Source organism: Strigops habroptila, chromosome 3 (genome assembly GCF_004027225.2).
Source record: "Strigops habroptila isolate Jane chromosome 3, bStrHab1.2.pri, whole genome shotgun sequence".
In the NCBI taxonomy this organism is placed as follows: Eukaryota; Metazoa; Chordata; class Aves; order Psittaciformes; family Psittacidae; genus Strigops; species Strigops habroptila.
Genome location: NC_044279.2, coordinates 16,440,640 through 16,584,818, shown reverse-complemented (window position 1 = coordinate 16,584,818; position 144,179 = coordinate 16,440,640). Strand labels below are relative to the sequence as shown.

At 43.4% G+C, this 144,179-nt stretch overlaps 2 protein-coding genes across 3 annotated transcripts; one reads left to right on the top strand and one right to left on the bottom strand.

Annotated features, from left to right (window-relative positions):
- Positions 1-47,427: 47,427 nt before the first annotated feature.
- On the bottom strand, positions 47,428-124,290 carry GRAMD4 (GRAM domain containing 4). Its single transcript, XM_030479357.1, has 19 exons — positions 123,986-124,290; positions 98,046-98,256; positions 89,516-89,636; positions 77,548-77,668; positions 70,920-70,981; positions 68,899-69,031; positions 68,424-68,449; positions 66,731-66,822; positions 65,100-65,191; positions 64,061-64,109; positions 61,893-61,964; positions 60,498-60,541; positions 60,289-60,398; positions 58,897-59,051; positions 55,171-55,318; positions 54,637-54,730; positions 53,546-53,630; positions 52,346-52,414; positions 47,428-51,352 (listed from the first exon to the last, which is right to left on the bottom strand). The coding sequence occupies exons 1-19, from the start codon at positions 124,012-124,014 to the stop codon at positions 51,251-51,253; spliced, it is 1,815 nt and encodes a 604-aa protein (XP_030335217.1). The 5' UTR covers positions 124,015-124,290; the 3' UTR covers positions 47,428-51,250.
- LOC115605228 (histone H2B 5-like) lies at positions 124,268-142,891 on the top strand. Of its 2 annotated transcripts, none has more exons than XM_030479358.1 (2): positions 124,268-124,577; positions 137,978-142,891. In XM_030479358.1, exons 1-2 carry the CDS (start codon positions 124,334-124,336, stop codon positions 138,385-138,387), a joined length of 654 nt encoding a protein of 217 aa, XP_030335218.1. In that variant the 5' UTR covers positions 124,268-124,333; the 3' UTR covers positions 138,388-142,891. The 2 variants fall into 2 exon arrangements, with proteins under 2 accessions (XP_030335218.1, XP_030335219.1); XM_030479359.1 differs by having other exon boundaries at positions 124,410-124,665.
- The last annotated feature ends 1,288 nt before the right edge of the window (positions 142,892-144,179 follow it).

Sequence of the window (144,179 nt, the reverse complement as noted above, 5' to 3'; positions counted from 1 at the left end):
AGCGTGGCTGTACGGCTGAGAGCAACTTGTGGGAGCAAGAGCTTGCACAGCACCTACTACAGGGACTTAGCTGTGTCACCAGACATTCAACAGCAGCTTCTTAAGCAGCTTTTGCCATTTTGATCAATGTCCCTCCATGAACAGGAGGTGCTGCAGCCAGCACACTCCAGTGAAGCCAATGGAAAAATACATAATTGTTTCCTCTGCTCTCCAGTGCCTGCAGCAATACCAGGACACGGGAGCAGATCCACATGCTCACTTCACGTGTCCAGGGAATGCTGGTCCAGAGGACGGTAACTGAACCTTAACAAGGGTTATAGGGGAGCTGAACTTTAAACTGAAATCTCTTCCCTGGCTTGCTCCAACACCCATGGAAGGTCACAGCACAGTAGCTGGCGACCCCTTTGGCACAGGGCTAGGTCTCTACAGTGCAGATCATCTCTTTCTTTTCCTAAGAGGACAGCACGAGGCCACTAGTTTAAGTGACTTGACTTAGCTGCTCGCATGCAGAAAGAATTAATTTGCAGTGGCTGTAAAGCAGCAGGACAGCCAGGTGCAATCATGAATCTTGGCAGCTCTTCATATTTATATCAGGCCCTCTGCAGCTGCTCTAGTGGCGCCTCACTAACTCTGAACTTCCCCTGAATACCAAGTGACTGTGGCTACATGCAGTGCCCTGTCCCTGCTCTCAAGAACACACACAGCAGAAAAAGACAAAATAATCAAAGGAAGCGGTTGGAAAGGTTTTCTTTTTTGGAGATAAAGAGGGGTAAGCGATTATTCTCCCAAAAGAGCAGTGTGAAAGAATGGAATAGCCTAAATCAGGACTTCTCTGCAGTCAGGTTAGGACTATCATGTATCAAGGACCAGGACAGCCCAGTCTGTAACCTCCAGGATCTGGGTAGCTTGTTTTAATCCAACATTAGAATTAGATAGCTATGTATTTACATGTGTTGACATATACCGTGTATGCAAATGACATACACCAGCAGAAAAACTTGTCCTTGGATCTGGGCATGTCCTTCTCTGAGCAAGAACATGCTGATGGGATACCATCTGCATGAACTCATTTGGGATCCATTCTCTCCTGTAACTTTATCACTTGCTGGACTGCTAACACAAGTAAGGCTGCATGCCTTAGGTGATTCATGACCCACTCCCCAAATGGCTGGCCAGATTTTGTGCCATGACTTATGTGATTTGGGTTATGGACCACACTTGTGCAGCTTCACCTATGCTTGTGTTCCAGCACCTTCTAAGTACCTATGGGCCACAGGTGGCTTTAATGAATCTGTGCATTTTTTGATCCCTGTTTTGCTTCATCCTTGTTCCATGTGGTAGCACACATAGGTGTGAAGGAGTCAGCCACGTACTTTGCCCACATGTAGCTGGGGACTAAGTGGATGAGTTGATCTTCTCATCACTTGAAATCCATCTCCTGATTACACGTGGTTAAAATTTGCACCATGACATTTTGGCGGCATGTATCATTTTCCTTAAAAGTTAAAGGAAGGGAACATTTCTTAAAATTAGGCAGGTGTGAGGCTTTGATTGGGTACATGAGACACCCAGGCTCAAGCCTCTGCCTGGCAGCATCCGCAGTGAAAACCTATGTGAAGAGCAGGGTGCTCAGCACAGACCTCTTCCAGGAGGGAGGACTCCAGCACCCAGCACACACCAGCACCATGCTACTGTCACTAATACACCCCACATTCTGGGGTGCAACAGAACCCCAAAACCCTAAAAATGTTCTACAAAGGGACTCATGGCCTCTGGCCCTGTGCCCTGACAGTGAACTCTCTGCCCTTCCTCATGTTGCAGGATGGGCTCGGGAAGCCTGGTGGGGACCCTAGTCCTATCAGACCAGGCTTCAGACCAGAGGAGGTCTGCAGCGACCTGACCCATTCCAGACCATTCATGTGATCCAGCTGCACTTTAAAACATGACTGGGGAAGAAGCCACAGGCTGTAAGCTGTTATCAGAGAGGGATGGATGCCTGGAGACAGGGCTAAGCAGCATGAACCAGTTTGAAGCAGATCCACATGTGTAAGTTTATCTAAGACTCAGAAACACTAAAGGAAAGTTCAGTGTCACAGAGTCAGGGAGAGCAGCAGCCAGCATGATTGAAAAGCAAGCAAGCAGTAAATAGAGTAGCTACCTATTCTGTGCCCTGGATACACACTGCTGAGCTGGTTTGCTTTGGCCAGGAGCCTGCAAAGATGCTGGGTACAAGCTGTATCACTCTCACTTCTGAGCTGTCTGTATTCTTACTTTCAGCACTTAACTAGATGCTCTGCATCAACATGATGGTGCATTTCCTCACCCACATACACTTCTTGTGTGTGCTTTAATGAAAAAGCTTATTCTCCTGTGAAGAAGTATAAGAAAGTCATGTTACATGTTTGTACCTCCAATATTCACTACATGCATCCTCCCCTGTTGCTGTAATAATGTTCAAACATGACACAGAACTGGAGAACCACCTTTAATTTGAGTGAAAGACAGAAGTTCATTATCCCATAGCCTCAAGGGATATATGTTCTCCAAGACTATCCCATCCAAATAAGTAGTGTACCCAGACCTGCTCTCCTCTTGCTTCTGAACCTCCATCTACTTTATCCAGTGGTTTAGGGCCTCTCTGAAAGTTTCTGAATAAATTGACTTAATAAAGGGTAAAATAAACCCCAACAGTCTGCAGAGGTCTGAAATTTCAATAAAGAGATGTAAAGAAAAAAGAAAGGCGAGTGTGAGTGTTTTAATGCTTGGCCTCAAATTGCTGCTGCAGCTTACATCCCCTGTTTAACTAACTTGTGTCATCTGTACTTTTCAGCTCCACCTGTGCAATCATTTGCAGAAACATTATTAGCTGTTTGAGTTTTTTCCCCAGTTTGCTTCCATAGCAACATCCATCAGGGATTGAACAGCAGGAGCATATGGGGAAGTTACAAAGCACATTTTCTACAAGAAAAGGAGGCCAAAGCATTTAACAGACAGCACTTAGGTTTCCCTTAGTAACTGAAAATCTAAAATACCTCTCTTGTTTCAGTATGTCCTAGTATTAATTAGGCTGCTTAACAATGTACCAGTGCAGGCTGAAGGAAACACTTGGGTTGTCTTTAATTAATCAGGGTGCTGGAACATTTCTTTGAGGTTTAAGCTTATTGCCAAAACGCAATCTTGTCACATTTTTTTGTGTGCGCATGTTTTACAAGCAAGGCTCGGAGCTGTTAGACAGCCTTTGACATGCTAAATGTCGGGGAGGAATTTTTGCATAAAGTTCCAAAGAGAAATGCAAGAGCTGAAAATTATCTGTTTGAATAGTTTGAAAATCCATCACCAACGAATAACTAGAAACTGTCAGGTCAATTTTAGAATAAGTATGTAAAAAACTAAAAGTGTTATCTTCTTCTTAGTCATTTCTCTCCTTGCCAGTAGCAACCTATATACCATGCACACTGATATTTTATTAATGAAAACTGTACCAGTGTTCCTCTTTAGTTTAAAATACAGCCCTTGAAGCTCAATGAAAATATGGGTTTGAGGAAAAAGAAACAACACCTCCCCGCTCCCCAGTGTATGAAAGAAAGATGGAAAACAATTTGCAGCATATCGGTGTTGGAGAAAGCTAACAGGTGAAATAAAATAAACCAGACAGCCACCTCTCTGCCTCTCTCTGAGACACCAAGAGTTGTTAGCCCTTTTTAGTAAATCAAACACTCCGCTTGCCTCTTGGCTAGATCCATGTTTCTGCCACTGAGTGCTTGAAATGGAGATGTTGATGTTTTGGTGAATGTTGTATACTGCGTAAGCATAAGCCTGACAGGAAGACTGATGAGACTGCAGTGTAGGACGTTGGTGGAGATCAGATTCCTGGTGCCTGGACAAACACCCTGCAAGATGTTGCACTGAGCAGAGATGCATCCCGCTGGCAGGCTGTCATTCATCCCCAGTGTGTCTGCTAGCTCAGAAGCTTGGCCAGTGCTGGATGTAGGATGAGATACACTATAATCCTCCTGGGCCACCGAGAAACTGAGAAACATTGTGAAATGTAACTACAGTTTCATCTTTCTTCTTTCCATCTTTCTTAGCAATTCCTTGCTTTCCTTCTTTCCACATCCAAATCGCTCCCTGCTTCACACATGCCACTTCACTCGCCCCTACTTTTGTCTCTCCATCTCCTGTTGTCTTTCCTCTGTGGCTCCTTCTCCACCTGGCTCATTTGTTCACTGCTGTCTGTATCTGCCACCCTTCAGAATAAGCTCTGCCCCAGCCGAGGCAACTGCCCTTCCTGCAACAAGTTTAACAGGTCTCTATACCTCTGCCACCTGAAATATTTCAGCCCCTTCTCAGGTCTCTATGACCTCACCTCCTCCTACACCTCCTTGGCCTCCATCCAAGCCGTGACTTGTCTCCACCACCCCAGTGCCACCATCCCACCTCCTGCAACACTTCTGCCACGCAGCCAGCTGTCCCTCCAACCGTTCACATGGTAAGGGTAGAGCTAAGCAGAGGAGGGTAAAATCTGCTCACATGTTTCCAACATATCCGGAAGCCTCCTGCCATCCATGGCATGTTCAAGGCCACTTTGCCAAACCTGAGCCAGAGCCTGGTGCCCTGTCCTACTGCCTGCATCAACTCTGCAAACAGAGCAGGCTGCTGCACCAGGACCCTTAAATCCCACTAAAAACCAAAATCTGCCAAGAAGAGCAAACTCTGACCTTAGACAGCTACAGGGGGATGTGGGTTGCTTGAGGTCTCTGGCTGAACTGAATAAACAGACTTAGAGCTACTTGGATACATATAGCTCCAAACCGCTAGCCACTGCTGGAGGTTGCTCGTTATTTGTGCTAGAGTTTTGCTTTTTGAAACAAGAATACATGGCTTGGTTCTCCTTATATTCTCATGTCCCAGGTTGCAAGGATTTGCTGTTTAGCAACAAACTCTGCCATTCTGTTGCTGTGTAAAAACAACCCATTTCCCAATCTGCAACCACAAGTAGAACAGTGAAGAACATGAACAAGTAATTGCACTGGCTGTAACTCAGCCAGATACAAATTACTGGCATTTTTGAGGGATGCCAATGTTTCTTTAAAAAATAAATCAACCCAACCCCGACCCCTGATTTTGAAGGAAGAACTAATTTCCTGCCATTTGATCAGTTGTTTGGGTTTAAAGTGGGAACCGTGTATGCAAAGACCAGTCCTGACTGATGAGCGAAGGGTTAAGGCTGCCTGAAGGACTAGCCCTTCTTTAACACCCGGTCCTCTGATATTACAGCAGACATCTCAAATCCAGTTTCTATTAAAGATGGCATAGGCAGAATCTATCCACCTAGAAGTTATCAAACACAAAATAAACAGGAAAGGAGTATTTCTCTGCCTTTATTTAAAAAGCACCTGCTACATCAACTAAGTTATAGCACATATAGGACATGATAAATAAGAGCTGGCAGAGGCTAAATTGGAGAAGCAACGTTTCAGTTGGTCCCCCTGCAGGAGCTACTCTTGTCAGACTAACTATGAGAATGGACAGAGCCAGGCTCTCTACCCTATTGGCGGTGTGCTCCTGCCCGCACAACCTGACCTTTATTTCCCATAACTCTGCTTAAGTAATAATCAACAGTGGCTATTGTAATGGATGTGTCTGGTCATGATGGCTGCATCTGACTCAACGTGACTTAGGGGAGACACATAACACAATAACCAAGGGCTAACCTGAGCAACATGCACCCACTTAGCTATAGTGCCGGTCAAGGTTCAACTCAAGCCAATTTGTAAAAAACTAACTTCTGTAATCAGTATGCAAATATGGCTGAGTCAGTTACCTTACTCTAGAAAGAGTGGACAACCCAGAGCCAACTGAGCTCTCCTGCATGGCACCGGACTGCATGCCACCATCTCCCTTTCTCCCTCGAGGCCAAGAGTGCCTTGCTGCACCACAGTAGGTGATCAATAGCATGCTAAACTTTGAAATCTTAGCTAAGGGATATAAAGGATTGATTGCACATACATAATCCTTTAGACATACACTGTTGACCAAGTCTGAGACTAGGTCTGGTCCAGGTGTACCTAGGCTCCTCCCAGAGAAGGAGGTTAGAACACAAGTGGTTCTTTTCTGAATCTCGTGTCTCCCTGACAATTTTGTCTGATCCTGGCCTCTGTGCAGTAAATACTCAAGTGTACCTTGCTATCTAATCCTGTCAAATCTCTGTTGCATTTACTATCAAACTTCGTTAAATTGCTGTTTTGTATCAATAACATATTGCTACTTCTCCCTTAGGAGTGAAGTACATCTCTCTGTCTGTAACACACTCTCTTTGGCTTTCAGAGGCAGCTCTGCTAGTAAATCCTGGCCAAGGAGTGCTGTTGGCCAAGCCTTAGCAAAAGCAAAGCCAGCAAAGCACTGAGCAGTGGAGAGCAGGGAGGCTGAGACAGCCAGGTACCCAGCCAGGGCTGGGTAACGTGGCATTAGGCCGGATTCCTCTGGGTCTCTGAAGGCACCATGTGGAAGAAAGAAAACAAAATGGGTTTGTTCCAAGTGAGACCCTGAACTTCTGCTGCTCCAGAAGGGTTGTAGCCAGCATCTAGTTCATACTTCTGCTAGCGGGTATTTTTTCTTTCTTAATATGAGCAATATGTCACATATATATAAAAAGTGTAAATGCCATTTAAAATATATTAAGTAATTACAGATAAGCTCTGGAGGGCAAATGAACCTCATCTTTTGTTTACTAGGGAGTCATAGAAATAGAAGAACCAAGTGGACTTAATTATTAGCAAATTAGATAAGAATAATAATTATAAGAATTATTATTCTTACTATTTATATTGTCATTATTCATTATAAGAATAATGATATTATTACACTCACATTATTACTCTGCCATCATTATTAGACTTTTAAATCCTGATGTGTGCTAAATGCTCTACAGAAAACCACAGGGCTATATTCAGACTGAAAACTCTAAGGATAGGATTTAGCTGCAGACTAAATCAAGGTGCCACCATTTAAGCTGCATGTTTAAGCTCATATAACACTCAGGGGGAGCCTAGTCAATAGAGTCAGTAGAGCACAAAGAGTGATTCAGCTCACTCAAGCAAAGTCACCTCTAGAGTGATTCAGTTGCAGAAACATAGACATCGAATACCATCTGAGACGCTGTAGGCACCTTAATGGCATCACAGCAGTGATCTCAGAGGCTTGCTGCCATATCAGCCAGCCTCAGCAAGTGTCTCAAGCATCTTGGGACATCTACAGTAACACAAGTGGCTATGTTTGGGCACCCTCAAAACCTAGGAGGACAATTTCTTCTCAGGGCTCAACTGACTGTATTCAGTTGCCTAAACAGAGTCTTCTAGTGATACTTGAGATGCCCAAGAATCTGCTTCCTCAGCTAGAATGGCCACAGCAGAAGGGCACGGTCACCCTGTGTTGTATCTGCCAGCCCGGTGAAGTTGTCTCAGACACATGTAGAGCACCTCAAATTCCTCTCTCTTAACACAGGGTCTTAACACAGGCACAAAAATTCACCTTCCACTGCCTGTCCTGCAGGTGGGATTCTCTAACCCCTAGATGCAGATAGATGTCTCAGAGAGCTCCCTGAGCTTAGACTACTGGAGTCAGATGCTCCAGGATATCCATTCTTCAGGGCCTGCCAAGGACCTTTTCCTCCTGGACCAGCTTATGGAGGAAAACTGACTCCATCCTGTTGCTGAAGACAAATATTTCAGCTGCTGAAGTGTCACAATAAAGCTAAAGTGTTTTAGTATCCAGTCCTCCTGCTCAACAAGGCCACCTAAAGCCTGTTGCCCAAGGTCCACATTCATATGTGATTACTATAAGGAGAGGCCTGAGATTTGTCAGTATGAACATGAGTAAATGGAGTCTTCAGGGATCGCTAGTAACCTGAGGGAGACCAGTCCCAGAAGGCAAAGGAAGGACTGGGATGAACAAGGATGAAGTTAGAGGACATGACTGAATTCCTTCATTTAGTCTAGAGAAGGGAGTATAAGAAAGTGAGGTAAAGAAGCAGGGGAGACAAATGTCAGCTTTATGAGGATGGAAAATTAGATCATTGATGATTCTTTAGGAGTAAAGAGGCAGAGAGGGCAGGAAGTTATGGATGAGGGAGAGTAAGCAGGGCTGGGGCTTCTCCAGGGTAAGCACCAGGGGCAGGGGGGAACTCAGGTGTCACCCTCTGGATTTAAAGGACACCAATACTGTTAAGCAGTGTATGTGGTGTGCTTTTTTTTTTTTTTCCCAATAAAAAAGGAGAAAAAGTTGTGAAAAATAAGTACTTGCTTTATTCCTGCAAATAAGTGCAAAGCCTCAGATGTTCACTTTGTAATTCAACTTCCCCCTTGTAACCATTCTAAATACCCTCTGAGACCCACTGTTTTTAATATTTTAAATAAATCTGCAAGGATTAAATAAGGATTTAGTGCTTTTATCCCCCTGTGGATAACAATGTGAGGCTCTTTCCCCTTCTCATTGCCGCATTAACTTCCTCTCCTCTCTGTGTGTGTGACAGTGATGCTTTCTATTCCTCTGCTCTGAAAATTAGCCTCCCCAAATGCTGATATGCTTAACAGCTGTTGCACCTCAATTTGCAAAAAATGGAGTATTATTCCACAATGCTGCATAATTTTCCAACTCTTACACCTGCACAGTCCTGAAATCTTTTTCTCTGCATCAGAAGGTATTTGCATACTTCAGGTCATATCTAGCCTCCTTATGAAAACCAAATGCAGACTATGCCTGTTTCTTTCTGAATACATCAGCAGTCTGAAATTTCTGTTATCTGAGCTGGTTGTTCAGATACCTGAGTCTCCCCCTCAACAGCCCTCTGGACCATGGACCCTGTGGAAGTGCCTTGGGTGGCAGATCTGCCAGAGGCATCATCAGCCCCATCCCTGCTGGGTAAAGGAGGTTTACCCTGGGGTAAAGGGCTTGGTGAGCACCTTGTGTTCAGACATCAGAGCAGCAAGGCCATGCAAGTGTGTGACAACTGCCACCATGGTGTCCCCATGGTGTCAGCATAGCTGTAGGTGTTTCGCTCCAAGCAGAGGTCCGTGGGACCCAGCACCACAACAGCAGGCAATGCTCTCCATGCCCAGCAGCCACAAAGCAGGGTGCTGGCTGCTGCTTCGTGCATGATGCTGCTAGTGTGAGGACTGTGCTGGGTTGGAGCTGCTGTTAGCCTTTGGTTGAGGAGTGGGGCTGTACATAAATCCCCACCCATTTGGTGTGGTGAGGTGTGGACCTCATTCCTGGGCACATCGAAGTTGCCTGCATCTTATGCTATACTGTAATCATGCGCTTAAGCTGAACGGGCAGTAAAATGTTCCTAGGAGTCTTGCTTTGGTCTGACCACATCTTAACAATGGATTTGGCAAAAGATGTGGCTTCAGTGGGCTGCCCAGAGGCCACAAATGTGCAGAAACCATCTGCCAGCCCATATCTACAGCCAGGAGACACAGATCAGATCTTCAGACCTGTTCACCCTCCTTTTCTCCTGCAGTCTATCCTTTTCGTTCCCTTGTGCTTTCCTACAACCTGGTCTTCCCCTTCCAGTTCTTTTTTTCCCAAGACATTTGACCCGCCACAGTCTCCAAGCCACTTGTCACTGGACTACAAAGAGCCTTATACATTATCCCTTTTACTTTTTTCTCTCTCCTATTTTCTTCTTATTTTACTCCCCAAATAACTTTCATCATTAGAGCTGATATGCACCATCAGCTACAGATCCTGCCTGTACATCTTTGTGCATGTGCCTGTGCCCCAGCGTCCTTTGTGCCACAGGCAGGTTGGGGAGAAGATCCAATCCTGCAGGAAACTTCCACACTGCAAACTCTGCAGGAATATAAGCAAATTGCAGTGTTTTACTCCTGCCATGTAGTGGTGGTGAATCTAGTGGTGAGGTGACTTAAAATACTGGGTGGTTATGCTTTTGTTGGTTTTGTTTTGAAGAATGCCATATTGGAGCTGCAGTGAGACCCAGACAGAAGGCCAAGGGCAGAGGCATGTGTCCAAAGTGGCCACAGATCACAGGCTCCCTGTGCGCTCCTGCCTGCTGCAGAGCTGTGCCAGGCCAGTGTGCTGCTTTCTTACCAATTGCCTACAACCATGGTGAGGCTGTGGAGCTGTGAAAACTCGGGACTGAACAGAGGAAGCCAGCTGCTGAAATGCCCCTGCCCCACCGCATGCTTCTGGGGAATCAGCCCTATGCTGTGCTCACCCTGTGACTGCTTTGATTTCATTGTGCCTAAATCTCCCGATATCACAGCACCAGGCAGAGACACTAGAGCAGTGTTCTCTTTCAGTTGGACAAACCATTATTAAAAAGGAGGGGTTGTGGGAGGATATATTGTGCGGACTCACTTGGATTTGAAACCTAACCCAGGTCGCATTCAGCTTTAAATTCAGCTGTCCTGGAAAATATCCTCATGAGATTTTTGAACAGGAAAGTCAGAGATATTACAAAACGGATTGTTTGCTTGAGATTTCTACCACTTCTGGGCAAAAATCCCATGAGGATGGTTGTTCTTGTGAGTTTTGATCTGCATCTGAACAAGAAAGAAAATATGTTCTTGAAGCATTAAATCTCTCAGATCCGCAGCGGAGTGATACATCTGGAAATTCAATTCTGACACATCACAAAGACTGAAAAATGCAGTGGGCTGAACAGCCTAATACTTTTTTTACCCCATGTCACATTCACAGTATCTCCTACACATGCGACAGGCAGTGCTCAGCTCTGCTGCCCAGCACAGGGGGAACCTCATCCTGGAGGTGGAATCATGGGACACATTTATCACATTTATCACACTGGTCCTTTGCAGCCCCACATCCAGCATGACTCTGCAGTGGAGGGCATCACCTCTGCATGTACTCCAGTGACCTACAAACAAACAAGAGACCAGACGAAGCAGCTGGTGGCCACAGTCCAACACACTGTGACAAACTAAGGGGGAAAAACAGTGTTTTCATCTGGTTTTGAAGAAAGAAGAGGAGGGAAAGTGCAGCTTGTAGCTGTTGTGTGTGAAGCATTGAGATACATTGGGTTCTGAGGATGATGGGCTTTTGGGTACCAACACTGGCTCCAGCCTCTAGAGAGTGAGAGGGCTGCTCTGTGAGGGGTCAAGCCATGAGGGACCCTGGTATGGGCCATGTCCTCGCTGCTGGGCACCGTCCCACCCCTTGAGCAGGCGAGCAGAGCAGGAGGGTTGCAGCAGCATGTCTCATCCATGAGCCAGGGGCAGGAGTGAAGCCAGGCACAACTGCAGGGGCCCAGGGATGAGCCAAAGTGGGCTTGAGATGGTGCAAGCACCTTCCTGAGAGACATTCTGACCTAAATCAATAGGAGGATGTGCAAGACCTCCCCCATGGCAACAGGGGAGGAAATTCTGACACCAGAAAATCCTGTCTAGGTTTCTCTGATGATAAGATCAACCAAAGAGCACTAGCACTGAAGATGAGTGGTCTTTGGCTGAGAAACTCGTGCTGTCCTGGCTTGATGCCTGTGAAAGTCCTTGCAAGATGAAGATTCACAAGCAAGAAACAGGGATGAGGGAGAAAGAAGGAAATGGAGGATTTCATAAGTTTTGTCTTCCAAACTTACTCTAAGGAGAGCTTGATGAGACAGTGAACAGACCCCAGGAAGTAACACTTCCCTGGCTCTCCCACTGCTAAAACAGCATCCGGAAGTGCCTTCTGTAGTCCCAGTGAGCAAAATACCCAGGCACAAATGTAGCTTGTCCCAGCCACAGCTACAGGGAGGAATTTGTGGTTTAGCACTCCAAAATCTGACTCATTTGGACAGACTTTCTGTTAAATTCCATGTGTGTACCTCTCCATGCTCCCCCTGAAGAGTATTTAGACTGCAGATCAGGACCTGCTTCTCGGAAGGGGCATGTACAGCAAACAATACCCTCAGTATTATTAGGATCTTCTGTGTAATAGTGCGATTACAGTAAGGAAGAATAATGCCATCACACTTGCAGACACCTCTAATCCTATTTAGTTTAGCAAAACTAATGACTCCCAGTTGGGCAAAAGAGCAGTATCAAACTGCTGTTGCTCATTGAGGCAGACTGGCAGGGCATCCCCCTTCTTTGGCGCTCCCGAGAGCCCAATGATTACTGAGAAGTTTCAAAGACCTGCCTGCAGCCTCCACCTGCAATCAGCACTTTTATCTCAAAGTCAGATCTTGTCTCCGTGCTGTTTCCTAGAGCTGTCAGGTAATCACAGCTGTTTGTGCTCTCCCAACAGATTTCATGGCTACAAGGCTTCAAAATGAAACAGCCAGGCAATGAAGCGTTTCTCTGGAGAAGACATGTCTTGACTAAACAGTTTAAGATTTTTACTCACAGTAGAAGTAAACTGGATTGTGCGTACCTGACCAGTCCAAAGGCCTCAACAGAAATACAAAACCACTGCCCTGTGTGAAAAGGAAAGAGGCAGAAGTCTCACAGAGAGCATGAGAGGAAAAGGGTCAGAGGCACCAAAACTTTCGGGTACCAAAGCTTCTGAAATGCCACACAACATAGATTTCCACAGTGCAGTTTGGAGAAAAGATTTCCCTGGTTCTTCTGTCAGAGCAGGTGGGAAATGCAGAGTAACTTCAGTTAGGGTGCAGACCCCTTCAGCACCTAGTAGGGTGGATCTGGCCCTGACATCAATGGTGCCTGGCAGGTGGGCATGCTGCATGAGATAAGGCCAACTGGCAGCAATGGTTTCTGAAATCTCTTAAACCTCTGAGCAGGTCTAGCTCCTTCCTAATCGCCCTGACCGTCCATGCCCTGACGCAGAGAGCCTGGCATGGGGAAATAAGAAGATGTTCCTTGCTCATTCAAGCCAGAAGTTATTGGCTGGAGTTATCAACCAGAGGAGCTGCCAAAAGTATTTGATGAACTTCTCTCTAAGGTGTTACACCTTGGACATAAAGGAGCCTGGTTTTCAGCCATGAGGTCTTTAAAAGACGACAATTTCCTGCATGAAGGTAAATGGCAAGAGTGACAATATGGGAAAAGGGAAGATGGGAAACTCATTCATCTGACTGGAGGTGCCTGAAGGGTAGAGGACTGTATCCAAGCTAGTCACACCAAGTCTCCCTTTAGATCAACCGGGAGAAAGAGGCAGGTTTAGGACAGAGTAGCATCTGGATCTTTCCAGATCTGCCTTACATTTCTGGGCATTCAAGTGTCTGTGTGGTCAGATGGTTCGTGCCTGGCATGTCTAAAGCTTTAAGCAGTGGTCTGATTTCCTGCTTTCTCCTAGGCTGTAAATCAGGAGTTTCTCCAATGGTCTCCTGGGAGTCCCTTGGCACAGTCAGAGAGGTTAATCAGACTCTGTAGCCAGGATCTTGCTGAATTCAGAGTAAAGTGGAAGGAAATACAAAACCAGAGCTGTGCTCATATTTGTTTAGGCACGACTTGTCTTGACAAGGAAAAACAGGTTTAGAATACAGTAGAAGCAGACAAACTGAAAAACGCTTGGGGAAAAAACCTGATGCATTACTTGCACTTGATGTATTTTATATGTCTGAGAGTAATGAACTGGCACCTTGCTCAAATGGAAACAAAAGAGGAAAAGGTCTCACATGGGGGGTTGAGGGGTGAGGAGGGAATAATCCTGATGCACGTGTTGTTTTCTGAATGTAAACCAGTAGGCTTCACACTCCTGTAGGTTAACACACCCTCCATGCAAACATCATTACTCTGAAAGGGTTTTATTTATGTTCATATAAAAGGAAAATTCTGTTGCCCAGGAAAGAAGCAAGAAAATTAAACCAGACACAGCCTGCTGGAAATAACATGAATAGAGAACATAAGGTGGTCTCAGTGATCATTTTACCTTTTCATTGCAAGCAGTTATCCCCACCTTCCTGGGGTGCACATGCTGCATACATGCCATGTTTGCTGGGAATGACTGTGCACATCCATGGCTTTAAGAGTAGGATCTTAAAAGTTGGGAAGAAGCAACGGATAACGAATAAAGAAAAAAAAGCCACTTGTTCATAAAAACCTTCAGCTCACTGCTTAGCAATTTTATCAGCAAGAAGAGTATGCACAGCAAGTCCTTACAGTGCCTCTGTAACTCAAGAGCAGTGGTGGAGATTAGGAAAAACTAAGTAATCCACTAGACAAATGTTTACCACCTTTTCTCTTTCCTAACCCCTGTGGCCCCAGCAGGGGGGAGCCCATACTGATCCATAATGTAAATCGCAGGGTCTCGGCTGGCTTCACTCTCCCTCGCCCTGGCAGCTTGGTGAGGTTCAGCACTATCTGCTCACATAGGTAGCAGCATATTTGGTATAACTGCTCCCCACTGCACAAAGTGGCCAGGTGCTGCAACAGCTCATTGGAGCTCTCCAAGTCACTCCGGCAGGGTTTTCCTACCATTATCCTCCCACAGCCCCCGGGGATATGATTAATTCATGGAGCATCACTGAAGGCATCTTTCTGTAGCATATGGAGTTAAAGTGTCCTCTTCACAGAGCTGCCTGGGGACAACTGTGGAATTTGTATAGACAATCCCACCAGGAAGTCAATCTTGTAAAAGCACTGATATTACAAAGTAAATACAAGTGATCTATTTGTTTAAGGTTATTACTGTGACCGACAGGGTATTAAAACAATCTTTCTACTGACAAAAGATATCAGGCCTGCACTCCCATTTGATGTTCCTAGGCATGCTTTTTCTTCTTTCTTCCTCAGCCACTGAGCTTTGGGGTGTTCATCAAATTTGACTGATATGGAGATTGAAGTACACTGCACAACCAGTCCATTGAAATTCAATTCAGACATGGGCTTAAATTATAAAAAGAAACCTTAGCTAGTAATAACACTTTGATGTGCAGATGCATAGAAGTTTTAACTTCTACTTTCTTCTGAAACAAATCAGCTTCCAGTCATGCTATTTGATTCATATTTTATCTTTTAATACATCCAAAGCACAAATATTAAACATTGCCCTCCGTGGTCAGGAAAATTACAGCGGGTGCCATATGAAGGCTTCCTTTTCATCCTTTTATCGAGGTTGTATATGGATGTTTCCCTGCAACACGAATCTACTCCCAATGTTCAGAGAAAAAAGGTCAGTCCCTTTATATCTGGCCCCTTTTCAAAAACATATGATTTCTTTTGGAAATTTCAGCTAGAAAAGGACATCACCTTCTTAGTGCATTTTATATTCTGGCCAGACAGACTTAAGGAAGAAGTCAGTCCTGGAAACAGAGAGGACCTGAACAGGCTCTGCTCTGCACTTACAGCTCCTGGCTGCTTTCTATTCTGAAGCATGCTGCCCTATGCAACTCCCCACTTTGCTTGATCATCTATTTTTGCTTTTATTTATGTTTATCCTATAATGGCAGATCTTGCAAAATCCAATAGTGCTCTAACATCTCCGGTCTGCTGTGCCCGCCCCACATCCTCACCCACCCCAGGAAGAAGCACAACCATTCATTCACCCATACCCATGCTAGCCTTACTCTTCCTTCTGCCAGAATCTAACAGCAGGTGCGTGACTCTTGGTCTCACAATCCCCTAGCCTAGCACTAACTCTAAACTTATCAGAACAATAATTATCTTCTATCTATAATCCACACATCCATGTGAGAATCAAGCTTCATTCTAACTTTATGGCTTTTGCAGGATCTTCTAAATAACATGTCAAGACTGCAGTTCACTAGCCCTCAACCCCAATTCTAGCTTTAAACCCAGCCCATCAATACCTCTGTTTCCCCCAGGGTTAAACATGAGGGATCCATTCATACTGGCACTGACCTTGTTCCTAGCATGATGACTCTTACAGGATCCAGAAATAAATATAGCTTATGACTAAGCATAAGACATTTGCCCAGGTTTCATCTCCCATTTTAGTATTTCATGCTTCCCTCCTTGATGCTAACCCAAACCATGTCTTTAATCCTAAAGGTCTTGGGGTTTGGTCAGATTTAATGTGCCAGGATAAGGAGGGGACCGAAAAGATAGATTTATATTTCGAGCCTTCAAGGCTGTAAAGACTTGTGCCCACAGGAGTGTTGGTTTTCTGCCCATCAATATCATTTGCACCAGAAATAAATACGCAATGGCCCAAGCCAGCCTATGGGAGCCTCACAGGAATGCCAGTGCACAACCCTTCTCAGGCCCTTAATTCCTGGCTTTTAAACGGAACTCGGCATTAAGCCAGACACACAACCTGGAGGAAGGTGCATCCAAAGGGAACCAGCCCCCACTTCGACCAGTCAGGACCTCTAGATGTTACCCCAGCTCTTTGGTGCTGTGCCCCCAAACTGTGTGCAGGCAGTGTTTGAGCCAGCCAACTCCATCCAGTGCCCAGCCAGGGATTGTGCTAACAATTAAACAACACAGTCCACCACACATCCCGGCTGTTTTTAGTTTACTAGTATAGATATAGCCAGAGATACAGTAATATATATGACCATGCAGGCCCCAAGAACAGAAAGCAGGTTCTTTATCCCGCTACATCTCTGTCTTAACTGTAATGCTATAAACAATAAGTTTCCCAGATAAAATACAAGTCGTTCAACCCTCAGGCACCAGTTGATTCTAGTATGGAGAATTTGGCAGATTACAATGCAGATAAACAATAAATGATTCATTTTCCAGGTTCCTGTTGTAAATATTATTGCTGGAAATTAAGTTCTAGGACTGAAAAGGTAAAACCAGATAACTGCAGAACAGTTTAGATGAGAAAAGATGTCCAGCCAAAAGCCTCTGGTCCCACCTCCTGCTCAAAGCAGGGACAGCTTCAAAGCAAAGCATATTGCCCTGAGCCTCTTCCAGCCCATAACCATCTTCTTTGAAAAATATTCTCCTTATGTCAAGCTGGTATTTACCTTGCTGCAGCCTGTGAGAATCACTTCTTGTCCCTCCTTTCTGCATCTTTGAGATGCAGTTGGATTTGTGATCTCTAGGACCACCCCACCCCCAAGACAGCAATTACATCCTCCTTAGCCTTCTCTTCTAAGGGTAAACAAACTCAGTCTCCTCAGCTCTTCCTTGTAAGTCATGTTCTTGAACTTCTTAACTATCTTAGTGGTTTTCCGCGGGACTCCCTTCAACTTTATTGCAGCAGATAGGCCCAAAACTGGGTGCACAATCCAGAAGAGGCCTCAGAAGTGCTGGTGCAGCCCAGGATGCTGCTGGTCTCCCCAGCTGCAAGGGTTCAGTACTTGCTCAGGCACAACCCATTATCCACCAGCATCTCCTAGTCCTTTTCTGCCTGCTTTGTCACCCACTTGTGAGGTTTCATGGAACTATTTTGTTCCAGGTGCAGGACTTTGCACTTGTCCATGTTAAACTTCGTGAGTTGTTTATCGGTCTACTCCTCCATCTTTTCAAGGCTGCTCTGAATGACAGCCCTGCCCCCCAGCCATGAAACACACTTCCCAGTCTGGTGTCACCCAGGTCTGTACCTGCCCTGGTGATGAGCCCTGGGGAATGCCAATTTCACTTAATGATCAATTAGACTTTGAACTATTGACTGCATTTGGAGCCAGATGGGCCAAGGAGCATTTCACCCACCTTGTAGTCTGTCCATTCAATGGTCAAAAAGTCCAAATGCCTGCTGCCCACTCTGCAGCCTTCAAAGTGTCCTGTGCTTGGGCCTTTGAGGTTTGCTCTGGGCATAGCTTCACAGCAAGGGCTAATGCTTCAGCTAAGTCTTGGGCTAAGGGCCCCAGGTTGTGCAGCTATGTGTTCGTTGGTAGACTAGGATGAAGGCCAGGCTATGAGTGGGGATGTCATGAGTTGATGAAATCAGGTTTTCTCCCCTGTCTTCCACAACACCTGATTAAGGCTGGGACAATTCAGTCTTTTATTTACTTACGGCCTTAACTACACCGAATGGTTAAACTTGTGTTAGATTTTTGGCAGAGGGAAAAGTCTCCTCTGCAGGCAGAAGGAAACAACTAAACATGTCAGACTAATGTGAGAGCTGATGGTGGTGGGATAGATGGACTCTGTTTAAGGATAAGGGAGAAAGAGTTCCCTTAGCCTGACTGAAAGCCTGTAGTTACCGCAGGCACGAATGGAGACTGGAATGAAATGAAACCAATAGATCAGAGCTATTTCTAAGCTTGGTAGTAGCACAGCACATTGTGCAGTCATCATAAAAAAAAAATAATCGTTTTCCAGCCACTGATATCTAAACCCTGTCCCATATCTATCTATCTCGTCCTCTAACAAACAAAGAAAGGCAACCAGCCCTTAAGCAGATAAGTCATTCCAGTGAACACTTCCCCTCATCTCAGCAAACAGGCCTCGCAGGATACAGCAATGGCACAGGCACTTCACTCACAGGAATCCCACGTTTGTTACATGACTCATTATAACATGCATCATGCCAGTGGCACCAAACCCAGCCAAAGCCCGCAAAGATTGCAGGACTCATTGCCTTACTTGTTTTCCAGCCCTAGATTTCCCAGGCCCTAATGCAAACCTAACTGTGAACTCAGTAGCAGCATCTCTAGTTGAATGAACTATAAGACACAGTCTGTTGGCACTAGTCCTCCTTGGAGACTCTGGTGTCAGAAAGAAGCCCATATTTTTCAACTCCTGGTTTCCCATGCCTCACTGAACCATGTGGGTAGGTGAACTATGTCATATATGATACATACCTCGGGATGTGACCTTGAGCAATGTGATCTAGCTTTGAAGTTGAAGCTGATTTCAAAGTTGGTCCTGCTTTGACTGTAGGGTTGAGGCAGTTGCCCCAAGAAAGCCCTACCAGCCTTAACTCTATGAGGCTGCACATGAACTTAGCTGGCACAGGCCTCTCACCTGAGCTTGGTAAAATCTATTTATGCAGCCCTTTATCCACCTGACCCTAATGCCAATATAAGCCTTAGTGAGTGCTGTCTGATCCAGGCCTGCCGTAGAATTAACCTATACTGTTTTCCCAGGCTTACATTTGAATCCTTTGGGCTTCAAAAGGTGCTCAGTAAATTTCTATATCCACACAAAGAAGGAAGAATAAGCCATTTTTTGCTTTCATGTCATGACCCTCTCATTTATTTTTTCCAGAGTTTTCTGAAATCCTCGCCTATATGCTTCTGGCTTCATAGAGGTCCTTTGACTGCCTGTGTTCAACTTTTCCTCCTGGGCTCAGTCCATTCTCATATTCTTTTCCACTACTTGCAGAGTGAGAGGCACTGATCACTCTCTTCTGTCCAGCCTTGTGTGTGATGGCTCCCTGTCCCGGCCACTGCATATGCCGTGTTCCTCTGAGCCACACTGCTGCTCTCTGCCTATTCTCCCTCATCGAAAATACAGAAACATATACTACTGGCTTTACCCTTGTGCTTCTCCTTTTTGAGGAAATCAGGGGTTTATTTTTTTCCCAAAGTCCTCATCTTCTTTTCTTGAGAATGAAAATAAGGTGAACCTTGATGGCTTTCTAACAACAAATATCAATTATAGCATTAACACGGCATTTGAAGAACCAGGTGAAAAACCTGGAAGTTAGAGGTCACCTCTAATTTAATAATCAAGTGAGATCAGGAGGTCTCTGATTTGATTTACTTTCTTGGTTCTGCACTTCTTAATGGAGAAAAGAGGCAGGAGCTCCTGCCTCTGCCAAAATTCATCCTGGCACAGAGCTGGGTCACTGCACCCTTCTCAGCTCCAGAGAAACATGGATGTGCACAGTGCCCTTGTTGAGGACCCAGGGACATGGCATGTGGAAAATCCTAGGAAGGTTCAGGGCTCCTGCAGCATCCAATGTGTCTCTGGGTACAACCCAACAAAAAGTAAGTAGGACAGGGAGATATCAAATGCGTCTTGGTCACAGTAGTTCAGATCCTTTTCTCTCTTCAGCATCACCCCTCGTTTACACCCAAATGTACAAAATCCAGGCTGTCCAGGCAGCTGGTCAGTGGCAGGTACCTGACCCACCACCAGCCACTTGTTCCAAGCTGCAGCTGTGGTTCAGGTTAATTTTCCTGCCAAGTCTTAACCGTAATTTAAATTTCCTACACTATTTAAGCTGAGCAATCTGTACTTCAGATCTCTTGAGCATTAATAAAACAGTTATGAGAAGTTGCAGGATAAAAGGTTAAGCCCATAAAAATATGCAACTCATTTATAAAAATAACTCTATCAGGTTTTTCACAGACTACGAAGACAAAGGTGTTAATTTCTGCATTCGTAATAACCTTGGGAGTGCCAGTGGTAGAGGTCAAAGGAGTAGCAGCTCTTTCGGAATCCCAGACTTTTCAACATCTGTAGCTAGCCCACTGGCTTCGCAGCACAGTGTCATTTTTTACTTCACAGCCAGGGAAACAGCTTGGGAGACCAAGAGACATCTTGGAGCTCACCCCCTTGGCACATAACCCTCTCCCCTGGCATGACCACGAAGTCTGGATCTCCCAGAAGGATTATCCCACTTGCCAGGATGGGCTATTTCAAAGAAACCATGTTCTCCATCACCTGCATGCTCTTTGCAGGGTCACAATCTCCCCGTTTCACCTGACCGTGGCACTGCCACCTGTGGGAGATGCTTCAGGGCACATCAGACATCCAAAGCACCCTTGATATCTTCTGTCAGCTAGGATGACTCCGTTTGTGTACCCTGTGACTGGGGGAACCACTGGGGCTGGCTGAGATACAGCCACTCAGCACTGCAGACCTCAGTAGGGTAGAAGGAATCTGGTTTTGTCATTCTCCCCTCTCAGTGGTGAGAACCAAGGCTGCCAGTGTTATTAGGTGAATCCAATTGAATACAGTTAAAATAGTCCAGTCATTTATTTTAAAAGTCACTTTGTGATTAGTGGCTCCCATTTGGGCTGAGATTGTGAAAAAGCTAAATTGTGTTATCTTCCCAGCAGATATACAAAACCAGTGGGGTCTGGAGACCACTTAAGTGCTATTAAAAACCCAGATCTTTTTCTATTGCTGTAAAATACTGTGAAAAATGTTTCTGTAGTTCCTAGGGAGCTCAGAAATTATTTTAGCATAAAACAGCTTAAAATAAACCCAATAATTCCTTGTTATACGTGATACTATATTCATCCTCATATAAGCAGCTTTTCTCACTAAGCATTATCTTGTATTTGCCTACCAATTTTAGAAAGCCTGGTTTCTCTCCATCTAGTAGCTTTTAAAGCCTTTTCCTCAGCAGCATTTGCTGGACAGTCAGGTAAATGCAAGGCAAGCATCCTCCTGGCTCGTTACTGCTGATTACCCTGCTCTGGCCTGTTTCTCTCCGCCGATTGTTCTGCAGGCCTAGACTTTTCTGGGAACTGCCATCATTTCACATGGCAGCGTGGCATAGGGAAGCTGTTTAAAATGCTTCCATTTGTGGGGCAAAAGGATGCCGTGTGGGTGTTGCTCACAGTACGTGATGTTACTCCAAAAGCAGCACATGGCAGCTCTGGGGTTGGTCTCAAATATGCAGTGCAGGCTCTTTACTAAAAAGTATACAAATTTACATCAGAACACAAATCTCTGCTGCTTTGAGAGCAGTGGCAGTGAGCAGTGGCAACCACTGCAACAAAACCCATCATTAAGGGTTTCTTGCCTGTTTGATATCCTGGCCACACACTACAACCCCAGTAATTTCCAAACTATTTATTTATCTCTACTTTGATATAATTAACATCTATGGCTGGTCCAACATCTCGTTCAGTCTTACTCATCACAAACTACAGTTTTATAGAAATCCCCTCTCAAGCCAATAGCTTAATGAAGGGGAGAAGCACTCTCTCCTCCCCAGCATGTCAGGGAGGAAGGGAACAGCCACCCATGACCTGCAGCCCCACAGCCACTGCCCTGGGAATGCAAGCGAGGAGCCATCAGACGGGAACAAACTGGCTGGATGTCAGTGGGAGCTTGAGCAGGTCCCAGGAACACATCACCTCGTTCAAACATACATAATTTTGTATGAGGTAGCTCACCATAGGCAGGCCACCCTCTTAGATGTATTTTTTCCCTCCTATTGGTGTTAAGAATGAGAGCAGAAGCAGGAGAGTTCTTCAAGCCTAGACTGTGCAAATAGAAGTAGCAATAATAGTACTTAACCTTTATGTGTTGCCTTTTCACCTGTAGGTTTCAAAGCACTTCTGCAAAAGGTTATTGCTGTCATTCTCCATGTTCTTCTGAAAGGAGAAGAGACATGACCAAGCTCACCAGTATGTCCTGCCAGCTTCCCACTGCTGCCAGCTCTCACGATGGCTTCCCAACATCTTGTCCTGGTGTGCCCGACCTGCACTGGGTTTCTTCTCACCACCTCCCTTCCCCACATGCCAACCAGAACAGGGACCAACGCAACCAGGTGGGAGCAGCCTCTGGATGGGAAGCGCTGCCAGGGCCCCGGTGGTTGGTGGTGCAGGAATAAGGCTCTCTCCAGCCAGGAGCATCTTCCCAGCTTCTCAAGATGGGCAGCCTGAAGAGCTGCTTCTCTGTCTCCTGTTGGTAAAAAGGGAAGCAGTCAATTAGCACTGTGTTAATAACACAGACCTCCAGGTTTGATTAGTTTTCTCTAATAAATGCACAGTACAGGTACATAAAAAAAGACCTGCACATAGGGGAAAAGAGTAACCCAGTTGCTCTTTTCTGTGTGAGGGGCAAGGAGCGCTCCCAGAGCCCTCTTTCATTCATCCCTTCAGCAACCATGAACACTTGATAGGTATGCAAACACTGGAAGGAGAGGGTCGGTCAGATTGAGGTGAGTCTTGTACCTGCCTGCAGGTCTTTCAGGCGGACCTGGAATCTGCTGCAAGGTCAGATTCCTTAAAGGTGATTTCAGACAGTGAAAGGCTGGAGAGCTGATGTTTAGAAACGTTTTAAGCCAAGCTGCAGCACTGAACGAGCAAACAGCAGCAGGGAGCCCTGGCAGCCGCAGAAGTATCTAGGCCTATTCTTTACAGGGGAAAAAGTGCATCTTCTGAGTTTCATCCCCATGCACTGTGAAAGCTGTACAACACCAGGATTTCCATGGAGATGGATGCCGTGCATATTGTTGAGGGAAGGATGTGAATTTAAAACAGAAATATGATTGGTCTCAAAATGCTGCTTGGGGGGCAAGGCACTGCTATGTTAAAAAGTGTGTTTTCCAGCCCGCTGCCACTGTTAACTCCTTCAGTACCAAACCCGACTGGCAATGAACAGCCTGCAACAGCTTAAAAACTATTCAGAGGTAGCAAGGTACTTATCTGCCTGATCACTCAGCTCCAGCTTTTCTGTGATGTTATTTCCATGCCAGTGTGGCAGAAAGCGCTCCCCCTGCAAGGTACAGTTCCTCCAGGGAGTGAGAGTGGGGACTCAGCATCCTTCAGGATAAGACCATCAGATTTTGGATTTGCAGAAGAATTTAACATGAGGAGTTAACAAAAAGCAGGATTCTTTTAAATGTCAGCTTTCCAGTAATTACCATAAAATGCAAGGAAAACATATAATTCAAACTAAATAAGTATTTGGTGTCAGTATTTTCTTCTTTTATATCCCCCACCTGCAACTCAATACTTAAAGTGAACTTGAAACCAGGAGGAAGCTGAGAGGGACACATGAGGATGACTTGGCAGGTGGTTTCAGCTGCTTCTAGCTGAAGGAGCTCTCTTCTTCAGATGAAGGTCTTTTAAGCTCTCTTAGGACTGGGCAACCTCAGAGATATTAAAAACGTGTGTTGTGCATCTGCAGAAAAAACCTTGGTGTATCCGTGTGGAGGTTCAGTCAGCCTTGTGTGAGGATGAATGTGCGAGGAGCAGTTAGCAAGGAAAGCACATGAGGGTGATGCTTGGGAGGGAGAAATAAGACAGGATAGTCCCTTACAAGAAGCCACCCAGGAATCCTGATTCAGCAGGGAGCTAATGTGCCTGCTAATCCTGTCATATGGAATTCAGCATGGTGGGAAGCAGGAAGCCCAGGGAGAACAGGCTCTCTGCTTCGCTGGAGGGATGGCTGGAGAAAGAACCCTCTACTGCCAGCATCCTCAAGCCCCACAGCCCTGCCTGCCACCCAGGACAGAGTGTCCAGGGGTAGAGGTCCAGCAAGGCATTGCCATGAACACCAGCACCAGGAAAGGCCACAGTCTCATTTATTTGCAAAGAGCTGAGGACCTTGTGAACATCATTACGAAATTTCTTTCTTTTATTTAGGACTAGAGGTGAAGGGAGTGGAAGGGAGAATTAGCAACATACCCCTCGAGTGCTACATTTCTGTATAGGATGAGTAAAGGAACTCCAGCCAAGTGATCTTTGGGGCTCAGTGTCCTTTGGTCCTCTCAAAGCAGCATGCCTGAAGCTCTACCGCCTTCCCTGACCCTCAGATGACAGTTGCTTTTCCAAGCCACTGCCTTCTGCTCCCCAGGCTCCCCTGGCTGCACCGGTCTGTCCCCATTTCCCCTGCCTGGTTGCAGATGTAAGATGTCACACCATTAATTGCGTGGTGGCAGGACAAGTGCTTGTCTCTCACTGCTCTTCAGACTCCACAGAAAATGAAGCATTTTACATATTCTTGATTAGACGAATGGCCTAGCAAAGGCAATCTTCATTAAAATTCCATATACATAAGTATCATTAAAACACAGAGCTGTCTTGTCCACACATAAAAATTTCCCCGTGTTAAATCATGGAATTCTAGCACTTAATGATGTTAGAAACAAAAAAGTCTGGCAACAAGCTATCAGACAAGTGCTGCATGCTTGAAATTCACTGTAAAACTATTGCTTGGTTGCTAGTTTGTTTGGTTTTTTTTCCCTCTACCCACAATGTCTGGAAATCACAGACTGAAGATTTCTTGTTGTTTTGAATAAAGACAGTGTGTAGGAGGGAGAGAAAAGAAAAGCACAAGGGCTGCCTTTGGAAAGAGACTTTTGGGAGGGCAGGGATCAATCTGGACAAGCAGGTCATGCCAGCAAGAGACATGAGGCTGCAGGGCCTCCTTGCTCTTGGAGTTCAGCCTCTGCCATCTCAGCAGTCAGGTAGTATGACCTTCATAAACTGATCTAGGTCCACCTTAAACTTTTTTAGATAACTACATTTCCTCAGCTAGGACACTATTCCCAGATCTTCTTCTTCTAATAGGTAATTTCCAGCCTATGTTTACTCAAGACCAGTTTATATCACATACCTAAGCTGTCCTTCAGATCAAATCTCCCTGAGGACCATCCCCTGAATATTGTATTTGCAATGTGCATATCCCCTCTTAGTTCGTGTTTTACCAGGCTAAATACAGAACTTTTGCCATCCTCGTGAATGGCAGCTTCTCCTTTCCAGATAGCCACAATAACAAATGGGGTTTGCAGGCATCTTTTCTGGACACTAGTGGTCAGACTTACACATTTGCACTCCACAGGATGGGTATGGATTTGAAGGTGATCTGGAAGGTCAACGCTGTTAGTGTAAAAGCAGCATAATCAGCTTGAGGGACCTCGGTACTTGAGGCAGACAGTGATTTACCATCCCAATCTCTTTAGCAAAAATAGATTAATTCTCTGGTGACATTTTCAAATACAGCCAAGAGTGTGCTTAAATAAGACAGACACCTTTGTGAGTGTGGGACAGGGAAGGCTGAAAGCACAAGTTCCATCACACAGCGCTCTACCATCATCCATGGCTGCGGACTCTTCCATTTCACGCCTCTCGGGCTGTGGACTAAATTGGTCTTCATGTGAGCAAAGTTTAGGCGCATCCTTGTGCTCTATCTTAGTGAAGCTTTGGATGTGACAAAAGAGTTCAACATACAACAAGCTTCAGAGCAAGTGACAGGGGGATTAAAATCCAAGCAGAGGATAAACATACAAGGTTAGCATCATCAAAATGAAATTACCTTCTCCTTATTGTTCTTTGTAGACTGTATATTGACCATGAAAGTGAACTGTTTTCTGTAGCATGTTCAATTGACTTCGGGAAACTTCCTTAAATCAAATTGGAAATGTTTTGAGATTTCTCAGGAGAATAAATGAGAAATAAATTGCAAAGCAGCATTTTGCTGAAGTGTCTAGTCACCAGTCATCATTAGATCTGACAGACAGAACAAGATGTTTAGAAAACTTATTGAATATGGTCTGTTATCTAGCTATGTACCAAGGCTTTTATCTGATGTATCTCTGGTTTTCTTTATATAAAAAGAACTCTGTTGTATTCGCAACAAAAAAAAAATCTGTTTATCCTAAGGACCTTGTTGTCTACAGTATGTTGTTTCTGAGCACTGTACAATTTATTTTATGGCAACACAGTTCTCTCCTCTGTTTTAATATTGCTGTGAAAAATCAGGAACGTTGCAGTTTGTCTGGTGAAGGGCAGACAAAAATCTGCTCTTATTTACGCTTGAATGAATCTAAAACAACTGTTGACTCAAGTTGCTCATCTAGATACCCACTGCTGTACCAGAGGAGAAACTCAGCCACAGAATGCTCATTTTTTTCCATCATGGCTGTCCCTGCATGGATGAGCACAGGGTCCTGATGGATAATGTACAAGGACTTCATTGTCCTCCAGCCTAGATCTTCATCCTTGCTCTGATCCTAGCTCCAGCCTTTCTCTGCTGTGTTACAGAGTCTCAGAAACTTCAGAAACCTTTTCCCTTGGCATGGACTTATAGGCCATGTCCAAGGCACTTAAGCTTCTTCTGAACAAATTATATTGAGCTCTTGGCATTCTCTAAGCTTTTCCAGGCTCCAAACCATTCTTGCAGTACTTTTCTGAATCCTTTTCAATTTATCAGCATACTCTTTAAACCGGGGATCCAAGAAGTGGTCAGTTTGTTTGAGTAATGCTGTTGCTAATGCCTCACAGAGCAATAATGTCTCTTCCCACCTCTCATCAGTATTTTCTCCCCATACAGCCAAGGATTGCTTTAGCACTTTAGCCACTTGGCTAGACTGGGAGCCCATCAGCAGTCAGCTATCCACCATGAAACCACTTCTTGGCCATTGCTTGCTGAAATATAGCCCCGAATCCTATCAATCACTGGTACCCGCATAAAAATATTCCAACTACACAGTTCCATCTCCAGCAAGTCAGCCCAACGTTAGAGGCACATTGTTGAAGGCAGCCCAGACTGCTGTGCCATCAGATAGCTCTGAAGGGCTGTCCTTTATCACCTGCCCCCCCAACTTTTGCAGCTAGGTCCACTGGGGTGTATTTGCTACAGGGGATGTTGATGCGAACAGGACCACGAGCATGCACTCTGTGAAATCCCGGTGAGCACGCTCCACTGGGAGACTGGTTCTCAGACATAATTACTTTCTGAGATTCGTCCATTAGCCAATTTCTGAGCCTTTTGCTAGGGGTTCGTATTGCCTTGTGTACAGAAATGGTTATTTTTTTGGTATCAGAATGTCATGTGTTATCAAATGAAATGCCTTACAATGTCGGGTTTGGCAATGCTGTTATTTTTATCAGTCAAACCACATCTCAAATAAAAAGCAATATCAAGTTCGACAGAAAAGCCACTCTGCGCTCATTTGCCTATGCATACAGAAAAGCAATCAATCTGCAAACCCTCTGCAAATAAGAAAGTATATTCGGTTATTTAAATTTTCAAAGGAAAATCTTTAGTTCATCAGCTTTGCAGTATTCCTGAAAGCAGAAAGGTTTTTACTCCTTCCTGATATTCAGCAACTCCCATAACATCTGAGACAGCTAATTTCACTCTCAAGCCATTTAAAGCAGATGGATTGTAGTCATGCACAAAACTCTCTAATGAATAAGTAAAACTACAGTTACTTATTATATTATATAATAGCCATTTGTAAAGAACTGATCATTGAAGCAGTTGAAGTTTCCAGTTTCTCTCTGCCTTGCTTTATTTAATTGCCTTTGTCTGTCTCGGTTTTGTTGTGCATTTACTGCCATCCAGTGCTTCTGTGAGATATGACTCCACCATCCACTATTAAGAGCTAACCCAAAGCAGGAGTATTTGGCTTCTAACAGATTCACTGACCTCATTTGGAGAAGTGCTACAGGTATTTTAGAGCAATAAGCCAGGGTATGGCTCAGCCATGGCAGTGTTTTGAAATGATGGGGTGTCTGATTGTGCTGACAGCTTCAAAAGATGATGGAATGCTGATTTTCTAACCTTGAGGGTAAGGCTCTATCTGCCCAGCATTGGAGGGGGCTGATTTGAGATGCTGGTTTGCAGGTGCCAAAGAGAAGAGGTTTCATGATAAGTACTTTAAATAATGGTTTGCTTTGGTTTTAAGATGTTAATATTTGGGGGTTGGGTTTGGTTTTTGTCTTTTTTTTCTTTTAAATTCCCTGAACACGGTTTGATTTTGCGTTTTGTAGCCTGCAAGTATCCAGAGTGTGCTACTGCTTCCCTGACAGACAAAGCTCTGTACTTGAAAAGCATCCATCTTAATGGGATGATTTCTCTTTTTTTCTTTTTTGGACAATAACCCACACACATCAGCTCTGCACACATTTATACAACCTGTAAGAGAGTTAAAATAGTAAAGATCTTAATTTTAAAAGATCCAAATTTTTCATACTTTCATGACTTGTCAGGTGGGTTTTATAACAGTCCATGTAGCAAAAAAAATGGTACTCCCACATTATGCTCATTTTAATAAGTCTGAATGTCTTAATTCTGCAAGGAATAAATCATCTGGGGCTTTAGAAAAGCCAAAACTGTTACTTCAGGACTCATGAGGAGGGAGGATAAGACGGACTAGGTAAAATGAGCAGTTTAGGGCGTGAGCTGTGGTGTCAGGCTCAACCCTGATCCTGGCCACGTCATTCAGACCATGTTTTTGAAGCTCTGTATGTTCTCCCTGATTTGGGTAGGTGTGAGATTCCTAAATAGCTTTATGTATCCAGCCATCTTCTTAGCACTCTCAGGGTTTACCAGCTAGTAGCATTTTCCTTGTTGCAGTGATATAATACATTGTGGTGAAAATTTATTTAAGAAGAAAAATATATTTGTATATTTTAATTAAAGTCTATTTGCCATTGTAAGGTGGTTTAAGGAAGCCAGAACTTGTAGTATACAGCACTTAACCACTTCCTTTTAGTGTATGGGAAGTCAAACACAGGAACAGGATGCTCAGAGAAGGTAGGGTTTCCATCCTTGGAGATATTAAAAACCTGACTGGATATGGTCCTGAGCAGGGGATGGACTAGCCAGTCTCCAGAGGTGCTTCCAGTCTCAGCAATTTGTGGTTGTGTGGTACAGTATATAGATTTGTCCTGAAATGAAACATTATATAGACGCAGGGAAATATTGTACATCAATCCTAGTCAAGATGATAGCCAAACAGTTTAATATTGTACATGAGCTAAATGCTTTTCACTTTCTATTAACAGATGAACACATAAGCTTTACCTCTTTTAACACATCCACTGCTCTGGTATCAGTATTCCAGACCACAGAGCTGGCTAATAAAAGGCAAAATGAAGGCTACATGGATACTAGAAGTTGGTGTGTGTCCAGGTGAGACAGAAATTAATTGGCAAACTGACAGCCCAAAGAAGGGAAAACCTGGACCAGAAAACACTTTCTGGTTCAACCATAAATTCCTCAAGCACATGCAGTTCAGCTGCTCCACATATCCCCAGTACGTTTGGCCTCAGTCTGGAAATACAGGGGATTTTTGCTTCTACTGCTTATTTAATCAACAAAGCTGGCATATGTGAAGCCATTCAGCTATCCTGATCCAGTTTTCCTGATCATCTGGTCCTTGCCCAGCACAGCATCCCAGAGGTCACTGTATCCCCACGAACACATGTCCCGGCAGGCAGTGTGCTCCATGAGCACCAAAGCCTTCATCTCCCCTTACTGTAAATCCATCCTTTATGTACACCTCTTCCAGCTTTCACTTTCTCCTTGAGTAGAAGAAAAAAAGCCTCCACTGTTCTCACTTGTGTGATAGGACAAGGGGGAATGGTTTTAAACTGAAAGAGGGTAGATTTAGACTAGATATGACGAAGAAATTTTTGACAATGAGGGTGGTGAGGCCCTGGCACAGGGTGCCCAGAGAAGCTGTGGCTGTCCTATCCCTGGCAGCGTTCAAGGCCAGGTTGGGCGCAGCTTTGAGCAACTTGGTCTAGTGGAAGGTGTCCCTGCCCATGACAGGGGGTTGGAACTAGATGGTCCCTTTCAAACCAAACCATTCTGTCATTCTACGATTCTATGTGAACATTCACATTCCCGTACCAACCTGAGCAGTGGTGACATATGGCCGCTGAATGCTCTTTGTTTAGTTTCTGTCCCACAGAAGCAGGAGGCTACAAGGAACTGCTGAATGCAAGTTTCAGTATTAGATTTTGTGCTACAGTGTTATATTTTACTTTTAACATAATGTTAATTAAAAATATTTGCTCCATGACTTAGAAAACTTCAAATGAACCTTTAAAAAAATTCTTTTCCCCTTTACCATTGTTTCTAATTTTGTGTTTCTTTCAGAGTGGAGTTTCAAAGAGGTTTAATAAGATTCACTTTGGGTTTTAAGTGATTCCAAATCCGTATGGGTTTACATCCTTCAAATGCCTCAAACAGTGATGGCAGGGGAATGCAGATCCATTCTAACAACAAAAAACCTGTCGTGAAGACTTCCACCCTCATCTCACACAAAACACCAAAAGCACAAAAACCTCAGACAGGTCTTTGCTGAGAATCTCTATAGGAGACCTGAACCCTGGGGAGCAAACTGGTAGCTTTTTAATTCTCAGCAGAAAACAAAACAATTTATCACTTGATTTTATTTTTTTTTTTAATTACTTCTCTCTATGGTTTGAAAAATATCACAGATACATAAAAGAAATAGCTTGAGGTTTGCAATTTGTGGGGGTAGGAGGGAGGTGTGTTGTTGGTCTCTTTGTTTAAACAAAAGGTAGAGTCTGAACCTATGGCTGGATCCACCAGCAGCTTTTTCACCCTCATAGGCCCATGTATGCCTGAAAGATGCTCTTAATTCTAGCGTGGGCCCCAGATTGTCCTGAATGGAAGTATGATCCGAATGAGCTTTGATACTGCTCTGACCACAGCTCTAATTGGAAAACTGATTATTTATGCTTATTTAAAAATACTAGAAAGAACATGTAGCACACCAAATGCTGAGATTGCAGTTGAACCACAGAAAATAGGTATGCATTTGAAGGGGCAGGGGAATAGTGGATTTGGGTTTTTTTCCCACAGGTGACTGTAAAATTGGGCAAAGAGAGATGCCTTTGCCTTTTCTGGTCAGTAATATCTTTACAAGACTGTTCGATATGCCTTCTTCCAAAGTTTCATCTAACCTGTTCCCAGATGCCTGCACCATCGGAGTCTCAGCTCCCTGTTTCACCATGGCCTAGTCTTAGGTTTGTCACAGTATGTAGCCTAAATGTTTCCATGCTTAGTTTCTTCTCCTACAGTCTCTGAAGAACTCTTGACCTTATATGTCTGCTGACATGAAAGTATTTACAGGCTATGGGCTATCCCATTGATGTCCCTTCCTACACTGCATCGCACAGTGTTTCTTGAGGAACTCCTCCTCATGTTACCCAGATTTTCAGTTATCTTTGCTTTGTGCTTTTCCTATGCTTTCAGAAACTGTGAATCACATCAATTCCCCTCTCTGCATTTTTAATTTTCTTTCTGGATCTGAAATGAGTATTGGCAGGCAAACACGTGATGGATGCTCCATAGCCTTGGCAGACCTGGGCGTTAAAACAAGTGAAGGAAAGGAAAAGAAAACTTGCTTTGACTTTAACCGTGAGGAACGTTTGTTTTCTTCCTGTGTGATTATGCCCAGATATCTCTTTAGTCATTTCATGGTACCTGATTAGACATAAATCCAGCCAGACCTCAAAATATTAATTGGGCCCTGTGTAATGTGAGAGCAATCTGGCAGCCAACACAACTCCTAAAGGTAACTGAGCACAGGTAAATCCATCACACAGAAATGTGGTGGCTTGTGTGAGTGTCCTTTTCCAACTTGGCAATTCAGTGCCATTATCAAACAAGTTTATAAAGCTCACCAAGAGCTTCTATCAAAAGGATGTTTTGATTTAGCACAGCTGTGGGTAAATGAAGAGAGATGTAATTTCACCAAGAGACGAACCTCAGGCCTTTGGCCCTTCATAGGTTCTCAGGAGGCTGACAAGGACCCACAGAGGTAAATGAGAGAAAGCAAAGTAGGTGGCTGTCTAACCGGCATTCCTTCCCCAGGATTTTTGGCTATGAGGTAGCAAAGCCTGAAGACTAATGCCACATGGGAAAATGGGAGCAGAGAGGATGCAAATTCATACCCCCATGGACTGCAGCTTTAGGAACAGGTATGCCACAGATCACGGCTTGAAGCAAAAACATCTACGTATTTCCAAATAAGATGGTGGGTTTTGAGCAATTTGTTTAGATTTCTATGTGCGCTCACGTGAATGTTCCTGCCTGCATCAGGACTAAACCACAAATGTTGAAGAACTCATTTTTCCCCTGGGATGGGAAACCTAATTTCTACTTGGTTGCAGCAAATAAACAATCCACAGTAGCTTAGAGGCTTAATTAAAAGCAGACTATACCTGCAGTAAGAACTGGCAAACAGCAACTTTTTAATGGCTTCTGTGAGCAATCAAAAAACCCCCAAACCTACTTGAGTTTGTAGTGTAAAGAGAAAAGCAATTCTGAAGAGGAGCTGGGCTTTGGGACCCCAACCTTTGCTGACGGTATCCTTGGAGATAAACAATCACTTCAGTGATGCACAGGATGGAAAATATTATCTTAATGAGATGTATTTTACAAAGCTGTCTGTTTTCAGTATCAGGGCACAATTAAGACCTAATGAAAAAACAGAAAAAGAAGTGGTTTTGAGATGGTGCAAACAAAATCTATTGCCACCACCGGCCGAACAGCAAAGGGATCTAAGCCGGTGTACTGGCACTTGCTGCACTGGGAAGCAATGCAGCCAGGCACCTTGTGGAAAATGCACTAACACTCAGCAGAGATTGCACCGGCCGGATTGTAAAGAAATTACTCTAAAATGTGCACAGTTTGATGTTATTTTAAAGGGTTGTTTACTCTGAACCTTCTAAGAAGGACGCCCTCTTACCCTATGGGCTGGCTCACAAGTAAATAGAAAGCCATCACTGCAGAGCTGAATAGGAGTCAGCTGTTCTTAATACACATTCCGATAAGGAGTAATTAATAGCCTTGAACAGGATAGCAGATGAACAGAAAACAGCTCCTATCAAACTCTCATCCTTGCTGCTTCTCTAAAACACACTCCAAGACTCATCCCATTTTTGTGAATGCTTTCTAAATGGCCCATTTGTTCGAAAGTCCCTTTTTTTGCTGTGTTGAATCTCCCTCCTAGAAAGAGAGCCACATTTCACATTAATGGCAGTGCTGCAGCTAGCAGACTCCCTGCAAGCAGAGCGCTCGCCGCTGCTGCCTTCACTGGCTTGCAATGAAGTTCATTCCACGCTGATTCATTATCAGGGAGAAGATACAATAGCAAATTCTTTCAGCCTTGCTGACTTGTTCAGCAAATAAACAGAGGCAGAAGCTGGTTAATTTGGTAACAGGAAGGCTTTCCTCATTGAAACGTCACAGGCAATACATAACCATTCAGTGGGGGTTTGTTTGTTCTCTTGATTATTCCATGTCTGTAACAAAGAAAATTCATCTATTGTCATGTTTAAATGAAGGAAAAATATATATATATAGTCATCTGTACCGAAGTCATATGAGGGATATCTAAGATGTTTGCAAAGAAAGATTATAATGGAAAACAAAACACACAAAATTTATAACTGACTTTAATCCTTTTTCTTCTTTCTTTTAGACAAGCTCATTACAGAAGGAGAACTGAGTTTCTGAAATAGCTGCTTTCGCTCACAGGCCTCTGATGAGCAATTGGCTCTGTGCACTGAAGCATGAACTTCCTATGTGTACAGAAATTCACAGTTCAGCAAATTCCCCAGATCAGCCTGGAGATGGAATAACAACAGAATTAGATGTGTTATTACAGATAGTGACCCAACACCCTCACTCTTCAGCTTTCACTTACCTTTCCCCCCGCCTGCATCCAAAATGACAAGCTGGATCTGTCTTTGCTCAGTCACTCCTGTGATGAAGCATTTGATGAAATTTCTGCAGGCTCCTGTTTTATTTTTCCTTTTATTTTCCTTATTGTTTTCTTTTTAATTTTAACGTTGTTTTCTTATGTTGCCATTCGCATACAAACCACATATGGATGGAGGAGATGAAGATGTCACGTTGTGCAGGCTTTGAATTAAAATAAAGTTCTTGCATGCCAGTTTTTTTCACTTAGGAAAACACATGAAAGATCCTTCATATCTTCCACTTTTCCAAGAGGAATCTCTAGGTGATTTTATCTTTGCCAGTGAAAGCAGCAGCAATTTCGGACTGCAACAGGTAGGATAATTTTATTATCTCTGGTCTACAATGCAAACTCCTCATCCAAACATACGTCCTCCCTGAGAGCCTGCCACAGTGTCCCTGGCCACTGTGCTCTCCAAACAGCACCTCCAGCTCCCCAGTACTGCATGAGCCACAGTGATGGGTATCTTGGTGACACCAGCAATAGGGAGCCAAAACACCAGTGCCTCTGGGCTGCCCCAGCACCTGCAGCCAGCACAGAAGACAGTGGACTGGTTTCTGTTGAGGTGACCAGCACTCTGGTGGGGTACGCAGATACGGTATTAAATTAGAAGGATTTATTAGGTCCAGCACTTTTACTGTATCGTGGCTTCCCTTCTTCAAACTAGTCCTCAAGGCCTGCAAAGGCATTAACTTCTTTCTGAGGCACTGCACAGAAGGACACCAGTGCTTTTACGGTTGTGGAAAGTGAACCTGAAATCCATAGGAGCCTTTTTGAGGAGATCCATTCATTTAATATATGGCAAAATATATTTTACATATATATATTTTCTGAGACAAAGTAAGGAGCAGGTGGAACTCTCAATTTTGGATTTACTAAAGCACTTCAAGCACCTGTGCTACAGAAGATGGACCCAGGACCATTGTTGAAAATTTCTTCCTCATATCTAGTTTAAAGCCTTGCATTAGCGCAGCATTGCTGGGCCACCGTGACACCAGAGGGATTTCAGGGCTGCGCTGCCCAGCTTGTGGCTTTTCAGAGCCTGTTTTCTGGTGTGGGACATCTCACTACACATCACATGCTGCCAACCAGGCTGTCAGCAGCATGTATCCATGAACAACTAACGCATTTACCCACAGTAAAAGCGAGGAAAAAAATACAAAACACACAAAAATATCAATATCCAGCTTTTTTCTTTTTCACCCCATTTATTACAGCTGGAACCAGGGGCAGACAGACCCTAAAGCCAGGTGCTAGGACAAAAGTATTTTCAGTCGTGCTTCTTGTTATGCTGAGGCTGCTGCAGCAGAGGTAAGCAGCAGTCTCTTGCCTCTGAAATTAGTTTCCTCACTTGTTGGGTGACTCAGAATAGAACAAGATCCCCATTTACAGAAGTAGAAAAGAATTTGGCCTTGAATAGCAGGTGATATTTTTATATTTCAGTTCAACCTTTTTTTCTTAACAGGCAGTTGAGAGGGGCTTCTAGATTTCAGGCACCTCATAAAATCAGATATAGTAACTTTACTTTAATAACCTCCATCTGTCATATCTGGGACTTCAGACTCCTCTCACCTCATACAAGTCTTAAACCAAAGTAATATTAGTGACATCAGCAGCACAGTCTGACACTTCATCTTTTTTATCTTGCTTTGTTACCTTACTCTTCCCTTTTTTCCTCCCTCCATTTGATCAACACTTTTAAGATTTTTGGTCACTAAAATCTCTTTCATGTAATGCATATTCCATTAAACAGGAGATTTTGGAGCCACATCTTTGATGTGTGAGCTTAGTAACGATGAATTTGTAACGGACACAGTTCGTAGGGAACTGGGACTTCAGGGTGCACTCATCCCTGGGCCAGATTAGTTCTCCCATCTCTCCATCCCTGTTCTCACATCTCACTTGTTGCTGGCCTGCCTTTGTGAACCACATCTCACTGGTATAGCATCCAGTACCATCCATCCCCATACAAGGCTGGTCAGCAGGGTGGGAGCATCCTCCCAAGTGCTGGAGGGCATCACAGCTTCTGCTGGCATCAATAACTGCCCTGTGCAATGATTCTTACTGTTAAGAAACACATGTACTACACACATTCACTACAGGGATAAACACATTGTCATATTTTGAAGCAGCCCCCAAAAGACATGGAGAAATGCAGGTGTGTCTGGACAGCACCAGCTTCCTCCTCTGGTGCTGCTCAAAGGCTCTTATCCTGCTTCTGCTCCAGGCAGGGTCATCCCTGTGGGTCATCCTCCATGTCGTCCTTTGCAGCAATCAGCCCTGTGGTGCTCACCAGGCACTTCACACATCAGCATTAGTGATGCCTTTCACCCATTTTAGGTCCTCTAGCAAAGACGTATGTCCTGACAGGCAGACAGGTGTCTTATAGTGAGTGCCAGCTGTTTCTCCATGTCTGTTCCCCATTCAATCCCTGCAGTTGAGGTGTCCTTCATCCCTGTTTCAGGTTAGCTTTCTAATTCAGAGCTACTGCCCCACAAGCATGGCACCAGTTCGTCAGTGGAAGTGCTGAGGGTAGTGCCACATGGAATCCCATCACTCAGCTTTATGGCTATGAGGACTTGATACTCCAAAGAGTTCAGGAAGCAGGTTAACATCTTCAGAGGTTTCCATTCCTTGGTACCACCGCAGTGCAGTCAGATCTGTCACAGAGCACACGCCAGTGACGGAAAATGCCCCTGGAGGTATTTTAGTTACTTCAAGCTGGCTTATTCTACCATAGGGGATCACAGGGCTCTGAGCTGGTGTGTCTGATAGCAGCCTGCATCAGACATGTTTGCCATTAAATAATTAGAAGTCCATAAACAACAAAAATAAATCAGGCTACTATTTACCAGTCTTTGACCATTTCCTAATCTCATGAAACACACAAGAATAACTATGCTAATGACACTGTTATGAATCCAGTCTTCTTGCTCATCATTACCATTTTAAAGTGGCTTAAATGGACTAGTAATCACCATAGCAACTGTACTGGGTTTGAGTAGCAAGGTTTTGGCAGCAGGGAGGCTGCAGGGGTGATTTCTGTGAGACGCTGCTACAAGCTTCCCCCATGTCTAATGGAGACAATGCCAGCAGCTCCAAGATGGACCCACCACTGGCCAAGGCCAGGCCCATCAGCAATGGTGGTAGCACCTCTGGGATAACATAGTTAAGAAGGGGGGAAACGCTGTGCAACAGCAGCAAGAAGAGAGAAATGAGAATGTGTGAGAGAAACATCCCTGCAGACACCCAGGTCAGTGCAGAAGGAGGGCAGGAGGTGCTCCAGGCACCGGAGCAGAGATTCCCCTGCACCCCATGGTGCAGCCCACGGTGAGGCAGGCTGTGCCCCTGCAGCCCATAGAGGTCCAAGCTGGAGCAGATCTACACCTGCAGCCCATGGAGGACCCCAAGCTGGACCAGGGGGATGCCTGAAGGAGGCTGTGACCCCGTGGGAAGCTCACGCTGGAGCAGGCTCCTGGCAGGAGCTGTGGCCCCATGGAGAGAGAAGCCCGCGCTGGAGCAGGTTTGCTGCAGGACTTGTGACCCTGAGGGGGATCCACACTGGAGCAGGCTGTTCCTGAAGGACTGCACCCCATGGAAAGGACCCACGCTGGAGCAGTCTGTTCCTGAAGGACTGCACCCATGGAAGGGACCCACTCTGGAGCAGGGGAAGAGTGTGAGGAGTCCTCTCCTGAGGAGGAAGGAGCATCAGAGACAATATGTAATGAACTAAACACAACCCTCACTCCCCGTCCCCTGTGCCACTGTTGGGGAGGAGGTAGAGAATTCAGGAGTAAAGTTAAACCTGGGAAGAAGAGAGGGGTGGGTAAAGGTGTTTTTAAGATTTGGTTTCATTACTCTGATTTGACTTGTAATAAACTAATTTCCCCAAGTCAAGTTACTGTGACAGTAACTGGTGAGTGACCTCTCCCTGCCCTCATCTCAACCCCCAAGCCTTTTGTTGTTTTTTCTCTCCTCTGTCCAGCTAAGAAGACTGATGGAGCAGCTTTGGTGGGCATCTGCTGTTCAGCCAGGGTCAACCCACCACAGCAACGAAGCAGCAGTCAGGAGGACTATCAAGAGAGCTTAGTGCATTAAAAGGGAAGACGGCTTTTATATCTTGTCAGGTTTCTTCTGACTTTGAACCTGATAACAATGAAACAGGAAGGAAAAAAGAACATTCTCATGAAAGCACTAAGTATCCCCAAATCCACACTTCTTATTTATTGATGTGAAGTTTAAGGGACATAAATAGTGAAGCAAGTAGGAATTGGTACATCAGGAAGGATCTAAGTATGCATTGGGGTAAACAACGTGTTCCAGTAGCAAAAAGGCAATGTTACGCCTGGGAAAGCAAAGAACTGAGGTCTGGAAGAAGATCACAGTGTCTTCCTGTACTTCTTGCTTCAGGGTCTTTTTTTATAATGACTTTTCCTGCTTCTGCCTCCTTCTTCCACTGGTAAACACCCAGAGACCCTTAAAATGACCTGTCATGGTGTACATCACAGTCCAACACGGTTATTTTAGTTCTTCCTTGGATATGGGCAGTGATGAGAGGGAGTGATATATCAGAGATGGGATATAAAAATTGAAACAATAAGCGTGTGCTACTGCCTGGGTTTAAAAGTTTAGATCTGTCTACAAAAGTAATTACATTGAAACAGCTATTGTCATCTGATGTCTCTTTCCTACCCTTCTCTGTTTCTGGAAGACTTGCTAGGTCTCAGGAAGCAGCAAATTGTGTCAAAGAGATATAACAAAACTGTTTAAAAACCTCTTTTTTTATTATTTCATATTGAATCCTATCTGCACATGTGCCCAACAACTCTCTGTATAGAAACTCCTCCTGTGACAGCAGAGGCAGCCGCAGCTGAGGTCAGAGTGCAGGGATTTTACTCTGCCATGAGTGCAGGGCAGCAGGGCCGGTGGCTCTGCATCCCCGGCTGAGAAGCAGGGGGGAAGCCAGAGCCCAGTTTCTCACTGGCCAGGTCCTACCCCTACTCACATCACCTTGCCAAGCCACTGACCAAAGCAGAGCTCTGGGATTCCTAAGACAGCTAGCTCTTCCTCCCCAGAATGACAGCAGTTGTTCCATTTAGGTGCTAAATAGGCAAACAGACACAGGCAAGACGCCTCCCTGCATGCAGCATCATTTAGCAGCCTTAGAGGACAGGCTTTTGCAGTGCAGTACCTCCCAAACCTATAAAAGTCAGTGATAAGTGTTTTCTGCTCTGGAGGGGCTGCACCGCAGCGTGCTGCAGTGCCACACAGCGCAGGGACTGCATCCTGACAGCCAGGGCATGAGGCAGGTGATCCTGTGGGGTTTGGAGCCAAGGAGTAAGCTGCAGGCAGAGGATGGGCTGGAGGAGCAGTAGGCACCTACCCCCAGCCATGCTGGCCAGCCCTGGGCTCCTTAAGTTACTGATTGAACACAATAGACATTGCACCCTCCAGGGCAAGAACCTCTTCCCAGCCACTGCCAGTCTGTTTGCCTTGCGGGAGCCTGAGGAAGCCACACGTATCCTGCTGGAGATGAGCCCTCTTCATCCCTCCCCACCCTGACTTCAGCTGCCAGGCTTCTGTATTAGGAGGTGTGAGAAATTATATTGCTTCAGCCTTTAGCCTCCACCTTGATACAAAAACATTTCAGTATTACAGAGCACTTGAATTAACTGCATTGCTTCTCTTCCTGGAACGCACATCGTTTTCTTCTTAAAAGGGCTTGGGTGCACGTCAAGAACTTGCATCCTGGTGACACTGTAATCCCTAGGTATGCAGACCTTGTCCAAGACCTGCACGCTGATCTGCAGCCAGATGCCATTTTCACCTCACTGCTGATGAGTGTGTAGAAACTGCCAATGAGCAAATCTAAAGCAGTGCACTTCTTCCAAGTTCCTTTCCTTCATTATTAAATACCAGCAGATGGACTCAGCTTCAGGTTCCCAGCCATAACCCAGGGCTCAGGGAGGATGTGGATCATCTTTAACTGTGAGCTGAATGCAGCAGGACCCACCAGGCAAGAGCTCACAGGAAAACACATTGATTAAAAAAGCCATCCCGGAGGTCTCAGAGGTGCCCAGCTGAGCAATGCTCTGGGTGATGGAGACTTCCAGCTCCAGCACAGCAACCCTCGTACCACATGGGGACGAGTGGCTCTTACCCACCATTTGCACAGGCGCACGTCACCCTCACAGCTCAACAGGCTCCTGCTCATCACCCACTGCAGCAGCTGATAGCCAAGCACTGGTGAGGAAGGTGCCTGCTGTTCATTAAAAACATATAAAGTTAGATGGACTGCAGTGTAGCTCTTCCTAAAGAGAGCATCAAAACCAACATGTGGTAAATGCACTTCCACTTCATCCGCTGCGAGTGCTTCCCTCTCAATTGGTTTAAAAACCATCAGATGCATTTCAGCAACAAATTAACAAAGAGAAAGGGGTTTAGGTCACATCAGCCACATCAATAGCAAACGGAAGAGGGGACCAAGGGTCCCCGAGCCCAGGCTGGCCTGGCGCAGCAGTGTCCCCTGGCTCTGCTGGCAGTGCTTCTGATCTGCAGACTTAGCCTCTGAAAAGGAGAGACAGGGTAGTTCCTGCGCTTCAGGAACTACACAACACAGTATAAAACCAGACAGAAACAGTTCCCCTAATAAAAGAGAATAAATGACACAGGACAGGCAAGACTCTGTAATGGTGCCCCTCTCTCCTCATCATAGCTGCTCTCATTACCCTGGCACAAGGCACAGTGTGAGCAGCACAATCGTCCCCATGCAGAGCTGGCTGATTAAAAACACAACGGACACAATAAAATGTGGAACAACAGGGAGGAAACGAGGGTAATGGCCTAAACAAGGACTCTGTTTTGCTAAGAGAACAGTTCAGGTTTGGCTTAAACCTGTCTGGCCGTAGCCTTTGCAGGGAAGGGCAGGACCCCTTCTGCCTCTGCCCCACAACCAATGCCTTGCGAACGGTGCTGGTCCAATGTGCCAGTTGCCAGAGGTGCAGAGCCTGGGCGTTTCTGTCACTCGTCCTGGACAGCTGATGCTTTCAAAAAGCAAGGGATCAAAACCGTAAAGACTGGTGAATACACCAAGTGTTGGAATGGCTGGCACCAGCGCAAGGACATGGATCTGGGTGTGTTTCACGGCGACTCAGTATTTTCTTCTCTGACTAAGGGTACGAGAGCACAACAGGAGCAGCACATACCCCCCCTGAGAACCTGGGTTAGTGCTATCTAGGTTTTAAAAGGATCAAGTGTTAGAAACTGGGTACGCCTGAGAAAAGTTCTCACACAGGCCATGTGCTGACAGGGATCTGGGAAGCCTGAGCTTTATCCTGGCAGCTGCTGCTGCTGGTACAACCAACCATGTATTTGCACGCAGCTTACAAGTCAAGGATGAGATATTTGCGAAGGCTCAGGACACCAGCACCACCAGCAGCTTCCTTTTCACGCAGGCTCACAGCCCTGCATTTTATACCAACCCATGTCTGAACCTGGGTCAAGTGTACGTCTGCCCAAGCTGCGCTTCAAAGCAATGAGTGGGACTCTTCATTGGGACTGTAGTAATAGGACAAGGGGTGATGGGTTCAAGCTAAAACAGGGGAAGTTCAGCTTAGGTATAAAGAAGTTCTTTACTGTGAGGGTGGTGAGGCACTGGAACAGGTTGCCCAAAGAAGTGGTAAATGGCCCATCCCTGGCAGTGTTCAAGGCCAGGTTGGACAGAGCTTTGGACGACATGGTCTAGTGTGAGGCATCTGTGCCTATGGCAGGGGGGTTGTAACCAGATGATCATAAGGTCCTTTCCAACCCAAACTGTTCTATGATTGTATGATGAGCACTGGGCAGACAGGAAAAACAGGGAGAGCATTGTGCCTCCTTAGGGGAGCTGCAAGAAACGAGATAAAACCATTTCTGCCAGTTATTCTCCCCACTGTTTTGCTGAAGGAGACACCACAGCTTCCTTCTGGCAGAAACCCATTCCAAACCCAACCCTCTACAAGCCAAATTTTCCAGATTTGACCAAAAGGGACCAAAGGCCTGGAAAAATAAGGCCTAACATGCGAACCCGTCCTACTGTGCACTGAAAGGTAAGTTTCTGGCCCATTTGTCCATGCACACAGCTAGATGCCCACGGGTACACATGCAGAAAGGAGAAGGTAAAACTGAAGTTACATGGGTTAAAAAACAATCCACTTCTTATTTAACAACACCCAAGATCCTTATCTGTGATTTTTAGGATGAGAACGTATTACCCCACAGATAACAAGTCTTCTGCTGCTTCTGTATGGAGGCTCTGAGACAGTCACCCCCACTTCCCTCCCGGCTTCCAAGAGGGATGAGTTCACTCAGCACAGCCCCTGAGACAACGTGCTCCAATGGAAAGCCCACAGCCTCTCCTGGCCATGATTCCTGGCTCCCCTCCTACACCTGTTCTGATGGCGATGGCCCCAAGTAAAAGCATCTTCCACCCCCTCCTCACCTTCTTTTTGACAGCTCTTTCTAGAGAAGGAGCAGGGCAGAAGTCAGTGCTTGAAGGAAGCAGATTCTGCAGATTACATCTAACAGCACACCAGCTCTTCAAATATTTGCACAACCAGTTTTCGTGCAGTTAACTTGCACACACAGACACTGGCTTTAGCTCAGTTTCTTTGCATTATTATTTAATATCGCAAACTCAGGACCAGCCTTTAATGTTTATCCAATCTATATTCAAAATTTACCTCTGAAACTTGACGGGCATTGCAAAACTGAAAAGGGAGAACATGGAGGCAATTGTGTATGTCAGCTCTGTTACTGTCCCCAAAACCACACCTGGGGCTGCAGATCCGAGGGCAGCTCAGCCAGCTTGCTGTGCTGGGAAGGGAGATGTACACTGTTCTTCCCACTGCTGTCAGGTCCTCTGCTGGGTTCCTGCCATTTTAGGAAGGTCTGGTGAGCCCCAGTGCTGGCATAAGGTAGGCAGCAGAAGGCAGGGAGCTGTTTGGCATGAAAGCACAGTCAGATTGAAATGTTTGCTTGAGAGGAGGCCAGAGTTTGGGGTTTTCAAGGTGTTTACCCAGTTGGACCTGGAGCTTGGCACACCTGCAGAAGTAGGCTCCTGTCACATACAAGTTGAGAGAAAGCTGTATGGTGCACACTAAGTCTTCATTAAGCAGTCTGCCTTGTCAGGAATATAAAACAGTAAAACTACTCGAATAGCAGGAATAAATCGTAAGCATGAGCCAACAGAGCAGTAAGTCCAGGTTGTTTGCTGAGGCCATATATGATTTTTTTGGTGTGTTTATTTTCCCCAAAAGTCAACAAATACAACTGGTATTTGCCACACAGCGACTTTGCGTGAAGGCCGAATTTGTAAATAGCTGTACTAGGGCAATCCAGTAAATCCACTTGTTTCACATAAACATTCTTCATACACTTTTTTGGTACATTTAGAAGCAGAGTCTCAACATATTTGCACATCTTCTTTGAAGACAGCATCTCCCTTCCTTTTCCAAAAATCCTTCCGAGCTCTGCTCAGCCACAGATGGTGTGAGGAGCACCCACAGCCATCACAGGCCAGTTTTGGACTCAAAGCTGCCTGTTCCCCGCATCCCATCTGTCCTCCCAGTTGACATCATTTCAGTCCTACATCACCTAGAACAAGGGCAGGGCTTAACTCCCCTCCACTGTGCTCTGCTTTCCTTGGAAAGTGCCCAGAGCCACGCACCCTGCAGAAGGATGGGAGTGCAGACACATCCTCCACCTCTCCTTGAGCTATGCAGTCAGAGTTGCTAATTTTAGCAAGTCATAGGGGTCAACGCACCATGAGAAACAATGTGAAGCTGCATCTATGAGCAGGAAGATGGCTTTCTAAGGCATCTCCCGTGCCAGGTGAGTGCTGCGAGCAGTGATGACGACCTGTGTAGCTTTGGAAGCTTTCCTAGAGCCTTTCCACTAACCAACCCCATTCATACATTTCCTACAAGCATTCAAAACATGGGGTACTGCAAGAAAAACCCATCTGAACACAAGCAAGCCTTGCATTAATATAACAAACCCCACCCCCTAAGAATAAAGACAGATGATACCATTTTATATATATATATATACACACAGACATGCTCCATAACAAGATGCCCAACGGAGGTTGCTGCTAGTTCACACTCCAGGGCCCACCCCCAGTTTTTCCACAAATAGCATCAGAAGATTTAATCCTTTCCACTGACCTTTTTTTAGTCCCAAATGCTTCTCATGCAGATCCCATTTCTGCACATTTATAGCTTTTCATCATATTTTTAAGGATTATTGGGTTTATAAACAGCTCATTTGACTCTTATTCTTCTTGTGTGGGTGGTTAACATTTTTGAGTGGCTAATGGCATTTCTGGTTGGAGGAGATGATTTTTCCGGAAGCAAAACCAACACAGAATGTGGCTGGTTCACAGACTTTACACTAGGAGAGTCCTTCCCAATAGTTATCTGACCTAAAGAAATGAGGATTTTCAGAAGTTCTTACTGACTTAGCTGAGAGGTTAAACCCTCACACCCTGTGCTCAAGAGACTAGCAGAGATTCCTGAGTAAATACTAGCTTCGGTCTTTTCCAAATACCATTTTGCAGCAGGCACTTACACTTATTCTCCTGCAGACACATATTTTACTTGACATAGGCTTGCACCAGTGATATTGGCTTTGTCAAGAAGAGATTTTCTGCTTTGAAGAGCTCGCTCAGCAGTTTCAAGAACCATCTTCTCCCTCAGTCATGTAGATTATCGGGAGCAAAGACATCACATATCAGCATGGGGAAATACAAGCCACTGAGTAATCTGAACCAGCAGAGAGAGTAATTTAGCTCCAATTTACACAAAATGAAAGACGTAACATGTGGAGGCAGCTTCAGTGAACTTGTGACATGTTCATCAGGACATGGTCAGTCAGTGTTTCTAAATAATCAGGACTCAAAGTATGAGGCTATTCTTTTGACAGAGGAAGAAAACTGGAACACCACCGAAGCAGAAAAACCCAGGTAAGAGGAAACAGAGGAAAAGCTCTCCATTCAAAACTTCAGTAGTCACAGGGACATCAAACCAGGAATTTGGGCAATTTAGGAAAGAAAAAAGAACAACTTCTCTTTGACATAATTCAGCTTGAATATTCAGACTGTAAGGTTGGAGACAGCCACAAATTACTAAATGAAGTGAGGATGAAGAGAAATTCCTGGTCTAGGCATGATTGTGCTAGTAGGATTTTATCCATTCACATGAAACCATCCAGAGATGAAATACAGAGCAGGGAATAAAGGGATGCACTAGGCCAAATGGGCCGAGAGGTTTTGGAAGAAAGTTTGTATACGTATATGAGGAGAAGCAAGGAAAAAGAAGATAAACATATATAGAGAATTAGGGGAAAGTGAAATGTAAGACAGAAACTATAGAATAAACAAATTTGGTATTTCATAGAAAAGCATAGTGAAAAAGGAAGACAAGGAAATCATTATTCATATACGACTCTTTCCTAAAGAAACTGGCAAAGATGGAGCTTCAGTAGAGGATGCAAAAGCAGAGATTTTGCCTAATTCACATCTCACATAGGTTGTGAAGCTCACAAGATGCAGAGAAGAGGCAGCTATCTAAACACAGAAACAGGTATTTATCTTCCCTTCATCTTCCTTCTCAGGCTCCCAGATAAATCCAACCTGGCCAAAATCAGCATCAGTTCAGATTAAATACCATGTTTAAGACATTTTCACAACTACATCCTTGAGGCACTGCATCAAGCCCACTTAACTTCTAGAGCATCCACAGCCCAGTGAGGTCACTACTGCTGCAAGAGATCCCTTTGCAATGCCCTGACTTTTCCAAGACAGAAAATGAAACCCTCACATCTTCGGTACTTTTTACTCATGATGTAGGAAAAATATTTGAAGGTCTGAGATAAGCCAGTAATTTGTGGGTAAAACATTTAGGTTTTTGGAAAACTGGCTAAACAGGAATTTAGTGAAACCAGGGATCCAGAAGAGGAACTCAGATTTAACTTAAAGATTACTTAAAAGTAACAGCAAAAAAACCCCTCAGCTTCTCCCAAGCTGAATGTTGCAGCTGTCCTCTACTGTTAATCCAGGTACTGCACAAGGCCATGCTTTCACCTGCTCTGCATTAAGCCAGCATGTGCTGGTGACACTGCAGACCACTGCCAGCATGCCTGCTTTCCTTGCATAGGTGCTGGAGTTGCATGGAGAGCAGGTAAAGAGCTCATTCAATTCAATTCTATTATTTTAATGGGCTGCTAAAGTCAGCTAGAGAAAGCAATGGCCATTCTCGGGAAGCTTGTCACCTCCCAAGGGCCACACAGTCTATGGCCAAAATAAGACTTCCAGGGTCCACACTCACCTTCCACTATCAGCCTCCATTCAGGCTGGCAGGGCTGAATCCATCTCTGTGAGTACTGCTGCAGATGTAACTCATCTTGTACAAATATTTAATGAAAAATGCATTATAGTAAAAGAGGGAAGGTAAGCTCAAAAGAAGCCAAGATTTGTCAGAACACACATAACACCAGCTTAAAAGCACCATTAAAGCACCACATACATTGCTGCCATCATGAGAGAACTAAATACTGAGATAAATGGAGCAGCACACATTCACAACTGCAAGATCTGTCCCAAACTGATCTATTTCAGTTGAGCAAAACACAGAAAGGAGTATTGTACGGGCAAACAAATGGGTCTGTATTAGATAACCAGCAGCTCACTTCTCATATCGCATTTCTAACTGCAGACAAAGGTTCATGTCCCCAAGTGAAAGCCAGTGTTGGGCAGCGGGCCTCCCTGGCATACACCATTGAAAAAGCAGTCCTGCCATTTATCCCCAGCAGGGTTACAGGCTACATAGCAGCAGAGCCAAAGGCTCAGCAATTCGGTACATGTTGGTATGACCCACGAGCTGAAGTGACTGAAGATGCTGCAGGAGAACAGCCGTATCTGGAATGCTGCTGCTGAGCATGCCGACTGCAAACCCCTGGGGTGAAAAAGGGCCTCCCTTGCTCACCTGTAACACAGTCTGCAGTATTTCATTCATGAAGGAGCTCTGGCAGGTATGAGCCTACAAATAGTCCCATCTCACCCATACCCTCCTGCAGTGGCAGCATCTTAGAAATCACCGGTTGCTTCTTCATCCCTTAAATTAACCGTATGACTGCAAAGTGACAGATGCACTTACAAAGATCCAACCAAAAATGTACATCCACTCTCCAATACATTAACAGGGTTATTTAAAATGAAAGCATGTTCCTTGGGCTTCAAAAGCAGCAAGAAACAAAACCCACCCACTTCCACCCCAGTGATGGACTTGTGGTGGTTTATGAATCTGCCAAAACCCACTAACTCACCTCATTCCAAGAGATCAGGTGTAGTTTTGATAGATAAATTACAGAAGTTTGTAAAAAGCATTAGCACAAAGCATTTTTAGGTTTATTTAAATAAAAATTATAATTTATACAAGACTTTTTAAACAAACAAGATTTTCTTAAAAAATGTACAGGGCAAATAATTTCATTATTTCAATTCTTCATACAGTATAAGTCTTTTGTCAAACAAAAGTTACACTGATAATGAATTATTTACAACTTCAAAATATAGACTCGAACTTCAGACATAAAAATTTTAACATCCATTCTATTTCAATGATTAGTAGAAATTAAACATCTGCCAAAATGTACAGAATTCAATAAAAACTACCAGTGGTTTAATACAAGTGTAAGTAGCTGAAAAAAAAGTACATCCTTTCATCTCTTCATGATTGGGTAAAATCTCTTTTCTCTTTTTCTGCAGGAACAAGGGTAGGGTTTTCTGCTGGCATCCTGTGTGATGTTGCTACTAATAAATAGCTTGTTTCATTCAATCTTGCCTCACAAAAGCTACAGTGCACAGAAAGGCATGATTTCATATTTCAGCTGTTTGTGACTTCTGAATTTAAGTGGTCACCGATAAAGAATTAAAGCAGTCAGTTTTCATCTCCCTTTTTTCTCCTCTACTCTTTAAAAGGGACTCAAACTAACCAATGCACTTCTAAAGAAGTTAAATCCAATTATGTGTGAATGATCCAGCAATGAACCACAGACATCAACAGAACTGCAAATATAAACAGCAAACAGACAGACAGTGACAAGAACACCACTTTCTGCTATTAGAAGCACTTTACATTAAGTGGTACAACCCAGCCTGTTACTGAAGTACACCAGGCTATACTGCAAAACTATGCAGGAAGATTGGAATCTGAGGTGACAGCTTCAGTGTAATTATACAAGTCAAGTATATATTTACTCACTGTTCATTCCTGCCTGCCCTCCAAACCTGGGAGGGTGTAGCAGGAGGAAAAGCATGAGTAAACACATAGAGGTTACCTTCTAGTGTCTCTGAAGTCATGTACGCCACAGGAGCGGTTATGGAGCAGGAAGCTGAACAGCCCAGTGTAAAGTGAACATTGCAAAATATGTACATTGATGTTTGTCAGTTATATTACAACTTCATTAAAAAACAAAAAATCCAGTCTGATTTCTATATATTAGAATGAACAATGTTGCATTGCAGTTTGCACTAGGTTTACCGCTTTGAGAATCGCTAACTTTTAAGTTCACACTGTTAAAGTGCGGATTAATTTCAAACATTAACACATCAGATTTCATCAGAAGTATCTAATTTCTTTGCCTAGAAAAAAAACCATTTAAGAGCATATTGTACATGAGGCATTTCAGTCTGGGAAAAGCATAATTAGTTTTTTCCTCCCCCTCTGAAGCCTAGGTATGGTTAATTGTCCTGGCACCATCAGCACAGGACCTATAGCTCCTCCGGGAACCAGATTCTAGGACAACCCTATATGCTAGGGTCAACCAGTGAATGGTGGGAGGGGGAGGAGGTAATGAGTGCAAGTCAACTGATTTCCTACTGAAACTGCTGTTATGATCAGAGTGAAGGTAGAAATTACACTTGAAAAATGATACAAAAATAAGAAAAAGAGCATGCTCTCTGTAAAAAATATAGTTTTCTGTTTCTTCAAAAAAAAGGATAACCTTGAACACACCCAAGGGATTTTTTCTTAAGACAAAATGAATGAATCTGATTAAGATTTATATAACATTAAGCGATTTTAATGCCTATTTGTTAGCCACACTTACTATTCAAGGAAGCTTCTAGAAAGGAAAGCCAAATGGTAATACACAGTAATTACAAAAAGAGACTAACTGACTTTAATGTAGGTTTGATGAGAAAAAAATTAAGATCAAGAATTTTTACCTAAACATAAAATCTGAATGTGTAAAGCGAATAAACCATAAACTGTCAAGCTACATCCATATTATATGAGAGCAAAACGGATTCCCCACCAGCTTCACTGATATTTTAAGTTTTCAAGCCCTGAGTTACACCATACCTAAGGAGGTGTTAGAAATGCACCCCTTTTTCAGGACATGTAAAGACATGTTCAAGTGCTACTCTAAAGGGAGAACTCAGAAATAGCCATTACTGTGGATTCTCCCCCATTCTTGTCCACATTTCCACCCAGGGCAGTTTTACCCACCAGTGTTTCACTTTACACAACCAAATCACAATATTCAACCCTACTTATTCACATCAAGTTCATATTAAGTTCTTCGTATCATACCTTTTCATGGCCAGACTGAAATAAGGTCTGTGCAGTTTGACTGCCACCTTCCTCATTGCTGCTGCATTTGTTGAAAGACTTTAATTAGAAACTGTGCTAAGAGTTAAACACCCTTTGGTGTTTGTCTTTCCTCTCCCTCCTTCATTTTACCCCTTTCACTATAAGGAAAGAAAATCCCCATTTGAAGGAAAAAGAAAAAAAAAGGAAAAAAAGAGATAAAAAAAAAATCCATGAAATTAAGTCCCATTTTTACATAAGAATTTGCATCGCCATTGCTTTTCTGGGGACATTCATATAATGTCTGAAGGCATCCATACTACTCAACTCAAAACACACAGCAAAGGAAAAGACATAGGGGAAGGCTTGGCGTAACTCCTACTGTGCTTTCATGAAAACGCTAATAAAAATCTAAACCTCTCAGATGGGTGCTATTATATAGAGTATAAAAGCTTTCTAATATTAAAGACAAAGGTCAATCTGTGCTTTGCTGCTAGACAGGCCTGAGAGAGTTTGGAGGAGCACAGCCTTCCCGTTTTACCTGGCAGTTGGGTTTAATTATTATTGAAATTTAATTTTGCAAAGGGAAAGATGGCAACATACCAATGCCTCTAAAATTATGCTTTGAAAAGGAACTAGTGCTTTCAGCTGCTATATTGTAGTGGGGTTTTATTACAAGGTAACTCAAGAGAAAAGCTAAATCAAAAGAGCCATGTCTCTTAATTATTCCCACCTCCCCCACCACAAAAAGCCTGCAAGTCTTCAATGCATTAACATACAAACACCTTGTACATACAACATGTACAATAGTTGAGCCCTTCTATGACAAGTATCTACAGAAATACAAATATATGATGCCTAACATTTTAGGAACAACATTTTGGTGCCCTCTTTTATAAAAAGTATCTGCCTGCCTTCCTTCCCCTTACTTTGGTTAACTAGGAAAGGAAGATATAGTTACAAACTTTCTCCTCCAATTCACTTTACAAGCGATACGAACATCTGTGTGTAGGAAAAACTGAACCTAACCAAATCAGTAAAATATCTGTGATGTGAGAATTAGCAAGAAGGGGTTATTTTAAATGCAGTTATAAATACAGAAATACTAAGAAGCTAATACTTCCTTGGTGTTGCTCTCAGTTTTAATAAATACTCAACTAAAAACTCTGAGCTGAAGAAACAGACTTCAGGCTGCTGCAGTCATCATTCTCACATCTCAGGTTAAAACTAATTAGGATAAAGGGACAAATACATCCCTAGTGAAATCAGTGGAGCTAAAGGGATCAATCTGTTTCATTTTGTTATCTAGTCATTTCTCCACGTATCTTCCCAGCTTTTAATGTCAGTAAATAAACATTAAAAGTGCTTAATGTGCAAGGCTAATAGTGATGATAGCACTTTCACTGTTTTGTTTGATTTTGTTTTTTGTTCTTTTTTTTACAAAAACCTTAAAAACAAACATGAAGGCATATATAAAATACACTTGATTTATGTAACAGATAGAATATAAACGACCGGACAAGAAAAATTATTGCAAAATAGATGAGGATGTTCATTTTTTTCACTACCAAGTTGTAAAATAAGAAAGTTTCCTTTAGATCTTCTAAGATAAGATACTAGCTCTCGCTGCTTGATGATGCAGAGGTTATTTTCACATATTGGTTGAAAATTGTCTCAAAAGCTTCATCTCTGTGTACCATGGCACCAAACACCAAAGGCTAAACAACAGAAAAAAAGAAGGATCATGTCAGTCCAGAAAACAAAACTCTTCCTCTAGGTATAGTTTTGACCAAGTCAATAGGAAAAGAAGATGAACTGTACTCGAAGTGCATTAATAAGGACATAAGAATCCTTTTCTCTACTAGATCCTGGGATCCTGAGATGTATGGCAGAGTTTCTAGTATATTTCACTTCTCCATCTTCTTCCTAAACCAACCATGGCATAAAATGTATCTGCACAGAGTTTATGAGCTACAGAGAACACTGTAACTCAATTTTCTTTCCACCCATTGGGTGCATGACATTTTCCTGATTGACTTCTACCTTCAATAAAGATTTCTAAAAATCTCTTTGTTTTGGCTCACAGACTTATTTAGGTAGATTAACATTTTCAACCTTACAATTAAGAAGTACTTCTCAATATCAAACATCGAGCAAGAAACCTGGTACAACAGTTGCATGACTTGGCAAAAAGTTATTTCTAAGTGATGAGTTTAAAACAAGGGTCAGTCATATGTTAAGGAAAGTTTCAGTTGCCCAAAGGGTATTTGACGCTTAGGGAAGCTTAAATCTTTAGCACAGTAAGACTGAAAAATGAAAACTTCATCTGAGGGTCAGGCCCTTCCACCCCGAAGCCTCCTCACCCACAGATACTTTCAAGCCATCAGCTTTTCACTTCAGACTACACAGCAGAGCAGCCTCCATGCTCATGATGAAGGATGCTGGGGAATGGTCAATAGAATTAATAAAATAATGGAGCAGAAAGGATGGGGAAAATCTTTCTGAAGTGTTACAATAAAATAGTCCGGATGCAGTAGAACAAGCTGAGTGTTCAATTCACTGACATTCTGAAGACAAATATACTGAATAACGGACAAGCGAATTAAAAAAAACAACAAATAAAAAAGCCTTCATGCTGGTGTTTGCCAGAGAAAGAAGAGAAAAAGACCATGAAGTCAAACACAGCAATACAGGTACAGCCAGCTACATACTTTTTGTGTAGACGGTGTCGATACAGCAATACCCATCCCTGATCCCGGGAGAACAGAGAGCACTTTATACTAAAAGGAAAAATAAAACAGATGAAAGATATCTTACATCCTGAACAATTGCATTACATGCTGAGGAGGTTACATGACTTCTCAGTGGTATGTCCTCCCAGCCACAACCAACAGATCTCTATTAAAAACAAGAAGAGGACATATGCTGTTCTCCAATCCCAGTCAACGGGTACAGAGAGCACCTGCCTCTCCTCCTCCTCCTCCCATGCGCTGTGGCAGCACCCAGCCTGCCTACCAGAACCAGCCCCGGCCCCAAACCAAGCACCCCGGTACCCCTACAGCACTTGGGAGCTAGCCCAGCTGCGATGCCAGGGACTGCTTGTCTATGGAATTAATAATTGATACTGGTGGATTGTAAGCATCATGCTTGAAGTAATGCTGGCTCGTTGTTTAGTAGGTCTTTACTGCCATGAAGGTCCTTTCGCATTTGGTGTGGGTTTTTTAATGGAGACAGGGATCATGCAGCCAGGCATAAAAAATGTACTGTGCCCAGTTTTAGTTTGGGGATGAGAAACACAAGGCCTGATTGGATAGAGCCTTGAGCATCTTGGTTTAGTGGAAGGTGTCCCTGCCCGTGGCAGGGGAGTTGGAACTAGATGATCTTTAAGGTCCCTTCCAACCCAAATCATTCTCATTCTATGAAAATTTGGAGGTAATTTAGCAGTAGACACTGGGCTGAGGTGTTTCTTTGCCCAGCATGATTTAATCTGTGGCACTCACGGCCACCGGATGCAGTAGTAGGGGTGTCCCTGTTTAAGAGCGGGACAAGTTCAGAGAAGGTAACAAAAAGTGACATTAAACACCATACAGATTAATGCAAGGCACCAATAAAGCCATTAGTGACTGCAGGCTGATAAAACTCACCCAGAGGAAGGATGATATTGTACTTGCCCTACTTCCAACCATTCGCTTCTTGCCTCTGTTAGTGTTGGGAACCCAACTATACAAAATTCCAGCCCAATCCACTCCGGCTATTCTAATGATTTAACTTTCTCCACTGACAATAATCTCTCTTTCCTCTCAGGCACCTACTATTAAGATGGTGCATCTACCAATATCAACACCCAAACTGAAGTTAGCATTACATAATTCCTGCTACCAATAAAACAGACATACACAAACCAGACATACCTTCTGAATATCTGTTATATCCGTTAGCTTTATAACTTTATTTCTTTTAGATGAGCCAGATTTGGAGCTTTCAAAGCACAAGTAACTAAAGACAAGAAAAGAAAATGTTCATTTTGATATAGTATTCTAAAACAAAGCTCCCAAAATCCCTGCCATCACTTCTGAAGTTTGAGATATCACAAGTTAAAATCAGCTTCAGAAAAAAGAGGCACACAATATGCATTTCAGTCCTGGCTTCTAATTTAGAGCAAACATCCGTAAATTCTCATAAATTGTCTGAAAGCCCACAACATAAGGCAGGCACACACAAAAAAATCTTGTATTTATATTACTGCACTGAATAGTTAAACCTGACAAATGTTTTAAAGACACAGGAAGCACATATATCCTTAAACAGTAGAAATACCCAATATCAAAAGGCTTATAAGTCTTTTACCACCCCAAAAGATTAATGAAAAATACTGTGTTAAGTTTCATGTTATTGTGATGCAGATAAAAGCTCAGATTTCTAAATGCTGTAGAGTGCTCTCCATCACTAGGTGACATTGCATACAGATGAGCCTTACTTCCATTCATTACACTCCAAAGGAATTTCAGTGCAAGACCCAAACAGTAGTGAACTAGTTTTGAAACCAAGGCTTGAATTTCTATTTGCTTTTTGTTGCACATTGTTTCAAGGAAGCTATACATTCAATTTGCTTCAAAACCAGAAACTATGAGTATTTGCCAAATTAAGTTGATCACAACGTATCAAAGTACAGTTACCTTTTAGGTTTCTTTTTTTGTGTGTGTGTACGTATACATATAGTTAGTATGTTATCCACATCAAGAACTGCAGCTACTAAAAACTGACTATTTAGAGCTACTCTCAATTCCTATGCAAGCCTTTCCAAGGCAAAATCACACTTGTTAAGCACTACCACACCCCAGATTCAGCTCTCCCTCTCCTATAGTGCTTTCTTGAGGTCATGGAACACCATGAAAAGGCATTTTTGTTTTGAAACATTGTTAAAGGATTACTTTTGGATTCAGTTTCTTCTAATGTCTGATGCATTTTCCTCCTAACAAACGTGTGGAGTACAATGACTCACTTTTCTGTGACATAAAGAACTCCATTCCTGATGTAGTCTGTAGGCATCTTCCTATCTCTGTTAATCAAGCAACAGCGCCAGCCATTTTCACACACTGAAAAATTCATAACAAGAAATATTACTTTAAAAAAAAAGACATGCTTTATCCCCAACAGTTTCTTTATAAAACATCAGAAACCACAGAAAATTAAACATTAGATACCTAAAACTAGAAGCATTTATAAAAGAAAAGCCTAAATAAGGTGTGTTTAGACATCATAACACTAGTTCTAAAAACCCAAACCAAAAACCACCCATGCAATTATTCCCTTTAACTTGACTATGCTATTTGCATTACCACAAAAAGCACACCAGGCTGTGCATTCTACCAAAGAACTGCAAGGATGTGGAAATGAAAGAGACTGTCTCCATTCATCCTAATCTAGAGAAAGTCTTTTTAATCAAAAGCTTATACCTGTACAGTGCACAGCAAGGGAATTCAACTTGGCTTGTTAGAAAATGCTCTACTAATGTAGCCTTCCTGTTGTGTAATACCTGCCAAAGGACGCTCATTTTCCGACAGGTTAAAAACTTCATGGAAATTCCCCCTCTTGGTGGTATGGAAACGACTTGTGTCTTCATCTTTGCTTATTCCGGTTGGGGCGCTTGAGCCCACGTAACTTCTGGAAGCTGCTGTTTGAAGCTGCAGAAAAACAAATGCGATTCCAAAATTTAAACAGCAACATTTAAGCTGTGCTCTTAAAAATAAGTTGGCTAACTACTCTTTCTAAAATAGATAGAGCAATTGATGTTGTAATGCCACAATTTTCATTAACAACTTCAATAAATTAAACTTTGGACTATACTACTGCTATAGCACAAAACTCAAACGTGCTACCTGAACATAACTTTTTGAAGTGCTGCCCTTCAATGGATGCCTTTGCGGGGTGAAAGCTCATGGTGCTAAACGCACCTATCTTAAGCTACCATTCTTCAACAGGAAAGGGCATATCTGATTAGATATAGCTGCACACAGATCCAATTATTATACTACTATACTATATATACTATATATAACTACTAACAGTTAACATATTATCAGTACTTGGCTTGTCTTCAAGAGACAGACCAAGCACAAAATATTATTGCACAAAGTAAGTTCAAAAAGAAAAAAGAGCAAACAAAGGGAAAGCCACACAAAACTGCATAAGCTCATAATGAATACAAATGCTGAAATTGATAGGAAGTTTTCCACGCTACGATCCATACCTTTTCATGCCCTGACAGCTAGCAGGAAAAGAAACAAACAACACAAATGTGACAGTGACAAAAGAAAAAAAGTGAAGTCTTTTTAACAGTATAAATACATAGAATAAAACATGAACTGAGTGACACCGCAAGATCTTGCTCACAAGCCAAGAGACTACACACAGTGAATGCAATTAAAAAAAAGAAGAGTTATCAGTGGTTAGAGCACACCAGTTCAATTTATTCAGGTTGTGTTAGAGCCATTGATCTTTCGTTTGCTTTGAAGTTGCACTGAACTTTGAGAGTGTTGACATGTGAAATAAAATCGGAATGCTTGTCAGTGTCTTGGGGGGAAGGTAGCATGGAGTTCTCAAATCAAAGCACTTGAGTAACGTCTACTTTTAAACAGAGCTCCTGAACCACTGGAGGCTGCCCTAGCAAACAAGCCTTGCTTCTGGAAGAACAGTAGGCAGTTTCTTTTGAGAAGCTTGCCTGCATTTGCTTTTTCATCTTGGTGGGGCACCACATGATTCCAAAGGCTGGCTTTTGTCATTGAAGTGTTAACAGCTCTGTTCTTAGTCCTTCCATACACATGCAGTTAAACAACTGGCAAACTGACAACATGCAAGCTCAGGACTAAGCCCTTCTCCTGTACAGGCCTGATGCCATTGGAGGCCAACCAGCATCCACTGCTTTTTTTGCACGCAAGCTGGCAGCACTCCATGCTTCACGGGACTTTGTGCTCAGAAAAGAAATGCAAAGCTGATGAAAAAATGCACACTGCAATTGCTGACTAGAAACCAGGCTGACAAAACAGGCACAGCAGAGGGTATTTACCATCCAGTGTTTAGGGTAACCATGATACAATGATGCCTCAATGGAAAAGAATAAAGAAAGTTGACATGGAAAGCAAATGGTTGGTGATTACTGTACTATTGCTTCAGTTTCTGTGTGCTTCTGTGGAGCCTTAGCAATGACTGAGCCCCTGGAACCAAGGAAAGTAATAGCTTCCCCAACAATCTGTGTGCAAGTAAAGATCAAGTACATTTTTTGAAGGCTTTCTTGGACAAGTTATTTGGCTCCATATGCAGGTAACCACTGAAGCTCCATGGATCAAAACATTAAAAAGGTTAGGGCAAGAGGCCTAATGCTTTTTACACTGCAATGAGGCATATTTCTGCTCTTTGCTAAACTGCTTCCTACCTACCCATTATATAGAGATTAAAAAAGGTGTTTAAACTTCAGTACCATACCCCATCTGGTGGCTGAAAATGTGAGAAAGTTCTGCCCTTGCTCTAGTCCTCCCTAACACAGGCAAATGTTTCCTCCACCCTTAAAAGAAGTAGCTAATTTATCCATGACCACCCAGGGCTGAGACAACCTATGGCTGATTACTATAAGAAAACATTGAATCTGATTTTGGTAAGCCTTAAATCTAACTGGAAGTGTTTGGATTTGTAATGCTGGAAGCATCCCAACTGTCGAAAAATGTCACCAACAACCTTGAGGTAGGAATACCTGGAGATATTCCTGTTCACTTGATCTGTCATCAGCTTTTGACATACAACTTTTACCCATCAGATACTGCTGTCAGTATTGTTCTCTAAGGACAGGAGGTCAGAGTCATGGTATAGGTAATGAATACTGCATTGTGTTGAGGTGTCTTGTATGCCGTTTAATGACAAGAAGCCAAAGCTGGCACAACATGCTTTTGGGCCATGCCTTTTCTATGAAAAACTAAAAAACCTATTTGGTTTTTAACTTTTTGTACAAAAATTATTTTTTATACTACAAGATTTCTTGAAATCTCTCAAGGGATAGGACAGTTTGTCTAAAATTATTGAGATTGAGTTAATGTTTTCAAAGACATCTGGAAACAGAAAACGCAAGCAAGAGAAATATAGGCTATGGACAGCTCTGTTCAAGTGCTCATTCACCCCCCTCCTCCCTTGAAAATAGCAGCAAAAGACTCACTTTCTGTCAGAGACTGTCTTTCTCTCTTACTTCCTTCTGAAATACTCAGATTATGCTGCAGTTATTTTACCATCAACTGCTCCACCACCCCCTGAACCCCGTATCTCTTCTTTTCCACAGGTTAACAACTGAGGAATCATGTGTTTATCCCTTTTGCTCCCCGGTTGTGTAGCCAGACTGAATTATTGTTAAGCGCTGCACATTTTAGTCAGGCAGCTTATGACAGTACTCGGATATTCCATGAATGTAATTAACTACTGTGATAACAGGCAGTAAGGAAATGCTAAAACGGGATTAGACCAAAGTTATTACAACTATTTTTACTTTTAAATTAATAAATATTGACAAATTCATGACTTGCTTTTCAGTTATCATGTCAGCTCCCAAAACAATTTATGAAGATGCACAAAACAACTTAGATTTAACCATGAGATTTGAACATAAGAAAAATTCATTGTTGGAGTACCAACATGGTGAAAAGTCATTTATCGCCACTATGCTAAAAGGTCACCTAACAGAAATAACCATAAGACATAATGCCTAAATCTGTAAACTACTTTATTACCTCTTTTAATGCTTATCCCATTACTAAGCTACGTATTATATTCAAGCGTTTTTAACTTATTTTTTTGAACCTAACTGTTCTTCCATTTACACAAGTAACTGGATTTCCACTGAAAAAGAATGTCTGAAAACAAAGAAGGGGGATACAGAAAGACTAAATCTTGACAGTAAAATCACACAGAATGTATGTTACAGAAGTTGATATGAATATGGATGGTGTTGTATTTGTGTGTTTAGCTTGATACGATTTCCAGTATATATATATATATATTTATATATACACTTTGATAACAGATTCCTTTTATCCAAGAAACAGAATCCATATTAAAACTCTGTGGATCTTAAAAATAATAAAAAAAATAGAACATTGACTGTTAGGATTTAATTAACCTTCCCTTTAATGTGCTCTAGTCACTGGGGAAAAGGTAAAGGGAGAAAGAGGTCTGATTTTTCAGTTGTTGGGAACTGAGGGACAGAAAGATTTATTACCCTTACCCGTCTTGATACTGTAGCATTAGATCTTTCTTTGAGCTGAGGATCTGTTGGAAGACTTGTCCAGATGATATAAGGAGTATCATACTTAGCTCTTAGTCTGGGGCATCGTTTGAAGATAAAATCAATAAGGAAAAACTTGATTCCAGCATAGAGTCCTAAAAAAAAAAAAAAAAGGTCACTTCAGGACACATGTTGAAGGGGCATTAAGAACATCACTGTTCTGATCATGTTTTAACAAGTTCATGAATGAAACAAAGTTCTGTATCTTCATTCATAGTGCTAAACCATTCTCTTGACTTTAATATTTCAATTCTTCTCCAATCCTCAGTTATTTTAAACCACTTACGTAAATTCTTATTATGCAGTACTTTAAAATAATTCAAACACACATTCCTTATTACCAGAAGCCCTCTGAAAACATGATATACTTCCAAAACAGAAAACATCAGAACATCCAACTCTGCAGCTCCTTGCAAGAATATAAATAGCAACAGAGGGCTCTCATGTACTACATTAAACTATCTTCCAGCCCTGTATAGCCTCTTATCTTATTAGACAAGTTACTTCCTTGCATTCTGCCAGATTAAAAAGGGCTTGAAATACTCTCTCAAAACTTTACTGAATGCAATTCAGGTCTCCTTCTAAGAGTCAGAGTAAAATAATAACACCTCACACATCTAATTCAATTGCCATGTCACGCAGGCCTACGTTTACGCTCAAGCTAACACATTTTGAAGTTCACTGCCATTAAAAGTAATAATCATTTAATTATATCATTACTTTAAGGGAAAAAAAAAAGAAAATTCTTAGTTCACAGGACGTGCTCTGTATCTTAAAAAACAGACAGTCTTATGCCATACTGAGAACCCTCTTTTCCCAATTCCCAGTTGAGACTTTAAGTACACGTAACTTCACCCTCAGTAATCTGTTCATTTTCGTCAGGCTATCATCCAAATGCTACAACTAGTCCCACCAGGTCTTTCTTTTTTTTTCCCCAACTCTGTCATTTTTGTGCCCTCTATGTGATCCCACATATTTCATTTGCAAGGCTGTATGAGTGAAAAAACCCCAAAATATAAGACTTCCCAGAAATCTTATAGCCGACAGACTGAAGAGCTCTGCTAACAACTCATCCTCTTCCCTCTGCTAAGAACTTCCCCTCTTCAAGAAGCAAATGCATTATCCAGTCTTTTTCTATTATGTATCGTGAGATTGTTTTTGAAATGCACATGACAAACAATGCCAAGCACAAGGAAAATACTTTCAAATGCTGCATTATTTATTAATGTAAGGTTTTCTTTCTTAAACTCCAAAATTCTCCCTCTCAAGATCATGGTAGGTTTTAACGCATCAAGTCTAGACGGTAGCAGGTCAATTATTTATTGTGTTTACCCATTGCAAGCCCAATAATCCTGTAGGGCAAAAAGCAGGATGCAATAAAAGCTGCCCATAGAGTAATGTAGAGTTTCTGTGTTATTTCTGGCTGGACCCACATGAACAAGCTGAAAACAAAAAAAGAAACAAAATTTTATTACTAATGTTTCAGACATTGGTCAAGTCTTGTTTTAAGAGGAAAAAAAGACTCATGTCAGATAACTTACTTTTTAATTTTTTCCAGTATATCTGCCATCTTGCCAAAAAGGTTCTGCATAAGAAATAAGAGAATTAAAACAAAGTCCTTCATTATTTTGGGTTTTTTTGGTCTACATAATAAGAAACCAACAGTTATCTTACTCTATCGGTAATAAGCAATTCCCAGAAGTGATTTTTTAACCTAATTTTTATCCATTTATATACTTCACAACTGAGTAAATACAGAACAGCCATGCTCAATGACTTCCATCTCATTTAACACTTTGTTCTCTAACTCAAGATGGATTTTCAGAAGTAAAGAAGCTATTTCAACCCACTGTCATCACTGCAAATATTTTATATTAACCTGTCAATCTTAGGGTTAAGAACTTCTGGCATTAGACAACACAACAGGAACTTTCTTCACATGTTTTGAGCACTGAAATTTGAGGAAGTGGTTATTGAGTTCATCAAATGTTGGACTGTTAGCTTCTCTAGAAACCCACCACTATCAGGTTTTTATAATATACCCTTGGAGTTACTAGACTCCATGTAATTCCAACAACTGTTAATGCAAACTGACCTCTGCTGAGGGCTAAGAGTGTTATTCAGCCATCTTCTCTGACTGATCCTTGCTGCCAGAGCACCTGTAAATTTTACCTTCCCAATAAACTTCCAAAGGTGTTCACATAAACACAGGCACCGCCATCAGCAGAAGGAAGGAGATGAGTGCACACAGTTGGCAAGAGAAAGGTAAGCTCCTTTCAGCAGCAGCACATCATTAGACACGGCACAAGGCTGCAGTTCAACTGGACGGAGCGGTCGCTCAGCTGCTAGGGTAGCTCACCAAACTGATGGGAGCTGGGAGAAAACCTCCCTTCATCCTCTCCCAAAAGCAGCAGATTTCAGGGCTCAGGGGAGCGTGGCGGTGTTTAAAACAGGCTGTATCAGAGATGCTGTACAAACTGCTGAATTAACACAGCTGAACAGACAGCAGCGTTGGGCTAAATCTTGAAGGAAGAGGGTGTCCTACACCAGTTTTGAGACCAGCAGATTTGGGACATGGATCCACGCTCCAGTACATCAGTAAGATTTGCCACCCGATCTGCATTATCAGAAGCTCATATACATATATTAGGGGGAAAACTGTCAGAAGAAGATGATTCTGTTCCCCTCTAGACCTCATTCAAAGTTGTGACCAAAGAACCTCAACCACTTGTCTGAAGCACTGTGCCATTTTAGAAGCTCCAGAAATCTTTCTGAGCTCTCTACTGCTTGTAGATAAAGATCCCTAGGCAAGAAAAGTATTGCTTCTTTGAGTATTTGTTTTCACATGCTGCCTAACAACGTCCTTTGACCACTTGGACTATGAACCTCCTTTTTTCTAGGGAAGCAGCTGGAGATGTCCGAGAGCAGCACAGTACCTGCGCCTTCTGAGCCACATCTAGAACAAGCTGAAACTTTTCAGACACGGTCAGGTCCTCTTTTGGGGGTTCCTTTTGGGGGCAAAATAGAGACAATCCATTAATTTTAAGCTCAGATGAAATTGGTATTTTACAAAACTCCTCATGAAAAGAAACCCCTCAAGATTCTTGGCAATAGTCCTCTCACTTTAAACGGTCTCCCTTGTTTCAAATCTACTGTTTATGTCTTTCATCACTGGTTACCTTTAGTTCTCAACACATTTCCTCCATGGTACATGTAAGCACATTATTAGAAGGCTGTGAGACACTGTAAGTCTTTCAAGCAGCACTGTTACAATGGCAAAGTCTACGACCACAGACTTTACAGGCCTGTCAGCCTGACCAGAGAAGGCTATGGATCCTCTTGAGTGCCATCACACGGCATGTACAGGATAACCAGGTGATCAGGCCCAGCCACCATGGGTTTATGAAAGGCAGGTCCTGTTTGACTAACCTCATCTTCTTCTACGACAAGGTGACTTGCTTAGTGGATGAGGAAAGGCTGGTGATGTGTCTGCCTAGACTGTAGCAAAGCCTTTGACACCATTTCCCACAGCATTCCCCTGGAGAAACTGGCTGCTCATGCCTTGGATAGTCGTACGTTTCGCTGTGTGGATGGCCAAGCCCAGCATGGTGGTGAATGGTGGTGGATGGTCACAAATGGTGTTCCCAAGGGATCAGTACTGGGGTCGGTTCTCTTTAATATCCGTATCAGTGATCTGGATGAGGGGATCAAGTGCACCCTCAGTACTTTTGCAGATGACACCAAGTTGGGTGCGAGTTTTGATCTGCTGGAGGGTAGGAGTGCTCTAGAGAGGGATCTGGACAGGCTGGATTGACGTGCCGAGGCCAGTTGTGTGAGGTTCAACAAGGCAAAGTGTCGGGTCCTACACCTGGGCCACAACAACCGCATGCAATGCTACAGGCTTGGGGAAGAGTGGCTGGAAAGCTGCTGATGGAAAAGGACCTGCGGGTGTTGGTGAACAGCCGGCTGAACACGAGCCAGCTTGTGCCCAGATGGACAACATGTTTTGTACCAGAAATAGTGCAGCCAGCAGAGCCAGGGCAGTGATCATCCCCTGTACTGGGCACTAGTGAGGCTGCACCTTGAATCCTGTGTTCAAGTTCTGGGGCCCTCACTGCAAGAAAGACATTGAGGTGCTGGAGCAGGTCTAGAGAAGGGCAACGGAGCTGGTGAAGGGCCAGGAGCACAAGTGTGATGAGGAACAGCTGAGGGACCTGGGGTTGTTTAGTCTGGACAAGAAGAGGCTCAGGGGGGGACCTTATCGCTCTCTACAGCTACCTGAAAGGAGGTTGTAGTGAAGTGGGGGTTGGTCTCTTCTCCAAGTAACAAGCAATAAGACGAGAAGAAATGGCCTCAAGTTGCACCAGGGGAGGTTTAGATTGAATATTAGGGAAAATTTCTTCACAGAAAGGGCTGTCAAGCACTGGCACAGGCTCCCCAGGGAAGTGGTGGAGTCACCATCCCTGAAGGTATTTAAAAGGTGTATAGATGTGGCACTTAGGGACATGGTTTAGTGGTGGACTTGGCAGTGTTAACAGTTGGACTTGATGATCTTAAAGGTCTTTTCCAACCTAAGCGATTCTATGATTCTATGATTAAACTGATCTATTTCTGGTCTAGCACAGAAATGGCATTTTTGTTAGAAGCTCTACATCTAGAACTTATTTATTTATCTAAAAACTTATTGGCCTTTCAAGAGTAACAAAATTATCCTGGAAGCAAGGCCTAGTCTTAGTAAAAGGTCTGAAATTCAAAGAGTTCCATCTTACATCAACACTTGAAACCCTTCCTACTTAAAGTAGGGTATGTAAACATTAAGTTCAATACATTACAAAGAAAAGAGAAAGCTAGGCTTCTTGAAGATCCCCCAGGATCTAACTTGTCCCAGGTTGGCATGTTAACACTGATTCCAGAAATCCGATTCAAGCTTAGGGTAAAACACCCAAACCTAAGAGTACTGTTAGTTGAGATTTCTAAATTGCAAAAGAAAGAAAAAGAAGATAGTGTCTTTATTTGCACCTCACTCTTCCTTCCTTTCATAGCTACCCACATAAAGGTGTCACTCTTGACACAGACATACAGGCCAAGCTGACCAAATACCTACCATGGGTTCAGAAACTTCAGGCACAATGCTCCACTGTATTCTCCAACCCCTAGAAGTTATGGAAATAGTTAAAGAAAGCAAGTACTTCTTCTCCACCTGCCAATATGGATTATTTGTAGGAGGTTAAAAAGTAGTTTTCTGCAATTAGCCCTTATGACTTAAAAAAATAATGAAATAATCCCCAAATTAATGAAGAAGCAACAACAACAAAAGCACAACTGGCCAACCACAGACAGCTTTAAAGGTATATACATTAAAGAAAAGAATTAGCTAGGTAGACACTACACAGAATCACCACTTGTGGGTATTACAAGAACAGTGAATGCTGTGCAGAGAGTAATTAATTATGAATTTTTTTTCCTGTTTTTCTTGTAAAATTACATCAACTTATTCAGGACCTATTTGCTAACAGCAATTTTCAGAGAATAGTGTGTCATAGTGTAAGTATCAATTAAGAAGTCAGAAAGTTACTTTAAAACATGCACATTAAGGTCCTCTTCACCATTAAGGTGAAAAACACCATCAGCCTAAATAGCATTTTAAAAAGATCCTCTTAGTACAGAAAACATTTTAAAAGAAAGTCTTAATGTTTAATAGAGACTGAATTTACAAATGGAAGATACTTTGAATAAAGAATGCCAAGATCTACTGAAAAAGGCAAAACTGCTATTTTAGGCCTAGGTGAAAATTCTCTCCATGGCAAAGCAGCAGGCTACGACAATTTAGTTGATATTCCCCAACTATTCTGAATGCTGCGGAATGTTATTTTAGAGTTTTAGCATGCTAAGGGATTTGTCTGAGAACACATAGTATCATTTATGATGACCCAACTCACAGGATATGAAAATAATTCCTTAAAAAAGTCAAAAATTATAGAAATTGAGTAATGAAATTAAGGATATTAGAGTCTGAATTTTACTTTGTTAGACTTAACTCACAACATTAGAAAAGCTAACAGTTTACAAACTCAATGGAAGAACAATAAAACATCTTTCAAGCAAAGCATTACAAGACAATAATCTAGTACTTAAGTAAATACCTGGCTATGAGGTAATTTAGGGACAACCTCAAAATTGCTAAAAATAAGAACATAGGAATGGCCCAGCCATGCCATACAGCATTCATGTAAATCTGCAGATTCAGAAGAAAAAAAAGAACAAAGAGAAACACAGATTACAAACTGGTGCACGGTGAGTTGCATGAAATAGCGTTTCCCACTATACTGTTGGGTTCAGAATCACACAATTCAGATCACAAAAAATAATACATTTTAGCCACCGCATGACTGACAACAGCACTGCATTTGTGAATGTAAAATCAAAACCCAAATCTCCAGAGATGACACTTAACTAGTTCTCAACTGCTTGAGATGAAGTATTGAATATTTCCAACACTACGAACACATGAAGTGGTAAGGGGAAAAAAGTGAACCTTAAAGTCTGAGCCTGCTATGTAGCCACAATATGGTCTAACCTCACTTACGGCAGCTGAAGCAATGGAACAGTAGAAAGGTCATAGCAGTTAGCCCCATAGAGGGCAACAAGAGAAATGCTCGCTCTATTATTTCAGGTCAGTTAAATCCCAAATGTTTTACCAAGCTTAGAAAGATTGCAGGAAAATAGGTTTTATTTTATCTAACAAGTACAAACATAAAGTGCTGTTCCCTTCCCAGCTTCTGAAAATACAGATTACAGCCTCTCTGCTGAGATGCATTACTGTTTTTACTGATAACCCCAAAATGAAGCATTGCCCCAGCTCCAAGGTCCCAGAACTTTCTGAACAGCGGCTGAAGTTCATTCTTTCAGCTTTTATCTGAAGAATGGGTTTGCCAGGAGAGTGAGAAAAAACAGCAGATTAGGAGAATGGACAGACACAGGGCACCAGGAGGGGGAAGTCTCCTCTTCAATATTCCTTCAGCTGTGCTGTGCAAAGTAGCATTAAATAAGGCTCTGTAACTTACACAGAGGGATCATTTAATAAAAAGGTGTGTGCCATTTCACCGAACAGGTTCATTCAGCTGCAACCACTGGTAATTCCTTTGATATCAAAGTATTTCATATGCACCATGACCAAAATAATTTAGATCATTAATTAACAGTTAGAAGAAAAACAAATTAAAACTCCACTAAATAGTTATGTCCCTGTGGCCCACAAACCTCCTTAAATAGCATGGGAATGCTTGAATTTAGCTCACAGACCTGATGTTTGCACATTAAATGATCCTCCAATCAAGGCATTTTGTCTCTCATTAGTATGATCCTAATGAATGGCAAAGAGCACTGGTGGAAAATGACAGCTTCTTATAAAACATAGCCACTATCAGCATTTCAGCCTTAGACAGCAAGAGATTTTGCACAGGCGGAAGTAACCATCAAATTACAGGACTGGGAGACAGGACACAAAAAATGAGAGAACAATGCCCAGACGATTCTAAGTTATTTTAACAGTTACAAAACTATGCTACAATAACCCCCAAATAAACAGTTTAAGTATATTTGAAATACAGCCGAAATGACAACTACTGCTATTTTGTGTTAAATGAAGTTACACTATTTGATTTGACTTTAAACTGCAGCACGACCCCTAGTCAGATATGGTAGTTTCAATGAATTTCAGTAAATAAAACATGTAAGAAGTTCTTACTAATCCTGGAGGAATAGGATAACTTACAATAAAGGCAATAGCAGAAGTGTAGATAGAATACCAGTCTGATAAGGCAGAAAGATTCTTCACAAAATTAGTAACAGGTTTGGCACCTCTCTCTAAACAGAAGCAGAGAAAAACCACAACTGTTAGAATCAGCTGGCAGCGGTTAAATCACTTGTAAATGACAAACAACCAATTTAGAAAATTAATAGGAATATTCAAGGCATGTAATGATAAAAAGGCATACGCAAACTAAGAAAAAAGAAACCCAAGAAACCTTTGCTCTCACTGTCACTGCATGGGAGAGGCATCACTCCCACACACAGATGCACACAACCAGCCAGCGACAGCAAGAGGAGTTATTCCTCAGCTCCCTAAAACCCACTTGTCCTTCCTTTACCCCACACCTCTAAGCTCTTTTACCACTTGGGCAAACTGGCTAGGGGACACAAGGAAACAGGAGAAGACTGCTGCATGAAGACCTTTGATTTCTCTGCTGGAAAACACTGGTTTTGCCTTCCCTGCTGAGAAGAGTGATGACTTCTCTTGCACAAGGGGGCCCCAGAATCACCCACCCTTATTTGCAGTACAGCTCACAACTTTGAAAAGCTTTCCTCAAGACAGCCTGTCCTAGTTTGTTTGTCTCGAAATTCAGCTATCCTCAATACACTTCCTATGGGAAGTAATTAAACAAGTAGGACTAGACTTCCTTGAGCATCATAGGCACAACCAAAGCAGCAGATGAAGTAAGTGGAAGGGGCATGCCCAGGGCACTGGAGGAGGTCACAGACGCAAGTCCTGCTTCCACTTGCTCTGCTCCACCACCCTACAGCCATCCTGCAGGGAAGGTCAACACTTGGAAACCACTGGTGACAACAAGGTTCTTGAGAGCTCCAGGTGGCTGTCAGGCACCCCTGAAGTACAGGGATCTAGATTCTGCAGCTCATCTAGAGGAAGTTAAGAACCACTCAAAGCTAAGCTTAATAGTGCTTTTTATAAAGGTATTCTTAAGGCAATGCACGTGCACCACAGAAAACAGGTCAGACATTTTACCCCAAATGAAACTAGAATGAATACCAGTATAAGAATATGGAGAACAAAACTGACTTTACACAGAGATTACAGACCCTTATTTCAACTTCACCCTCCCCCCTACATTAATTTAACAATTTGTAGCACAAATGAGCCACATAGATTTTTTTTCAGGCTAGCAATTCTTCTGGAAGGCTCAACTACTCTGTTTAACCTGCCATCTTGCACCCTCCACTTTCCAAAGTAATTTATCAGCTATCCAAGAGACAGAAATGCAAGACACACTCATGGTATGCATCATCAAACCCTTCCGTCTTTGAAAGCATAAGCTAATAGACTAGCAAGTGAACTACAAGAAACTCAGACATAAGCGTATGAACACTATTACTTTTGCCATTGGAAAAATACCCTGTTCTCATGCATTACATGTTTACACATTTTAATTAACATTACATTTTTAGTTCAGAGATACCCTATGTAATTCAAGATTAAAGTCAAGCTTCTACCCCTGCTCCTCTAAGTTACTTTGCACTCCAAACACTGTATCAGGTTTTCAGAATAATTTCTGCTTATGAACTGGCAGAACTATTTGAAAACACTGTATTTTAAAACGTAGCAATCTTCCTAATAGAGTTACTAAGACCTATTTTTACTTCCAGAAAATAAAATACTGCTAAGTACTTACTTAATCTTCTCATATTTTCAGTCAACCTGAAAAATAATGGATAAAAGCAATCTGTTACATAGGCCAGTAGTGCACAGTTGTGTACATTTGGTATATTGAAATATTGCTGACAGTTATAAATTAGATGTTTGTGCATAAAGCTTCATTCTTGCCTGTTATGAAATGTGTTTTCAGTAACTAATACCGCCTACCTTGCATCAGACCAAAACTTGAAGTGTAAAAGCTCTCCAGCCTAATTAAGGCTTTGCCCATGGTTTGAGAGTTGTGAAAATAACTCTTATTCTACCTCAGACAGCAGATGAACTTCAAATTTCATGGTGTGGTCAAAGCATTCACAAACCTTTTGAGATGGTTCCACACTTCCAGTTTTATTGCCATGCTCAAATCACATAAAGGGTTGTAAAAAAAGAAAAGAGGAAAAAAAAGCAACTTGTAAAGTAGCCAGTAATTTCTCTCAATCACATTAAAGATTTACCTTCTAGCACTAAGAGGCTCTTCTGTTTCCACTGTATTCTCTTCTGGCTGAAATCTGAAGTCCTCAACATACTCCCCAAATTTGTCACAAAACCACTTCTGGAGTCTCGAACAGACTGTGTGACTACGCTTATCTATAAAGAAGAAACACTAAGTATCAGGATAATACTAGACAACACCGTCATCCAAAGCTTGCCCATCCCACACATCACACTTTGTTGGGAAGCAGACTTTGTACAGCTTTCCTGTCCTTCACCAACACTCTTCATGGAAACTCGCTATGCAATTTACTTCTGCCATTGCGCAGAAACCCTGACTGCACAAAGCTGGTAAAATAAGACTAAAGGTGACTCCTGCTTTGCTCTAAGCACAGCACAGGGAAGCACCACATCACCAAAAGTACAGAGATTACTTAAATATCCTAAAAAATGAGAATTTTTAGCAAACACTGTAAAAACATTTTCTGGTTAAGAGGTTGCTATAAACAAAAGACTGACATAAATCTCAGCACTCCTATTGTGCTGAAGGGTCACCTTGAGGAAAGCAATGTAAAGCAAAACATTCCTGAGCAGAGAGCAGGGCACTCACCCTGCAGCCACATGAATTTGACACGAAAGGGAAGTGGAAACTTCAGCAAGATTCTGTAAGAGACTTTTTTATTACCACTTTCTTACTGTTTATAGGCTATAAAGATTGTGTATGTGTGTAAATACAGAGACAGATATATATCCCTAGATAATGTATATGCTACTTGCTATATATAGAATATACAGTCATAATACTGCCTGGAAAGTCTTATATGGCAAAGTAATGAACTGATCCACGTTTTCTGCATGTCAGTTTCAGTGGAAAAATATAAGTATATGCAAATAATATAAGGGTAAAAGCCTTAAGGCAGCACAAATGAGCACAAAACTTTAAACTTTACCTATAACTCAGAAAATCGTTGTCTAGAAGGAACAGAGAGATTGTTCTTTAGAAAGATAAGTCAATACAGCAATGTCACGCGGAGGACACTGGTCACAACTGTTCAAGGACCAAAGTTTATACAGAACTCACTACGTTTAAGATATGATTAAACAGAGGCACGAAAGATTAATCAGCCAACTACAACAGCCAAAATGAGGCTTTTATGCATGTGGAGAAAAGGAACTGGTGCTTAGAAAACAGAATCAAACTTTTGCAGTGATATCTAAAATACCAAGGAATTTAGTGAGAGTTTACAGCTGAGACAACACTTCTACTTGAAACTAAAAACCTGTGAAGTAGCTTCCCACATGCTAATACTTCCAAAAGTACTGAGAAAGAAACTGAGTGCACAAGACAGAAGAAAATGGCAGGTTGTAGTTCACATAACAAAGTATTGACGTTATGGAAATTTAGGAGGAGCAATTCCAAATTTAATCTGCAGATTTAAAAGCTCAATGAATAAGTGTGGGGAGAAAAGCTTAAGTGTACCGAAAGACTGAGACCTGTTGCCTCAGTTCTTTCAGAAATCACTATATTATTGAATTCGTAATAAGCAGCAGCTTGAGAAATGTAGATGACAGCGTAGGTGTCCAAAAAAATAGTAACTCTTAAGCTTACTCCTTTTCCAGAATGTCTTGTCTTTTAGAAATAGGAAGCAGTAATACAGATAAAAGCATAAAAGACCTTTTGCAGTTGAGAACGAAATAGAACATTTTTTCTATGTATTACACCTGTTGTCTGGTAAGTGAAGGATCGGCAAGGCATGCAAGAATGATGAAATCAGGTGACAGGTTTCATTAGATTCCTAAAGGCTTTACAATACACAATAAATTCCTTGCTCTGGTGTGCAAAGTCAACTACAAAAAGTAAATGCACAACCACGTACAGTGAGGTAAGAAGCTACTAAAATGGTCTTTCACATTTGGGTTCTTCAGAAGCCTGCTTAAGGACCCAGCACGTTTTTCAGCAAGGTTTGATCTTCTAAGGTTCAAAAGAAAAGGGTGACAAAATCCAACTGAATCAAACTGCTAGTAGAGATCTGACCAAGATTACCTGTTCCATTGGCTTGCGTCTGTGGCTTTGCAGGTTGCTGAGCTGCTGGCACCTCTTCCGTCCTGCAGTAAAAACAGGAACAACATGAAATGCTATAGATGAAGACGATTTTGTTTTACCTTTTAGGTAACGGAAGCACTGGAACCTCCAGGGTTTCTATAGCTGAGATAATACAACCATGACAAGAGAAATCCAAGATTCAAAATATCCATTACACATTGCACTTAAGATCCAGAGAAATACCATCCACTGGAAGGAGAGGTGTGGTTTAGCCATTTCCTGTCACCAACAGCTCAATTTCATCTCACAACATTTTAAATAATTCAGTATCAACTTTGTTGCATTACTCATGCCTCTGTGTTGTACATTTATTGCAATGCCTGCCAGGAAAACTCTTCAGAGCCCCGATTTTTCCCACAGTAATAAAGGAAAAGGGATTCTGTATCACAAGCTGATAATCACAGTGCTAGATCAAAACCATTTCAAACCTTTCAAAATGAGTCAGAATAATATTCTCATCCATTAAAAGTGAACAGATTTTGGGAAACCAAATGCTTTTGACATTCTGCACATGTGCACAGCTTCAAATTACATCTGCACTATCCACAGCCTACAACTGCCAACCTGTCTTGAGAATACTTCAGGCTTCAGTCCAAGTGTCTTCAGCCATCCACATAGATATCCTACAGACAGATTTTTCTAATGAAGCAGCAGCTTTGACGACCAGCTGCAGCAAGCTTTACTTGACAGGGAGTTGTATGATTGAAAAGATTACTGCTTGAAACAGTGAATTGCCATGCAATTTCATTATCACTCATTTATCAGGCAGTATAGATGCTTTCAAATGTTCCCTTCATCTTTTGCTTCTCAGGAAGGGAACCAAGTGGGATGCTGGTCAAAAAACTGAGAGTGAGAAGAGGGATCCCACCGTATTAGGCAGGCTGCAGCAATATAGACAGATACATGGTTCTCCCTCCTGCTGTTCCTCTAGAAAGTACATTAGGGAAAGATCTCGCTGTACTGTCTGCACACAGAAAGGGCCATTGCTAATGTGTCTCAACACCAGCATACATCAACGGGTATGATGGAGGAACTACAGAACTAATTACCTCCCTTCCTAAGAACTCCCCATGTGTGAGCTTTCCACATCCTTGCTCATTTCTAAAAGGAACAGTTAGAAATAATTCACTGATTTATAAATTATAACTGGACACCTATCAGTGTGGAAAAGCTGAATTCAATGGTTTCTGCTTTCAAAGTCATTTGTTTTCATGCCTCTTCAAAACTTTTCCACACAGCTTCTGTATTTGCAACAACTCTTCTTTTCAAAAGCCATCTCCAATTCCACCAGTTTATGTTTTCTAGCTAAACATTAGCTTTGGTTTCTGTGACATTTTTCCCCAGTTTCTATACAAACCATGGGTTCCTCACCTAAAACCCCCTACCCAATTTGCTCTTTTCCTCACACACTTGCATCTCCTCCATTTCCAGCTCTGTCTCTCTCAAGACAGAAAGCGATCAACGTGATCGAATTTGCACAAACAATTATACAGCAGTGTCTTGTTTTCCTCTACCAGCACATCAGATGGTTACACCACATAGGTGGACATTTTCATCCACAATCTGTCGCTGTGTTTCATTGAGGCTGAAGACACATGTAGGTAGAGAGGAGGTAGTCATTCACAAGCAGGTTCACACAGGCAGGAGCCAGTGACTCAACCCACTCCAGCTCTGCAAAGGCACTGGGGTGATCTCACACCTGAATGGTTCCAGTGATGGAGCCATGATGGGATCCCACCACCACCAGCCATCAGAGCCTGCAGGCTGGATCTTCCTCTGACATGCTGGGATATATTTTCAGAAGCAGCACAGTGTCATTACTCCCCATGTTTCTCATCAAGAAAGAGTTGTGGATAGCAGCCTCACTGAGCTCCATCAGGAGAACATGATGGTTTGGCTTTGGCCCTTCCTGGTGCTTTTTTTTTTCATTTTTTGGCAATGTCTTACTTGCCATCTGCCTGTTACTCCTACCCCATGAAGAACCTGACCTTTACGAATCATCAGGTTAATGACATCTCATTACTGCACCTGTGACCCAGGTTATAATTAGCCACTTCAGACAAATTTGGGCCAGGAAGCTCAGAATTCATAGTCTAGGCTTGAGCACCCACTGGGAAGCTCAGTCCCAAAACCAGGTCACGTTGAACCAGCCGGCACATCAAGACCACTGACAGAGGGAAGGAATTAACTTTCCTACAGTTTACAAACCACTTTTCATGCCAGAGATCAGTTAAAAGCCTGGAAAACATAAATTGTCCCCAGGACAACAGAAAAAGCTGTGTTCCTAGGCAGGCTTCCTAACTGCAGACTGCACTAAAAAACCCAAGCTGCATGAATTCCTCTGGGACCACACTTTCCACCCACAAAAAGGGTGCGATTGGTAATGCCAACAGATCCCCAACCTGAGGCTAGGCTGTGTTTATGCAACTAGAAATTGCCCCTATTTAAAAGAACAGGCTGATTAAAACAGATAAGAGCAACCTCAGCCAGTGGAGAAGACAAACACTACACTGAAGTCAGGGAAGCATTTGGTCCTTTTAAAAACAGTTCACAAAGTCACTAAGAACAAGGTTTGCAGAAGTCACAGCTAGCTGTAGGTGTTGTTGCAAAACTTTTTTTGTTGGGTTTTTTTTTTTGTTTCCCTGTTCACAATTTGCAAAATAAGGCAGGAACAGCCCACGATTCACATAAACAAGCACTGCTCACACAGACTATTCCAAATTATTTATGCATTGTTCCACTGGCAAAATGTCACATGCTTCAGCTGTCGTAACAAATGCTGGGATGTCCTAAAGTGCGTCTATGGAAAAGTTCAACTGAAGCCATCATGCTGCTGCACACTCGGACATACAGACAGTGAACACCATGATAAACAAAACCACTAAAAATCCTCTTCTTCCACTCCTCCCTCCTCCCTGTGTGCAGCTCAATGAAAGAAGCCTATGTCCTTCCCTAAAAATAAAAATAATACAAATTCTAGATTATTAGCTCATTGTTTTCTCCCTGCTGAACCCTTTGCAGCATGTATTTATACAGCTACATGCACTGATATACTTCACAAATACTTTTGAATACTGCAACTATTAAAATCATTTCTTCCTTCTTACACCACAGCATGGTTTGGTTTTCAGTAGCAGTTCACTTCTGTAAGAAAAAGAGTACATGCAAACATGTTATATGCATACCTATTTAAAGATCATATGAAAAGTCACCTAACCGAAAAGCAGGGTGAATTTGGTTTTGTTGACCTAAGCAGAGATGATTTTCTGTTGTTACTTTGCTTAATAAAATTAAGTTTCCATCAGGTGTAAATTTGGCCTACTATGTATTTGACTGTGCCAGCCAATACTTTGCCTGTAGTCCTAACAGAAATATTTTTAAATGTGTACAGTGAAGTGCAAAAAGATATAAAGCAGGAAAGAAGAATTTCACACAATGGAGCACAAGTTAAGGAAAAGCCATAGGCAACCTGGCTTTTCTTCTGAGTAGAAACTGGAAATTTTTCAGTCTTATTCTGTTGTCATCTTATATATACTTGCCTGTCCCCAAAAGGTTGGAATATTAGTAAGACTACTTAGAAAAAGACTTGGGTAAAAGGGATAATTGGCTGTAATCCCCAAGTGCAATACCCAAGCTAACAGGGCTAGTGTAACCCTTAGGATATATAAATGGGAACACAGCATCAATGCGGACAAGTCATCCTACCTTAATTTAGCACTGGCATGCCTGCTAGAGATTTGCTGTTGTCCACAATCCAATAAGGCACAGATATTGACACTAATATTGATAAACAAAGACCTTCAAACTCTTTTCTCTGTAAAACACATATAACTCACAAGGTGCAGTGAGCCATACCAGACCCTGGGCCATTCTCATTACTCTGACAAAGGGCAGAATGATGGGTACCTCCCTGCAGAGGAAGACAGCTTCTCATCCTTCTCCAGGACACCCAGAAATGATGGGATCATTCTCATCCTTCTCTGCAGGTGACCTAGAGCCCAACCATACCTGCTCCTGGGAGAAAGCCTTTAGGCCTATGCCAGCACTAAAGCATGTGGAATTTGCATTTCAAACTACTTCTTCAAGGGAGCAAGTCACAGACAAAAAGGTATCCTGAAACATCGGTTTTATCTACCAACAGTATAAAACAATACTCATTGCTTTGTACTGCTGTTATCAAGCTAACTGATAATCTCAGCGTGGGGTTGGGTCCAAGTTTGTCCTCCTCCACTGTCCCCAGTAGCCCACTCAACCAGGCAACATCAGTTTAGACACAAAACGGAAGTTATGCATGCATACAGCCAAGTCAACCAGCATAGGCAATAAAAATGCACTTGCATGTCTCAGCTGTAGGAGCAAACTGTAAAATGTCAAATGCCAAAAATGCCAAAAAACCCCTCCAAACCCCAGATGAGAGCACTCCAGACCATCTTCCCAGTGCATGGTGATGGGGCTGGCTTGGGAACAAGACTCCTCCACAAGGACCTCGCAGAGCCCCTTCTAAGCATGCAGCTTGGCAACTCAGTGAAGACTGCACACAGACTGCCCTTGAAGGGAACCACTGATTTCGGAACATCAGTGCGACACATTAGCTAAAAAAATCCCACTGTACTAGTACTGAGGGTAAGAAGGAAGACCTAATTTATCTCCTGTCCAAAGCCTTGGTGAATCCACACTGTGAATACTGAACAAACTCAGCCCCTTCATCTTAAGACAAAACAGTTAAAGGATGGCAACTGAATTGATGAAAGGGATGGAGTACTCTATCAGGTGACACTGGAAAAGCTGAACCTCTTCAGTCTGGAGAGGAGAAGAATAAGAGAGTTAAAAACTGACTAAGGGTGGTAAATAAGCTGAATGCTGAGCCAAATCTCATAATTCTGTAACTGTGGGGTACTTTCGAAGGTACTTTCAAAACTTCTTGAAACTGAGAAATCTATTAGAAAGAAAGAAAATAAATTGCTGCTTTAGAGTGAAGAGTGGGCTTCTGAAACATTGCCTCCATAGCTACCAGATAGCTCCAGCACTTTCAAGAGGGCGTTAAGTAAACTCATGGATAGCAGGTGTGCAAACAGATATTGAAGTGTAAACGCAGAAATGTACCTTCTGATACCCCTAAATACAGGGTTTGTGGATGCTTATAAGGAGCAGCTGCAGGAACTGGGGTTGTTTGGCCTAGAGAAAAGGAGGCTCAGGGGAGACGTTATCACTCCTGTAGCAGCCTAGGTGGGTGTTGGTCTCTTCTCTCAAGTAACAAGCAATAAGACAAGAGGACATGGCCTCAAGTTGCACCAGGGGAGGTTTAGATTGAATATTATGGAAAATTTCTTCATAGAAAGGGTTCTCAAGCCCTGGAACAGGCTGCCCAGGGAAGTGGTTCAGTCACCATTCCTGAAGGTATTTAAAAGATGCATAGATGTGGCACTTAGGGACATGGTTTAGTGGTGGACTTGACAGTGTTCGGTTAACGGTTGGACTCAATGTTCTTAAAGGTCTTTTCCAAACTAAACAATTCTATGATTCTATAGGTGGAGGAGGTAAACAGAATACAAAAAGCAACTAGGCTCACATTTCCTATAAATAGCTCCTGTTTCAATTGCTACAGAATACCAGTGGACACAAGACTGCTGGCCTGACCAGAAAGGCATTTTTACACTGAGGATGAGTACAGAAGGAAGCAGAAGGCTGGGAAGAGTTTGTGTGGCACCGGGAAACCTCACATTCAAGCAAAAAGTTTTGCCTGTTTGTTCTTGCTTGTCACCTCTAAGTAACTGGCAGTGCTTAACACACATGATTACCAACTCAGCCTGCACTATCTCCTGATGACAGCAGTTGATGGTGAACCACAGATCCTACTGCTCAGCCAACTAATCTTAGCTACTGCTGAGGAAGATAACACAGGCAGCTATGTATGCAAGTGGTGTAAAACCAACAAGGCCATCATGAAACTAGGCAGACTAAGGAGAGACAACTTCAAATGTTATGATCTGCATCATCAAGGTGGTGTCCTCAAGGCTGAAAGGCCTTCAGGGTATGGAGATGTATGTTTCCATTTGTCATTGCATTGGCAAGGAAGGCTCAAGCTCCAGTCACTCCCATACTTTTAGGGTTGGGCTGTGGTACTGGGATGTCCTTGCTGCTGCTAGAACAGGAGTTACAAGGACCAGGTAGTCTGGAGACAACACAGGTTTGAAAAGAAAAAGCATATGCAAGGGCATTCAGTAGCACACAACGCATACTGATAGCTCCAGCTAGGTGAGATCCCAAACGGAAGACATCAGAAAAGGCAAAATGAAGAATATCCCCACTACAAGAGTGACAGGACACTTCTGTAGTTACGGGAGTATGTATGGTCAAGTAACTGAGGTACACGGATGTACAAGATGTACTTCTACAGGAAAACATAGACAGCTTCTCTCTGCGTGAGCTACTCATTTATTTTTAAGAGAGCCTAGACCGGAAACAGATGCTTTCACCAGAACCCCTCAGAGACAGTCAGAGACCTCAAGTGTCTTTCAGCTTTACAGTGAAGATATTTCTCTTACCTTGCTTCATATATTTCTCTTACCTTGCTTTAAGTACTTCATTGACTTTTTGTTCCAGTTCTAATCTCCTTTGCCGTTCCTTTTCTAGCTCCTGCCTTAACATTTCAGCGTTTGTTTCTTCTCTCAGCTTCCTGAGCTCCTCCTCTGTTAAAGGGGAAGAAAAAGATTTAGTTACCCTGAAGTATTTCTGCAAGAAAATTAAAATCTAATTGTAACAGCTTAGGTGGTTTTTTTCATCCGTGCTATACCAAATATGTTCACTAGAAAAAAGCAAGTAATCAAGGGCTAGAAAGACTTCATAAAACCCACACAGCTGTCCCATGTACAAAATGTTTCGTTACAATTGTTAAGCAAAGAGAAGAACAACTTTGAAGTTTTCCTTTCAATACACAATGTATCAAAAATAAGCCCTTGAGTAAAAGCTACCTTTTATCTAAACACAATGTGACATACCCTTCATTCCCCAAAGAACCAACTGGCAGGAACACTGTCTACTGCTAAATCCAGTGGTCATAACAAGAAAAAAAAAAAGCATCTGCTTTCTCCCCCGTGCCTATGGGTAGGAAAAAACCAAACCGTACGCTCACATAAAGTCACGCAATGCCATATAACCCTCTATGCATCAATTTCTGGCACCCCTGTATTTTTATAAGTCTGATGGTCCCATTATGGACCTGAGTATCTTACAGTTTAAAGAAGGGGCTACGGGATGAGGAATTATGTTCAGATTTTTACCCTCTTCCGAGGCTACAGTGTGCCCTAACTTCCATGTAATAATTTATATACACACACACACACATATATGCATACACACATATACATACTCTTACAAAATTTTTCATCAGAAGTTAATCTTAACTATGTATAAGGCTTTTTTGTGGCTAATTAGCTTGGCTTTTTTGTCACTCATAGTATCTTTGTCCATGTTATTTTACTCTAGAGCTACAACAGGGTCATCGTCACTGATCACTTTTCCTAGATAGGCATACAAGGGACATGACAAAAAGATTGGGACTCTCTTTCTTTTTTTCTTTGAACAAAAAATTGCTCTACATTTTGATCTCTGGGCTGGTTTTTAAGCTCAATCTCAACAATAAATAGTAGAACAGCAGGTGTATTTCAAGCTTACAGCAAACCAGAACAGAAAATACTTGCTAATTCCAGTATCACCATAAACACAGGGGTTCAGGCTTTACATCGTTTTACAAGGTTTGTGTATTATGTTGTATCCTCCAGCAACCTCTTCTGTTTTTCACATATTGCCTTGTAAATCTTTGATAATCAGTTGATTTTGACATCTGAGCCTCTCTAGCTCCAGTCATACGCATCTTGAGAAGGTCTGAAGCCCTAGTGCAAACATTCAGAGGAACTGATAAACTCTCCCCCCTCTGCAGGAAGCCCTTGTGCAGTATCTCTCATCATTTTATCCACTGTGCGAGTTAGGTGGTGGTAGATCGTCTGTATTCCTGCAGCACTAAGAGGTTTAAAGCACAGAATTAGGAGAGATGGGAAAAAGATACACAAAGTCAGAGGACAACATGACAGTTTCCATTGTGAGAGTACAGGCTGAACTCCACCAGACAGAAAGGAGCGCTGTCATCTCCCCACTGCTTTGTTAGTAACCACAGAAAGAAGAGTTGAAGCACAGAAACCAAGTTATCCTCCAGCAACTAAACCTGAAATGTATTCCCAAGGGTAGGGAAGGGAACTTCCGCTGTTGCAGCATGTATTCTCTCTTCTGTAAATAAATGGAAAGATATGGACATAAGGGCATACCTATATATGGAGCTGTTCCTAATTACGTGTCCACAAGGAATTTTAAATCCAACAGAAAACTACTTTTATAAGTAGCTTACCCTACTTTCAAGGGCTCGCCTTGTTCCAGAACAAGAGCATGCACACAGCTGAGGGGAAGCATCTGCTGCACGTCAAATGCACTGGTGCTTGTGCAATAGCACAAAGATACCACAAAAAGTTCCAAAGCTTGAAGGGATGTTATCTTCTCAAGACCATTAAAGGGAAAAAATTCTTCATTAAGCCCTTTTTTTCTTTTATGAGGCAGTGACTATGCATTGTGTGTACATAAGAAAACCACAAATAGTGTAAATTAACCTCAATGCCCCTGAAAGTTTACTCAGATCTTCCAGCTTCCTTAATTCCAGTTGGTCTGATTGCGCTACATCTTGTTCTACTAAAACCAAAATAAAACCCCCAGAAACTTGTCCACTAGGAAAAGCAATGCCAGAGATTCTTTATGGAAAGAGGCAGAGTTAAAGGGTACACAATGAACGGGGCAGAACACCTATAAATCAAAACAAAAAACCCCAGCATCCCATCATTAAGGATTGTTACAGCTTCACATTTCATAGCATTTCCTAGCTCTCACGTACATGACTGCATTCAAATCCATCCCACTGTGACCACTCTGGCCCCTCCAACTTTTTAAAGCAGTATTTGTTGCTACTCTGGCAGCAGTGTGGTCTGGCACTGTAAAACCTCAGGGTTTGGTTAAATATGCTGAAGTCTGCCAAGCAGCAGAAACCATGGAGGGGGGGTGGAATTCTTCCTTGCTTCCTTGCTCTCTCCCCTGAAATTATCTACAATTTCACCAAGCTGAACTGAACTTCCAGAGGATATTTCTCCAGCCCTGAGGGTCAGAACAAGTGAAGTTGGCCACAAAGAATAGAGGTCATAAACCCCTGAGAAAAACCCATAAGAACATTTCACCATGGTATCTATCTACTGAGCTTTACAGATGAGTATCTTCCTTGCAGATGAGAACAGAGCGCTCTTGGATTTCATCTTCAGACAGACAAAATTCAAACATCCTCCCCCCCACACACACACGCACACAAAAGGGTAAAACATAAATGGTCAAGATTCAGCTCCAAGATTAATCAGCTTCCATAATTTCCCTCCCAGGCATATCAATCACAGCTCCCTATCTCCTGCTGGGCAAGAAACAGTAAAATATTGTGAGGCTCGGTACACATCTTAACTAGACACGCTGGTGGTGTGAGCAGACATAAGGGTGACCTGGTTAGAAGGGGAAAACTACTAACAGAAGAAAATGTCTGCTGAAATACTGACAGAGAAAATCCCTGCCAGCTTGGCAATTAGGTCTAGGAACCAGAAGCGTCCTTGAGATGTGCAGCACACAGCGGGATACCTAGAAACTGAAGACATCCCGAGATATCACTGATAAGCACAAACCCAAGGAATTGTAACAGCAACTTAGCATCTGAAAAGGTGAAAAATAGTCTGGAAAAAGGGGAAAACATCCTCAGACAGTAAGAACTGGTAACTGCCATTGGCTGTTCTATCTGCAAGAACAGGAAAACAGTCTGGAAAAATAAAAATTGTCCAGAGAGAACAGAAAACAGCTAACAGCATCTACTGGTTGCTGAAGTGGTGATGTCCTACAGCTCCTTGTTTCTCTGTGATATAAAAATGATCTCATTTTTATCCAAAATGAAGCTTCCCTCTCAGAGAACTTCCTGTGATGCATGTACTTTTCCTTTCCTAAACAGGAAACTCTCTGCACAAACTTTCTAAGAGATCTTGGACCCTCACTGAGGAGGGTTTGGTTTGTCCTCCCACTTCTGGGATGGTTTGGCCCATTTGGAGATATGTCCAGTAAGATATTATTGTAAACATATGCATATGTGCAAATAAATAATTTATCATAATTACATCTGCTGCTATATTATTGATAAGTTTGCTTCACTAGAGATAAGCTTGTAGCAACCTGTAATATTATACAACTACTTGGTTGCTGCCACACTATTGATAGCTGCCAATAATTTGTAGCAGCTTTTATGTATTTTTTTTTATTTTCCACTCAAATATATTCACTTTATCCACCATAGATATAGTTGTTAGTGGTGATTTTTGTGGCATTTCTAGCAATCTGTAATAAAGTGGAAAAATTTAGAGTAAAAAGCCTCCATGTCCTTGTGCATTATAGAATCCTATGAACCCAGTCACAATCTCTATTTACCTGCAGACTGGGTAACGCCTAGGTCGTGACAGCAGTTGTGAACCTGAAAAAAATGCTTTAAAATCTCTCTAGCAAAGTCAGCTTTTAAAACGAACTTTAGAAGTCAGTGACACAAGGCAACAATAGTGTTTCAACTACATTAACCTGCGTATTATTGTGCTGTAAACCCTAGGAGAATTGACCCCATAGGACAGACCATCATCAGCAATGCATCCCACAGGTTACCAAAACCAGTGTATTCATTTCAGTTTTTCTACAGCATTTTCTCCTCTATTAGGTGTCACATAACTGCCACACCTGAACTACAAGGATTTAACCATTGAAAGATTTAACATTTCAAGAAGTTTAGCTGCTATCATGTAATTGCTAAAAGACAAGCTACCGAGCATTCCTTTGCATAATGACATGGCATCAGGCACTAGAGCAACTGAAACATTTCAGTTTGCTCCTCAGAATACACAAGCTTGTAGGAAATGTTTTGATAAAAAGCTTTTAAATACCAAAGTACTTAGTTCAGGTGAGACAGAACAAAGCCTGAGTAGTATTTAGAACACAAGGACGATACGTGAGGTTGGGAAGGCATGACAGCAGGTTGGATTTCTAATTCAATACTGCATGTGCAGTCAAGCGGATGTTTCCCTTAATGCACGGATTGGAGGTGGATTAGGGAGTCTCCTAGTAGCTGTTTTACATAATAGCATTCCTTTGTAGGCCTACAGGTACGCTGCAAAATCCCCCTCTGTGACACAGGGACCAAAAATTTCCTAGAGAGTGCAAAACACTGTTCCTAGACACTAAACTAGTTCAGCGCTAAATCTGAGGAGACTCAGTTAAAAACTAGAAATGCCAAAAAGCATACATGCACCTTGTCGCGTCTACATGGGGAAACACCAGTACTTAACAAGACAGAAATAACTCCTCTACGTCTATGTTAATTATGGCAAATCTCCTTACAACCCTTTGAACATTATCAGAGTTCAAGTATGTTGTTTAACTGGTACTAAACGCACTAAATCCCAGCCACACACCATCAAACTGGATCTCACCCACTGTGCTGACAGAGCCAGACGTTGGGAGTTTTCTCTGCCAGGCAGGCAACTTCTACCCTTGCCAGACTCACAACTCCTGCAGAAAGTTAGTATTTTAACTTTATCCCAAGTAAACCAACTTTGACATTAAGAACAAGATATTGGAAGTCTGAAACGCCTATTTTCATCAAAGACACCGAAGAGCTTTAGCCTTTATCTTAAGCACCAGCAGCAAATGGCAGTGCTGTGAAAGCCATGGGACAGCTCCACCACTAGTGATAAAACAGAGACATGCAATGAACATTGTCTGACCAATAAGCAGTGATAGAGGAAGGACCCACAATAGAAATCTCCAACTTGTTTTTTTCACAGTTACTTAGTAATTCATATACTCCTCTGGAGACAAGTTCACAATCCACAGCTATAACTGGATACAGCTTAGTTGTGTACTACTTGTTACCTGTTGTTCTAATCTCTGACTCTCCTTCCACATGGCTTATGTCCTCTGAACTACTGCCTCGATAGGAAATAAACCAACTCTGATCCAGAAGCAGTAGAGGGAAAGCTGAGTCTGAACCACCATCCTGCCTTCTCAGTGCAATATTAATTCCCCTAATACTATTATCCCCACCTCACCAGCAGAGTCTCACGTGAAGTGTTCTTCTAGTTCATGCAATGATGGAGACTGTTACAAAGCACATCATATTCGACGAGGTTGTCTTCCTTTGTGCAAACTGGTCTAGTCCCTCTTCCAGCGGTAATAGGTGAGGTTAGAAAGAATTAAAATGTCATTATTATGGTATGCACAAAATAGTTATGCTAACAACTAATTAGCAACTTTACATTTACATAGTGTTTTCGGTTGGGCTTTATTGTGTTGTAACAGACACAGGATCACTTCCCCTTCATTACAGAAGGATTTTAAATTAAGTTTCCTGAAAATATGTGAACTATCTTAAAAACCAATGGCTTACTGAGACAGATTCTCTTCTCAAAACATCAAGTGGGAAGTTTTCTATTGCTAGATACACTTTTGCCAGCTTAAAACTCATGAACAGTACTGCTGTTTTACAAAGTTTCGGAAATTTCAGAGACTAAAAATGCCAGAAGAGTTGCAGAATCCATCTGAAAGGAAGGGAGTTGCAAAAATTTTGTCATTATTGAAGGAACTGTTTTCACTCCTTGGTTTTGGCAGAAGTGAAACAGGCTATAAATGCTGAAATAGCGTCTGGCTTGTGAATAGCAGCGGGTTCTTTCAAGGCTTTTGTGTTACTAAACTGGGCAGAAAAGGGCAGGTTCCATATGGGGCTCCCGAAATCTCCAGCCGAGGTACACGAAAGAGACAGGCAAAGCAGTGCTGACCACTGTCCTGCCTGAGCTTTCTCACCCACTCTGCAATTCATGAAGCCAAGCTGGGCGTGTAGTAAAGGCAGAAGCAAGAGCACACCCCACCTACATAACACAATGTATAGGCTGCATCTGTTTGAGGCGGTGGAGGAGCTATAACAATACATCTCTGCCAGCTTTGGTTTATCAGTCCCACGAAAGGCGGTGTGACAGCATGTGATCCTCCTGGGTTGGGCTCTCCAGCATTCTGGCATATTCATGCCACCACCATTTACATGCGTTGTCCGGTGATGAGGGCAGATGGCACAAGCCCAGAGCAAGGACAAGCACAGGACTCCAGCCTGCTGCCGTGCTGTGCTTAAGTCACATCCTTTCCCTCTCCCCTGGTCTCGGGAACCTTGTGTTCTTGGATGTCAAGTTGAGAGTGAGCAAGAGCACAACCCATGTCCTCCACCAGTCAGTCTTTGCAGATGAGAAATGAAGGTCTGAATACTCCTTAGTCTGTGCTGAAGCCTTTTAAGCCCCAGACAACTGCTCTAACCTGCTCACAATTACCTTTTCCAGCAATGCTTCCAGGAAAATGAAGAATTTTGGGGGGAGTTTTGTCCGGGAAGGCTAACCATGAAGTCCATACACACAGTGTATTATGTAAGCATCTCTGAGTATAAGCAAAACCTTTCCTAAAGCTCTTAAGAAACTTTCTGTAGTTTTTGAGAAATCAGACCTACAGAAACTTAAAAAAATTATTAGTACAAAGCAAGTGAGAGTGGCTCTGGTGAACAGATAGCTGTGGTGAACAGGCAGCTCTGGTGAACAGACAGCTGTGGAGCAAAGCCTGGACTCAGCAGTTCTTACTGCAGCATCTCTGGGTGCCCAGGGAAAATGTTCAAGAAGATTCCACCAGTCACCATACACAAACCACAGTCCTCATCAGAGGAACTCCACATGCACAACGGATGCGTGCAGATCTCCCAGGGACCCTGTTAATGCCTGGGAGTCCAGGATTTTAAGCTGAAAGGAGGCTTAGGTGGATGAGTAAAGGGTGGAGAAAACAAGGGTAAGTTCCACTACTACAGCAGCTTCGTGCTCACCAGCATCAGCATGCTTTATTTAGGATCCCATGCTGCAGCATCAGGATCCCTTGGCCAGGCCTGACCATCTAGCAAGGAATGGCTACTATGGCCCATAGCTGGTACTGGGGTACCTCAGACAAACACAGCAACTACTTACCCTCTCACCTGCTACATAAATCAGCTCTTTATTCTGCTTCAAGGTTTCTGAGCCAAAGGTGACTAGGGGCTGCCCAGTCAGCAAGAAGACAGCAATACCAATGCAGTGAGTCTATTCCTCTGCCTTAGCTCTGCTCCTGAAGCAAGTGTTTGACCCTCATGTCAGGAGAAAGCACACCAAGGGTGTTCTGACACAGCTGGTAATTAGACCCTGACTCAGCTTCATAATCAATTTGTTACATACAATTACTGTGACTGTTCAAGGACGTATTAGCATTTCTGTACAGAACAGGACTCTGTAATACGCGGTTTTTGCTGTCACAACCACCACCACACAGTTCACCTCTAAGGTTTACCACTTTCCAGCATCCCAGACCCACCCAAGGACCACGTATGGTTTTCTAGAGCTCTGCTTCCATGAGCTCTGTATTCTGCTAGGTCGCTCTTCTTACAAAGAATCATCAGTCATTGATACCCCTGTGAAGTTAGTCACATACTCGGTTTAAAAAGGCATATGAGAATGGAGAGTGTGGGAGCAGAAATTTCAATGGGAAAGCAGCACAATCCCAACTTCTCTTGTAATGCTGGCATAAAAATCATAACCAAAACCAGCAGTTTTGTAAACCCCTGGAGACTCCTGCCACAGCCTGCTGGAATGAAAAACCCTTGTGGGAGAGGCCTTTATTTCCTCCTAAAGCTATTCATCCTCACGCAGCCTTTCTTCGATCTACCAGTTCATGACTAACCTTCTTCTCTAATAGTCACCTGGTTTGTTTACTATTAGCTGCTATTACCACCAACTCCTCTTCCCTGAACTGCTAAAGTTAGCACTGAAAAACGCTTGAAAACCTTGAATAAGAATTAGCTAAAACTTCATGTAAACCATAGGATGCACACCTGCTTACAAAGCATCAAGACCAGAGTGCTGATATCTGCAAAACTGCCCTCTGTAAGAAGTAACGGGAAGAAAAGCAGGTTGTTTACCTCAATAAGGTGCAAACCCAGAAAGATACTGCCTATTGTTTTGTTTTTCAAATGCAAAAGCAGCACACAAATTTTTGTTTCTTGTTTAGATACAACTAGGTTTTGAAGCACTAAAACCACTACTAACCCTAGGTGCCCTTGTTCAGTAGTTGCCTTCCCAGCCTAAACCCTGACTAAGGCAGTGTTCATGTGCATTAAAAACAAGGTTATAGTAATAGACGAAGTCCTTCAGAAATGGATGATTCTGATGGCAACAGCTCCAAGCCAAAGCTTTTGCTACCCATGTACATTTGGAAGTCCAGCAGACCAAGCCCTTTGCACTTTCCATTCAGCAGGTGTTCAAGTCTCATGCTGCAGGAACCCACCCCAATACCGCAGATCCAACACACACGTCTGCAGCATTCCCGTAATAAGGCTCAGAAGGAGCCATTAGATCACAGAGATTAAGACCATTCCCGCACAGGCAGGAAAAGCAACTTCAGCTCTTTCGGCTGGAAGAGTCAGATGATCCTTCCCTTGCTTAAGACATCGTTATCCAAGATCCCTTCCTCCGTGTGCCTCATCCTCCTGCCAGTTTGCAGCTTAAACCCCTCACATTTCCAATTGCATTTTATTTGCACTTACAGCTATGCAACACACTAAGCTATTCCTCTTCATCTTCACTTCTCCGGGTGTTTAGATTCTCTCTTTGCTAAAGAAGAGATTCAGCTGGCATCTCAGATGAAGATATTTTCACTTTACTGGAGACGAACTGTTTTTCTCCAGTCACTATTTGCTCCAGATCTCCTCTGCAGCTTGTACGAGCTACAGCTAGGTCTGGGACATGTTTCACTGAAAATACTACTCAGCCAAACCACACCTTTTACTTGTGCCTACTAATGGTTGAATGGAGATTAGAGAAGATTAGCAGTTCAATCTTCCTTTAGCCAGCTACCTGCAACTACAGACCCACACTGACTCATAGCTGGGTTGTGTATGTGAACATTATACATAATGTACAGCTGGGAGGAAATCTATCCTCCTTAAGCCTTCTGGATAATAACACACCAACACAAATAAGAGGTATAGAAGAGGCAAAAATAAAGTCAGGATCAGGCTGATAGTGATTAGAAACTCAACACCTGACAAAGCGAATCCACAGAACTTTAAATATTCCCCCCACATACTAGCAGTTGCTTTGATTTTTGCACAGCTCGCTGGAGGAAACGGAGTAAGAGGATGTGGCAAACAGTTTATGCAAAAATACAATTATAGCAAGGTGTCCTTAAGGAATTCCATAATTAAAAATAGCATGCAAATACAGCTGAGTGACCAGTCTTCTTAAACACACCTACTGCAGCAATTGGATTTAAAAAAAAATAGTGATCAGGCTTTTTTCCAAGGAAAATTAAAGTAAGCAAATTGCATGTTTCGAGATCGTTCTTCTGCTCGCCATCAGTTCACTTTTGGGTAAAAAACCCAACGAAGCATTGTTAGTATTAAAACAAACAAACAAAAAACCCCCAACAACATTAATTCAAAGAGAAGGAGGAAGAAAATAGAATACAGGAACCATATCCAAAAAGTGACCTCCTACTTCACTCCAACTTACAAACATAGTTACATATTTTAGCCCAAAATTTTGAATGGGGTGTAGGGGAACAGGGATAAGCTTTACTGCACTTATTTCTCTACCGGTTTATCATTCTTTCTTGTGTTTTTACATACAGAGTTACAACTGACTTGTCAGGACAACTCTCTAATTGTAGCTGCAGCAAACCTCAAGCTTAGTGAGGAGCTCTGGACGTAGCAGTAAGGACTGACCCATGCCACCCAACTGAATGACCCCACTGGCCTGAATCTCCAACCATCTGCTCAAAGTTCATGTGAAACGGTGAGCTTCACTACCCTTTACCTCACAGTTTGCTACAAAGGTCTGTGCAAAGGAGAAAGATACAGCTAAAATGGTATCAGTTGATCAGAAGGTTTTTCTAACTACAGTAAAAACCTGAAGACTAAAAATATTCAGAAATAATCACAAAAACATGTGCCCCACGCAGTTCCTGTAAGCATATACTAAGGAGTGAGAATGGGTTCACCAACCGCGGAAGTGTTTGGGAACCCTATCATGTTTTTATAGCAAAAAGCATGTCCTTGTTCAAACTAGAAGTCAGTTCTGGAAAGTCTTACTGTTTCTGTTACATTTCAGATTACATCAGGAAAACGCAAATGTTCCACCTAGTTTCAAAAACAATTTGACAACAGGAGCTTAAGAAATATGTCTTTGGGGATGGAAGTGGTAACTGTACTGCACAGTTAAATAAGAATTCATATATATCACTGAAAACAACAAGGCAAGTGAAGGCGAGAGCCTTCAGTTTTTGCTTGATATTCCAATCATGGTACCTTTTTCAGTTATCATTGAAAGCTGATAGCAGCTTGCTATAAATTCTGGCCCAGTCTCCTTTATCAGACCTTCCTCTCATACACACAGGGGAAAAAGAAATCAAAATAATATCGCCAAATGACAAACAAGTCACAGAAAATTAATTCCAAATCCTTGAGAATATGCTGAAGATAAACAAGTCTTGTTGTTACACTGTAATCTAAAAATTAAATAGTATCTATACCCTTGTTATTTCTATCCCTTAGAAAATATCTGACAAGCTTTGAACATAATAAAAACAACCACCATACTCTGAAGTTCAAAAATAAGCCATTAAAATTAGCATCTGGGGAAGCAATTGAGGAAGAATTCTCACTGATTTACTGCAGAGATCTCTACTTCTATCAAGTTAAAGGAATGTTTGCCTTCAATGTTTCTGGTTTCAGCTATCCTGTCTTACAAGTCCACAGCTCAGATCTGCTGAGATAAAATCCCAAAAGTCTCGCAGGTGCCTCTAGCCATGAATGACAATTTTTGACTGTTAGATACACACACACACAAAAACCCAAGCAAGTAACATTTGAAACCTACAGACACTCTTATCTGTATTTCTTACACCACTTACCAGTAATTCATGTACTGTTAAGAGATGTGTTTTAAGACATATTTTTGAAATATGCTGCCATGGAAAAGCATTGGTTGCCCCTTCGGAAATATCTTCTTAAAATTACTACACCTATTGCAACCACACTGAGTTAATTCTAAAACAATGTGTAGATGTCAACATCAAGACCTCAACTAAGCAACTTTTGTCATGTAGTGAGGTACATTGTGAAGAATGCAATGAGGAAAAAAATATCCAAGTGACCCAGAAACCTTGGGAATGCTTTTAAGTTCCTCGCAGGGAAGCGTCAGCCCACATGCTATCCACACATCAGCACACCTCAAAACTCTGATGCCAACTTTGGCAATTTAAAGAATCCTTATTTCAGCAGCCTTAAGCCATTCCTTTCCACAGAGCATTAATTTCATACTTACGTAAAAAGTGTTTTTCCAGTAAGGCTATTTCCAGGTGACCTTTGATCTCATTCAGTCTGTCAGACTCCGTCCTGTTAAAATCCTGGACTCCTGAAGCCATGATGATGGTCCCTGGACCAGCCTGTAAGAAAGCCAGAACGTAGTGCCAGCTCAGAGGTACACTGTTTTGTCATTTAAATACAACATCTTACTTCTGGGACAGTAAAGAAACAGCCACATGAGAAACATGCAAGTACCAACAACTTCGCCGGCTTCTTTTTCAGCATTAAACTACCAGAATAAATGAGTGAAAGCTAATCAAACACACAGCATCTCTGTCATGTGAGTTTACAGAATGCACTTCTGCAGGCCTCAGGGAGTTAAAGAGAAAAAAGATATTTTCCCGCCTTTGCCAGTTCTGCTGCATCATCATTTAGCTTTTCTTCTGCTGATTTAAAAGGCATATTTATACTATCACTCTCTCCTCATTAAATGAACGGTTAATGCAACATACTTTACACATAAAATTGTGAAGCTAGCAAAGTAATACTTTTCTAGACATTTACGGAGCTATTCTAAAACCCATACTGTACATTTTAATATCCACTTATGGAATTTGTAATTCTGAAGACCACAGTCTCTCTGCAAAGAAGGGGTCTTTCCACCCCCTCACCTCCAGCACAGCCCAGTTACTGCTGAAGGATATCACTGGTGCCCAAAAGCTGATCCTGACAGGCCAGGAGTGGGGGGAGTCAGGAGACTGTGTTGACAGATTTATCAGCACCCCTCAAATGAACTCAGCACTGGAAATACTTCGGAATGCAGGAATTAAAGAGCAATTTGATTTGTTAGGAAGAGCAGCGACAACCACCACCCTTCACGAAGTGAGCACAGAAAAAACCCCAATCCCACATGGCAGAAAGCAGGGGATGCTGTCTTTCTCTCCAAGTGGGCATTTCCAGACAGCAGGGGAAATGGTGGGTGAAGGCATCTTCTGTGTAATGGTTATTCAGTTACTGCATGCAGTCCCCACCAGGTACAAAAAGTGTGTCAACAGGAATTACAGAAGCTTCTCCAGCAGCTTATACTCAAAATCAAAGTGCTAGATTACAGAAATTACCTGAAGACAAAAAGAGATTTGTTTACCATTCCTCCACCCCCTGTTTGAGCCCTGAAAACATACAGGAACTGTACTGCTTTCAGAAGTCAGCTTGCATACATTCAACCATGACAGCTTAAATTACATACATATATAAACTCAACTAATCTACAAGAGAGTTAATTAAAAGACATTTTCTACATTTTACGAAAGATGTGCAAAAAGCTCACTGAAAGCAAAGTACTTTCACTGTTGGGAAGTACTTTCACTGTTGGGAATGATTTGCACTTTTAAGATAAAACAGTGTGGAGATACCTATTAAACATCTGTCTTCTTGCTTGAGCTGAACAGATGCTGAGTTTAAGCCTCAGAATTTGTCTATACAGGCAAATTAGCACTCTGTAGGCATGTACTGCACAGCATTTACCTGGCATCAACTCCCCACCTGGGCTTGCTCAATACAGTGCCAAGCAGAGATGCTATTTCCAGTCCCAAAAGCAACACACACCCACACAGCACTCTGCCAACACTGCTGGCCCCAACGAGGAGCAGAAGCTGTTAGCTTAGCAGCAGCCCTGAGCTGATTCCCACTTTGGAGCCAGCACAAACCATGCCATAGCAGAGACAAACAGCTCACACAGGGAGCTGCAGCATCCTCCTCCCTGTACTCCACATTTCCCGTTCACAGCTGCCTATAGCCAGAGAGGTGCAGCAACACGTCATTCGCAACCACTCCAGCTGCTGCTGAACAGTAACAGCTGCCTGTTTTCAGATGAGCATGGGACAGCAATTAACCTCTGTGTTGATTTCTTATCTATAGAGCTGGGTCATGTTTATTTATGCTGCAAGACTTAGTGTTACCACTTGCCAGACACTGGGAAAGCCCCAAGGGGGATGGTGTGGCTGAAGTCAAACAGCAGCACCCTTACAACACACTCTGCCATCAGGCACAAGGCAAGCGTTACTGAAGTACAGACTGCCACGCAGGCGTTAAAGCATGGCTTTCTATATTGTATATCCACATCTGGTACAAAGGGACAATCTCTGCTCCCTGCACACAGGATTTCATATGGAGCTGTCTAAAGAAACAGTGCCACTGCTTAAAACCAAGTAAGTCAATCAGTAAAATCACATACAGGTCAAAGAGCAAGCTGCTATACTCATCAGGAATGCACTTGGGCTTTGCACATCAGCCCAGTACTTAGACAGCGCCTGGCTCCTGCCCAACCAGCCCCTGGTCTCCAACCCCAGGCACTGTGGAAGTGACAGGAGCACGGAGACTGAGGCGAGGGAAGAGAGAAAGAAATGGGCTAGCAAATATTTAAGTATATTCAAGTTTTCATCTTCACTGGAGGAAGGGATGCCATCCACAGGGACCTTGACAGGCTCGAGAGGTGGGCCAGTGTAAACCTCATGAAGTGCAACAGGGCCAAATGCAAGGTCCTGCACATGGGTCAGAGCAATCCCAAGCACAAATACAGGCTGGGCAGAGAATGGATTGAGAGCAGCCCTGAAGAGAAGGGCTTGGTTGATGAGAAGCTCAACATGAGCTGGCAATGTGCACTTGCAGCCCAGAAACCACCCATGTCCTGGGCTGCATCAAAAGGAGCATGGCCAGCAGGGCAAGGGAGGTGATTCTCCCCCTCTGCTCCTTTCTTGTGAGACCCCACCTGCAGTACTGTGTGCAGTTCTGAGGCCCCAACATAAGAAGGATACGGACTTGTTAGCAAGAGTCCAGAGGAGGCCACAAAGATGATCAGAGAGATGGAACACCTCTCAGACAGACTGAGTTGGACTTGTTCAGCCTGGAGAAGAGAAGGCTCAGGGGGAGACCTTATAGCCACCTACCAGTACCTAAAGGGGCAACAAGAAAGCTGAAGAGGGACTTTTTACAAGGGTATGTAGGGATAGGACAAGGGGGAATGGCTTTAACCGGAAAGAGGGGAGATGTAGATTAGATACTAGGAAGAAATTCTTTACGGTGAGGGTGCTGAGACACGGGCACAGGGTGCCCAGAGAAGCTGTGGCTGCCCCGTCCCTGGCAGTGTTCAAGGCCAGGCTGGACACAGGGGCTTGGAGCAACCTGCTCTAGTGGAAGGTGTCCCTGCCCGTGGCAGAGGGTTGGAACTGGATGATCTTTAAGGTCCCTTCCAACCCAAACCAGTCTGTGATTCTATAACTCATTCTGGAAGTTTCCAAATGTGTGTATCTGCTAAAGCATTAGATCCAAGAGGTATGACATCAGTTGATGCGCTAAAAATCAGGAGGTACACATCACCAAACTAACCACAAAAGGTTACAATGACTTCCTAAGTTAGAGGGAAAAAAAGAATAAAAATATCCACTAAATTAAAATATAAAGCTGCTTACTAAGAACACAGGAAAAGTAAAATGGTTTAACCAGAGTAGTAAGATACAGTGATACAAGTTTGGTGGAAAATACAGCACCCAAGTTCCAAAATCAGTGACACCATAACATATTAATGAATACAACTTAGAAGCTTCAGAAAACTGAGCATGTCCAGGGCAGTGATATGGGAGACATCTAAGCAGATGGTTCTTCTGTCCCAGAAGTTTTTCCCCAAACCAATACACCTCATTCTGTCAAGAGGTGTTAATGGGCTAAAAAGATGAGAAATAAGGTCTATAAATTTGCTGGAGGTCAACTGCCTGCCTCTGAATTAAAAAAAGTACTTCTATCTGAAGTTAGCGGTGTTAACTGGGTAAAGGTTTCTCCTTTCTGCTGCCTCTGTAGCTAGTGCTGGGACTCAGGCTGGATTAACTACACCATACTGTACAGATGCCCTTTCTTGCTTCTGACTCACAGTAAAAGCCTCGAATGCTTCCACTGATTTCTGCTTTTCCTTCTGCCCCTCTAACTTTGACAGTATTTGACACAGAGCCCTCTTAAAATGTTGGCTACTACTTCGCAAAGCCTGCTCACAAGGCTTGATGGTGCCTAGGAAGCCACTGAAATGCCAGAGCAGAGCATGGATTCCGAGGCAGAGGGGTTAAAGGAAGATTTCTGCTGATGACAGATTGCCTCTAACCCACTGTCAGAGTTCAGAGTTGCATTCCCAAGCCATATCCAGCCCCGGATCTGAAAAACCACAGCTCCCACAATGTGTTTTCAAGTATGTGCAGCTCAGGCTTTTTGGCAGCACTTCCCAACCTGACAGTTCTCTGCCTTCCCTTCCTTCCCTCCCCAAGCCCTCTTCATCCTGCAAATCCTTGCCTAGAGAGGGTGTAACTTCACGGGTTTCTCAACTGACACTTCATGTGCATTTTCTTACCTCAAATTACAAAAGGGTTCCCCATGGCTGCTGCACTTACCTGCTGTAAGGAAAGGGAAAACCCAACAACACTGCTCAAGAACAAAAGCATCTGCATGAATAGTTAATCCTTAGTAGCTATTCTTGGAAGCATACCCATATTGGCAAGCTCCTGAAAACACAGCTATATTTGACATAGATTAGAAAAACCCAACAAAACCAAGACTAGTGCTAGCTAATTGTAATGTTTGTACAGTGCTTTATACCTTCCTAAGCATCATGCTTTATACTTTCTAATCATTGTAAATGAGGTGACCAATACAGAAGCATTTAAGGTTTTAATTGACAAGTTTTAGGAAAAGCCAAACTGTACTGGAACAGCAATTAAATTAGTGTTTTCTGTACCACAGTAACTCAGATTTAATCCCAGCACACTGGAAGGGAAGTTGCATAAGTAGATTAGACTGGTTCAGTACAATATGTCAGCTACGAGAGCCCTTCAACTTGTAATTCTCACTGCTAGGTTAGTGAAGAACCTCCATGGTTTAAACATGAATTTATTCTTTCCCCCCTGTGCCAAAGGGGACAAGATCCTCCTCTGCACCGTGTTCATTCAGTACAGAACACTTCTTCCCCTTTTATAGAAACAGGACATTTCACATTGGGAGTACATAAATTCATCTATAGCACAAAACGACAAAAGTTAAAATTAGGCAAATCAAGCCAGAACTGGCAAATCTAAGGGCAGGCTATGATTTTCAGGGCACAGTTCCCCTCCCTGAACACTCGCAAACATTTGCGTCTTAGCAAATCAAGTTGCCAGAGCAATATTTTAAAGCTTTTTTAGGTGCAGAACTGTGATCTAGCAGGAAGGAACCCATGCTGCATATACAGAATAGGAAACTATGATGGCACTGAATAAAGGGGACTTTAATTACCAAGCAAGCAACATTACCTGAATTTCCAATGTCACAACAGGACAAATGCTAATACATTTGCTATTAGGAAGTAGGAATGGACCAGATTACCCCCTCTGCCTATTCAGTGATTGTGGTATTTTTACATAACAATGCAGAAATAAATGCTGCATACAGTGCTGAATGTCCTTGCTTTAAAAACAATCTATCAACCACCTATGGTAAAGAGGAAAGGGAGGAAGAAATCTGGGAAGCCATTCAGGAACTGAAAGAGATGCTTAGCAAAGAGTTAATTTGCTAATCAACACAGCTGTCTTGGCAATGATCTGATCAAGTGTCCAAGGATCCACAGAGACCTAAGAAAGCACCTGCTACCCAAGACATACCTGGTAGTCAGGGCACTTAAATGAGAGGGGGTGAAAAGTGCCCATACAAGCATACAGCCAGCCTGTAAGCTGAGACCAAACTAGTGCGAATCAAGAGCAAGACACTTTTTTAACAAAGTCTCAGAAACCACTGAGGAAAATTCAAGGGAAAATAACAAATTCTTCCAACGCCAGGGCCCTCCTACCAGGAGCTAGCTGTGTGCTTTACCCAAACACGAGGCAGGATGCATATTACTGAACTAAACAGGTAAAGTTCACAGTTTCAAGATAAAGAATATAAGATTATCTCATCTGGCCATCCCTTCTGTCTTTCCACTGGGTGTAAATTTTGCACCTGCTACTTCAGTAAGGCATGTGAAGTGTTAGGACTAAGTCCCACTGCTGCATCTGTGGCCCAGGACTGAATGTTCACTGTTGGAGGTGCACAACAGAGAATGCTGCTCTTTACAGATGGTCACAGCTCTGCAATCACAAGCTTTCACACAAGGCTTTTTATTCTAAAACCTCCATTTGTAGCAAGTTTTTGCATATGCTTGTCAAGTTCAGACACGCACATAAAGAAGAGGCACCTAATGTGCACATTTCTAAGTTCACTATGTACTCTTGAGGCACAGTACAGAAGGGCCTTTCATTCATGACACTGCTGTACTGTTCTAATAAATGGAGATCTTTCTTTAATGGCTCTGTAATGAATAATACACCAGACTGAAGGGTGGGGGGGAAGAAGTAGAGAAGGGCAGAGATGAAGCCTTTGTCAAGGGAATGGCAGACAGTGGAGTCAGATATCTACATGTTGAAGATAAGGCAGCCAGCACTCAAATTTTGTATGCCTATGATCAGTTCCAAGCCACCAATCTTGCTCTTTGAAGCCCATGAGCTCTGTACTCAGATTTTAATGGAATCAGTGAAGCAACAGAAGTGGAAGCACAGTACTGCTCACATCTATCTGAAAGGACACGCAGCATAACTTCAATTCAGGCACAAGACTTGCATTGACTTTTGTACGCTTTCAACAGTTTCCCAAAAGTATTAAAAAGGAAGAAACGAACAAGACTTGGTCTTCTCATGATCAGTGTACTAGAAGTATAATACTAAGATGCTTACAGAGAAAACAACCCAGTACAAGCAATTTAAGATTTGAGTTTTAGTCACCAAATTAAAAACAATTCAGGCACAATTCAACCACATGATCTCAGTAAGAACAGAGACATAATTCAGAATTGCCCTGTTCACACAACCTCAGCCACTGTTTTAATACTGACTTAAATATACAAGCATTACTTTCTTTTCTCCTGGCACCTCTGTAGCACAGGGGATTATTTCTTCTCCCTTCAGTTTACAGAAGGGCAGCAATTTGAGAAAACAGAGACCATCGCCACAGATATGCAGCTGTAAGGCTTTATAACTAGTCAAAACTGGAGGTTTACCTCGCTATTCTCTCTGCCATACCACCCTGGAGCTACTATCCTCTTAAATAAATGCAGAAAATAGTATCTAGGGTTCAAGACAGATCTTTCTATAGCCTCTTGCTCTGCCACCCAGATCCTTCTGATTAGATACAATGGTATAGATGGAATGATAGATATTTATGTGTGCTCTTCACACATAAATATAATGACTTCAGTTTAATGAAAACAAGACTCTATTTACCTACAAAAAACTTCAGAAAATACCACGTTGGAAGGGCAGCAGCATAGATTAGTCCTAGTATACACAGTATTTACATCTTAACAAATGGCAGATGTCTTCAGCATAATAAGAGCAAAGGAAAGGCATTCAACAGACTTCCTTGTCCAAGAAGCTTGATGATTTGCATACAATAGACTTTTTTTGACCGAAAAATGCACTGTCGTTAACACTTGTTTGTTCCATGATCACAGGAAAAAAAATTCTTGCAAAAGAGCTCCATATAAGCAGGATTGCATGTGATGCCATACAGGCCCACTTAAATTTAAAAAACCTACTAGCTACAGAACAGGATACAAACCCCAAAGGGGATACTTAAGCATATACAGTTTGAAGTCTTTTAGTTTAAAACTTCTGGTGAGCAAACTCCGTGCTTCTAGGAATGAGCTTTCAGACAACTGCCTGACCATATTTTGAGGATAAAAACTCCACAGTGAGTTTCCAAATCGGGCAGTACAAATGCTAACTTCCAAGTCACATTCTATAATACAGTTTCATGGACAAGTCTTAACTTAAATTGTTGCACTCCAAGCTCAAGAATCCACAGCCATTTTCTAACAGTTAAAGCAGGATTTAATTTTTTTTTAATCGAATATTTAACTTTACCTGAAACAGTGTATTTTAAAAAGGTAAGTCTGTTTGGATGTTTTTGCTTACAAGTACCAAAAGATTTTAGCACCTCCTGCGTAAGTTTAAACCAGCTCTCTAGCATGGAAGCATTACTGGATATAACACTGCGGTGAAGAAGAACGTGGTGTGACCCTCTAGCTCTAATGAAGCCACCATAAGTCTTAGCCCTGCAGACCTGGTGTCCTGGGTTCAGCTTAAACCACAACACCTGGCCAGTGCCACTAGGGCAGATCTGTGTTCCTCAGACTGAAAACAAGTCCTTCCTTCAGATGTGTTCATTAGTAATTCAACAAAACAAAAACCAGACAGCATTCAGAAGCACATCCAAGTTTAACAAACCTGTCAACCCACCACATCTAAAATCAATTGTAGGCACAGGGAACCCTAATACTAAGAAATTAACTGATCTTTCCAGAAAATGGAAGCCTACTACTGAAGCTTACTTCTTAGTCCATGAATCTTCAAATGTTAAATCCAAAATACAGGGACAAAGAATTACTAATTCCTGTTATTTTTCTGCTTAACAAATATATAACAATATAACAACACTCAAGTACTTACAGGGTCTCTCAGCTCTTCATTGTCTCGAGCTGATGTTCGAGGTATTTTCACCGGGATTTCATCTCCACATTCAGTGTCAGAAGCATTTGGAGACTCTGCTAAATCAAGGAACTCATCTCTCTTGTGACCTCTGAACCTTATTTTGTCCAACTTCTTTAGCATGTTCAGCACTGCACTTTTCTGCTTTACCTTAACATGACGGTTGGAGTCTCTGCAAGAAACAAGACATCAAGAGGACTTTAGAAAGCTTGCACTAAACCTAAACACACATTCTAATCACTAACTACTTCTAACCATCTTTCAAGGGCCTTCTTGCCACTGAAGGGAAAACATGCTGCAGCTTAGCTTTTTAACAGGCACTTTTTTTCCACAGTGTAACAGATGCACGGTTTGTTTTTCAGTAGTTGATGATTTACCATCTTCCCACACATAATAGGGAAATGGCCTCTTTCTCATGCCTATTTTTAGAGCAAGTCTAAAGCTAACAACCTGCAGCCTAAAGAAAGATTAGGAAGTCAGTTCCTAACAGGTTACCTGAAACAAAAAACTGTTTACCTGGTAAGTCCACATTCTTCATCTTGCTGATGCTTCTAATCAAAGACATGAAAATCCACTAAGCTGCACAACCAATCTTTAAATTCCCAGAAAAAATGGAGGAAAAGAGTAAGGATGCTATCATATCTCCCTATTGCTTCAGGTTAAGAGAAGAGGAAGTACCAAGGGTTTATTGAAGAAAGCCAACAGGCAGACCCATGCAGAAGATACCACCAAAAAGTAGAGATTGTTGAAGTTGGCCATAAAAGCCACATTCTAATGCACTGCCAAAATCCTAAAAGTTACCACTAGTGACAATCTTGTATACCCTTTGCTCGATTTCTATTACTGCCTTTGAGATGCAAAGGAGAATCACTTTATTAGAGGTGCTTTCACATTTCTATAAAACTAGCATGGCCAAAACTTTACTACAAAAGAAATGTCGGAGCAGTATTTCTGCAGAACACGCAGGTGCCACTGCATCCAGAGAAATGAGAAATGCCTGGGACATTTCACTTCCAATGACAGCGTTTGACATGAGCAATACTGAAATTCTAAATCGTAAAATCATACTAGGAGAAGCATTTGGCTTGTTAAGAGACAATAGAAGAACGCTTAGTTAATGTATGTGAACTCATTGTAATGGTAGCTTTCCAAGACAATGCACTGTGTAAATTCTGATTTAAACAAGACCTGCCAAATCGGTCCAATTCAATGCTCAACGTGTATCACTCTGTTCCTCAGCTCAGAGCATTCCATTTGGAAGGTGCCACAATGTTCTCCCAAACAGCCTTCTGCAGTGCCGAGAATTTATTTTGAGGCACTTACTCCTGCTACTGTCCTTGCTTCCCTATGGTTAACACTGCTATGCTCTTCATTAGAGAGCACACTTAGCTTCATGGCACATCACCCCAGGCACTGGTGTGAGATGAAAAAGCAAAGGCAGAGCTAGACATGGGTCACTTCAGGAGTATAAATAAAGAGCGAGAAGAGCCTTTTACTACTGGCTCCCATAGCCTTGACAGTTGAAGCAATTCTCACCTCCTAACACAAACCGCTTTTCAACAGAGCTCTTCGTCTTTCCCTGCAGATTCTCTGCTTACCCTAACACTTTGGCAGTGACTATTCACACAAAGTTCAAACCAGATCGCTCCCCTCAAAATCTGCCTTACTTTGCACCTCTGCCAAGGTTTATTAGCACCCTTCGCTTAAACACAGAAGTTTGAAACTAATATAAGTCCCCTACAGCATAGCTGGCAGAAAACCCCAAAAAAACTCTTCCTTTATCAGGGACACTTCGAGCTGCAGTCATGCGCTTAATCTTTCACTTACAGAGAATCACTTACAGTAACTCACACCAAAGCTATTTTCTATGAACAACTTTTCTTTGAAGTTCTATTACTTGTCAAAGTTAAGTTTAAAATAGAAACACTTCTTGCTCATTCATTGACTATTTGATGAAGAAACTTGTCAGCTATCACATCCAGAAATATCTCTAGGCCTTACTATTAATAGCACCTGGAGAACAAATGCTATCAGGGAAGTTTAAACCTCTGATAAGCACTGGCACGATTTTATCATGCTTCCTCCCATCTCAAAGATCTCCGTCTGTGTTCAACGAGTTTGACTTACATACCACATAAGTCAGACCTACAGACAAGTAGTTGTAAAACAAATGCTGTTTGTTTGGCATTTGTGCTTACACTGTTAATGATACAGCTGCAGAAAGAAATAAAAAGGATGGAAAAAAATCTTCACTATGAGGGTAGTGAGATACTGACACAGGTTGCCCAGAGAAATCGTGGATGCCCCATCCCTGGCAGTGCTCCAAGGCTAGGTTGGACAGGCCTTTGAGCCTTTTGAGCCCTGCCCATGGCAGAGGGGTTGGAACCAGATGATCTTTAAGGTCCCTTTAACCCAAACCATTCTATGATTCTAAGGTAGAGTGCTATCCCTTTTCTGGTCGGCAGTCATCAGCGCATACCAATGGAGGACAAGTACGCATGCCAGGCCACCTCCATCCCTCTTATGGATGAAGCAGTTAAATCAAGGCTGCAGATAATGACTGCAGCTCGGGGCAGCATCAGGAGGCCTCATCATTCTCCAGTTAAAGCAACGTCTATCTACTGCTCCCCAAAGACCAGGGGTAGATATGGACCTCTTTTTATAGTGTGGCATATACAGCACTTCAGTGCACATTTCAAGACCTGAATTCAGTCTTCCCGTTAGAGTGGGTTCACATTCACTTACACAAAAGAAGTGAGAGGCAACAAAACATCTTGAGACAGAGCAATCTCCACCCCTTCTCTTCAAGCTCTGCCTCCAGGCAGTGAAGAAAGACCCAGGAGGCCAGTGAAAAGGCCCAGTGGTGCAACTGCCTGGGCTGAACACTGGGAACACAAAGTCCTGAACTCCAGCCTCCTCCTAGGATGGTTCAGGCATTTCAGCCTAGGTCACAGAATAACCCAGCCAACAAATGTACCCATGAACACATTTATGGTATTTTTCACCAGTAAAACTAATGTACCCAACCTTCAGTGTGTCACCACCTGGTCTTTTAGAAATGCAAACCTTTCTTTAAAGCACTAACAGATCACTCCACTGAAGAGAGTCTGCTTAAACACTGTAACACAGAGGCTATCAAAGAGAGATGACATCAGTGTCAGTATTTTTAAAGGATTATTCTGTAGGTTGACCAGTAAAAGAGAAAATAGTAAAGAATCCTGTTCCAATGCATTTTTTAAGTGTCCTAAGAACAAGAAGCTGTTATATAAAAAAATGTAAGATCATTTTGTCTAAAAATTGTTTTGGATGTACCAGGCTTCCATATTACTTGCAGTTACATTAGATTAACCCAAGCAAAAACCTAAGCTTGCCAACAAGCTCTTATAGAAAGTCATTATCTGGCCTCCAGCCAAATGCGCGATCCAAGACAAGCTTTTTATGTCAGCAGCCTGTCCTTGCAGCTAGAAACTTCTTTTTTAGATAAAGTCAATAAATATGGCGACATTTCAGCAGTTTCAGCTCACCAGGAAAAAAGTTGCTTGGAGATTTTGTATTCCAAGGGACTTGGGTCAAATTTAGATAAGCTCGAGGAAGCTTTTCTAAGACCAGAATCTGATCTAGAATCAGATTTACTGTAAAATATAGTAACTAAATATTAAAACACTTGTTTCATCATCATAGCTATTCATCCCCTCACTCTCTCCCAACTACCCATCCTGGACTCAGCTGGTTCAGCAATAAGTTTCAGGCTGTTTCTAGTAACTCCCCATACCAGGAACATCAAAACCAACATGTAGTTTTGCACGTGCAAAGCTCAGAGTGTGAAGGCAGACCCACATCTCCCTCTTTCAAACACAGATACTGTGAAATTACAATAACACCACAAATATTTTAGCTCTATGTGTTGTAAACATTCTCATTTCCCAACACTGTCATACATGTGACAATGTATGTTAATGTCACATTCATGTGACAATAACTGTTCTCACTACTATACAACAAACAAGCTTTAAATAAGAATTAAGACCAATATCATGCTTGCAAAGAATTAATTTGAACAAAATAAAAATCAAATCCATCCTCCCCAATCAAGATTATTTCTGCATACAAACACCCTACCATCAGTGTAAGCAACTGGAGATCTTTCACACATTAAATGCTATAACAGAAAGTGCTGCACTGAAAGGCAGATGCTAACTCTGCAAGATTGATTTAGGTCCTACTTTGTTGCACCTCAACTAGATTTAATACTACTAGGAGGACCTGTGTTGTAATATAGTAAGGATATCTTACATTAACATGCTTACAAACAAGCCTATTCAGGCATCCAGGTTTTCAAGAAGGTGGCTTTTATTTCTGTTGTTACGGTAGCAGAGGTCAAACCAGCAAAATCAAACAGCAGCCTGTAAAAATTATCCTGAAGACCCAAACCATCTAGTAAAAAAATAGGCAAGGGTTTATGTACACAGGGCTTGATTAGTTAAAATGGTCTTTTTCAGACTTAGAAAACAAACCAGAATCATCTTTAAAGGTGCTTTTTTTAATTATCATTTGTATCTAGTTGCTAAAGCAAATCCCTCAAAGCTGAGGTTTTATTCCTTTTACAGAGGGCCAGAGAAGAGACGACTTTATTTGGTCCTAATACGAAAACCCTCAATTAACCCCCAAATAACAGTCAGATGTTCAGTTTAAACCATTACACAATGACCCAAAACCCCAAACAAACATAGGCACACATTCTAAACTTATGCTGAGTAGAGAAAAATCATGTTTTCCTGAACTTTCACATAAAAATCACAAGGAGCTCTAGCACAGCTTTTTCTGCCTGTGTTCACAGAGAGGCTTCAGCAAGGAAACAAATAGCTGCCGGGGAACAAGAGCCAGGCCTGCCCGGAGCAGTCTGGAGGGACTCGGTTATGGAGCTTACTCCTATGGGCACCCCCCATCCCTTTGCGCCACTGCCCCTGCCATGCTCTGCTCTTGCACAAATGTGGACGAGATTGGGATGCAGAAGGGAGGAGGGAACTCAGGGAAGGGCAGCGCTCAGTGCAGCACTGCTATCTGAAATCCACCTGAACTTGCTCCAGAGTTGCCTACAAGTGGCTTACAGGTTTTGGTTTGCTATGGTTGCATTTAGTTTTTACACAAGAATACGCTGAATTAGAGTACACGGCCTGGCAGACCAGCCAGATTGAACAGCTAAATCTTTATGTGACCTCTTGGAGAAGATCCAGAGGCCACAAAAATGATCACAGGGATGGAGCACCTCTCCTGTGAGGAAAGGCTGAGAGAGTTGGAGTTGTTCAGCCTGGAGAAGAGAAGGGAAACCTAATTGTGGTCTTTCAGTTCTTAAAAGGGGCCTATGAGAAAGATGGGGAGAGAGTTTTCAGCAGGGTCCATTGAGAAAGGACAAGGGGTGATGGTTTTAAACTAAAGGAGGGGAGATTCAAGGTGGATGTGAGGAAAAAATTCTTTACAACAAGGGTGGCGAAATACTAGAACAGATTGTCCAGAGAGGTGGTGGATGCGCCATCCCTGGAGACATGCAAGGCCAGGCTGGATGTGGTTCTGGGCAATCTGATCTAGTTGAAGATGTCCTTGCCCATTCTATGATTATATAATTCAGATTTTTTCAGAGAAAGGACTGTGCTTTGCAACACAGCAATTCAGTTTTCCTTAGGTGTTAACAAAACACAACCTGCTACACAAAGTCAAATAGCATCACCTCAGCAAGTGTTCATCTGGAGCCTGTGGTGAGAGAAACAACAAAAAAACCTACTAAAACATCATGGATGAATTGCATTTCAGGCCAAAAAGGCCATACAAGACTATGACACAGCAAAGTAACCTTCAAAGCAGACATGCTCCTTTTGCTAGAAAAATGGCATGTCTGAAAGCTGAAGATGACACTGGAGTTTAAGCAAATCTAACATACCCCTACTTCTCATCTTTACACCCTATTCCCCTGTCATTGTTCTTTCAAACTCAAAATGTCTTTATGCAGAAGTCTGAGATAAGAGCTCTGGCATCCAAGAAAAGCCAGGCTGTATGTGGATGGGTAAATACAGACACAGTGTCAACACCAGAATGTTTTGGTCTTATCAGGAGGAAGGGGCATGCAAATTGAGGGAGTGGAAAGTATCAGGATTATGTTAGGCATTTATTACTTCTTCACTGAAACGCTCCTGCGTATTATCCTAGAAGAGCTGACAGGAGAGTAGGAATATAACGAGATACACACAGGCCATCCACATACCAACTCATCCTGGAAACAAAGCTTGGCGTGCTTTTTTCTGGACACGTCTAACTAAAACTGGAAACCTCAGAGGGTACATCTAAGCCTCTACAACAGATTCACAGTCCAGCTCTATATCCTGCTCTGCCGAAACAGTTCCCTCTTGCTCCATGATTCCCTCATTTCTCATTTTAATGGACAGAATCTCATCTCAAGTCACTGTCTGAACATCTTGTACTTATTAATATTTCAGAAACCAGAAAAAGATCAACTGAATGCACTTGAGAGCTCCGAGTCTGCTCAGCTTTCTTCCCCCGTGCACACACTTCTCCCAAATTGCTCTCCAGAAGATTCACATCTGTGAAGAAAGCCAAACCTTACCCACAGCGTCTCTTATTGAGCAACAGGGAGTGGTTTTCTATACATGGAGCTGGCATCTTTCAACAAATTTTACTCGAGACTGTTAAAGCACACAGACACTAGTGCACACAGGTGGGACACAAACCTCACTCAATGCAGCCCGTTCATGAACGGTGCCTGCGTGAGACTTCTATCACCCAGGACTGTACAGTGTGTTATCCGTACAGAATGATGTCATCATTTCTTGTTGGAAACCAAGAAATAGCAATACTTTGGGCCAAATACCCAGCTGGACCGGCCAAGGACAGTTTACAAACACTCTCCAAGAGTTATAAGCATTGCGGAAGCACCCTCAGTTTCCGGCACGCAGGCCTTGACCTTCAAAGCTGAGCTCTCTGCACGCTCAACCCATCACAGGTTCATCCTCAAATTAGTCACCACCTTAGCATCACCGTTTGGTAAAGTCTTCCTCCAATTACATCACCCTTGGCCCCAGGGTCATAACATGTTGTAATGCACATACACAGCAAACTGCTTTCTGGTTTTGAGTAACACCTATTAATAGCCCCCAACCCTTTCAGGGTCAGGAGTCCTTAAAACTTAGACTAGACTAGATGGAGATAGGGTAGGGGGATAGACTTTGTTGGGGTTTTTTGCATGCCAGATTATCAGTTAGGCTACTTACAGTGTGGAGAAACACTATGCTTAGTAATTCATGTTTATTTTTCCCTTGAGTTTAAAAGGAGATGAACAAAGAAACTGCCACCAGAATCACCTCCTCTGTGTTATGGACTGCTGGCAGAAGCAACACTCGATTAACACAGGTCGGAAATGAGCAGGAAGTTGTGCTTCGGTGTTGCAGGCTTAATTAGATGGAGCTATTCATTAAGCTTCAACTCTGAAACAATTTAAATTGTCCACTGACTGGGGGGAGGAGGGAAGGGGAAAAAGCAGTGGAAAGCTGCGTAACATGCACTAAGGTACAACACGGGGACCGGAGACAGAAGTTCAACATACCAATCTCGGCTGCCAGCGGTGAGGTTGTCACAGCAACCATAATGCACCATCATGAATATGCATCAGGTTAAAATCTATTTCTTTCCCCCAAAAGAGATGAACGTGTCATTCAGCTCACAACATGAAGCTGCCTGGGAGACAAGTCGGGGTTGTACAATAAACGTGACTGGTCTTCAAAACCTTCAGCTCAGCTGCTGCGGACAGGAGGGGCTGGAGACATGGAACATGGCAGCACGGGGCTGTGGGACTCTCTTCTCTACCTGCCTCAGCCAGAAGGTACTTGAGACATATTTGGCAAACATTCTAAGGCAGAGGTTCCCCAAATGAGCTACTCAGCTCCTGCAAAGTTTCAGACCTGTGCAAAGCATCAGCCTAAAGCCCTCGACCACCTGAGGACAGGCCCTTCAGCAAACCAGAGGAGGCAGCACCTTCAGCAACGCTCCACAAAGGACAGAGACGGGGGAGCTCCTGCTCCCACTGCCACGGATGGTGCCCAAGTCAGCCGAAACTGGGGAGCCTTGGGTTCATTATCACTGGAACACTGTGAGTGGAGGGGCTCACAGAAAAACCCACCCCAAATCACACACATGTACCTATCCATACAGGTCACACACCAGTGTGCCAAGGAAGAAAGTGAGGATATCAACTGTTTGAGCTGAGCAGCTGTGCAAGTTGAACTTCGTACTTAATGCCCCACTTAACATCACTCTGGAAACATCACACCTCCAAAACCACACCCCTTCCAAAGACACACTGACACCGTGCACGCCTCTATCTCTCTTTCATCATAAAACCGAGAATGAGCATGCTTTGTTACATTAATCCCTCTGTAAGTTGGTAAACTGACAAATTTTAACTCCCAAAACAGGAAGATAAAGCTCATTTTCCCACAACACACCTGTGTGAGGAAAAAAAAAAAAGTGAAACATTTACTATGCCATTGGAAGAGCAGCACCTAAAACCCTGCATGAAACTGACTTTGCTTGCAGAGGGCAGCTCAAGCAGCATACATAGATTGGAGGAGCCACCAGCTCAAGCCATGGGGCATCAAGCAGTTGCTCAGCACCGGGGTTTTCCAGCTACTCTGCTTGGCAGATATCCCGTGATGGGGGTAGGATGCCGTGACAGTAATAAAATCGTATTGTAGTCCAGGTGAACCCCTCCCTTCCCTGCTGCATACCCATCCTGAGCTCAGCCAAGCCTGAAGCCCACTTGCTCACAGGCTGACACCAAAGGGAGCAACTCCACTGATTTCTGCCATGGCCTTTGTGTCAATTGACCACTCATGCAGTTTATCAGCTCGCTGCTGATGCAACTGATTTTTGTTTTTGTTTTCTGGCAAAGTCAGTCTAATCAGAGCAGACAGCTATGCAGCCTCACTCGCGCTTGCACAAGCTATTAGAGCTGTCATGCCTCCCGCACAGAAAACGTATGTGGTCATGGGCAGAGGGAGAAAGCATTCTTTTACAGCAGGCACCTGCACTTAAATCAGGTTAAGCAACTGCAAAGCCTCACCCTAAAGAGCGTTTGCTGTTGGTGAAGCTGCCATGAGGCACATTTCAGAAATCAGTCCCACACCAGAGCTTCAGTCCTTCCTCTGGAGGATGTGGGAAGAGCTTGTCACAGCTTGGCACTGGCAAAAGGCTTGCTTTCTGCTTCCTCACTCTGAATTTTGTCTACTAGTCAGGGGAGCTGAGGGCAAAGACAGGAAAATGAGCATCACCAGCTCAGCAAGAGCCTCCACATACAAGGTAGCTCAGTCTGGCTGGGCTTCAACCAAGTAAGAAGCCGGAGTACAGGGCAAGCACTGGCATAAGCAAGCACCGTAAGTGCCTATAAAAACAGAAACATGGAGGTGATGGGTGGGGGGAAAGGATGAGACACAATTAACACAGGGTAAGATTAGGCTATCACTGCATATATCTCCTCTTTCACTGCTCAAATGTAAGAAGCCTAGCTTGATATAGCACTCAGAATGAAGTTGGCCTTTTACAATCTGCTTTAAAATAGGCGTTTAAGGTCAGAAGTACACGTGCTAGCATGGAACATCTTATTCAGACTAGTAAGTTTATTACGGAAGGTGATCGCTATTTAGAAAGTGTGAGGCCTGCCATCCCTGAAGAAGAATTTTAATTCTATCTCTTCCAGTAAAAAAAGTACAAGTTATTGAGACCAATGTAGTTCTACCTGGTTTAGATGGTTTTCATAATCTCAACTACATGTTCATCATCTTCGGATGATGAATACAGATAAATCAGAGAATGGGGGTACTGCTAAAAAAAGACAAGACAGTGTGGAAATGAACCATAACGCAGGCTTAGAGAAACACACTTTAGAACAGCCTTCCAAGGTCTATGCAGCTATTTCTTTGAGAAGACTCTCAGCAGCAGGCAGGTACTTCATCCGCTCAGGGTGACTGCTTGTAGCTCGCCCAGCAACCTTCAGAAACAGAACAAAGGTATATAACATGGTCTAGTTTTGAAGAATGATTATGTATTCCTTTTTCTAACTAAGAGGTACACGTTTGAAGCAGGAAATAGCTCACAGCTAACAACTGTAGCCTCTGCTGACTTCCGTGAAGTGCATGTACCTCCACTGAGCACAGCAGAGAGCATGCAACACATTGCTAAAGAGAAGCCTGACCCAGCCCTTACCAACTAACATGTGGAGCACCATGCACAGGCAACTTGCATGTTTGAGCAACACTTCACATGTGCCACAGTACCAAGCTACCTACACGTTATGATTTCATTTATGGCAAGACCATACAGAAGGAATTACTGAAGTTATCAGGCAAACAACTGCAGACCTACAACTGCTGTGATACATCGCAATGATAAAATGAACTCCCCTACTCCTTTTCTGTTCACAAAGCAACCACAGGGGCATGATTACACTCCCCAAATCATTCAGCTATTGGTGCACCTCACTGAGAACAAGGCTAAGGGCCAGAGTACACCAAGATGATCTGCTTTGAGAGGTTTCCCTCCGTTTAGGGAGACAATTCTGCAGAAGCCAACATTAACATCTTTGTGAGTAACAAGTTATCATGAACCATCTAGATGCAAGTTTTCATCAGCAGAAGATTCCCAGGATGATACGGTTTTGGGTACGACACTTTGCAACTATCAGGTGAAGCTTCTGCAAGCTTCAACTATTCTGCTGCTGATCCAAGAATTCATTAAGCCTCGGAAATACCTAAGTTGCAAAACCAAAACACATCAAAAACAAGTTTCAGATATGCTGACTAGAGAAACCAATGACAGACACAGCCAAGGGAAGGAATTGAACATTTACCAAACATCAGTAGCTCTCCCACTGCCATACAGTCATGAAAATAATTTTAATTCACTAAAGTTTTTTAACTTTTGCCCACATGGGTAAATAAGTTTAACATCGCTGGTGCATGAAGAACTATAAAGATATAGCTAGCACATGCCAATTACAACCACCACTATAATTAAGAACCTTTAATTTCCTTCCTATATACTGGTCTTGACCTTACAAACAATGTGTATGATCCCCAAATCCCACACATTTCCATACAAAAGCAGCGCTGCTGCTCATTCTGTTCCTTCTCATGTCTTCCCAACAAAAAACCTGAAAACGCTCCTGATGTTGGTGCTACAGGCACAGAAAATATAGGACAGGAAAAAAAATAACACTGTGGATTATGCAAGCTTGTAGTGTTGTAATTCCTCATCATGTCAACTTCTAAATGAAGGGGCATGAAGTACTGTGTAAAAACTTGCACAAATAACACGTAAAAGGATACCGTATGAAAGACTGCTACGCTGCATGACACACGAAGAAGGGATTTAGCCAAGTCAGTCAAATGAAGGAGTAACAGAGAAACAGCAAGTTTCATACAGTGAGTCTGGCTTCAGGCATCAGCTTCATTTCTGGCACTGTCTGTTTTACACAGCTGCTTGTAAAAGCCATGTAAACTATTCCTTGAAATTATATCACACAGTAAAAAACTCAAGGTCAAGCTCCCACCAGACCGATGGAAACATGAACAGCAGCTCTGCTGGAGAGAAGCACTCTGGAAAAGAGCCTCCTTCATCCCACCCACACAGCCTGTCGAAATAGAAGGGGGATATTTTTCTCCACATAACAGTTTGGAAATAGCAGAGGAAGTTGCGTGACACAGGAAAGCACCAAACTCATCCTCTAGGTATCGCGGACCCCTCCTGCACTTCTTCAGAGTGCAACCCTTTACGTAAATCATCTACACTGTTGGTGCATTTGCTCTAGACAGAACTGCTGCACAGTACCAAAAAGATAGTTTTGATTTCTGAACTGGAATTACTTGTTTCAATAAGTTTCAACAACTCGGCTAGTTAACTGACTTTAACACAGCAACATGGCAGGCTTAAGGTTGAAAGGCCCTGCTGTTCAAGGTAATTCCACTACAGGGGCAAACCTCTATTCCCTCACATTTCAAACTGCATCATTCCATCAGTAGGCAGAATATCTGCCCTTTCTCTCCATGCTTACAATTGTAATCCTAAATTAAAAGAAAAAATAAAAAAAATCCACAATCAAAACCCAAGCTGGTACAGCCACACCAGGCAGCAGAGTATCCAACCCTAGGAGAAACTAGAGGAGTCATAACGAATATAATCACAGTCCTGCAATTTAACTCTTTTGTTTAGTAAACTGCTTGAGTGTTCTGCCATAACTGCAGATCGTTCATTTCACATGTTGATTTTAATATACTATGGACAGCAGAAAAAAGAGGAAATCTTTGCTGTTAAACCTGATTCTTCTAAGAAGCACATGTAGTCTCGGTTTCTCCTCCATGCTCTTTCCCAATAACCTCTGCACATAGTAACAACTGCTGCTGAAACAGCAGTTTTTACCATTTTGGTGGTACCAGTAACTGCTCTCAGTAGAGGATCATACGTGAATACCAGTCCAGGAAAAGGCTGCTGTGGGTGCTTAGCAGTTCTGACAGTTAAAGAGGCAACTGGTGGAGAAGTATGAGAGTGAGGTTGAGCACAGGATGTCCCCTCACCCCACCAGCAGTTAAGAGACGGGGGATGACAGCATGGGTCTATGCCGGGAAGTAGAATAACCTCAGAAATAATAATGCAGCCTGTGAGTCAGACACTCGTAGGGAAATACACAGAAGAGAAAGAAAAGAGGGTAAAAAAAAAAAAGATAAAAGACATTACTCCAGTTAAGTTTCCCATGCATTCTTTTCTTTTCTCACAAATCTCATTAGCTCATGAAACCAATTTCATTTTGCAAACAAAACCAAAATAACTCATCACTCAAGACACCCAGCACTGCCGCAGATGAACTCCAGGCAGCAATCCTAACCCACTCATTTCCAGACACACACGGAGCAGCTTGGCTCTCCACCTTCAGCAGCTTGGCATGCACGGCTACAGGCGTGACTGACAGAGGAATGGGAGGAAAGATGGAGATATGCAGCCATATTCTATAAACAACTTTGAGGCTTAAAGCATGCATAGGGTTGAGAAAAACTAAACCAAAAAAATCCATAATTTCAAGAAAACAAGGAAATGATGCATTACGTAAGATGTAAGGAAGATACAAAACCTCTTCCTAACAAGTAAACCAGCCAGCTGAGACTATTACCATCAAGTAGCCCAGTTCTTACTAATTTGGCCATATTCGTAGGAAATTGGTATTTTAATGGTGCTTATTATGCCCTATAGCTGCAGATGATAAAAAAAAAAAAAATATACTCAGTAGTTAACTACATTTTTGAAGCTGCCTGAAACAACTGGAACAAGATATCTTATAGCAAGTCTTTAAATAAACCAGGGTACATCAACATACACAGCTCCCCTCCTCTTCCGAGGGGGAGCCTGCTATTGGCAGCATCACCAAAGTATAGTTAGGTGCCAAGTAGCATTTCTCTCAAGAGAAGCCAGCTCTTCTCTTGATAGAGCCATATTAGTAAGGTTTCCACTATGTTTCAACATGAGATATACTGGACACAAGGAAAAGGCAGGAAAAAAGTCTTCTCTGGTTTGGTTTTTTGATCCTAAATACAGGGTAGCCTATGAATCCAATGGTGTTTACACATAATGTATCAGCTTTTTGGTTTATTAACCAAGCCTATACAAGCACTCTGATCTACCATACTTTTTCCATGCTCTATTTCAAAATGAAGTACTTTCTTGTCTCAAAATGTCACAAATACACCGCGAAGCCTGTCAGGCTGCTAAGATGATACAAACCCAATGACAGTAAATAGCAACCTGGCACACTGCTGAGCCTTCAGACTTGAAATAGATTTAAATTAACACAAAGATAGCAGGACGGAGTGTTTTGTAACAAAGTGAAGAAACCAAGGGAGAAGAAATAAGATTATTTCAGTCATCGTTTCAGATGAAGCAACTTAAAAGCCAGCTACAGGATGGCATTTACATCTGCTTCTAAGACTGAGATGAGGGCCAGAATTGCACTCCTTGAGCTGACATATTTATGCCACGATGACAGTTCAGTTACCAATGATAAAGGTCCAAAGGTCAAAGTACTTGAAGAAGAAAAGCCATATCCACACAGTGCATCTTTCTGTGCAGTTACAGTTGGGGTAAAGAAGGAGGGGACAGGGAGTGTTATTCCTTGCATGCACCCACCTGCCCGACAAGCCACCATCAAATCGCATCAGCTCTGCCCATTTCAAAGCTTCCTAAGTTCACAAAGGAGATTTCTGTAGAGATCCCTCCCACCTTTCTTTATCCATCCACTCCTAAGAAATGGTTTGGTTTTCCAAGTCAAAACCAGAGAGAAACCGGTGCTTCATGGTAAAACTGAGAGGCAATGTCACCAGCTGAAGCCCAGAGATCACCCATAGACCTTCAAAAGACCTCCCAAAAACTCCCTGGAAAATGTGGGGGAAGGAGTAGAAACAAAGGCAGAGAGCACCATCTTTGACATTTCTGTCAGACTCTTAACCAGGACTTCTTCCAGCTCTGATTCCCTATTACTTCAATAATACTCACATATTTGAATCTTGGTATTGTAAAAGCTAAACTGTGGGCTTCACTTTTCAAGAAGGATCCTAAAAGTTTAATTACCAATCAGGCTCAAATTCTGGTTTGGGGATATCAAGCCTTCTGTTTACACTGCACAAATGTTTTAACACATACAGTCTCTCTAAGTCATGGAAACTTGGGATTCTGAGACTTTTTGCATTAGTAACACAAGCATGCTGAAGACTGCAGGACATAACTGAACCACCAGCTAGCACTGAACTCCCATTTACCTCTGGTTTGCTTATATAATTGCCATTGTTAAATGTTGTTTAAAAAAACTAATACAAAAACAATTATACCATATTATTCTTCAATATTTTAGGGATTCCAAAAGGCTCCCATCTGTGCCCAAATGAAAACTACAGAGCACCAAATTCGCTGAATGCAAAACAAAAAAGGAAAAAAGAAAAGAAAAAGGAAGGAATAAAGAAAAAGAAAGATGACATCTTTGGATTTCTTTGTTATAGGCATCTGGGGCCTTCATCCAGCTGCAGGATCTAGCCAGGCTGACTAGACTTGATCAGGGACTTGGACGGCTGTAAATGGGGGTCTGTTCAAAGCAAGACCTAAGTCATAGAAGACGAGATGACAAGAAATAGGGACAGGCTGTCTTTAGGGTGAAAAGAAAAGCTGCAAACACACAATGAAGGGATAGTTCATACCCTACCGACACTCCTGCCAAACCCTTCTATTTATAGGACAGCACAAAATCTTCAGAAACTAAACAGCAGTTTTAATCAAGGACTGTTCGGGGGGTTTTTTGCTGCACTGAGTTTTGATGGCCCACAGCACACCAGAAGTGTCAGGCCTCCAACAGCTGTACTGCAACAAGCAGAATAAAAGCACACCCTGCTACAAGGTCTCCTTCAGAGGAGGCAGCCACACAACCCACAGCACATGAAAGCCAGTTCTTCTGAACTAGAATGTTTTCCAGTAAGAGGGAAGGTTTCTGGCTGCCCGGGAATCACAACAGATGGCAAGATCAGGAAGCTGGGTCCAATTTGTGTATAACCAGCCCTAAGACCTTTCACACACATACAGAAAAAAAGCCTTTGGATTTGGTACATAAGTAAATGCTACAGAAGAGGTCAGACCACTTCATACTGGCATTCCTACATCAGATTGCATACAAGAGCACATGGGGCGGAGAGGAAGCCATCTCCCTTCAGGAATGTCAGGGTGAACTTAACACAACTTAATACCTTTAGATAAAGGTTGTTTCTTTAACAGACTTTCTTTAACTACCAAGTGAGCTTTCCTGTCTCCACCTTGCCCGGCAGAGCACTCTGCTCTCTCCCACAACCCAGTGACAACACATCTGTGTTCTGCAAAAAGGAGTTGAATCTACTGGTTAATCTTTATTTTAAAAGAAAAATTATTATCAGCTTCTAAGAAAGAAAACCTACATGTTTGTAGCTAATCTGCATCAAGAGTTGGTGTTGGGCACTTCCTCCATGGTTCAGAAACACCAGCGATGCATCTGCTTCCTAAACACGGTTTCTCTTCTCCTGTTTCCGATAACGAGCAATCTGTGGTCAGTCAGTCATCTTCAAGGTCCAACCCATTCTTAGCATTTCCAGTAAGTACATACATCTTTACCTACTTTCCTCCTGACTTTTACAAGAATGCAGTATTATCTTCATGGCAATTCAATGGCTGAATCAAGAAAAGCTGTAGAAAACACCAGTCTATTTAACTACCAACACTTGGCTGAGTTGGAGCTTTTGAAAAGGGAGGAGAAAGTAAAAAAAGCAAATCACCACCTTTAAGGCAAACAGACACTTTGTTCTTTGTGTCAGTCCTGTAGTGTTTCCAAAACTCATCTAACACAATTGTTCAGCAGTTAAATACACACATGAAGCTTTTTGTGCACCGAGTGAGGTGTGCTGTACTTTCCTATTAGCTCTCAGATATTATGATGAACTTTTAGCCAGCTGAGAAGAAAGCCTCCTTCAGGGTAAAATAAACAGATGTAGTTTGCTTCAGACAATAAGGAATTCAAACTGCATGGAAAGATTTTCCACGATTTAACAAAGGCACTAAATTGTCACCAACAGTAGACTAATGAGTCACAGATAAGAGCTTAATATTTGAAGCTTGTCTCTAAAGAAAAGAAAATACTTATGCAATTTCAAAGTATTAACAACAAAACAGAAAATGAGCTTTGAATAGATCCCACAGTCTCCAACCAGGACAGATGTATACATCCAAGTGAAATCTGAAGTGGACACAGCCAGGCTTGCCTTCCACCAGGAAAACTGGACTGAAAATGCCTTTCATTGTCTCTTTTTCAAAAAGCACATGCTCTGCTTTAACAGATGATTGCCGAGGGCCAGAGAGCATCACCAGACAAATTCAAACCACTAAGCAAAGTGAGCTCCCGATTCCTCCTGTAAAATATTCCAAGAAATGGCATTTGTGCCTCACTTGTTTTCAATGTGTTGCTGTAGAGGGTTAAGTGATCCAGCATTAGAGGAAACTGTCGTTGGCAGAGCCCTCAAAGTGGGGAAAGGTTACTACTGGAAGAAACAGGAAAGCATCAGAAGTAGCTTGAGAGAAGTGTATTTGCTGTAAAAATGTTTTCTGGGGAAGTCAGAACTCTCCCACTTTGGCTGGTTATTCCCGCAGCTGAAAGTAAAAATAAGAGCTGTTGAATGTGCATACATTCATCAGTCCCATAAGCAACCCCACTAGGGAGGGCAGACAAAATCCTTTGAAACAGGCCCAGACTCTTTTATAAGTATCAAAAGCTTTATATTCAGAACATTTCTCTGAAACAAACCCCAGGCTGGCTCCAGATAATCGGAAGAGACCACAGCCCTCATTTCTGCAGGGTTTTGCAAACTCTTGGTATTAAATTACTGCAAGTTTCCAGGAAGCTCTTACATCTCTAGAAAAACCTTGGGAGCACAGCACCCTGTAGCAGCTGGCAGCTCTCTTAAAGGATCAACACGTCCTTGTAGCTCCATGACTTATGGGGAAGGACATTCCTCTCTGCACAATCCTAGGTGATCCCGTAGAGCTGCTGAGACTGTGCAGGGTTTTACACAAAACCAAACCACACTGCATTTTCACACAAAAGGTGGTCTCAGACACCTAGTGACATCTTTTGGGTTACTTTGTAGATTAGGCTTTAAGAGGAGAATGCAGATCTTGGATAAAAGCACCACAGAAGTATGAAGAAATATAAAGTTAATCAAACCAGAATGATGCTTAAAAGTGGCTTAATGCTTTGAAAACTCAGACTACAAAAAGAACATACTTATACAGACTCCATTTATTCCTACTCCTGATGACATGATCCTTGCAAGTTGATGTAAAACACTGCAGTCTACAGAGCTGGGGTTTACTATTATCAGATGATCACAGTCCAAAGTCACCCTAACAGTAGTCACACGAGGATGCTTTGGATGTTTTGCTGCTCTCAGGTTCCATGCTTCACAGCTACCTTTGCCCCACACAAACAGGATGGCAGTTGCTGAGAATTGAATCTCTCAGCTACACGCAGCAAGAGGAAGCAGCCAGGACCTTCAAGCATGGCTCTAAGGTTGGCATTACTCCCTGTCTCACACGGAAAAGGTGAGCAAGAGGAAGGATGAAGAAAGCCCCATCCCAAATGTGAGTTCAGAGATAGGATCCCAGACTACAGGTCACCTTGCAGCTTCATTTTGAATCAGGTAGCCAAAGTCATATTCATGGAGGGCCATGCAAGTACAAGGAACATCACACTGAAGGTATACAGCATTTCATCTTTGGGTGCTCCACATGCTATTTTTTTCTTGTTGCAACAGTTGTGCATCTTACAAAATGCCCATAGCCAGCCAGGCTACTGTTCCCTTCCCTCCCAGAAAGGGGTTATGGATATTTTCAGACTGGTCTCTTCTCTGCTGCTCAGATCTCTAAGGCTCAAACTGGGCATGCCACTTTCTCCGGTCAACCCAGAAAGCATAAAGTCACCCAGTTTCTGGCAGCATGCTGTCCCTGGAATGAAATCTACTACTGGTAGTAGTCCCACTAATACAAGAGTGTCTGAGGAAGCAGCTTGTGCCCAAAGCACACAACTATACAGCTCCCTAGACTCAAATCTGTAGTAAATTACTACAAATTACAGGGTTTAGACACCCACATCGGTCCTAACATAACTAGGAGGGACCCTGAAGCCGTACAGCTACAGATGTCACCAACTCTACCAAAGGCAAGATGGAAAAAGATACCCTTGTTCTCGAAACACAGCACCATGGACTATGCATGGCCTCCAAACCACGTTTTAGGAGATCCTTCTCTAGAGGCTTCACGTTTCCCCATCCCTATGGCTGTGACACTGCTTAAATACTGCTGACAGTTACAAATCCACACGTCTCTCTGTAGCCCTGCTACATTTCCCCACAAATTACAACATGCTGTTAACCTTGAAAAATGCAGCAAGTTATTTTAAAATGCAGTTACTGTGCACACCTGGGAATGCAGAGATGAGAGCCAGAGAGAGAGGGAGAAAAACACACAAACCATTTCCTGAACGTAGAAGGAACGTGGAGCCTCAGGTAGTAAAATCCACAGCGAGAGGTTCGATGACTTATTTCTGAAGTTAGCTCTAGAGCTGAAACTCTAGAAGTTCTCTTTTGCAGACACATTTCTAATTTGAAGAAGACATTTTCCAAAATTTAAGCTAACAGGTTATGAAATAAACCCTATTTGAACATCTCAAGATGCTTCTGTATCCTTCATTGAAAAGCTTGGTACCAATTTTCAGCCTCTGAGAACTGGCTGGTTTCCAAACCAGTGAATTTGAAGTGTTCTGTATATAAGTAATCTGATACGCAAAACGAATATTGAAGGAACAAGCGGCTTTTACAACATGATAAAAAATGCCAAGCATTAGTAATACCAGATACTAATACAAACTCCTGACAGTCCTATCGAGAGCTCTGATAAGACGGTTTTAGCAGTTGGAAACTAATTTCACTCAGTCACTAATTGCATACATCAGGCCAGCATGGAGCGCATGGATTTGTTCTCTTTAATTAAGGTAAGTATAGGCCTCTCATGTTGTGCAGTTACTTTCAGGGGAGTACTATGGAAATTTAAAATGTGTCTATTAACCACTGTATTTGGACATAGAGAAGGCAAGCAACTAACTGTTTTTTCCACATAATTTTGCTATATTCTTTAAGAACCTTAAAAAAACATCTTAACCAACTACACACACCTAGATACAGAGGCAGGGACACCCTATGGTCAAGAAATGAGTGTTCCCTCCCACAAAGTTTGATGAGAATCCCAAGGATAAACTGATAATTTTGTGCTTTATGCCTTTTTCATAGAACCACAGACTGGTTTGGGTTGGAAAGGACTTTAAAAATCATCCAGTTCCAATCCTATTGTCATAGGCAGGGACACCTTCCACTAGACCAGGTTGCTCCAAGCCCCTGTGTCCAACCTGGCCTTGAACACTGCCAGGGATGGGGCAGCCACAGCTTCTCTGGGAAAAGTCTGTGCCAGCGCCTCAGCACCCTCACAGGGAAGAGCTTCTGCCTAATATCCAATCTAAATCTATCTTCTTTCAGTTTAAAGCCATCCTCCCTTCTCCTATTTTCTTGTTCTCCTCTCTCCCTCCTGCCCATGAGCAGTGTTACCACCATTACACCAACAGTTTTATTCTGCACCTGAAATGCTGACCTAAAAATAAAAACCCTGTTTACATATTCTATATTTAATGTTGAGTTATCTGTACAAGCATACAAAACAGCCATAGTAGAGTAAGGAATCATCCAAACTTCACTTAAATTAGTTTACAGACATATTCAACCTCAGGCATGTCACAAGGGAAATGCAGTAATGTAGAGAGTACCCATGGAGTAGGCAGGTCAGGCCCAATGGACTACAATGCAGCATGGGATGGCTGCTGGAGGACCAAACCAGCCCACAGCAAGGATAGGCTCTCACAAATGTAAGCAAGCATTCACTCAAAACTGAAACAAGCTCTGTTTCAGACAGCAGTCTGTATGAATACACCCCAAGAAACACACATACACATGTGACTCAGCATCTAATGATTACACTTATTAGGCATGTGTAAGCAGCAAACCTAGTCATAAATCCCTTAATCACAGGTCAAAAGAGTTGTCAAAACCTGCACTGATCACGAAAACGCTGAGCATTTGGGGTTTTTAACAAGGAACATCAGCCCCTGCAGAAGAGCAAAAGCACTCGGAGAAGCTGCATCAGTGACTGAAGGCTCCAAACTGACCTCTCAGACCTGCATCCTAAAAAAATATGCTCAAAATTTACTTTAAAAGTTTCTTATTTTTACAGCATACTGTGAAATGTGAGGTCTGGAGTACTGTATCCAGCTCTGAGGGCACCAGTACAAGAGAGACACAGACATACTGAGAGAGTCCAGCAAAGGGCCATGGAGATGATGAAGGCGCTCGAGCATCTCTCCTGTGAGGAAAGGCTGAGAGAGCTGAGACTGTTCAGCCTGGAGAAGAGAGGGCTCCAGCAGGGGATCTTATCAATGTACACAGATACCTGAAGGAAGGGTGCAAAGAGGACAGAGCCAGGCTCTTCTCAGTGATGCCCAGTGACAGGACCAGAGGCAATGGGCACAACTGGAACACAGGAGGTTCCCTCTGAACACCAGGAAACACCTTTTCACTGTGAGGGTGACCGAGCACTGGCACAGGTTGCCCAGGGAGGCTGTGGAGTCTCCATCCTTGGAAACATACAAAAGCTGCCTGGCCATGGGCCTGGGCAAACAGCTCTAGGTGTCCCTGCTTGAGCAGGGGGTTGGACCAGATGACCTCCAGAGGTTCCTTCCAACCTCAGCCATTCTGTGAAATAAAAAAAGACTAGCTCTCTTCAGTCACCCACGAGACACATTGAACAAGTTTTTCAGTAAGTCTGATGCACTCTTTTAATGTGTACTAGAACAGATGATATGTTCTCCACAGACCATCACAAAGAACTTTCTGCATTAACTCGGGATTTGCAAGAAGCAGAAACAAAGTGGAATTTCAGTTCCATTAAGATGCAGATGTAGCTTTTAAACTAAAAGAAACAATATTAAGTATTCTCAAGGCATGCTTAGAAAATTCTGCCAGCGTTCTTTTTTTTTCCTCATTAACGCAGGCAACTATTAAACACATATGGTGACCCAAGATGCAAATAGAAATGATTTTCCAAACACAACTGAACATGCTGGGAATCTTTACCTTCCACTATTTTCAGAAGCAAAAACCTGCATCTTCAATCATTCAAGCACCTCTGGAGATCTGGTCTTATGTGTCATGGAATTAAATTTATTGCTACCAGAGTATGTACCAGGAGACAGAACTGGGTGTTAAAGCCAGGAGGGGAAAACCTAACCACAAATACAGTATTTTTGGTTTGCATCCAGTAACTGCTCTTTCAGTTTAGTCAAGGCAAGATTTACTGTGCAAAAGAAACTGTACTATTAGGGTGAAGAAAAAACATCCAGAATTTATTCTCTGTGAAGACTGCAGAGCCTGTTAATATTTATGAAGCCTGAAGTGGCTTCAAAGACTCCTTACTTCATTTTCTTATGTCATAACAAAAAGCAGCACTAACTCATTAAATTTTAAGGTGAGTTCACACTAAACTCTAACTGTTTTAATAAATTCTGAGCTCCTAGGAAAAGGCCCAACTTCTTTGTTTCGTGTGTGTGTGTGTCCCATATCAATGACAATGACCACAAGATTAAAAAAACTTCCATTTGTTCAGAAACTTGAAAGATGAAAATACATAAACCTTGGAAGCACCCAACATTATGACCCAAAAGCTGCATTAAGTAGCTGTATTTCTGCGCACATATTATTTCACGGATCAACCTGCACCTTGCAAGGCCAGGGCAGTGGGCAGAGAGAGAATCTCTTTTGGAAGACCCTGATTAAGTACTTACTGTCAAAAGCTTTCCCTCTGACAAAACTCTGTGTCATAAAAATAACACACTAGAGGAAGTCAGAGAAATTACTAGCATGGATGCAGATATCATTTAACTGAGAAAAATCTATGTAGGAAAGAAAACAAAACAGCATTACAGGATAAAGCTAGAAAATTGTGCACTTTATTTGGGCCTGACACAGTCAGGTTTGGACAAGAGAGCCTCCAATTTGGGATGGCAGATTTCTCTGCACATAATACTGGAGTATTTTGGCAACAGCCAGGGCTTTAGGGACTTCAAAGTTAGAGAGTATCACTGCTAAGCCTGATGAATACTGGGGGTAAGGAGTAGAAGGAAGAGACTAGGACAGGCCACTGAATAGCTACATAGCTTTAACCCCAAAAATTCTGCGAGGTACACATTGCACTTGACTCAATCATTCCTGAAGAGTGTTTCTTTTCCAGATCTATATGAAACAAAACAACAGGAAGTGTGATCCATTACTTAAATAAAAAGATATTCACCGTGAAACTGTTAATGAGACCATATTGTACACAAAACACGGTCTTGTATCTTCAAAAATCCCTATGGGTTTGGTGGTGACCAAGGCAAAAAAGCATGACTTTTAAGCAGACAAAATGTCAAATGGGGTCTCTGTTAATTTTCCAACAGATCTGTCATGGTTTGGGGAGTTAAACAGTTAGTGCTCCTCCTTAGCTTTGAAGTCTCTGTATTAAAGAGTGAACAGTCAACAAGGCTGAAGACACAACACACGTATGTAGTATCACATGTATGCATGTCATATGTATACCTGACTTTTAAGAGCAGCACTAATCACTTCTCAGACACTGCATAAGTTCCCTTACCAAAATAAAATATTAAACGTGTGTTGTTTGGATTTTTTTTCCCCCAGGTCTCAAACAATATTGAATCTCTTTAGCATCCAATATTGCCCCAGACATTGACTCTTATAATGAACTTCATTTCCTACAAGCTTTGAATATCACACGCCAGGAGGAGGACAAGGTTTAGGGCCACGGAACAGCTTCTGCACTGGCTACCTGCTGTAAATCACCAGGAATTAGCTTCCAGCCAGGAAGACGGCAGGTCTGTGTGTCAGCCCCCTGATTTTGCCTCCTCAATTGGGATTCTCCCTCCTCCAGTCTCTCCAAAACAGGTTCCCAGCAAAGAGCAGAGCCAGGACAAGCTTTTCCCAGCTGCTGCCCTTAATTCCTCCCTCCCTCACAGGCACTGAGGTCAGGTCCCCAGGCCACAGTGATGCTGGCAAGGCAGCCAGCAGGGAGGTCTAAGCCTGGGTGATGCCTTCACCCACAGCAGAAGCGGTACCGTGCCAAGGAGCAGCACATGTGTGTTCAAGCAGTAGCAGCCTCCCTCGTGCCACTCAACAGTCACTCCCCTGACTGAGGACGCATGGAGCAGACCACAGTTAAAAGAGGAAAAAATACCAAACGCAACAGTCTGACACTTCAGCTCAGGTTAGTTCCACCTGCCGTCAGCCAAAACCACCTCCAAGAGCTTACCTGCAACGCTGGAAGCACGACATGGCTCATCTCCAGTTCGGTCTCGCATCTCAGCCCAAAGCCACCTTTATTATGACACAGGGACGAGCCAAACATACTTGTGGCCACCATATGAAAAACAGTGAAACACAACTCAGGCTTTCAGGGATTTTTGCATGATTTGGTATCATAAGACCAACAATTAATTTTATATCTTATGAGTTTCACAGCTAGTAGCTTAAATGTCAGCTTCAGAAGAGCACAGACTAGGACTAAAAAAAGCCCTCCCCTTCTGAACAACTGATGGCATCTGGTAACTAGATGTGGCATTTAAAAACAAAAAAGGTTCAAGACAGCTCATATCTCTAATTCTGAGGAATGAAACTACTTATCACATGTTAAAAACTAAGGCAGGATGCTGTCAGGTAAAGCAGAGCACGGAGGATCCCTGCTTTATTAAATATTTCCTCTCCCCTCCCACAGCTCAACCACCACTGGAAGTGCCATACCCAAGAACTTGTCCATCATTCATTACGCCTTCACACAAGCTTAATAGCACCACATCTACTCAATCTAAGACTTAAAGCATGACACAAAAACATGACAAAAAGCCATCATTTTCCCACTTGCCCCACATGTGCATTAAGCCCAACGATGACACACAGAAGCACACAGGAGGCCAGGGGAATACGTGCACAACTACAGGACCTCTTCTGAAGGAGCCCAGGTTGACAGCTTGGGCTGTAGAACAGCCATTTACCCAGCACCACGGCCCTGCCATCCTCTCAGTCTCCTTCAAAGTAAGCTCTCCAGCAGCATTTCTCTGCTCCTACTCCTCCAACACTCCCGCGCCTCATCCCTCCCCATCAAGACACATCCAGACACCACATGCTTTGAGGAATTGGTACATTGCTGGCTGCTCTTTAATATGAACATGTGGCTAGCCCCTGATTCAGCCAGGCTCAGCTAAAGCTTCTGAACCAAACCTCACGGTAGAAACAAGGTTCCCAGGTCTAATTTCCAACTCGGATGCCACCCAGATCACACCCCTGCCGGGGGCAGGATGAGGTAAAGCAGGGGCGCGATGCAGCTCGCACTGTTCCCCCCACCACGGGAGATCCCTGCTAACAGCTGTAGGGAATACCGCCGCGATCCAAACCCGCAGCGAGCAGGCGAGGAGCAGGGCTGGCCGCGACAGCGCACAGCACAGGACACCACCACCTCGGGAGAGCAGCTGGGGCGAGCTGCGCTCGTACATGAAGATGTGACCTTTACCAGGTTCACCGCCACCCTCCCTACGCTGTGTTTACTACAGCCCGGGACTCCCGGCTCCGCGTTTCACCGGGACGGTGGCGGCGGCGCCCGGGACGGCTGCTCCGCGCTGGAGGGGCGCGGGGAGCGGAGCAGAGCTGCTCCTCGGCCCCGGGAGCAGGGGAGCGGGGCAGCCGGACACCCCAGCGCCCAGGGGGACGGTCTCTCGTTTCCCGCAAACGGATGAAAAAGGCCCGGAAAGCGGATCCACCGGCCCGGCTCCCCGGGGTCTCCCCCCGCATCCCCCTTCCCCCTCAGCCCCTCCAGACGAACAAAAGACGACAGACGGCAACGGAGGCAGCAACCCCTCCGCGGGTCCCCGGCCCGGGGTGTCGGGCTCGGCCCGGCCCGGCCGGGCGGGAGGCACGCTGCCCTGCACCGGGCTGAGGGGACGCGTCTGTCCCCAGCCCCGCGGGTCCCCACCGCCCCGGCCCGGGGAGGTCGGGTCCGGGATGTGGTGGAACGGCTCGGACGGAAACAAAACCCCCCAGACCGGGGTTATTATTCCCGCCCCGCAGGCGGCCCGGCGACACACTCACCCTGCTCGTAAATCGGAGCAAACTCTCATTCACTCTCCCCGCGGTGCCCAGGCCGCCGGAGCCAGGCGACGCCCCGAGAGCCGCCGCTCGCCGCGCTGGGCCGGGCCGGGCCGTGCGCCGCTGGGGCCGGGCGCGCCGCTCAGCCCCGGACAAAGCGCGGCGCGGCTCGGCCCGCCTGCCCGCTGCGGGCGAGGGCGGCCGCAGGTGCCCGTCCGCCGCCGCCGAGGCCGTGCCGAGCCCCCTGCGCAGCCGCCGCCGCCGCCGCAGCGCCCGAGCCGCTCGCCCCGCCCCCGGCCGGCGGCGGCCCCGCGGCGGGAGCCCGCAGAGGCGGGGCGGGCGGGGCGGCACATGGGCGGTGCGGCCCGGCCCGGCCCAGCCCAGCCCGGCCCGCAGCAGCGCGGCGGCGCAGAGCGAGGCGTGTCCCCCCACCCCCGGCCGCAGCCCGGCCGCGGGTCCCGCGGGCGGCGGAGGCGGGTGCCGCGGCCCGCCCGGCGCGGAGCGGCGTCCGCAGGCTCTGCGCGGAGCGGCAGCGAGCAGCCCCCAGCCCCGCCGCCGCGCCCGGCGCCTGCGAAGGAGCCCAGACGCGTAGCAGGCAAGATTCTCCATACTGCGCTGGCTGCCTGTGGTGCGGGCTGTGCTGCCGCTGCTCCGTGCGCCGCAGCGGGGATTGCGCTGTCCAAGTATGCTCTTTGCGATGCAGCCTGTACCGTAACGCTGCGCATGGGTAGCGGTGGCGTGCATTGTGGCCGGAGCCTGAGCCCAGCAGGGTCAGGGCTTCGTTGTGCTTCGGGCTTGGCAGATACACACACACCGCGTCAGCCTTGCCTGTGCTTTGCCGTCGTTGTAGGAAGCGTACCGCCGGAGCTAACCGCGCCCCGGTTAACGGGGGGCTGAGGGCGAAGCACATGCCCGGGCCTGGGCAAGGCGGCGGCGGGCCGGGGACGGCAGTCCCGCCCGGGGCACTCGCTCTGGGCCGCCCTGAGGCACCGCTGCCCTGGGCCGGTGGTGCTGATGGGCTAGGCTGGCTGCCTGCAGCCTCACACACGCTGCGGAACCCAGGCCCTCAGGGAAGGTGCTACTCCTGTGTACAGTCAACACTGTATTGTTAATTATTTACTAAGCATATAGGGCTGTACACCATCGCTTATGCACTGTTTGGAGTGTTTCGCACTGTTTGTTGTTAACCCGGATCTCTTTTTCATAGCTTAAGACATACAGAGTGCATACGCCATGAGATACCCTTTTATTTCCCATTCCTCTCATGTCCCATCCTCAGGGTTTGGTGATGCAGGGACTGCCTCGCGGAGCGGCTGCCGTGCGGTGTAAGCAATGTTACACAATTCTGTAATAGGTTTGTGTACCTCAGCTCCTGCCTCTAGCGCAACGGAGGCGAGCCGTGATGTGCTGCGCAGCGTCCCCTGGTACCCCCTGAGACAGTGGCCCTGTCTCTGCTGCCAGACTTGTCCGTTTGCAGGGTGATGACCTATGGCATGTTCTGCGCTCACCGACATCCCTGTATTTCACATCATCTCATGCCCTTTGCATGCTGGCTTTGTAACGCTTCAGTTTTTGAGATCGAGAATTTATGAATCAAAAGATGGGGGAGTGGAGCCATGTGGAGGCTGAGTCAGATCGTGAAAAAGGAAAGCCAAGCGAGAGTGTGCAATTGCATATCGCATTTACAAACACAGTTTCATTCATCTCCATATGTTGCTCCTGTTACTACTAATAAAGCTGTGGTTTCTCAGACTGGTGCTACCCCGGGAACGCGGTTTGATCTTCTTGGGGTTTTTACTCTATAGCCTGCATAGTATTTGTGTTATAGTATGTTATTTTCACAGTTATGTTTTTATTACGTTGAACACATGTTAACAACTGAATTTGATACTATGAATGTATGTCCCACACCCTCCTCTCTTGGTCCTATTATTCAATGTGCAAAGGAGTGACAAATTATTTACCAGTAGCAATTTTTGCTCTATATTGGCAAGATTTTCTAATCATAAAAACAAAAAAAGCTTTTTCCTGGGGGAACGCCCTGGTTTGCTTCCTCTTTCTTTCCTCATCCTGCTAATGATACCCAGCTCCATCATGGTGGTTTTGGAGCTGCAGGAAATCTAGCTTTGTCTACTGAAAGTTTTCTGCAGAAGCCTCTGTAGGCGAAAGGAGCCAGAGAGCAAGGTCTGCTTCAGGCGTAATGGGGTTTTCTTCCCTGGCAGGGAGGTAGAACTGGGGAGTGTACAGTAATCAATTTAAGACAACACTGGGGGAGAAGGATGAAGAATGATTGTATTGGAAAAATAAGTGGGGGAAGGGGGAGGTTTAAGTTTCAGGTGCAATATCTGAGTGGCAATTTCAATGACCTTCATGATTTCTATTTTAGACAGAAGACAACAACCTAGTACTAGGGTACAGTTTGCCTTCTCCTGGCCTCATCCTTTGTTCTCCTTGGGTTTAGCCTGTCAGTTCCCAAGGCTTGTCTCTGTCCCTCATTGGGGCAGCAGCACCTCTCACCCGTGACTCTCAGAACTGCTGTTCTAGCAGGTGATTTTTTTTTCCTCTAACTGCTTATTTCACATCTTCTCTGCTGTGCAAGGTCTTTCTTCTTATGACCCCTCTGAGTGTCTCTTCTCTGTGCTTTATTTATGCTTTGGTATTTCTTTCTTGCCAAACACTGTGCTGCTTACCTTTCCTCTCTGCTTTTCATCTGCTCATGCCTTTTCTCTCTTTTTTGTGCCTTTTCATATGTCTTCGCCTTCTTCTGTCTTCCCCTACCCCCTTCTTTTTCTGTCCTGGTTTTTATACCCTCTCTTGCTCTCTCTTTTCTGACATCTCAGTTCAATCCCCTGCCTTACTCTACCTTCCTCTTGACATTTTTTCTCCACGCTGTTCCTTCGGTCACTGTAATCCTCCATCCTTACCTATACATATATATATGTGTATATATATGTCTCCACTCCAGATCTTCTCCAGCTGAAGCAAAGAAATGGCTCATGCTGGTAGTTTGATCCTGTTGTGTCCCTTTCTCAGCATCTGAAATACGCTGCTCCTGCCCATCATCAAACACATATTTGGTAGACTGAAGAATTAAGTATGTGGGAAATGTTCCTAAATTCAGAACTGGACTTGCGAGAGCAGCTCGGTCGGGCTACACTGTGGTCAGAGCAGTTATTGTGCTCCCGCTGACAGTGCCAGAGGCAGGCTGTAACCCCTGAACTCCAGGACCTGAGCGCATTTTTTTGTTTTATATGTATGTTCATTAAGCCATTCTTGTGCAGCTATTGGGAAAGAAGTGTTTTTTTCCCCATCAGAGCTAAGCTCTGCCTCTGAAAAGGGCTCTGTGTGGGGTGAGACTGGGACCTCAGCTCATCAGCTTCCCTTTTTTCTGGAGCCAGAGGGAGAGGAGAATGGTGTGACCGTAGGATCATGTGCATTGGGTGGCAGATGGAAGAATAGATGCATAACCCAAAAATGCTACAATAATCTCAGGAGGTAAGGAGTGGAATTGTTTAATAATATTTCCCCTTGACTATAACTGACTACAAACAGCATCACTGGGGATCAAGGGCAAATGTTAGATTTTGTTATTTGAATAAGAATCTCAGCTTTTTTTTTTTTTTTAAATCTGCTTTAATAATTAAACTTTCCTTTTGTCTTTCAAAAAGCATACTACTAACTGGCTGGAATGAAAACAGCTCCATCCCACGGGTTCCACCTCCGCTTTCTGGCAGCTTACCTGACTCATAAAGAGAGTGGGGGATTTTATATGCCACCTACATCGACTCAACATTTTTCTTTGTGGTGAGAGTTAATCACCACCCTTGTCATATTATTTCACCGGCCCTCTTGAAGATGTGATCTGTCAGGGGGGTACTGTTTGTCTTTCAAATCAGCCTTAAAGCTTCTTATAGAGTAGGGGTGGGGTTGTGGGTTTTTTTTCTGAATTTGGTGAAAACACACAGGCAGTCCACTGCAATAAGGTTTTCTGTGTTATTTACCCCACGATCAGGGAAAAGGGGGTTTCTATTTGCAGAGGACTCATGTCTGACATGAAATGTGCCACAGCTGGAGAGTTGAGGTGCATCAGCTGAAGGTAGAGGACCATCCCCCAGATAATCATTGCAGGTGGTATGCACCAAGGAAGAAACTGGGTGGTTGTAGCCATGATGATCAAGGATTTAGAGGGCAAAGTTTTGTAAGCAGAGGCAATGTTTGTATTAGAGCAACGGAGGAAAATGGACATGCTTTGGGGCACATAAAATCTCTCCTTATAACCTGTTTGTATAACCTATGTGACCCTGTCTCTTGTGAGGAGAGAGACTGTATGTAGTAGACTGATACTTGTCAAGCAGAAAATACTGCACGAAAGAAGACAGGGCGATAGGAATGAGAACAAACCACAAAAGTGGCAATACAATAAATATCCTGTGCGCAGGAGGCAGTGGAAGAAGGGGTAGGAGGACTTGAAAGTGCACCTCCAGGAAGGTTATTGGGTGTTACAAAGAGGACAGGAGTTACCCCGGAAAGCAAGAGGAAGCTTGAGCAGAAAAGCATGTGACATTTTTGCAGAAGAAATTCTTAAAATGAGGTACAGGGAGGAAGGAGCAGCTGAGGCTGCTCTGGAGCTTGGCACTTAAAGAGAAATCTTAGTGTGAGGGAGGGCCAGGGGAAGCATCTGGTTCAAGAGTCTCTTCATTTCTCTGTCACAAGGGCAGGCAGAATCAAGGAATGGGAAGGAAAGGGGAAAACCAAAAACTGAAGTGAACCGCTGGCAAACGTGGATGAAGGAAGGGTAGGGAAGCTGCTGCCATGTTGATGGAAAGGGAGAAGTCCTCGTTGGATCCTCTTTGGGATGGAGAAAATGACAAAGAAGTGAGGTGCTGAAGGCAGGAGGTGGGGAGCATCCCAACAGGAATAAGCTGCTGACTGTACCCAGTATAGATATAGGTTATTTCTATTCTTGTTGTGTATAAGCCTTAAAATGCATTGCAGATTCGGTAGCTCTGCCCTGAAGACATGGATGCTGCAGCTGTCTTGCCCTTCCTGTCACACCTTCCTCTTTCTCCCGCACCAGAATTAATCCATATTCTCTCCTCTCCTGCACTGTGGGTCCTCAGCCCAGCACTGATCATCCTTCTTATTGATGCACCTGCCTGATAACTGGGGCACGACTCGAGATAAGGACTCGAGAGTCACCTGCAAAGATGTGCCTCTTGAAGCAGAGGCACTAATGAGCTCTGTGGAGGGCGCGTGCTGTGAAAGGCACCGGCAGGGAGGAAGAAGAGCAAAGGGTGAGCACTGCATCTGAGGAAGAAGCAGGTCAGGAGACTGCAGCAGTGGGAAAAACAAAGGTGTGGAAAGAAGCCTCAGGAGGAAAGTGAGTGTAGGAGGATGGAGCCACGGATGGTTAAAAATAACAGTGTGGTACAGATAATGTGGCACTCTGCTGGCATTTTAAACCTGCTGCCTTTGAAAACCCTTCTCTGTTTTGAAGAGCGAGCCTTACATTTACAATTGTTCTAATTGCTACTGACCAGCCAGGATCACTGGCATTTTGGGGCTGTCACTTTGTTCAGCAACCCCCGTTTTCTTCACTGCTGGTCTAGGGGTTTCAACCGAGACTTCAGCAGAGAGCTCTTTGCACCCCTGCCTGACATAAATATTGATGTAGCCCTAATTATGCTTTGATTTCTCTGGAAGGGAAATGGCCTTTTTTAGCTTCTGACAGTATAGTGACTAGCACACTGTCCATGTGATGATGATGCTATTGCAAATTAGAGCTAAATTAAAACAGCATTCACAGGCAATTTGTACAATGTGGAATTCGGGCATGGGTTAACCTAGCTCAAAGGCCATTTTTTAAGTGTTTCTGGAGAACTGCAAGCTTTTCAACCCCATGGTTGTTCGAAGTAATGCATTAGTCTCTGTACAAATATCATGTTGGATGAGACCAAGTGGCAGCAAACCTGCTGGGGCTTTGAACCTCCTGGTGCTTGTGATGGGTGGGAGAGAAAGAAGGAAGGAACAATAAAGAAAATAATAAAGGAAAGAGGAGAAATGCAAAGTGAAGGACCTCTGCATTTTGCTAACAGATCTTCAATATCACAATAACATAGAAAAGACATTGTCTGGTAATGTAGAGCAGTTACTTGCTATTTATGAACATTTCAGAATGGTTTATTAACAGTACTTATGCCAGAGTTTACTTTTACCTGCAATAACTCTTGTGTCCTTAGTGCTCACCCCTATATTTCTAGAGAATAGCCAGCTCCCCTCTTCAGTGGAGCTTTGCGGTGCTGTCCCAGTCATGCTTTTCTCCTCTCCTTCTGTCTAGCAGGCTCTCCATTTTCCTGCTTCACACAGAAGATGACCTCTAACTCTCAGAGGACTCTCCTCCTGTGGTAATGTGATCTAGTGGTGCAGCAGAGAAAGGTGTCAGCAGTCCTGGATCGTATTCCCAATCCGGTTATTGGATGATGTGAGCTCAGGGGAAGGACGTTTATCTTTGTTTTCCTGCAGGCTCCAGTAATAGTCACACATCTCAATTTTACAGTAAAATTGCTATTACAATGCCAAATTAATTATTAATACCCACATTACAATATTTTCAGTATCCTGTAGCAATGAAATCTGACTCTGTGCCACTCGGTGCCCTTTAGCTCGCGGCATGGCATGCAGTCCTTTTGGATGTAGCTGTGTGGTACCCACAGCTCCTGCATTCACACTCCATGTTCCCAGGCAGCCATGCTTTACAGCCATGATAAAGTAGCCTTCACATATTCCTGACTTTTTCATTAGTTGCAAGCTTTCCACTAATTTTTTTTAATCCTTTTCAGTACTTGCTGAAATGTGAGTAACGTAAATGGCAAATGATGATTGAAGTTAGAGACTCGGTTAGAAGGAATGTCGGTCATGATTGATGATAGCTGCACACGTCAGGCCCTCTTCTGGCTCTTTCTCCCCATGTAGAGGGAGAGTTGGTGACACTGCCCAGGTCTGTTGAGCATACGTGCATTAAACCCATATATATCGCATGAAGGTTGTTAGAAAGTGGTGCTGAGCTTATTTCACTCATGCCATTGAGGATATATAGTAATACTTGTGATGTACTCATAACATTTAAAGCCTTAATGACCTTGGTCTAATCTTCAGTCTAATTTGGGAACATAGTTTTCCACTTGCATGGTTTTATATCATGCATTATTCCCAATCAACTCTGTATAGATAGAGTAGGCATTTTGGGGTGCAATCCCGGCTTCATTTCTTTTTGCTACACTATTTATCTGCAGCACTGGAAAAAGCCACAGAAACCTACTGAAACCTGGGGATGGGGTATGTGGGAAGAAGAGGTGCCACATGTATCTGCATTGGTTCCCACATAACTCCTGCCTTAACTTAGAAGCAGCTCTCATCTCCTGGGACTGCTTCTTCTCCCTCTCCCACTCACATTCCCCTTATGGCCTGCAGGTGTTGGGCTGTAGCTTCTCTCGTATTTTTGGCCATGGCTGAATTAGCACATTTTTTATGAGTGCCTTTTTCAGCACCAATGAGAATAGTCTAGAATTCTGATAGTTCTCCGTTACTCCATAAAGTCCATAAAAAGAGTTTGCTTAAATGCTATAGCAGTTCTTTAGGCTTATTATCATTAGTAGTTTAGAGACTATGGCTCCGTTGTAGGAGTTATTTAGGTACAGCTGGCTCAGTGAGTTTATGGTCTTCTGCTTTTCCAGGTAAATTGAAATGATGATGTCAAAGATCAAGTGATGTTCAATTTTTATATGGCACAGAGCAATTTATTTTGAATCTGCGCTTTTTATTTTAAGTAGCATAGGGCACCATCAAATAAGTAAAGCACCTTTCTGTTGCGTAGTAGGTATTACAGACCCCAGTCACCTATGATTTGTGTTCTTGCACCCAGCTCCAATAACCTGTTCCTTGCGGATCACCAAACAGATAGCACAGCTTGTGCTGCTGCTGAGTAGCTGAGCTGCTGTGATGTCTTGCTTCTCCTGCCCAGCAGGATTGCTCCAGGTCAGTTGGAGATCATCTGCCTGTGGGTGGTTAGCAGGCTCTGACTTCTCCCTGCCTTCACAGCAACATTGCTGAGTTAGTCTAAGGGCAGGAGCTAAACCCTGCACCAGGGCACAGTTGCTGCTGGCAGGGTGACCCCAGTGAGGCGAAATGGGATATGGAGGGAACAGAAGCCTGTTACCTGAGGAAAGGATTTGTGACAGAAGCAGCAAATCCTGATGACTGCGAAACCTGGGGAGGAAGCTTGTGCTGAGGTTTATGTTGTGTTGAGGTTTTGGCTTATTGATAAAACCCCAGGAAGGCAGTGAGCCTGGTTGTGTTCTCTGTTGGATGGTGTTAGTCCTGAGGGCTCTCTGAGCATGGCTGCAATAATACAGGTGTCTCTTAAACCCTAGCACTCTGTGGGAAAGCTGACTGGAGTGTAGTTGTAGCAGATGCTGTTGCTGAGTGTACTCTCGTAAACATTTAACAGGTATTGATCTATAGCAAACTTCATTTCTCCTTGTTGCATTTATTAGATCCTGCTGGTCAAGCATGTAGATGTCAGATATTCCGAAGCAGGTAGATAATGAGTGCTCTCATAAAAAGCAGATAAAAGTCATACTAAAGCTGTTTTAAGTACTCGTTTATTCATAGTAATAAAAACTTGATAAAAAACGTGGAGGAGTCTGATTTTTAGAAAGTACTGAGCCTCTTGGATTCCAGTGGAAATCAATGTTGGCTGTTGGTGATAACCATCTCTGAGCATCGTATTTGTGGTTTCAGACCAAAGTTAAATCCCCACTGGCTTCAAGCACTCCTTTAATCAAAATAAGGACAGCAGTATTTAGCCTCCTAATAGTTACTCTTCTTGCAGCACTCTCTGTGCTCTGCTTGACTCACAGATTTTTTCTGTCCTTTAAAAATTCCATCTATCTTCTCTGCAGAGAGCTCTGATCTAGGGTCCTGCTCCTTACTTTGTACATAAGCATCTCTGATTGATAGCCGCACAACCCTGAGATGTACTCGCAGCGTGGGCAGTCGTACAAGAAATTATAGCTGGTGATTAAAAATGTGTTTTCTAAAATCATAAATGGAAATGCTAGACAAGAAAATAAAATTAAAGATTATTGTAAGGAGTATCCTGTACTGAACTCACAGGCAATGTGTTAGCACAAGCAATGATAAGGATCAGTCAAAAAGCTACATGCCAGTGTATCTCAGTGCTCTGTTCTGCTTGTGTTTCTTCTAAAGTAATTTAAAGATCTTTTTGAACTAATGTATGTGTGTCAGGGAGTGAATTTGTATGTTAAGGAGGAGGGGGCATCTTCAGTTTTAACATATTTTCATGGTTCAAGACGCAAGCATGAATCTCTTCACTAGAAGGATTGTGTGTGTGTATCCAAGGTTAAAAGTCATCCGTTTAAATGATGACTGTACAGGAGCAATCATATAAAACACAGCAGAACATGTGGGATTGGGGATGGGGCCCTGTTATGGATACTGGATTACCTGGGAGGAGACCAGAGATCCCCAAACTGACCTTTGCGCCCCTCCACCACGGGAAGACATCAGGCATTTCAGACTTGTTTACCTTATTCTAGGAAATTCTCCTCCTCGTTACTTCAAAGCAAATATTACCTCATCATCACATGCCAGACAACATGCCAAGAACTCTTTCCAGTCCAAAATGTGACTGTCACTTTTTGCACATGAGGCAGCATCACCGATGCCTCACAGTGACTCATCCTGCTTCTGATCAGCTTTACTACCTAAGGCAGAGCTTGCTACCAAGTAACCATAAAAAACCCCATAGCTTGTTTTCTCAGCTGTTGCTATTTAATGTCACCTGCTGGATGAGCAAATTCTCGTGTGAGAATTTCCAGGTAGATGTCTGTACATCACAAAAGGGAGGGGATTTGCAGTTTGCAGAAATACGCTGTTCCAACAAGAGTAATTTGCTGACATCTGGTAATTTGTAACTGTATTTACCAGATCTGCTGTCTGTCCTCTTACGAGCATTTCGGAGCAGATGAAGCCATTAGAAAGCCTCTTCCTTTCAGTGGAAACATTCCCTAATATGTTGCCCTTCTTTGCGTTTCAGAGAGAGTGAACCGAAAAGTCGCAGCAAATTTTCACTTTACATTTCTTCCTGTGTAGGATTAAAACCAAGTTAATTTTATACAGCAAGAGAAACTAAGGAAAGGGACAGAACTAACAAAACATTCCTATTTAAGGGGCAGAATAAACAAAAAGTGCCTGTTGGCTCTCATTTACTCTAGCAAGGATTAAAACAGATCATCAGAAGATTAGCAAATATCAGAATATCAGATGTCTGAAAGACGAGAGCTCGAGGTTTTCCTACAAATGTTTAATTTTTCACATAAACCTCCTAAGAACAAAGTGCTGATTCTAGAAATCTAACTTTTGTGGTTGATTAGGAAATTACAGCACGGGAACAACCCACTGGGCATAGAGATTTACAGTGGGGGCCACAGAGCTCATTGCAGCAAGGACAGCCTTTAATAGGAAAAAGAAGGAAAAAATCGAAATGGTGTTTCCACCTCCAATTAAGGGGAGATCCAAAAGGCCAGCTAATAGTCCACCCATGGTCATCCCTGCTGGCACCAGCTTGGCACTGGTCCTACAGACTCAGCAGGAAGGCTAAAAATGAACAAAAATGCTGTGGGAGCTTCCCGGCCTGTCTCTCTCTCCATCAATATATCAGGCCTGAGGAAAACGGAGACAGCATCAGGCTGCTCATGGGATTTCTCAGCAGGGCTCCTCTCCCAGCTCAGATCTGAGACACTGCGGTGATTTGTATCTTTGAATATGTTTTCAGTTCATTTTCCTTTTAATGATGCTGAAGAAAGGGGTGTCAACACAAAGGAAGATGTATCTGTCACTCTGCACTGCTCTGGTTTCTAGTGGCAGGCAGGCTGCTGCTTGGAGCTGGCTAGAAAAAACACTGTGGTTGGTTTTGTTGTTGGTTTTCTGAGGAAGGAAAAAATGCCAGCACTGATAACGGGCTGACTCACGCATACAAACCATAAAGAAAAAAATATGTGCTCAAAGATTTTCCTCAAAAAACCCAAAACTTTCCAAATATCACCGTGATGCTTCAGAGTGTGTCCTCTTGCATGGCCATACCCTGTGTTGCAGGGAGCTTGGTGGCTTTCACCTGGAGAATATAGAATCATAGAATAGTTAGGGTTCGAAAGGACCTTAAGATCATCTAGTTCCAACCCCCTGCCTTGGGCAGGGACACCTTCCACTAGACCAGGTTGCTCAAGGCTCTGTCCAACCTGGCCTTGAAAAGGAGGGGAGATGAGCATCATCACCCCTCTGTAGAGGTCTCTGTGGGAGTCTCTGGTTGCAGTGTCCCGTAAGAAATGTCTATCAGGGGAGTGCGGCTCATAAAGCATGTTCTAGGTGAGAGGTACCCAGCTTCAGTCTCCAAGGGTCACGGAATGGCTGAGGCTGGAGGTGCCTCCGGACAACATCTAGTCCAGCCCATGCGCAGAGCAGGGTTGGCCACTGTGGGTTGCTCAGAGCCACGTCCAGGTGGATTTTGAGTATCTCCAAGGACGGAGACCCTGCAACCTCTCTGAGCAACCTGTGCCATTGCTTGGTCACCCTTATGGTAGAGAAGTTGGTCATGATGGCAACACTTCAAACACAAAACCTAATAATTATCCATATCTTCACACCAGAGCAGCACCTGCCTGTGGATTGTGTTGCGCTGTTGACAGAAGGGTTGGTGATACTGTCGACCATTATTAACATTGTTTGTTTAGCACCTGGCAAATGCAGTCAGGCTGTTTGTGCTAGGCACTGCCCAAACAACCTGGAAGGGAGATAGCCTGTTCCCAAAGAAGGTGTTATTTACCTGTTAAACAGTAGGCTGCAAAGAAACGGGTGGAGGGAAGCAAGGACACCAAAGCTTTTGTACTAATCTCTGAACTTTAGCATCATTGCTTCCCTCATCATGGCTGTACGTGGCAAAAGAGTGAGATCCTGGCTGCCCTACCCAGCATTAGCCAGTCAAATGGATGGAGATGCCCTGCAGCGTGACCTTTTCTGGAGACATGAAATCACTCTGGTGCCCATTAGGCACTGTATTCATTTTTAAAAACTGCAGTAGAAGTGCACTTAATAGATATTTTAGAAGGACACACTTTTCAAAAAGCCTAAGAAACAGTAATTTTTCAGCTGTGGTGTTTTTCAGTCAGGAAATTAGCTGAAGAGAAAAAGAAGCAAGTGCTCAGTTACTTCTTCTCTTGGAAAAATGCCTTTCCATTGAAAATACATATTTTCGAGTCTGCAAACAAGGGGTAGATGGTTTCTTGCACCAATATTGCTCCCAAGTAGAGGAAGAAAGGGAGAAAAATCATGGTTTCGGCAGAGAAAGAAAATGTGGTGTTTCAGGTGTCAGAGTTTTGAAGGGTGTCCAGGACTTTGGGACAGTCCAGCACTTGCCCTTCCAAACTCCTCCACTGAGAAGAATGCCCTGGAAAATTAAGACAGGGGATGAGGTGGCTGTGTCAGGCTTTGATTGCAGATGCAGGCAACAGTGGAGAAACCAGGCCAGGATGGAGGCCAGCATCTCATTCCTTCCCAAGGAGGAGAGGTAGGGCTGAGCACGCAGCCATTGCTTTGGCACAGGCACTGTTTAGGTCCCTCTCTGATGCTCTGTGTGTACAGACCGTATGTTACATCCCAGCTTTCTCTCTCCTGTTTACTTCTCTCTATTTTCCCATGTGCCATCAGCCCTGAAGCTGTTTTTTCTCCTCTAGTCTGTCTTGGCCAGCAGACTAATTCCTAGGTCATCTTCAAAGGAGGTGCAGAGCAGTAAAAGCCCAAGCCCTGGGGTGATGCTGGAAGCTGATCCTCCAGCAAAGCCTGGAGAAACCTTGCCTTTCAAGGGAGCTCGCAAGGTGTCCTCTGAAGCACAAAACCATTTACCAGGTTCCGACACAGTTATTCCCTTGACCTACATAGTAAAGTACATGTAAATTTGGGGGGAAGGGGGGGCACCCAGTTTTGTGACCGGTTTACATACTGTCACATTTGTACATACATACTTTTGTTACAGCACTTCTGAATGACAGCTGCACATCTGCAGGTTGTGGCCTAATGAAGAAAATTTCAGAGAGAGGATGAAGCATCTTTGATGTAAACTGGTCAGCAGAGGCCCACTCCCTCGAAAGCAGAATGCACCAAAGAGCAGGAAACAATTTTAGCCCATGTCGCTTCTTTCCATCAACAAATAGCCCAAAAGCACTTTGATTTTTAACTCCTGTCCACATTCCTGTTCCTGTGCCAGGTGAATCCTGCCATCTCCTCTGAGCTTTTCTGCTCTCTGGTATTTTTGGTAACTAACATGAATACTGAGAGAGATCCTGTAGCTCAGCTAGCTAACTTAAAACTGTATGATTTTTATGTACCACTGGAATACATGATGTAAAGCAATAGCCACAGAGATGCAAACACCCTCAAAATAAGCTTTTACCTACATGCAAAAAAAAAAAAAAGGTCTGTTGGAAATTGTAATAACCATGTAAAATAATTTTGACCAGTCTCATATAAAGGTGATATCTTGCAACATTCTCCAGCCCATTCCAGCAAGACTTAATTTAATCCATGCTGCAGTTAGTGTTTTCTTTGGAACTGCGATGATGTTCTCAGAAATATGTTCACCCTCCAGCCCATATTTACTAAGTAGATGCCAACTAGGCCTGGGTTCAGTGATGTTTACAAGGCCAGTGTTATGGGGATTTAAACATAAAACAACAAGAAACCATGCACAAACCAGAGCAGCTCTCACTGGCAGTTCAGAAATGCTTGCATGGGGTCATGGGGTGTTTATCTCAGATTCAGAGATGTCTCTTGTCTCTGACTCAGGCTCTCTTGTCTCTCAATAAAACTATACTGTAGAAGAATAAAAAAAAATTTGATTTTCTTGGTGTTCTTTCCAAGCAGCTCCAAGACCCAGAGAAAGAGCTCTCAGGATGCCAGAGCCAGCAAAGTCCACCTCTGCCCCCAAAAAGGGCTCCAAGAAAGCTGTGACGAAGACCCAGAAGAAGGGCGATAAGAAGCGGCACAAGAGCAGGAAAGAGAGCTACTCCATCTATGTCTACAAGGTGCTGAAGCAGGTCCACCCCGACACCGGCATCTCCTCCAAGGCGATGGGCATCATGAACTCCTTCGTTAATGACATCTTTGAGCGCATCGCTGGAGAAGCATCCCGCCTGGCCCATTACAACAAGCGCTCCACCATCACCTCCCGCGAGATCCAGACGGCAGTGCGCCTGCTGCTCCCGGGAGAGCTGGCCAAGCACGCTGTCTCAGAGGGCACCAAGGCTGTCACCAAGTACACGAGCTCCAAGTAGCTGGATGTCACCTCTCCAATGGGACCATTGACCACCGGACCCTCCGCGCAAGCACAGGCAGGCAGCCACGGTCCAGATAAACATAATGGCTATTATCCACAGCAATTTACAGCCTTGGGATGGGCGTGAGAAGCTGCCCAATGGAAGAGGAGACAGTGATCTGGATGTTGGCTGATTTTCATAGTCTGTTTGGGGCATGCAGCAGGTTTGGCGAGGCTGGTGGAGGAGGCCCCTGCTTTCACATCTCATCCAAAGGACTGACCAACTGTAGTATATCCAAACTCTTCTCTGTGCTTGGCAACATGCACGCTTGGCACTGACTGGGGAGACCTGCAGTGGCAACACAGAGACACCGTCTCTTTAAGTCTTCCTGTTTGGCTGCTTTCTCACAGTCATCCAAGATGGGCACTGAGGAGTCAGCGCTGGCACCCATCCTCTCCCTCATAGCCCAGATCCACCCCAGTGTACAGCAGCACAGCCCACCCCGTGCCAGCAGAAGTGTCATTGACAGCTACCAGTCATGAGCTATAGAATAAAATCCATACTGATTCAACAGCTATCTGTGCTTGACAGCCTGTTTAAAGAGCAAGCCTGACAGCAGATGCCTGGGATGAAACCAAGCACTATTCCTCATTGCTGCCAGTGGATGAACCATTAAGCAAGCTGAGGGTGCCAGCACTGGAGCTGCCCACTGCCTCCCACCTTGTGCCAAGGCAGACAGACAGGCAAGGGGGGATGTTGGGACTGGGTCGCTACCTTCCCTGACTGCTGCTTTTGGACTTGCTTTGTGTGCAAGACATTGCTACTTCTGCTGCTTTTCAGAGACTTTCCTGCGTCGACACTGCCTCTGCTCCCTGACACCATACACATGGGTGAGATGGGGTGGTGCCCATGGGAGTCCCATCTCCTGTGAGCACTGGGGTGGTGCAGGACAAGCAGCACAGAGGTGTGGGGAGGGGACTGAAGGTTTGGGAAGGGATCTGGAGTGGGAGCAGAGGTGGTTAATGCAGGCTGGGTGAGAGGCAGGCTCTTCGCAGGGATCACTGTGGGCAGTTCACCTCACCCTGCCCTCCCTGCTTGGGTCACTGGTTGGAAAGCGAAGGCAAAAACTGGGGCTGAGTGGATATATAGGGACACTTGCCTGCATCTAAGTGACATTTCAAAGGCTAAATAATCTTAAACTGTTTCAGATAGTCCCCACGTCTTCTCAAAGTCCATGGTATGGTGAGCAATAATAAAAGCCATAGAGGTTAGTGGAGGAATGTCTTGGTTGCAGGTTCTCTTGCCCAGACTGTTGGATAGTGGGAGAGCATGTGTAGAACTGGTGTGAAGTTGAAGCTTCCTACTCAAAACACAAAATTAGCCATCATTAAAAAGAAGAAAGAAAATCCAAATCTCTGGTAGGCAGTAGCACTCAGATAAAAAATATTCAGGTCTAAAATAACAACTACTTTCTGCAGCTTGTTCCATGAATAAAAAGGGCAGCAAAGACCCAGGAGCTAACTGCAGGTTCTCCCCAAACTCCAAGACCTTGCTTTTAATTGAAAGGTAAATTCGTACCCTGAAATACCAGCCTCGCAGTACATCTCTCACTTTCCTCTGTGTTTATCTCTGTCCTGTTTCTTTACAGTTTGAGAGTGATGGGGACACTTGACAAGTTTATATCGCTTTTGGAGCTGTAGGACTCTGCAGCTCCAGAAGATTCAGTTATTTTTGGTTTTTATAACAGTGTTGCAGTCATCTTCCTGTTGGTCTAAGGAAGGGACCACATGGACCTGCTCAGCCCAGAGCACGTCAGAAAGCCAGGAGCAGCGTGGTGTCTTGTGGTCTCTGTGCAAGAGCAGAGGTCAAGTTGCTTATGGGCTGCTCCCATCCCCCTGCTTGGGGTTTAAACACCCCTTGCCCAAAAAGGGGCTTTCCTGCCCTGCTTGGGTCAGTGACAGCACACAGCCATGTTTCATCCCTAAGGCCAGCAGGAATGCCTGGTGATACCTTTCAGAAAGAGCAAATGCCGCTCCCCAGGTGTCAGCTCCCACGAGCAGCAATACCTGTGCTCAGTGGCATTAGGTAACCTGGGCCACTTGGCCAGGACACTTTAGAGTGACAGCTTAGTACTTCCTTTTGTTTTCCAATCAAAAAGCCGAAATCACATGCCAAAGATGAAAGTGTACCTGCAGTGGTCCAAGAGCCACTGGCCTTGGTCTCTCTCCCACCAGAAATCAGACAGCAGATAATGCAGAAGGGGAATATAGGGAGTGAAGGGCTGGCTGGCAGTGCTGGAGCTTCTTCCTCGTGTCCCTGGGACTCATCCCCTTGGGGAGTCCTCTGGGAAGTAGGAATTTTGAGTGGAATAAATCCACTCCAGTCCAAGGTGTGTGTATGAGCCAGGACACACATCAGCTGGGATTACCTGTCACGGCCTCTAAATCCTCGTTCTTTTGAGCAGAGTCCTGCTGCAAGAAGTCAGGAAAGAAAACAGGGCATTGACCCTCCAGGATCTCTTGGGCAGCTCGAGGAGCTGGGGGCAAGGCTGGGCTCTCGGACCAGAGCTGCTGGCCCCATACTCACAGTACTGGTCTCATTTTCTTCTGCTGCTGTTGCCACTCTCCATTTTTGGAGATTGTTTCAGAGAGAGGAGGAACAGCAATTTAAGGCTATAAAAATGCTTGACAGCTGAAAGAGGATCTTTTATGTTGTCTAAAGTCAAGTGACTGAGACCGGTCATGTCCATCCAGTTATATATGGTTCAGGCTGTCATTTCGTACATCATTTGCTCTTCACTCTCCCTTTATATCATTTCTTTACTTGTCCCCGATAATGGGGAGCACGGGATTGAGGAACTGATCCAGGTTAAAATGAACCTGTTTGCTTGTTTGTTTTGTTGTTTGGGGTTCTTTTTTAGATATTCTTGCAAGTTTTGTTTTAGTACAGTCCTGGTGGCTCTGATCTTTCACTGTTGTACAGACACTTGTGCCAGCTAAGGGAAGGGCTGATCCAGGAAAGGCAAGGCTAGCATAAGCTAGGGCTGCTGCAGAAAGCAGTTGGGAAATTAATGGCCTTAGTGTAGAAAGGAAATCTGCGTCTCCTGCAGTGGTCCAGTTCACAGCAACGACGTGGCTTTTAGATACATCACTAGGGGTGTTACCCTTGCAGTGTCCCACAAGCAGTTCGTCTGACGTTGAAATCAGATGTATCCCATTTCTGCAGATCCCAGAGGACTCGGATGTTGCACAAGGGAAAGGGAGCAGGATGGGAAGGGCACTCTGCTCACAAATGCAGGCACCCAGCTGCAGTGGTTGGAGTTTCCTTGTTCGGAAGACAACAGCACATGAGGCAGCCTGCCCTGCCCACAGCTGCCTGCTGCTGCATGGGAGCACCCTCACACCAGTGCAACAGGAATTACTTTGACTGTGATGAGCTTGGGCTGAGCCTTAGTAGTGGAGGTAATAGAAGATGGTCTAAAAGTTCAAGGATAAATTGGCCACTTAGTAATCTGAAGTGTGACATATTCCACCATTCCCTGGTAAGGGCATTGGCTGCAGAAGAGGAGTTCTGCACTTCAGGCTTTTAAAAACATGTATATTTCCAGCTCTGGAATTGATAAAACATTTTTAAAATTAAGATAATACACCAAGCCCCACTGTCCCTGCCTGATTCTACTGCAGTCCCAGAAGCATCTCTGGGCCATTCCTGTATTTGGAAAAGAAAGCTGAAAAAGTAACATGGCCTTGACATTAACCTCATATAACCCAGTGGACATCACTGCACTGAGTTGTTTCCATGTACAATTCAAGACATATAACTAGCTGCTGTAGATCTACTCCTGATTTTCCACATAGAAAGGTCTGAAAATCCACCTGCCCTTCACAGCAGAGCTCGACCTACAGAAGAACTGAGCAGCCACATGCACAGAGGTTTGTTCTTACTCAGGACAGAAAAGTCTTTAGTCATGAATGGGGAGAATGAGTAAAAACAAGTGTGGAGGATGAGCGCCTGTGCTGGGCACCACTGCGTGTCCTGGGAAGGGATGCCTGAGCTGCAACCGCTGAAGAGCCCTGCCCGGAGGGGCTGTGTGCCCATCTGCCCTGGTGACAGGCAGCCATGTGGAGGTAGCCCCAAGACTGGCCATCGTTGCAGTCAAGCTTGGCATGGCCTCTGCACAGCCGTGAGCATTTATCCCATCATAGTGTTTCCTGACGGTTTGCATCCAGACCAGTTGTTTACAGGGAAAGGAAGAATATGAACTAAATCATAAAAATCACTTGCTGACGGAATTCCGAGAGTTCCCTGGGACCAGCACCAGGGGAAGAATCTCTCGTGCTTACTCCATGCATGGTATCTTTTGGGCTTATGTACACAGAGTTTTCCTGACAGTAAGTGTTACATCAAGTATGATCTATGTTATATTACTGCTGATTCATGACCTGTCTTACTGCTGATTACCTGTTTTCTGTTAAATGTATAAATAAAATGTAAATGCCAACCTGTTGAAAGTCGGACGAGACCCAGCTGTCAGGATGTCTTTGCTTCTGTGTCACTGGCGTCGCCCCAAGCCCTACCTTTGTCCATCATGTTCCCTCCAGACGCGGGGTGACAGCAGCCACGCTTCCAGGAGGGATGGAGCCTGGCTGGTCCTGGCAGAGGGTCAGTCTAAAACCAGAGCAGCCCCGCAGTGGGATGTCACAGGCTGCTGCTGTGACCCCTCGTGGGTATCACTCACCTCAAACATGGGTGCAACATGAGCGTGTGTGTGTGTTTTCAAGCCCTTCCAGAGAGCTTGCCCTGGGCGGAGCTGAGCCTGCAACCTGTCCTTGCCACACTCCTGCTTGGGTGTGCTCTGCCCGGCACCTATCCCTCTGCCCGCAATGGGCAACACTTGTGACTCGCACAGAGTGAGCACTGTCAGATTCTGTCATTGAAAAAGTGGTTTATGTGCACTCAGAATTTCTGTTTATTTCTGTCTATCTGGACTAATGGTTGCTGCCACTAGAAACATCTTTCCTTGCACTAGGAGAAGTTTGCAGGCAACAAACATAGAATAAGATGTAGCATCTGAAAAGCCTAGGAAGAAAAAGCTCTTCTTTTTAAAGAATGATTGGTAAATACACTCAAGTAAAATACATACCTGCTGGACGTCAGCAGCATAATTCACTCACTGGAGTGGGAAATGCGTGTGCCGTGCTAGATGTGTGCTGGTGAAACAAGCTAAGACTTCAGATATGGCATGTAACAGAAATCAGAACTAAAAAGATATAGAGTCTTTCTAAAGACAGACTCATAAACTTAATATAATTGGGGAAAAACAGTATTTGGAGAAAACAACCCTTATAACTAACTGATCTGAAGTATTTCTTTCCAAATAAATATACTACACTACTTCTAATGCTGATTTCCATTTTGATAACCCTTTGCAGAGCAGCACAATGCACTTTCATAACAGAGCTGACACCTGGGTCTCAGGAAGACCCAAACCAGGTTACAAAGGGTAGATCATAACCCATGGATGGTGGGAGATAACTGTTGGGGTTTTTTCATTATTCATTTATTACTTAGTCATTATTGACTGGTTATTCAAAGACCATTAGTTGGACTCAGTTGCCACATGGACTCGGGTTTTGGCAGAACCAGGTAGAAGAACTCAGGAGCATCAAAAGAAACTATGCAAAAGCGAGGTTTGAAATAAGTAAAGAGGAGCAGAAAGCTTTGCATTTTCCTTTCCTGTGTGGCTCCTGCACTTGCATTGTTGGTTATGTGGATTGTGTTAGCCTGGGTTACGTGAAAGATGCAAAGAA

What these genes read in the sequence shown, in the direction of transcription:
- GRAMD4 (XM_030479357.1), bottom strand. Translation starts at nt 124,014, where the DNA reads ATGAGAGTTTGCTCCGATTTACGAGCAGG. An exon ending in CTGAAGTTTCTGAACCCATG is followed by an intron (nt 61,965 to 64,060) that starts GTAGGTATTTGG and finishes TGCCCCCAAAAG; the next exon opens with GAACCCCCAAAAGAGGACCT. An exon ending in ATATAACAGATATTCAGAAG is followed by an intron (nt 52,415 to 53,545) that starts GTATGTCTGGTT and finishes TTTTCCTTTTAG; the next exon opens with TATAAAGTGCTCTCTGTTCT.
- LOC115605228 (XM_030479358.1), top strand. Translation starts at nt 124,334, where the DNA reads ATGGGCGGTGCGGCCCGGCCCGGCCCAGCCCAGCCCGGCCCGCAGCAG. An exon ending in GGAGCCCAGACGCGTAGCAG is followed by an intron (nt 124,578 to 137,977) that starts GCAAGATTCTCC and finishes CTTTCCAAGCAG; the next exon opens with CTCCAAGACCCAGAGAAAGA.